The 144179-nt window shown below is 41.0% G+C and overlaps 5 protein-coding genes across 11 annotated transcripts; 3 read left to right on the top strand and 2 right to left on the bottom strand.

The window, feature by feature from the left end:
• Positions 1 to 37039: 37039 nt before the first annotated feature.
• cmc2 (C-x(9)-C motif containing 2) lies at positions 37040 to 48498 on the bottom strand. 2 transcript variants are annotated; one of them, XM_073070387.1, is made up of 4 exons: positions 48387 to 48498; positions 42205 to 42368; positions 39961 to 40032; positions 37040 to 37334 (listed from the first exon to the last, which is right to left on the bottom strand). In XM_073070387.1, exons 2-4 carry the CDS (start codon positions 42283 to 42285, stop codon positions 37260 to 37262), a joined length of 228 nt encoding a protein of 75 aa, XP_072926488.1. In that variant the 5' UTR covers positions 42286 to 42368; positions 48387 to 48498; the 3' UTR covers positions 37040 to 37259. The 2 variants fall into 2 exon arrangements, with proteins under 2 accessions (XP_072926488.1, XP_072926489.1); XM_073070388.1 differs by having other exon boundaries at positions 42205 to 42318; positions 48387 to 48485.
• Positions 48499 to 54246: 5748 nt separating this feature from the next.
• On the top strand, positions 54247 to 72139 carry cenpn (centromere protein N). Of its 3 annotated transcripts, none has more exons than XM_073070382.1 (11): positions 54247 to 54336; positions 55957 to 56133; positions 58599 to 58644; positions 59473 to 59532; positions 59635 to 59714; positions 61873 to 62043; positions 65884 to 65985; positions 66863 to 66920; positions 67547 to 67665; positions 68518 to 68644; positions 69161 to 72139. In XM_073070382.1, exons 2-11 carry the CDS (start codon positions 55966 to 55968, stop codon positions 69271 to 69273), a joined length of 1044 nt encoding a protein of 347 aa, XP_072926483.1. In that variant the 5' UTR covers positions 54247 to 54336; positions 55957 to 55965; the 3' UTR covers positions 69274 to 72139. The 3 variants fall into 3 exon arrangements, with proteins under 3 accessions (XP_072926483.1, XP_072926485.1, XP_072926484.1); XM_073070384.1 differs by having other exon boundaries at positions 67550 to 67665; positions 69161 to 72138; XM_073070383.1 differs by having other exon boundaries at positions 54269 to 54359; positions 69161 to 72138.
• A 4440-nt stretch (positions 72140 to 76579) lies between these two features.
• atmin (ATM interactor) lies at positions 76580 to 115844 on the top strand. Of its 3 annotated transcripts, none has more exons than XM_073070377.1 (4): positions 76580 to 76759; positions 86846 to 86974; positions 93239 to 93438; positions 109109 to 115844. In XM_073070377.1, the coding sequence occupies exons 1-4, from the start codon at positions 76583 to 76585 to the stop codon at positions 110937 to 110939; spliced, it is 2337 nt and encodes a 778-aa protein (XP_072926478.1). In that variant the 5' UTR covers positions 76580 to 76582; the 3' UTR covers positions 110940 to 115844. The 3 variants fall into 3 exon arrangements, with proteins under 3 accessions (XP_072926478.1, XP_072926476.1, XP_072926479.1); XM_073070375.1 differs by having other exon boundaries at positions 76580 to 76858; XM_073070378.1 differs by lacking the exon at positions 86846 to 86974 and having other exon boundaries at positions 76580 to 76858.
• c17h16orf46 (chromosome 17 C16orf46 homolog) lies at positions 115809 to 137884 on the bottom strand. 2 transcript variants are annotated; one of them, XM_073070379.1, is made up of 4 exons: positions 137757 to 137884; positions 136227 to 136332; positions 135134 to 135394; positions 115809 to 125186 (listed from the first exon to the last, which is right to left on the bottom strand). In XM_073070379.1, the coding sequence occupies exons 3-4, from the start codon at positions 135350 to 135352 to the stop codon at positions 124206 to 124208; spliced, it is 1200 nt and encodes a 399-aa protein (XP_072926480.1). In that variant the 5' UTR covers positions 135353 to 135394; positions 136227 to 136332; positions 137757 to 137884; the 3' UTR covers positions 115809 to 124205. The 2 variants fall into 2 exon arrangements, with proteins under 2 accessions (XP_072926480.1, XP_072926481.1); XM_073070380.1 differs by lacking the exon at positions 137757 to 137884 and having other exon boundaries at positions 136227 to 137593.
• Positions 137870 to 140354, top strand: mplkip (M-phase specific PLK1 interacting protein). Its single transcript, XM_073070381.1, has one exon. It carries the CDS (start codon positions 138050 to 138052, stop codon positions 138668 to 138670), a length of 621 nt encoding a protein of 206 aa, XP_072926482.1. The 5' UTR covers positions 137870 to 138049; the 3' UTR covers positions 138671 to 140354.
• The last annotated feature ends 3825 nt before the right edge of the window (positions 140355 to 144179 follow it).

Genomic DNA, 144179 nt, shown 5'->3' with positions numbered 1-144179 from the left:
TGAACTGAAGGAAATTTATATTAGGCAAGAAACGGTGTTGGATAGACAGTTGAGTCTGAAGGCTGTTAAGTCCCCGGGACCTGATGGTCTGCATCCCAGGGTACTTAAAGAGGTGGCTCTAGAAATCGTGGATGCATTGGTAATCATTTTCCAATGTTCTATAGATTCAGGAACAGTTCCTGCTGATTGGAGGGTGGCTAATGTTGTCCCACTTTTCAAGAAAGGAGGGAGAGAGAAAACAGGGAATTATAGACCGGTTAACCTGACGTCAGTGGTGGGAAAGATGCTGGAGTAAATTATAAAAGAGGAAATTACGACACATTTGGATAGCAGTAGACGGATCAGTCCGAGTCAGCATGGATTTATGAAGGGAAAATCATGCTTGACTAATCTTCTGGAGTTTTTTGAGGATGTAACTATGAAAATGGACAAGGGAGAGTCAGTGGATGTAGTGTACCTGGACTTCCAAAAAGCTTTTGATAAAGTCCCACATAGGAGATTAGTGGGCAAAATTAGGGCAGAGTACTGACATGGATTGAAAATTGGCTGGCTGACAGGAAACAAAGAGTAGCGATTAACGGGTCCCTTTCGGAATGGCAGGCTGTGACCAGTGGGGTACCGCAAGGTTTGGTGCTGGGACCGCAGCTGTTTACAATATACATTAATGATTTAGATGAAGGGATTAAAAGTAACATTAGCAAATTTGCTGATGACACAAAGCTGGGTGGCAGTGTGAAATGTCAGGAGGATGTTATAAGAATGCAGGGTGATTTGGACAGGTTGGGTGAGTGGGCAAATGTATGGCAGATGCAGTTTAATGTGGATAAATGTGAGGTTATTCACTTTGGTGGCAAGAACAGGAAAGCAGATTACTATCTAAATGGAGTCAAGTTAGGAAAAGGGGAAGTACAATGAGATCTAGGTGTTCTTGTACATCAGTCAATGAAAGCAAGCATTCAGGTACAGCAGGCAGTGAAGAAAGCTAATGGCATGCTGGCTTTTATAACAAGAGGAATTGAGTATAGGAGTAAAGAGGTCCTTCTGCAGCTGTACAGGGACCTGGTGAGACCCCACCTGGAGTATTGTATGCAGTTTTGGTCTCCAAATTTGAGGAAGGACATTCTTGCTATTGAGGGAGTGCAGCGTAGGTTCACAAGGTTAATTCCCGGAATGGTGGGAATGTCATATGTTGAAAGATTGGAGCGACTGGGCTTGTATACACTAGAATTTAGAAGGATGAGAGGGGATCTGATTGAAATGTATAAAATTATTAAGGGATTGGACACACTGGAGGCAGGAAGCATGTTCCCGCTGATGGGTGAGTCCAGAACTAGAGGCCACAGTTTAAGAATAAGGGGTAGGCCATTTAGAACAGAGATGCGGAAAAACTTTTTCACCCAGAGAGTGGTGGATATGTGGAATGCTCTGCCCCAGAAGGCAGTGGAGGCCAAGTCTCTGGATGCATTCAAGAGAGAGTTAGATAGAGCTCTTATAGATAGTGGGGTCAAGGGATATGGGGAGAGGGCAGGAACAGGGTACTGATTGTGTATGATCAGCCATGATCACAGTGAATGGCAGTGCTGGTTAGAAGGGCCAAATGGCCTACTCCGGCACCTATTGTATTGTCTATTGTCCTCTCAGTTTTCACTCCTGTCAGTCATGCAATCCCAGGATTACTGTTGCACACGGATATAGGATTCTTCATTGCTGATTCGATAACAATTTTTTTGACCAGTCAAGGGTGTTAGCCCTGAGCGGAACCCCCAAACCTAAAGGACTGGTGGACCCCTCTTAGTCTGGCCTCTACCCTTTGACCTGTTTGACATGGGTGACCTTACCAAGAAGCAAAGAACAAGTCCCTGACTCCAGCCAACATAGCTCTCCAGGTCATTGAGGCATACAAGCTTCCAAACCCTGTGACAAGGTTATGGTCCTCTTGGAAGTCAACCACAATATAAGAAGCAAAATAAAATGGTGGACACTAGAAACCTGAAATATAAAATGCTGGAAAAATTCTACGGGTCAGCCAGCATCTGTGGAAAGAGAAATAGACAACATTTCAGGTCAGTGACTGTGCCATTATTTGACTGGCATGTGGCAACTTGCTGATGTGCTTATTGTTAATAAAGCCAAGACTACCTTAAGACTACCTTAATTGACTCCTGTTGCTATGTTAACTTCTTCAATCTCCCGAGATGCTACCATGGGTTATGTAAGGAGACAGAGAAACTGCGTGTTGCTCACACCCACGTTGAGCCTCCTCCAAGACATCTGCTAAGGAAATTGATACTTAGAAACATAGAAATACAGGCCCTTAGGCCCACAAAGCTGTGCTGAACATGTACTTACTTTTCCTAGGCTTACCCATAGCCCTCTATTTTTCTAAGCTCCATGTACCTATCAGGGGTCTCTTAAAAGACACTATCGTATCCGCCTCCACCACTGTCGTCAGCAGCCCATTCCACTCACTCACCACTCTCTGCATAAAAAACTTACCCCTGACATTTCCTCTGTACCTACTTCCAAGCACCTTAAAACTGTGTCCTCTTGTGTTCGCAATTTCAGCCCTGGGGAAAAGCCTCTGACTATCCACACGATCAATGCCTCTCATCATCTTATACACCTCTGTCAGGACACCTCTCATCTTCTGCTGCTCCAAGGAGTAAAGACCAAGTTCACTCAACCTATTCTCATAAGGCATGTTTCCTAGTCCAGGCAACATCCTTGTAAATCTCCTCTGCACCCTTCCAATAGATTTCACATCCTTCCTGTAGTGAGGTGACCAGAACTGAGCACAGTACTCTAAGTGGGGTCTGACCAGGACCCTATATACCTGTAACATTACTTCTTGGCTCTTAAACTCAATCCCACGGTTGATGAAGGCCAATGCACTGTATGCCTTCTTAACCACAGGGTCAACCTACACAGCAGCTTTGAGTGTCCTATGGACTCGGACTCCAAGATCCCTCTGATCCTCCACACTGCCAGGATTCTTACCATTAATTAAGGAGAAAAGAAGAGCTTACGAAAGGTTCAAAAAACTAGGTAATGATATGAATCTAGAAGATTATAAGGCTAGTAGGAAGGAGCTTAAGAAAAAAATTAGGAGAGCCAGAAGGGGCCATGAGAAGGCCTTAGTGGGCAGGATTAAGGAAAACCCCAAGGCATTCTACGAGTATGTGAAGAGCAAGAGGATAAGACGTGAGAGAATAGGAGCAATCAAGTGTGACAGTGGAAAAGTGAGTATGGAACTAGAGGAGATAACAGAGGTACTTAATGAATACTTTGCTTCACTATTCACTATGGAAAAGGATCTTGGCAATTGTAGGGATGATTTACAGTGGATTGAAAAGCTTAAGCATATAGATGTTAAAAAAGAGCATGTGTGGTGCTTTTGGAAAGCATCAAGCTGGATAAATCTCCAGGACCGGATGAGATGTACCCCAGACTACTGTGGGAGGCAAGGAAGGAGACTGCTGAGCCTCTGGCGGTGATCTTTGCATCATCAATGAGGACGGGAGAGGTTCCGGAGGATTGGAGGGTTGCGGATGTTGTTCCTTTATTCAAGAAAGGGAGTAGAGATAGCCCAATATTCTGCATGGAGGTTGGTGACCAGTGGTGCACACCAAGGATCTGTTCTGGGACCCCTTCTCCTTGTGATTTTTATAAATGACCTGGATGAGGAAGAGGAGGGATGGGTTAGTAAATTTGCTGATGTCATAAAGGTTGGGGGTGTTGTGGACAGTGTGGAGGGCTGTCAGAGGTTTCACTCTTTTCCATTATCACATTTGATTGCTCCTATTCTCTCAGATCTTATCCTCTTGCTCTTCACATACTTGTAGAATGCCTTGGGGTTTTCCTTAATCCTGTCCACCAAGGTCTTCTCATGGCCCCTTCTGGCTGTTCTAATTTCATTCTGAAGCTCCTTCCTGCTAGCCTTATAATCTTCTAGATTCATATCATTACCTAGTTTTTTGAAACTTTGGTAAGGTATTTTTTTCTTCTTGACTAGATTTTCAACAGCCTTTGTACACCACGGTTCCTGTACCTTACCATCATTTTGCTGTCTCATTGGAATGTACCTACACCATGCAAATACCCCCTGAACATATGCCACATTTCTACTGTACATTTCCCTGAGAACATCTGTTCCCAATTTATGCTTCCAAGTTCCTGCCTGATAGCTTCATATTTCCCTTTACTCCAATTAAACCCTTTCCTAACTTGTCTGTTCCTATCCTCTCCAATGCTATGGTAAATTAGATAGCATTGTGATCACTATCTCCAAAATGCTCTCCCACTGAGAGACCTGACTCCTGACCAGGTTCATTTCCCAATACCAGATCAAGTACAGCCTCTCCTCTTGTAGGCTTATCTACATATTGTGTCAGGAAACCTTCCTGAACACACCTAACAAACTTTACCCCATTTAAACCCCTTGCTCTAGGGGGATGCCAATCAATATTTGGGGAAGTAAAATCTCCCATCACGGCAATACTAGCTTATTCCCAGGGCTGAAATGGCTAGCACGAGAGGGCACAGTTTTAAGGTGCTTGGAAGAAGGTACAGAGGAGATGTCAGGGGTAAGTTTTTTACACAGAGAGTGGTGGGTGCATGGAATGGGCTGCCAGCGGCGGTGGTGGAGGTGGATATGATAGGGTCCTTTAAGAGACTCCTGGACAGGTACATGGAGCTTAGAAAAATAGAAGGCTATGGGTAACCCTAGGTAATTTCTAAGGTAAGGACATGTTTGGCACAACTTTGTGGGCTGAAGGGCCTGTATTGTACTGTAGTTTTTCTTTTTTTTCTATGTTTCTAACCCTGTTATTATTAGACCTTTCCAGAATCTGTCTCCCTATCTGCTCCTCGATGTCCCTGTTACTATTGGGTGGTCTATAAAAACACCCAGTAGAGTTATTGACCCCTAACTGTTTCTAATTTCCACCCACAGAGACTCAGTAGACAATCCCTCCATGACTTCCTCCTTTTCGGCAGCCGTCACACTATCTCTGATCAACACCTCTTTTGCCTCCCTCCCTGTCCTTTCTGAAACATCTAAAGCCTGGCACTTGAAGTAACCGTTCCTCCCCCTGAGCCATCCAAATCTCTGTAATGGCCACAACATCATAGTTCCAAGTACTGATCCATGTTCTAAGCTCATCTGCTTTGTTCATGATGCTTCTGGCGTTAAAATAAACACATCTCAAACCATCAGTCTGAGCATATCCCTTCTCTATCACCTGCCTATCCTCCCTCTTGCACTGTCTCCAAGCTTTCCCTATTTTTGAACCATTTGCCTCTTCCTCTTTCTCTTCAGTCTCTTCACACCCCAGCAATTCTAGTTTAAACTCTCCCCAGTAGCCTTAACAAACCTCCCTGCTAGGATATTGGACCCCTTGGATTCAAGCACAGCCCATCCTTTTTTGTACAGGTCATGCCTGCTCCAAAAGAGGTCCCAGTTATCCAGAAATCTGAATCCCTGCCCCCTGCTCCAATCCCTCAGCCATGCATTTATCCTCTACTTCTCTCTATTCCTATACTCATTATCGCGTGGAACAGGCAGTAATCCCGAGATTATTACCTTTGAGGTCCTGCTTCTCAACTCCCTTCCTAACTCCCTGTTGTCTGTGTTCAGGACCTCCTCCCTTTTCCTGCCTATGTCATTGGTACCAATATGTACCACAACCTCTGGCTGTTCACCTTCCCACTTCAGGATATCGTGGATGTGATCAGAAACATACCAGACCCTGGCACCTGGGAGGGAAACTACCATTCATGTTTCTTTCCTGTGTCCACAGAATCACCTGTCTGACCCCCTAACTATAGAGTCTCCTATTACTGATGCCTTCTTCCTTTCCCTACCCTTCTGAGCCACCGGTCCAGACTCTGTGCCAGAGGCGCGGCCACTGCTGCTTCCCAGCCACCGCCCCCCCTCCAACAGGAGTACTTATTCTTAAGGGGGACATCCACTGGGGTACTCTCTAGTATCTGACTCTTTCCCTTCCGTCTCCCAACTGTTATCCACTTATCTGTCTCCCGAGGCCCCGGTGCGACTACTTGCCTATAGCTCCTCTCTATCACCTACTTTCCCTGACCAGATGAAGGTCATCGAACAGCATCTCCAGTTCCCTAACGCGGTCCCTTAGGAGCTGCATTTCAACGCACCTGGCGCAGATATGGCTTTCTCCACCTCTTTACCAGCACTGCCAATACCTTTATCCAAAGCCTTATCACCTCAACATCATCTCCACCTCCAGAGATTGCAACACTTTCTAAATGTCACTACCTGCACCCTCTCTCATCTACACAGTCTGTATTGGCTCCTGTTCCTGAGTAATTCCATCAGTCCATCAATTTAATAATCTGTTTCCCAGTTCCCTACACATCTTCCAATACTGTGAGAATCTATGGATATCTCTACCTCAGGCTCTTTTACCTCTGGTTTAGTGCTTGCATTAATTAGAGGTGTTGCTAACAATATTTTTTGAAATGACTCTATTTATATTACAATATATTCTGCATTTTCTTATTGCTTTTCTTTTAGTACTACCACAATATACCTAGGACCAGAAGACCAGAAGACACAGTCGCAGGATTAGGCAATTTAGCCTATCCAATCTACTCCACCACTTGATCATAGTAGATTCAGGTCCCTTTCAACCGTCTTCTCCTGCCGTCTTCCCATCATCTTTCATGCCCTGACTGATCAAGAACCTATAAACCTCCGCTCAACGACCTGGCCTCCACAGCTGCCGGCGGCAAAGAAATCTGCAGATTCTCTGACCAAAGGAATTCCTCTTCATTTCCGTTCGAAATGTACGTACCTCTATTCTGAGGCTGCGCCCTCTGATCCCAGACTTCCCCACTCTTGGAAACATCCTCGCCACATCACACTCTATTGGGGCCTTTCAACATTCAGTAGGTTTCAATGAGATTCCCCGTCATTCTTCTAAATTCCAGCGAGCAACGGCCCATAGCCATCAAATGCTCATCATACAGTAAGCATTTCATTCCCCGAATAATTCCTGTGAACGTCCTCTGAACACTCTCCAATGCCTTAAATAAGGGGCCTAAAGCTGTTCACAATACTCCAAGTGAGGCCTACCAGTGCCTTATAAAGCCTCAGCATAACATCTTTGCTTTTATATCCTAGTCCTCTTGAAATGATTGCATATGCCTTCCTCACCGTTGACTCAACTTGCAAATTAAACTTCAGGAAATCTTTCACAAGGACTCTAAAGTCCCTTTACACCTTGGATTTTCAAAATTTCTTCCCGATACTTTATTCCATTTGCCACTTCTTTGCCCATTCTCCTAATTTGTCCAAGTCCTTCTGCAGCCTCTCTACTTCCTCAGCAATACTGCACCACCACCTATCCTCACATTGTCTACAATTACCTCCAGTACCAGAGGGCATGATTTGAGAATAAGGGGTAGGTCATTTAGGACAGACTTAAGGAAAAACTTCTTCTCCCAGAGAGTTGTGGGGGTCTGGAATGCACTGCCTCGGAAGGCAGTGGAGGCCAATTCTCTGGATGCTTTCAAGAAGGAGCTAGATTGGTATCTTATGGATAGGGGAATCAAGGGATATGGGGACAAGGCAGGAACCGGGTATTGATAGTAGTTGATCAGCCATGATCTCAAAATGGTGGTGCAGGCTCAAAGGGCTGAATGGTCTACTTCTGCACCTATTGTCTATTGTCTTTCTGCCTGCACATGATCCATATTTCTCCATTTTCAACACATTCACGTGCCTTTCGAAGCCCCTCTTATACTCTGTGGTACCTGCCTCCACCACCAACCCTGCCAGCACAATGATCTGTGCAGGTGGTGTGCAAAACAAAGCTTTTCATTGTAATTCAAAGCATGTGACAATAATAAACCAGTTACTGGTGGAGTGAATACTCCCCTTGGTAGTTCTGGCTGAGAAAGGCAAGGCTTAGAGACAGCCTTGCCTACGTTAATAGACAATAGGTGCAGAAGTAGACCATTTGGCCCTTCGAGCCTGCACTGCCATTCTGAGATCATGGCTGATCATCTACTATCAATACCCGGTTCCTGCCTTGTCCCCATATCCCTTGATTCCCCGATACATAAGATACCTATCTAGCTCCTTCTTGAAAGCATCCAGAGAATTGGCCTCCACTGCCTTCCGAGGCAGTGCATTCCAAACCCCCACAACTCTCTGGGAGAAGAAGTTTTTCCTTAACTCTGTCCTAAATGACCTACCCCTTATTCTCAAACCATGCCCTCTGGTACTGGACTCTCCCAGCATCTGGAACATATTTCCTGCCTCTATCTTGTCCAATCCCTTAATAATCTTATATGTTGCAATCAGATCCCCTCTCAATCTCCTTAATTCCAGCGTGTACAAGCCCAGTCTCTCTAACCTCTCTGCGTAAGACAGTCCGGACATCCCAGGAACTAACCTCGTGAATCTACGCTGCACTTCCTCTACAGCCAGGATGTCCTTCCTTAACCCTGGAGACCAAAACTGTACACAATACTCCAGGTGTGGTCTCACCAGGGCCCTGTGGAATTATATTTGAAAAGTGGAAGATGGTGTTTCATGAACTGTCAGCAGGATGTCACCATTGGTTGCATTGTTCACTGCAATAGTAGGTGACCTGAACAGCACACATTACTCCAAATCAGGCCTTGCCCACATCTTACCCAACTTCAATGCAACTTCCCAACAATTTTTATGTATGTTTCTGAAAGCTAACAAGTGCAACTCCACCATAGATGGTCCCAAGCCCGGCTGTGAAAGGAGGAAGGTTGGGTATGGGGCGAGCAACACCATCCCATAAAAACCCCAAGCTGCAGAAATGCCAACTGAAGCTAATGTTATCAGTGGTCTGTGCCCTAGCAAGAGTGATGAGCTTAAGAAGAAGAGCAAGGACATCAGGTGCAGCAGGCTGATAGAAGCCATATGGGATGCTGACCTATTCGTTAGAGGATTTGAGTAAAAGGCCAGAATCTTGTACAATTACATAGAGCCATTGTTGGGATCACATCTGAGTTATTGACTGCAGTTTTGGTCATGTTATACAAAAAAAAAGGATTTACTTTATTTTGAAAGAGTACAACTGTTCTTTTCCTGAGATGGCAGGTCAGTTGTACGAGTGATTGAATAGGTCTCTAAGAATGAGAAGTTAACTTATTAAAACTAAAATTCTTTGACAACTCAAAAAGGTAGATAGGCAGATGTAGGTGTTGGGGGAGTGTGAGGGTAGGGGGAGATCTTTCCCCTTATTCAAGAAATTTAGTTCTAGGTACTATCGGTAAATTAATTTATTATTGTCACCTGTACTGAGATACAGCGAAAAACTTTTGTTTTACATATCATCCTTACAGAACATTTCAGGCTGGAAGAACTACACCTTATATCCCATCTAGGTAGCCTCCAACCTGATGGTATAAGCATTGATTTCTCAAACTTCTAGTTATGCCCCCTCTCCTGCACCATTCCCCATTCTCATTTCCCTCTCTCACCTCATCTCTTTACCTGCCTATCACCTCCCTCTGGTGATCCTCCCCCTTTGCTTTCTTCCATGGCCTTCTGTCCTCTCCTATTAGACTCCCCCTTTCTCAGCCCTGTATCTCTTTCACCAATCAGCTTCCCAGCTCTTTACTTCATCACTCCTCCTTCTGGTTTCACCCAATCACCTCGTGTTTCTTCCTCCCCTTCCCCTCACCTTCTAACTCTGACTCCTCATCTTCTTTTTCTCCAGTCCTGCTGAAGGGTCTCAGTCCGAAATATCAACTGTACTCTTTTCCATAGATGCTGCCTGGCCTGCTGAGTTCCTCCAGGATTTTGTGTGTTGCTTGGATTTCCAGCATCTGCCATTTTTCTCTTGTTTGTGAATGAATATTTTGGTTACTGCTGAATCATGTGGTTGTCTGTTCCAACTGCAAGACTCTTACCTTTAATGATACTATTAGACACCCGAGTTTTTCAAGAGTATCTCAGTTGGAGCCTAAAAATTTTCACTTTTGTTTTGTTCCCACCATTGGTAATTGGTATTTACCACAGGTACTGAGGTACAGTGAAATTCTTAGTTTTACATAACATCTGTGCATATCATTTCATCACATCAGTACAAGGGAAAAGTGAAAAAAGAATGCAGAAGGTAGTGATACAGTTACACAGAAAGTGCAGAGCAGGTAGACAATGCAAGGTCATGGTGAGGTAGCTTGTGAGGTCAGGAATCCATCTTATCCTCTAGAGAACCATTCAATAGTCTTATAATGGGGAGACAGATACTACCCTTGAGCCTGATGATAGATGCTCTTAGGCCTTTGAATCCTGCGCCCAATGGGACAGGGAGAAGACAGAATGTCAGGGATGGGAGGGGTCTTTGAATTTCTGGCTGCTTTTTCAAGGCAGCGAGATGTGTAGACAGAGTCCATGGAGGGGAGGCTGGTTTCCGCAATGTGCTGAGCTGCATCTATGACTCCCTGGTTTCTTGCGATCTTGAGTAGAGCAGTTGCCTCATCAAACTCATGTTCTCAGTATCATTTATTTTCTTTTTTTTAAATTATCATTGGCACATTTTATCCTCTTTTGCATATTAGATGTGTGCCAGTCTTCGTTATGTATAGTTTTCCATAAATTCTGATTTTTAAAGATTTTTCCTGTAAATGCCTTCAAGAAAATAAATCTTAAGGTAGTATCTGGTGACATGCACGTACTTTGATAATAATTTTACTTAGAACATTTTTTGAATTTTGTGATACATTTAAATAGGATCTTTTCCACGTACATTGTTAGAAAAATGTTCAGGGTCAACAGGGAACATGCCAAATCTGGTGAATCTCACAATTTCATAATTAATGACTATGGAAAGTAGGGAAGTGATGGGAAGTTCAACAAATCCATGCTTTCTTCTCATTGCTGCAGTCAGGAAGAAGGTACAGGAGCCTCAGGACTCACACCATCAGATTCAGGAACAGTTATCAACCATCAGGCTCTCGAACCAAAGGGGATAACTTCACTCAACTTCACTTGCCCTATCACTGAAATGTTCCCAAAACCTATTAACTCACTTTCAAGGACTCTTCATTTCATGGTCTTGATGTTTATCTATCTATCTATCTGTTTGTTTGTTTATTTATTTATTTATCTCAGCTCGCGCTAATAAAACCTGAGATGCGGGCATAGACAAGCACACTCATTTCTCAAATTGCTAGGAACTTTGGAACTATTCTTGTGATATTTAGAATTGTGGTTTTCTGGAGATTTGCAGTACATAAGTATTGCTGTGTAGACCGAATTGTTTAATGGCATTGTGTAGTGACTTTGGGATGGTATCAGTTGTAGCTATTACTATTGGGACAATGTATACCCTGTTCATGTTCCATAGTCTTCCAATTTCCTCTTTTAATTCAGCATATTACTTATAAATTTCTGTATGTTATGTATGTTTGGAATGGCTGTCTGTTAAGTAAGTTGTTCTTGCTTCTTCATCCTGCAATATTATTTCTGAATGCTTATTATGAATTGTTCTTTCTGTAATAATGGAGTAGTTATAATATAATCTGTGGGACTCTGACTCTAAAAGTGTATCAAGCTTGTATTTATAGTAAGGTATGGTTTCTTTTATGAATTTGTATTTTAAATCAAGATTTTGGTGAATGATTTTTGCCACTTGATTGTGCCTGCATAAGTAATCAGATTGAGTTAAACTGCTGCAGGATCTTGAAATGTGTTGGATTGTTTTTGGTTTCTCTTTGCATTTTCTGCACTTATCGAATTGAATTTGTTGGTCTTTTAGTATGATTATCTTTTTTGTGTTAACGGTCATCTCTCTAATATGGTGGTGTCAAGAAAACAACCTTCCCTCAATGTCACAAAAATAAAGGAGCTGGTTGTGGATTACAGGAGGAATGGAGACAGACTAACCCCTATTGACATTGTTGGATCTAGGGCTGAGAGGGTAAATATCTTCAAGTTCCACGGCATCCACATCACTGAGGACCTCATGTGGTCTGTACACACCAGCTGTGTGGTGAAAAAGGCACAACAGCACCTCTTTTACCTCAGATGGTTGAGGAAGTTTAGTATGGGCTCCCAAATCCTAAGAACTTTCTATAGCAGCACAACTGAGAGCATCCTGACTGGCTGCATCACTGCCTGATACGGGAACTGTACCTCCCTTAATCACAGGACTCTGCAGAGAGTGGTGCAGACAGCCCAGCACATTTGTAGTTGTGAAGTTTCCATAATTCAGGATATTTACAAGAACAGCTGTGTAAAAAGGGCCAGTAGGATCATTGGGGACCCAAACCATTCCAGCCACAATCCATTCCAGCTGCTACCATCTGGGAAGCAGTACCGCAGCATAAAAGCCAGGACTAACAGGCTCCGGGACAACTTCTTCCACCAGGCCATCAGACTGATTTGAGTGTACTCTATATTATGTTGACTGTTCTATTTATTATAAATTATTATAAATTACTATGATTGCACATTGCACATTTAGATGGAGACATATTGTAAAGATTTTTACTCTTCATGTATGTGAAGGATGTAAGAAATGAAGTCAATTCAATTCAATTCAAAGAACCCTTCTGTTTCTGGGAAAAGGTCTACAACTCTGAGCCAGGTGTTCGACACTTCTTTGCCGACATCCAGACTGCCCAGATCATGGGTATGTCTTCTATAGAGGGTCTTGTACTTCCATTGGTTAACTTTTTCTTCAATAGTGATAATGGATTATGCTTTCATTTAAGTTTAGTGGTGTTAACTTCTTATCAGAAAGTTTAAAGGGAACATTAGGGGGGTTTCTTCACATAGAGAGTGGTGGGAGTGTGGAATGAGCTGCCAGATGAAGCGGTAAATGCAGGCTCACTTTAACATTTAAGAAAAACTTGGAAGGTACACGGATGAGAGGTGTATAGAGAGATATGGTCCAAGTGCAGGTCAGTGGGACTAGGCAGAGAAATGGTTCAGCACAGCCAAGATGGGCCAAAAGGCCTGTTTTTGTGCTGTAATGTTCTATGGTTCTATGGTTCTAAGTGCATATGCTCACATAGAGTGCTGAATCCAGTTTTCATTGATAAAAATATATCCTTAGAAGTTTTAATATCTGCTATTCCTCTTCCTCCTTTTGTCCTAGGTAGTGTTAATCTAAGTGTGTTCCAGTGTACAGAATGTTTTCTAAAAAGTATCATTTCAGTTCTTATTTTTTTGTAAATTTTCCAAATTGGTTTCAGACCAATACATTATGCCAAATTAATACATTAATATGGGCATAGTGTAAGTGTTTATTGCCTTTGTTATATTTTTACTAGTGAGCTCTGTTTGGCAGATTTTCTTAAGCCTTGAAGGAAATACTGTCAAGAGTTTTTCCTTTATCGCACACTGATCTATTTTCTTTGCCTGTTGATATCCCAGGTACTTATATGTTTCATATTCATCCATCAGTTGTATTGTATCCTGCTGCTACTAGCTCTATTGCACCTTTCTTTATGTTTAATGATCTGCACTTATCTAGTCCATGTTTATATCTTTAGAAAACAGTTCTGCGATTTGAATTAATTGTTTTTGCTTTACTGATGGAGTGTATAATTTCAAATTGTCCAATTGTCCAAGGCGTGTCGAGGTATAATTTGTATGGTTGTTTCTGATTTGATGCCCAATTATTGTCTGATTCAGTAAATTAGAGAGCAGGTTTAAAGCTAGAGAAAACAACAGTGAGCTTAGAGAGTCACCTTGGAAAATGGTGATAATGGTGGTTGTTCTTTCTTTGGTTGTTAATCAATAAGGTGATTATAGCATAGCAATGTGTCATCAGATGTTGCAGGAATTTCACAAGTATTGGGTGCAATTTGTATATATTAAGAGCTACTATTAACCATGAGTGTGGGACAGAGCCAACCCCCTTTTGGTAGTCAATATAGCAACATGAAAAATTGCTGCTTTTGATGAGGCTTGATTTAGAATTACAGAATCTATTATCAGTTGTTCTTTACATCCTTTCATACCCCTACGGCATTCTTTCTGCTCTTCTGTAAGTATATTGTGGTTAGCTAAAAGAGTGTTGATTAGTTGCAAGATACGTGATGTTGCAATTTTATATATAGTTTGTAAACAGGTAATAGAATGATATTTTGATGGCTCATTTATGATATCTCCTTTAGGTAAGAGATATATTTTACTTCCTGTCAAAAATTCAGGATTAATTTTTCGTGATTAATAAGTAAATTGTTGATATGTATTAATAGGCACAGATGAAGGCAAGTAATTTTTTTATACTAATGATTATGAATATTATCACTGTCAGAACTTTCCCAGTTGTGGGTATGTTTTATAACCACTTTCATTGTAACTTCAGGTATCTGTATTTCTTCAATAGTTTGAATGCTTTGTTTTCCCTCCCTAATCCTGCTTGCTTCTTGATTGTGTGTCACCTGTTTGACCAGAAATTAGACCAAAAGTTCATGATCTCCGTGTTTGTTGGAAAGTCTTTGCTAGGGTTAGTGACATTTTGGCATGCTGAATTTAGTTTCAATGTCCTGTGTAAACCTTCTTCATTGTTTACAAATTGAGAATTCTAATTTCTTCATCTAGCACATTTCATATATCTACAGTATTTAGTTTGGCTTTGTATGCACCAAGCTTTTGTTTTAGAGAATCTATAAATTCTACGATGCTTTTGTTAGGTTGGTAGTATCGTGTACAGACCTTATACAGTATTTCCTCGGGTCTTCTCTTAACCTCCTTCTCGGGTTATCCATTTTAATTCCATTAGGTTTAATTCCATTAATTCTATTATTTGGCCCCTGTGGTTAGTAGGGAAATCACAGATGAATGGATGTGAATGTGATGGAGAAGAGGTTATAGAAACTAACTGGGAGGATGGAATTAATGGGATTGCCCTAAGAGATTCAATGGACTTGATGTAGTGAAAAATGTAACAAATAAAGATTGGCTTGGTCGCTAGATTTTCAGGGAAATATCTTGTCTAAAGAAAACTTTGCTGTTAATTTTGAGCTAGCTCTGCAAGGTAGAAGAGATAAAATTATGTCACTGTGATTCAAGGGCAGGGAATTGTAATATCCATAAAGCTGTCAAAATTATCTGAAAAATGCTTTAGATCAGGTTAATGGTAGGGGTCCATGGCATAAAAAAACTTGGGAACGCCTGCTTTAGATGCTCGAACAGCCACATTATAAGACACCTCAAATGGGCGTGTTGAATGCTTCCTCGCAATCTGGAGCAGGAAGAATCCTTTACTTGCTTTATGATCACTGACAGGTAATTGCATTTTCACAGATTTTGAAGGATATGTTCAACATTGATCAGATTGGGGAATCCAGGGGCACAGGCTGAGAGATTGGCTGCCAAGTTAGACAGAATGAATACTAGAAAGGTGCATACAGATATGTACAGAGAGTCACAGAGGCATAGGAAAGTACAGCACAGAAACAGGCCCTTCAGCCCATCTAGTCCTTGTGAACCATTTAAGCTGCCTACTCCCATCGACCTGCACTGGGACCTGAGCAGTGCCCCTATCATCCATGTACTCTACCAAACTTCTCCTAAACATTGAAATTGAGCTTGCAATTGATAGCTAAAGCCAGCCTGGAAACTTTGAATGGCCAGCAAGGCAAAAGACAGATCAGGCTTAGATATTGTGAATATTATGGACAGCAACATGAAAAGCTGATAATGAATTTAGCTTTGCATGGGATGGACAGTGGACAACATGGATTAGAAAACTAATTCAATAAAGAGTGAAGAAAACAGCAAAAGTGCATGAAATGCACAAGATCAGATTTAGAATATCAGGTGAACAAAATACCTTGGTACCAAAGGAAATCAGCCCTGTGAAAGGAACACCTACTATGTGTATCTGTACCAAGATATTGGAATGAACAAATCAGCACCATTTTATCTTGACTTGGGAACAGCATCCAAAAGCAAACCAAGAATTTCAATTTGGGGCATTTAAAACCAAGTCACGTGCTATCAATGTACAAGACTATGCTGTGCTGGCAGGGTATTCTCCCCAAAGCATAGTACCAGGGGAACAATCAATAGATTTCACTGGAGTGGATGGAAAAGATATCACACCCAGAATTGGCAAAGATCAACAGATAGCCTGGAAAAAAGCTACAGATGGTGAAAATGGTCAATTGAAGATGGGCACAGAGTGTCAAACCCCCTACCATTACTGAGACTTGGACACATAGTGAGGATGAAGCCTACATTGGACCAACACCAAACATGGCAGAAGGCGGTGGTGACTCAATACTCTCTATAGCTTCAGATCATACAAGTAGATAATGGAGGAGCATGTTCTGGAAGCAGAAGGAGTGCTTAGTGACATGATGTCATGACTAGAACTACGGTATTCTTCAATGTCAACAATAGACATTTATCCAAACATCTTATCAATAGTTCAATTGGATTGAGCTTTTATTTGTACTTGCATGTGGTGGTTTTACAGAAAACAAAGATAAACCGATACACTGTATGACTAAACTGCAGTTGGCAAATATCAGTTTGATGATAATAATTTCAGCTAATGCTCCCTTCTTGTAACGTTGGTCACAGCCTGCTCCCAGAAGAGCGACTCACTTTACTTGAGGCATTTCTATCAGTGACGTATATCCAATAGTATGCACTGAGTCAATATTTAATCTGAACCTTTTGCGAGACGCTGTGTTATTTATAGGTGTATTTTAGTGCTATGGAAATAGGCACCAACCTCTGTATAAGTACTGAGCATTTTCAAATGGTAACAGATCAGGAGCTGTTGATGTTCAAAAGGATCTTGGCATGTCACCAAACTTCTGACAAATTTTTTTATAGACGTACAGTGGAGAGTATCTTAACTTGCTGCATCACAGCCTAGTATTAAAATACTAATTCCCAGCTATGGAGAAAGTGGTGAGTAGAAGCCAATCCACTACAGACAAAGCTCTGTCCACCATCCAGCACGTTTACATGAAGCACTGTCACAAGAAAGCAGCATCCATTGATAAGGATCCCCATCATCCAGGTAATGCTCTCTTCTCATTGCTACAATTAGACAGGAGTACAGGAGTATTGGATCTCACACCATTAGTTTCAGGAACACTTATTACCCTACAAACATCAGGCTCCTGAATCATTCACTCGCCTCAACTCTGAGATGATTCTACAACCGTCAGACTCACTTTCAGGCACAGTCCAGCTCATGTTAGTAGTGTTATGTGCACAATTTGTCCTTTTTTTGCACATTGGTTGTTTGTCAGTCTTTGTTCATGCATAGTTTTTCATATTGTAGTTTATTTTTCCTGTTAATGCCTGTAGGAAAACGAATCTCCGTGGTAACATATATGTATGTATTCTGATAATAAATTCACTTTGCTCTTTATTTAAAAAAACAATAAAATATTGTCGAAAGAAACTAAATTCACTTTGAGCTTTATACATACAAACATGTACCAAGGTATCATGGATAGCATTGTTTAGCATGCCATCCACACAGATTATTTTGGACCAAAATGAGAAGCAATTTCTTTGCTGTGAGAGTGATGAACCCTCTGTGTTCATGAGGCTGTGGAGCATCAATCACTGAGTGAATTCAAAATTGAGATTATTCGATTTTTGAAAATTAGAGAAATCAAGGGATCCGGGAAAAGGAGAGAAAATGGTGTTAAACAGATTAGCTGTGATCTATAAGACATAGGAGCAGAATTAGGTCATTCAGCCTATTGAATCTGTTCCACCATTCAATCACAGCTGACTTGTGTATCTTCCCTCCCAACTCCATTTTGTTGAATGGTGGAGTAGGTTTGAGAGGCCAAATGGCCTTTTTCTTCTTTCTCTTTTTGTCCTAATTCATACAGTGAAGATCTGAGTCAAAAGTCTGTCGGATTGAGCTCAATGGCCACTTACCATAAAAAACGCTGAGTACTTGGACAGCTTTGAGAAGACTGATCAATTCATTTGGATGCAAGAGGAATCATTTGAAGTGTAAGCCATCATTTGAAGCAAGAAACGGGAGCTAAGTTATGTGCAGCAAGCTGTCACAAACATGAGTGGAATGATTGTCTGTTTTAGGGATGTTGATTAAGGGATGGTGTCAGTCAGGGCACCAAGTATGCCTAAACAGCGTAACTGGGTCCTGGGCGTAACATGGACAGGCAGATGATAGGGAAAAATTGCAGTCAGTGAGATGAGGCGAAGTGCAATGTGGGGGCAAAATCAAAAAGGGTGATGAATACAGGACTGAAGGTGTTATGTCTGAATGCGCACAGTGTATGGAATAAGGTAGATGATCTTGTAGGCACTTAGAGAAAAGCAGTTACGATATTGTGGACATCACTGAGACACGACTGAATGAAGATTATAGTTGAGAGCTTAACATCCAAGGATACACCTTGTATCGAAAGGACAGGCAGGTTTGTAGAGAGGGTAGAATGGCTCTGTTCGTAAAAATTGAAATCAACTCCTTAGAAAGAGTGGCAAAGGGTCAGGAGATGTAGAATCCTTGTGGGTAGGGTTAAGAAACTGCATTGGTAAAAAGACCCTGATGGGAGTTACATACAGGCCTCCAAACAGTCGCCAGGATGTTGGGTATAAATTTCAATGTGAAATAGAAAAGGCATGTAAAAAGGGCAATGTTACAATAATCACGGGGATTTCAAAATGCAGGTAGTTCAGGAAAATTAGGTTGGTGCTAGATCCCAAGGAGGTGAATTTGTAGAAGACCTATGAGATGGATTTTTAGAGCAGCTTATGGTTGAGCCTACTAGGGGAAAGGCAATTCTGGTTTGGGTGTTGTGCTATGAACCATATTTGACTAGAGAGCTTAAGAACATAAGAACGTAACGAATAGGAGCAGGAGTAGGCAATCTGGCTCATCGAGCCTAATCCGCCATTCAATAAGATCTGGCCATGGACTCATCTCCACCTAAATGCCTTTTCTACATAACCCTTAATTCCCCTAGTATGCAAAAATCTATCTAACCTTATCTTAAATTTACTGAGGTAGCCTCCACTGCTTCATTGGGCAGAGAATTCCTCAGATTCACCACACTCTGGGAAAAACAGTTCCTCCTCACCTCCGTCCTAAAACTACTCCCCCGAATCTTGAGGCTATGTCCCCTGGTTCTAGTCTCGCCTACCAGTGGAAACAACTTTCCTGCCTCTGTCTTATCTAAACCTTTCATAATTTTATATCTTTCTATAAGATCTCCTCTCATTCTTCTGAATTCCAGCAAGTACAGTCCCAGGTGACATGATCTCTCCTCATAGTCTAACCCCTTCATCTCTGAAATCAGCCTGGTGAACCTCCTCTGCACCGCCTCAAGTAAGGAGACCAGAACTGCACACAGTAATCCAGGTGCAGCCTTACCAGTTCCCTGTACATAACCTCCCTACTCTTAAATTCAATCCCTCTAGCAATGGCCAACATATCATTTGCCTTCTCGATAGCCTGCTGCACCTGCAAACCAACCTTTTGTGATTCATGCACAAGTGCTTCCAAGTCCCTCTGCACAGCAGCATGCTGAAATTTTTACCATTTAAATAATAATCTGCTCTTTCATTTTCCCTTCCAAAGTGGATGACCTTGCATTTACCAACACTGTATTCCATACGCCAGACCCTTGCCCTCTCATTTAACCTATCTCTATCTATCTGAATATTTTCCGTATCTTCTGCACTATTTGCTTTCCCACTCAATTTAGTATCATCAGCAAACTTGGATACATTGTACTCGGTCCCCTCTTCCAGATCGTTGCTATATATCGTGAACATTTGTGGGCCCTGCGGCACACCTCCCACCACTGATTGCCAACCAGCGTAACATTCATGCATCCCATCTCTCTGCTTTCTTTTAGTTAACCAGCCTCTATCCATGCTAATGCATCACCGCCAACACTGTGTATCCTTATCTTATGGATAAGTCTTTTATGCAGCACCTTATTGAAAGTCTTCTGGAAATCCAAGTAAATAATGTCTATCTGTTCCCCTCTATCCACTGCGCTCAAGGTAAAGGTAAAGGAACCCTTGGGAGGCAGTGAATATAATATGATAAAATTCACCCTGCAGTTTAAGGAGGAGAATATCAAGTCAGATGTATCAGTAATACAGTGGAGTAAAGGACATTATAGAGGCTTGAGAAAGGAGCTGGGGTAAGTTAATTGGAAAGAGACGCTAGGAGGGATTATGGCAGAGCAGCAATGGCTGGAGTTTCTGGGGCAATTCAGAAGGTGCAGGATAGGTACATCCCAAAGATGAAGTATTCTAAAGGAAGAATAAGACAACAGTGAGTGAGAAGGGAAGTCAAAGACAACATAAAAACAAAAGAGAGGGCATATAATGGAGGAAAAATTAGAGGGAAGTTAGAGGATTTGGAAAACTTTAAAAAGGAAAAGAAGGCAACTAAAAAAAATCCTAAGGGAGAGAAAAGATGATGTGTGAAGATAAGCTAGCCAAAAATATCAAAGACAATACCAAACGTTTTTCAGATATATAAAGAGTAAAAGAAAGGCGAGAGTAGTTATCGGACTGCTGGAAAATGACAAATGAACTTAATAAGTATTTTGCATCAATCTTCACTACAGAAGACACTAGCAGTATGCTAGGAGTTTGAGAGTGTCGGGGAGCAGAAGTAAGTGTACTAAGGAGAAGGTGTTTGGGAAGCTGAAAGGTCTGAAGGTAGGTAAGTCATGGGTACCAGATCAACTACACCCCAGAGTTCTGAAAGAGATAGATGAAGAGATTGTTCTTATGTTTTATGACTTCAAAACATTAAACTAATCCAAAGAAGACACGGGGGTCCGGGAATGCAAGTTTAATTTAGTCTTTTACTTTAAGTATCAAAAAGTAGTGTGATGATGTATGCAATTAACATTTTTACATATAACCCATAATTAATTATTTAAATGAACAAGAATGCTTTATAGATATATGACCACTCAAATATTATTGCAATATTAAATACAAAACACACCTCCCTGCTTAGCTATAAACTCCAACTGAATAGAGAATGCATCTCCACTATATTCACAGTACATTATATAATACAACTACTATATACAATACAACCACTATATGCATACATCCAGAGCATAGTAAATTTCTAAATTGTCTCTTTCTGGCTTAAAGATTTAATCCCTGTGGAGAACGTCTTTCCTGACAAGGAGGATCACTCTGCTTGGCAGGTGAAACGTGAGGCTGTGAAAACAACTTCAGGGTCTGCAGCCTCCCCAGTGGTGGTTGTAGGAGTTGATTCTGAGACAGTTCTGACGGTCAGTGGTTCTGACAGAAGCAGCCACCCTTCTTTGTCTTCTTTTTACTTCTTCTAGATTGTGCATCTTGATCTTGGGAAGGTGCATTTAGTTCACTGGGGTATTCTCTTATTAATCCTTCTATTGCTCCCTACTTTCTGTGAAGACTGAGAAAAGTCCATCTCCCACCCCCCATCCTCATCACATTCTACAGGGGTTGTATGAGAGCATCCTGAGCAGCTGCATCACTGCCTGGTTAGGAAATTGCACCGTCTCGGATCGCAAGACCCTGCAGCGGATAATGAGGTCAGCTGAGAAGATCATCGGGGTCTCTCTTCCCACTGTTACAGACACGCTGCATCCGCAAAGCTAACAGCATTGTGAAGGACCCCACGCACCCCTCATACAAACTCTTCTCCCTCCTGCCATCTGGCAAAAGGTACCGAAGCATTCAGGCTCTCATGACCAGACTGTGTAACAGTTTCTTACCCCAAGCCATCAGACTCCTCAATTCCCAGACTCTAGACTGACATCTACATCATTTATTATTATATTGTAATTTGTCCTCAACTGTGCCTATTGTCTTGGTTATTAATTATTGTACCGCCCTGCACTGTTTTGTGCACTTTATGTAGTCCTGTGCAGGTCTGTAGTCTAGTGCAGATTTTATGTTGTTTTGCATAGTCTAGTGTAGCCTTGTGCTGTCTCACATAGTCTAGTGTAGTTTTGTGTTGTTTCATGTAGCGCCAGGGTCCTGGAGGAGCGTTGTTTCGTTTTTACTGTGTACTGTACCAGCAGTCTATGGTCGAAATGACAATAAACTTGACTTGTCTTGACTTTACAATCTGGTCCCTCCTTTCGGTTTCAGCATCCACAACATCATCTGACGAATCCTTTTTTCTTGTACCTCCGTTGACTGCTTTCTTTTAGGCATTCCACCCATCCAGCTGGGCTTTGGTCTTTGCATCTACTTTTACAAGCAGCTTTTTATCTCCCACTTGAAGCTCATGCAATAACCTTAACGCATGTAGAGTAGATTCTGCTTCTTTAGACTCGCAAAAGCCGAATGCTTGCAACTTTCCTGAAGCTTGTTGAACTCTCTTCCAGCATAAAACCAAGCCACACGTTGTAAGCAACCACCTGATTAACATATCAGAAGCTTCTTCCATTGTAGACCACTGTTTTTGTCATTTTCAGACCTCTGAGCAACGTGGTCCTTCCTTGCAATCAGTGGCACAGAGTCTGGCACCAATGCCCATTTGTCCTCTGTTGGGCAATGGTTCATGGTGTTCAGCCTGGAGGAAGATGTGGCATCATCCAATACCTCTCTTAATATGATTTCAGTTGACTTTCTTGCAGGGGAGGTGGATGTCTCCAATCAAGTTGTAGTTGTCTCAGCCAATCATGTCCCCACAATGCTGGTCCTTCTGTCCTTACCACATACGTTCAATGTGGCTTATTTGTTGTTGTTTTTCACTGTCACACATGTCATTCCCAAAGGAGTTAACTTTTCTCCAGTATGGGCTCTTAGCTGGCTATCGGCATGTTTTAGTTTAGTTTCTTTAAAATGACGTTCAAACTTATTTTGTGGAATGATTGAAACAGCTGAACCAGAGTCTAATTACATTTTAATTAATTTCCAGTTCGCTTCAGGCATAAGCCATATTGCTTGTCCATTGCTAATTTTCACATTGTAATTCTCAATCCTGTGTCACCCTCATCAATATCAGATTTTGCATTAATAGCATGCAGATTGCTGCTTGTTTTGAAACTGCAACTTGACTTTTTATCTTTTTCCCTTTTCCACGTTACTCCTCTCTGTGCCTGTGTGGCACAGCAGGCAGCAACCTTGCCGATTCTTCAGCATTTTGCCTAGTTTATTACAAGGCCAATTTGCTAGCTTGGCACTTAACCCAGCATGGATGGAAAATGTGCAAGGAGCCAGCCGGATTCAAACCCAAGACCATGCGCCTTGAAGTCTGGAGCTATTGCCACTACACTACCGGCCACCTATACTCTTCTCCGTGCAGTCCATTTATTTATGTCCTTTCAACATGCTCCTTGTATGTGTCCTGCTTTGTTGCATTTTCTGCAAGGTTTTCCTTTAAATCTGCATTAATTTGGTGTACACGAGCTCCTGCCACAATGGTAACACAATTTGTTTGGCCAGGCCGGTTTCTGATTAGATGTTGCAGTTTCGTTCACACTCACCCTCTTTCCTGAGTTCAACTCAACTGCATCCGTTTGTGGTTTCCATTGAAACAGCAATTTCAATTGCTCTTTTGAATTGTCCTTCAGTTAGGAACCATTTTTGAATGTTTTCTTTAAAGGTTCCTCAAACTCATCCATCTCTTAGTGCATCATTAAACTCATCACCAGACTGACAATGCCTGGACAATCTTTTCAATTCAGCCACATATGCTTAAATGGCTTCCCCCCTCCCCCCCCCCCTTTGTTTTCCATTGAGGAGGATCTCATTGAAACTTATCAAATATTAAAAGACCGAGAAAGAGTGGTTATGGATAAGATGTTTTCTATAGTAGGAGAATCTAGGACCTGAAAGCATAGCCTCATGATAGAGGGATGTTCCATTTAGAACAGCGTTGAGAAGGAATTTATTTAGCTAGGTGGTGGTGTATCTGTGGAATTCATTCCCATGGACACCTATGGAGGCTGAGTCATTGGGTATATTTAACACAGGTTGATAGGTTATTGGCTAGCCATGGTGTCAAAGGTTACGGTGAGAAGGCAGGAGAATTGGGTTAAGAGGGATAATAAGTCAGCCATGACGGAATGGAGGAATAGACTTGATGGGCCTAGCGGCCTAATTCTGCTCCTATGTTTTATGGTCTTATGGGTTTTCATACATCTCATGCTAAAGCAGGCACTTCCAAAAGTGTAACGTTCTCCGAGTTACTTGGAGAATCAGAAACTAATTGATAACTTGATTGTACTTTGAGGGAATGAGCTTTCCAAGATATAAAGGGTAGCATTGAGTGTGGTGAGCAGCCAGCAAGGATAGACTGTATGGTGTAATCAAGGAATAGGGTAAAGAAGAAGGATAATGCCATTGGGCTATGAGAGAATGTGGTGGAACTTGGCTGCAGAGGCTAACAACTGGGCAGGTTAGGTACAGTACCAAAAGGGTTAACTAAATTCGTTTTCAAAGGATTTAAGAATTGCTTAATGTATTTTTCAAAGAAGAAATTCCAGAACAAATATGATTTTAAAAATAAGATTAACTTAATTTGTCATATGCACGTCGCAACATCAAAACATACAATGAGATACAAACGTACATGTGTCAAATCAAATCAGTGAGTTTTGCGCTGAGCGTCCCACAAGTGTTGCCACACTTCTGGCACCATCATGATATGTTTCACTTACTAACACTAATCTTTATGTCTTTGGAACGTGGGAGAAACCGGAGCACCCGGAGGAAACACGTGCGGTCACAGGGAGAATGTACAAACTCTTTACAGACAGTGGCAGGAACTGAACCCCAATCAGCGATTGCCGGCACGGTAAGGCGTTGCACTACCCACGGCACTACTGTGATTCCCCTGTTTACTATCTAAATCACAACTGTTTGAACAAATTAGTGTAATGAATCACAAGGTCTGGTGTAGAAACAGATGCGTTCAGCAGCTTCTGGCAACATGGGAGAGATTCAGGCCTGTGATCATCCACGAAAACTGGACGAGATAAACCAAGAGCGAGCACAAAGAATGCCGGAGGGACTCAGCAAGTCAGACAGTATCTACAGATGGGAGTAAATTGTTGATGCCACAGGCCAAGAGATTAACCAAGATTTAAAATTAGGTTGGGGGCAGAACCAGAAGAGACATTGAAGTGAAAAGACCGTGATGGTGGGAAAATATATTAGATGATGGTGCAAGGCAAAGAGGGATGATAATGGAACAAGGTGGGAGCAAAAGGCAAGATCATATCTCTATCTGCCCCATTAACTTCACTATCTAGGGCAGGTGTAACTAACCTGGGGCCACAGGCCCCTTTGCTTAATGCTATTGGTCCATGGCATAAAAAAGGTTGGGAACCCCTGGTAGGGTGATATGTGCCAAGTGCCCCATCTGGTATGGAGGTACCACTGCACAGGATTGGAAACAGCTACAGAAAGTTGTAAACTCTGCCAGCTCCATCATGGGCACTAGCCTCCCCAGCAACAAGGACACCTTCAAAAAGTGATGCCTCAAAAAGGCAATGTCCATCATTAAGGACCCCATCATTGCCCAGGACCTGCCCTCTTCTCATTGCCACCATCAGGAAGGAGGTACAGAAGCCTGAAGACACCCATTCACTGCTTTAGGAACAGCTTTTTCCCCTTTGCCATCAGGTTTCTGAATGGACAGTGAACCCACAAAAACTACCTCAGTACTTTTTCTCTCTTTTTGCATTTAATTTAATTTTTATATATACTTCCTATTATTTTATTATTATGTATTGCAATGTACTGCTGCCCCAAAGCAACAAATTTCATGACATATGTCAGTGATAAGAAACCTGATTCTTATTCTGTATCATTGTAATCCACAGAAGGATTTACAGAGAGCCATGGGGAGTTACAGAGAGCCATGGGGAGATAAAGCACAGAAACAGACCCTTCAGCCCACCAAATCTGTGCTATCAAACACAAAATTAACTATCCTATAATAATCCCATATGCTCATTAACTTTCTCCAGATTCTACCACTCAGCTGTGACTGGACAATTCTCCGACCAGCCCTCGCGCCTTCGGGATGTGAGAGGAATCCAGAAGACCCAGTGAAACCCACGCAGCGGAACGAAGAAGGGTCAGCCTTGAGCATGGGCTCAAGGATTGGGGATGTGAACTGAGGTCAGATCTGTCTGATGAGACCAGTAACAATGAGCCTTCCGGCCTCCACCCATGAAGTAAGCCTCCAAACATTTGAAAGAATATCCTCTCGTGGAGGTAGTGTGTGGTCACTCGAGTCTGCTCCTAAGGGATTGTCCATTGTTAAGCCTCAGGCACCTGTAGAGGCCGATCCGGGATCCACATACTCTGGTGCAGCGTAGGCGAGAGTAAGTCAAGGCTGTGGTTAGTGTCTGGCTCTTTTGGATTTCTAGTCTCTGCTTTCGTAGCTGCCGCTTGTTCTCTGTGGCACGGGAGAGATTAATCTCATGTAGCACAAGTCCTTGTTGAACAGATTTCTTCCAGCTGTATCTCAGTGCAATGTCTTCCCGGTTTTAGATGTATGAATATCCCCTACACTCTGTTTCACTACGACCATGATCTTAATTCAGAGTCATAGAGCTGTTTGTCTTTTTGCCTATTTACATTAATCCTCTTGTACTATATTGTCTTTCCAAACCTTGCCTGTTTAACTGGCTGTAACATGTCTCTAATGACATCTCATTCCACCACCTCCTCTTGAGCGATTCCAGATATCAGTGTCTTTCTGTGTAAAAGAGTTATTCCTCAAGTGCTCTTAAAAACTTACTCCTCCAGTAGCAGTTAGCATAACACTTTACACTGTCAATGATGCAGGTTCAATTCTACCAACACACAAAGTGCTGGTGGAACACAGCAGGCCAGGCAGCATCTATAGGAAGAAGTACAGTGGACTTTTTGGGATGAGACCCTTCGTCAGGACTAACTGAAAGAAGAGATAGTAAGAGATTTGAAAGACACCTACACTCTGTCCGCCAGAGAAAGCAGGATCTCCCAGTGGCCACAAATTTTAATTCCACGTCTCATTCCCATTCTGATATGTCTATCCATGGCCTCCTCTACTGTCAAGATGAATCCACACTCAGGTTGGAGGAACAACACCTTATATTCTGTCTGGATAGCCTCCAACCTGATGGCATGAACATCGATTTCTCTAACTTCTGTTAATGCCCCCCCTCCCCTTCTTACCCAATCCCTTATTTAGTTTTTTTTTCCTTTTTTTCTTTTTCTTTCTCTGCCCCTCTCACAATCACTCCTTGCCTGTTCTCCATCTCCCTCTGGTGCTCCCCTCCCCCTTTCTTTCTCCCTAGGCCCCCCGTCCCATGATCCTCTCCCTTCTCCGGCTCTGTATCCCTTTTGCCAATCAACTTTCCAGCTCTTAGCTTCATCCCTCCCCCTCCTGTCTTCTCCCATCATTTCGGATCTCCCACTCCCCCTCCCACTTTCAAATCTGTTACTATCTCTTCTTTCAGTTAGTCCTGACGAAGGGTCTCGGCCCGAAACGTCGACTGTACTTCTTCCTATAGAGGCTGCCTGGCCTGCTGCATTCCACCAGCACCGTGTGTGTTGCTTGAATTTCCAGCATCTGCAGATTTCCTCGTGTTTTCAATTCTACCAATTTTATTTCCACTTTGGCCTCTTACCTCTTCTCTCCTGCCTATCACCTCCCACTGGGTCCCCTTCTCCTTCCCTTTCTCCTATGGTCCGCTCTCCTCCCCTATCGGATTCATTCCTCTCCAGCCTTCAACTTTCCCACCCACCTAGCTTCACCTATCACCTTCTAGTGATCCTCCTTCCCCTCCACCCCCCACCGTTTTATTCTGGCGTCTTCCCCCTTAAACTGGCTGAGGAACTAACCTTCCCCCCCAAAAAAAAACAGCTCTGAAACACTTCCCTCCACAACAAAGCAGAAGAGGTTGGATTTCCCTTAGAAGGTCCCCAGTAGAAAATCTGTTGCTACCTCCAACCTGTTCACAAAGGGTTAAAGGCAGACAGAGCGAAGCCAGGTCCAAATTCATGACTGCAGTCAAAATAAAATGTTCTGAAATGAGAAAGGAATCTCAAGATCATGGCAATACATTTTTGTCTTTGTTTGCACAGCAGAAAAACAGGTTTAGTGAACACACTGCTGAGTTTACTTGTGGACATCTGGAGTATACAGCAATGGGGATATTGTTCTGAATCACTTTATATGCAGAAGCATGGCCAAGTATTGGGAAAAATGGGTGGAATTCAGAATGCGGCCATTAAAAAATGGATTAGAACGTGGCCCCATCTTTACTCGTATTGCGTTTGAATCCCAGATCATTTTTGTGAGATTATCACATTGGTCAAATTTGATTGATTTCACTCTGTCGGATTTCCATGGACTTTGCTCGTAACTAAACTGAGCTTTTCCCCCGGGCGGCAAAGTTTGTTCAAACTGTGTTTAAACTGTTGGAAGGAAAATGCAGAAGTTTACTAAGTTGGGTTTCTAAAAGCTGTGGCTAACTTTGCGTTGCCCCCTGTGGTCCAACGCACTAAATTCTTGTTTCTGTGTCAGACGGTGTGACTTTGAGTCTGGACCCAGAGACTGAGGTCTGGCACCCTCCTGTCCAGTTGGTGTATTAAATTGAGATTATACCAGTTCTCTTTGGCCCTGCACATTTGGTGGATAACACTCGGGTGCCTGGGCCTTGTTATCATCTGTATCTGTACAAGACAGTGTGCATCTGCAGAAGAAACTGCAGCTCAGTTCAGGGGCATTTCTCAACTGAGGAGTTGAAAACACTTCATACCTACCTCTTAACATCTACCCCATTGTGCCTCATTTCATTCCAACGGGACACCAGAACTGGAGGTTCAGTGTGTGGTTTGCACCTTGGCCCCAGAGGTACACTGTTTTGTTCAGCTGTATTCATGTACAGTTGAAAAAAAGAACTGAGATGTCCGGAAGTCAAAGCCAAACTGTGGGAGCCATGGGTCTGCGAATGTCGGTGAATCAGTTGTGGAACTCACAGACCCAAAGAGTGCGATTCCACGAGTGTGCAGGCCGAAGAAGATGGGGTTAGAGGACTGTCTGGGTGGGTGGGAGGAACGGGACTTGTTTTCGCTGTTGTTGCTTTGTCACTTGATGTGTTCTGTGTCGCTCGGCCGAGCACCGTGGGCGTGCTATGTTGGTGCTGGCGCGCTGGTACACTTGCAGGCTGCTCCGAGCACACCCCCAGCCACTGTCGCAAATGATGTATTTCAGTGTAAGTGTGACAAATGAATCCCAACCTTGGCTAAAGTGGTAAATGTATCCCTGGGTTAACGTTCATAAGTTAAATGCATGGTAAAATAAACGCACTATTAAATTTTAACTCTTCAAAGAAGGGCTTAACACCCATCGCGTTTCATTAATCATTTTGGAAGTTGCCAGTGATACGGTTTTCACAATTCCTTCATTCTCTGAATTCCAGATCATGACTGATCACTGCCTGAAACAATTTATCCTTATTTATTGATTTATTTATTTAGACCAGGGGTTCCAAGCTTTTTATTGCCACGGATCCCTACCAGTAACCAAGGGGTGCGTGGACTCCAGGTTGGGAACCCCTGATTTCAATTTATAGTTCTGGCCCTTTGAGTCATGTCTCCTCAGCAACCTTGATTTAACCCTAACCTAATCATGGGACAACTTACAATCACCAATTAACCCACCCGGTCCATCTTCAGACTGTGGAAAGAAACTGAAGCACCCAGTGAAAACCCTCGGGGAGGACGTACAGAAACTCCTTACAGAGGACGCCGGAATTGAACTCCAAACTCTGATGCCCTGAGCTGTAATAGCATCGTGGTGCCCATGTACCCCCTCATGTCACCTCTGTTGTTGTTGTTGTTGTGGCATCCGTCGGTCTCGAGAGACCATGGATCTGCGCCTGGAGTTTCCAGGGTGCAGGCCTGGGCAGGGTCGTATGGGAGACCGGCAGTTGCCCAAGCTGCAGGCCTTCCCCTCTCCAGGCCACCGATGTTGTCCAAGGGAAGGGCACTAGGACCCATGCAGCTTGGCACCGGTGACGTCGCAGAGCAATGTGTTGTTAAGTGCCTTGCTCCAGGACACAAACGCGCTGCCTCAGCTGAGGCTCGAACCAGTGACCTTCAGGTTACTAGTCTGATGCCTTGTCCACTAGGCCACACACCAACACATCACCTCTGTACCTCTTTGAAATTACCTGCTGTTATTAGAGCACTTCCTACAACTTGTGTTCTCAGTAATATTCATATTTATTTATTATATTTGCACAGCTTGTCTTCTTTTGCCCATTCGTTATTTGCCAAACTCTGTGATCATATTGTACTTCTTTGTTCTACTGTGAATGAGCGCGGTGTAGTATATTGTGACATATATGTACTTAGATAATAAATTTACTTTGAACTGTGAACTTTAGGTACAGAGCACTGTCTAAAAGCAGAGTTGCAGTTGTAATGTTAAGTGTCTTAACTTTTGTAGCCTCCAACAACTGGATAAAACTGGCTGATAGGGACAGTGGATGCCAGTACGATAACTGCTAAAGGATAGCTTTGTCACATGTACAAGAGGATAGGGAGGGAGGCAAAAGAGGTGGGGGTGTGGCATTTCTAATCGGTGATAGTGTCACGGCTGCAGAAAAGGAGGAAGTCATAGAGGGATTATCTACTGAGTCATTGTGGGTGGAAGTCAGAAACAGGAAGGGGGCAATAACTCAACCGGGTGTTTTTTGTCGACGCCCCCCCCCCCCCCAGTAGTAACTGGGTCATCGAGGAGCAGATAGGGAGACAGATTCTGGAATGGTGCAATAATAATACGGTTGTTGTGACGGGAGATTTTAACTTTTCTAATATTGATGTGCATTTCCTTAGAGCAAGGGGTTTAGATTGGGTGGAGTTTGTTAGGCGTGTCCAGGAAGGACGCAATATGTAGATAAACCAACGAGAGGAGAGGCTGTACTTGATCTGGTATTGGGAAATGAACCGGGTCAGGTGTCAGATCTCTCAGTGGGAGTGCATTTTGGAGATAGTGATCACAATTCTATCTCCTTTACCATAGCACTGGAGAGGGATAGGAACAGACAATTTGAGAAGACATTTAATTGGAGTAGGGGGAAATATAATACTATTAGGCAGGAACTTGGAAACATAAATTGGGAGCAGATGTTCTCAAGGAAATGGACAACTAAAATGCGGTAGATGTTCAGGGAACATTTGCATGGCACTCCGCATAGGTATACTCCAATCAGGCAGGTAAAGGATGGTAAGGTGAGAGAACCATAGTGTACAAAGGATGTGGAGCATCTAGCTAAGAAGAGAAGAAAAGCTTATGAAAGGTTCAAGAAACTAGGTACTAGAGTTCTAGAAAATGACAAGGTTGTCAGGAAGGTGTCTAAGAATGAAATTAGCAGAGCCAGAAGGGTACATGAGAGGCCATGAGCAAGATTAAGGCATTCTACAGGTACATGAAGAGCCAGAGGATGAGCTGTGTGAGAAAAGGACCAATCAGGAGTGACAATGGAAATGCATGCATGGAATCGGAGGAGGCAGCAGAGGCATTTAATGAATGCTTTGCTTCGGTCTTCAACAGGGTAAAAGACCCTTGGCAATTGGGATGACATACAGCAGACTGAAATGCTTGTGCATATAGACATTAAGAAAGAGGATGTGCTGGTGCTTTTGAAAAGCATTAAGTTAGATAAGTCACTGGGACCAGACAAGTTGTACCCCAGGCTACAGTGGGAAGTGAGGGAGGAGATTGCTGAGGCTCTGATGATGATCTGTGCATCATCAATAGGGATGGGAGAAGCACGTGAGGATTGGAGGTTTGCAAATGTTGTTCCTGTCAGGATACTGAAGCAGGGATCCAATCGCAGACCCAGGACTGTGCACACTGTGATATTTCCTGATTAGCAAATCCAGAGAGGCAACTAAGTCGGGATCAAAGTTCAGGCAGAGATCAAAAGTTCCAGAGAAATCCAAAAGCCAGAATCAGGAGACAGACAGGGTACAGATACAAATGCTGGAAAGGCTCAGGAAAACTCACTGGCACAATCTGACAGCAAACAGGTGAAAACACAAGACTGAAATACACTGAGCAATAAACAGAGAGGCAGGTGATAGGTGGAGCACAATGAGACACGGGTGGCAGCAATACAGGTAATAATGAGAAACAGGTGAGAGGTGGAGCACTCAGTAATTTGGAGAGACATAATGTGATTAGGGATAGTCAGCATAGCTTTGTCAGAGGCAGGTCATGCCTTACGAACATGGTTGAATTCTTTGAGGATGCAACAAAACACATTGATGAAGGTAGAGAAGTGGATTTAGGGTATATGGATTTCAGTAAGGTATTTGATAAGGTTCCCCATGCAAGTCTAATTCAGAAAGTAAGGGGACCTTGCTTTGTGGATCCAGAATTGGCTTGCCCAAAAGGTAGTTGTAGATAGATCGTATTCTACATGGAGGATGGTGACCAGTGGTGTTCCACAGGGATCTGTTCTGGGACCCGTCCTCTTTGTGATCTTTATAAATGACCTGGATGAAGAAGTAGAAGGATGAGTTAGTAACTTTGCTGATGATACAAAGGTTGGGGGTGTTGTGGAGAGTCTGGAGGGTTGTCAGAGGTTACAGCGGGACATTGATAGGATGCAAAACTGGGCTGAGAAGTGGCAGATGGAGTTCAACCCAGATAAGTGTGAAGTGGTTATTTTTGGTAGGTCAAATATGAAGACAAAATATAATATTAATAGTAAGACTCTCGGCAGTGTGGAGGATCAGAGAGATCTTGGGATCTGTGTCCATAGGACACTCAAAGCTGTTGCGCAGGTGTTGTTAAGAAGGCAAATGGTGTGTTGGCATTCATCAACAATGCAACTGAGTTCAGGAGCTGTGAGGTAATGTTACAGCTATATTAGATCTTGGTCAGACCCCACTTGGAGTACTGTGCTCAGTTCTGGTCACCTCACTACAGCAAGGATGTGGATACCTTAGAAAGGTTGCAGAGGAGATTTACAAGGATGTTGCCTAATTGGAGAGCATGCCTTTTGAGAATTGGCTGAGTAAACTTGGCCTTTTCTCCTTGGACTGATGGAGGATGAGAGGTGACTTGATAGAGGTCTATAAAATGATGTTAGGCATTGATTGTGTAGATAGCCAGAGGCTTTTTCCCAGGGCTGAAATGGCTATCGCGAGAGGGCATAGTTTTAAGGTGCTTGGAAGTAGGTACAGAAGGTAGGTTTTTCACAGAGTGGTGGGTGCGTGGAATGCACTGCCAGTGACGGTGGTGGAGGTGTATACAATAGGGTCTTTTAAGAGCCTCTTAGATAGGTACATGGAGCTTAGAAAAATAGAGGGCTGTGTGGTGGGGTAATTCTAGGCAGTTTCTGGAGTAGGTTACATAGTTGGCACAACTTTGTGGGCCAAAGGGCCTGTAGTGTGTTGTAGATTTCTATGTTCTACGTACATCGAAGGTTGGAGTAAGATGCCCGGCTTGCGTAAATGACCAACACAGTCCGAGGATGAGCTGGGGTAAGCCCGCAAGCATTGTCGTGCTCCTGGCACCAACGGCGTGTGCCCAGAACATTACTAGCACCGTGGTGCTTGCATCTTTCAAACGTGGGAGGAGACTGGAGCGCTCGGAGGGAATTCTCACCAGGGCCGAATGGCAACGATCAGGGCTGCAGGCAAGACCTCCAGTAGAAATTAACTGGGGCTGGAGCACATCTCAGATTTCTTAATCATTTTTAAAAAAAACATCACCTTTCTGAAGAAAGAGATGAAAGTGAAAGGACATAACGGTACAGTATACAGTAGGCCTTTTGGTCCACAATATTGTGCTGACCTTTTTACCTTCTGTAAGGCTAATCTGAACCTTCCCTCCTACATAGCCTTCCATTTTTCTATCATTCACGTGCTTACCTCAGAGTCATTTAAGTGTCCCATGCATATCTTCTTCTACCACCTCCCCTGGCAGTGTGTTCCACGCTCCCACTTTCTGTATAAAACCTTGCTTCTGACATCCCACACCCCCTCCCCATACTTTCCTCCAATCAACTTACAGTGATGTCCCCTGGTACACTTGACAGGTGTTGGATAACATTCTGCAGCTGGTTCGGTGCAATATGCTTGTGCAGTTTGTTGGGAAGTTCCAAGTGGAGTTGGCAAGTTTGCATTTAGGTAAATAAAGAATTCAATGTTGTTTCTATCTTGTACAAATAAGATAAATTTATGCTGATATAACACCTGCAATGGCCCGAGGACAAAGCCATTGGCAAACGTCCTTGTACCACTAGTTCCACAGCTGTTAGAATATGGCATCCAATTCCGTGAAGGCGAGAGGATCGTAGAAATGGTTACAAGATGAACAGAAATGGTTCCAGAGATGAGAGGCGTCACTCATGTGGATGGACAGGAGGGGCTATTATGCGCTGACGTTGGAGATGATGCTCAAAATCCTGAAGGATCCAGACAGTCAACTGCTCATCGGCAGAAGAGTCAAGACCCAAAGGACATTGATTTAAAGTGATTGCAAAAAAGAGCAGGAGTGACGTGAGGCCTAAATGTACTTCGGGCAGGGAGCATAGAATAAAGAACGGTACAGAACACTGCAGGCCCTTCATCCCATGACTTTGTGAACTCTTTTAATTTAACCCTTCCCTCACAGCCCTCCGTTTTTCATTTATCCATGTGCCCAGCTGTATCACCGTCTGGCATCGGTGGGTGGGCACTGCCCAGGAGTGAAATAAGCTGCAGAAAGTTGTGAACTCAGTCAGCTCCATCATGGGCACTAGCCTCCCCAGCTGGTCACCTTCAAGGAGCGATGTCTCAAAAAGGCGATCTCCATCTTTAGGGATCCCCATTACCCAGGACATGCCCTCTTCTCATTGCCACCATCAGGAAGGAGGTACAGAAGCCTGGAGGCACACACTCAATGCCTCAGGAACAGCTTCTTTCCCTCTGCCATATGATTTTAGAATGGACATTAAACCCAAGAACACTCCTTTTTCCATTTCTCTTTCTGCACTCTTTATTTAACGTATTATATATACACACACATTTACTGTACTTTAGTTTTTTATGTATTGCAGTATACTGCTGCCACAAAACAATAAATTTCTCAACATATGCCAGTGATATTAAACCTGATTCTGATTCTGTCTAAGAGTCTCTTAAATGTCCCTAATGTAAATGTCCCGGCAACAGTGGTGGAGCTGGATACAATACGGTCTTTTAAGAGACTTTTGGATAGGTACATGGAGCTTAGAAAAATAGAGGGCTATAGGTAAGCCTAGTAATTTCTAGGGTAGGGACATGTTCGGCACAACCTTGTGGGCCGAAGGGCCTGTATTGTGCTATAGGTTTTCTATGTTTCTATGTAACTGCTTCTACCACCACCGCTGGCAGCATGTCCCACACTCGCCACTCTCTGTGTCAAGAATTCACCTCTGACATCCCCACTATACTTCCCTCCAATCACCATAAGATTTTGCCCTCTCATATTACCCACTTCTGTCCTGGGGTAAAAGTAGCTGGCTGTCCACTCCAAGTAGGCCTCTTATCATTTTGTAGCTTCAATTGTTGCTTTCAAAAGGGAAGTGTAGTTAGTGAAACACAAGGGGAAGGGGGTAGAATATCCTTGCTGAGTTTGAGGGAGGGAGCTGAGGAATGGGACTGACTGGAATCCTGTTACAGAGGGCCAGAGGGTCAAATGGGAATGAGCTCCTTACGGGTCCCAGAGTCACTTCACAACCAATGGCATGGTGCCACAGGAGACATTGTAGCTCTCCAAAACAGACACTCTTCAACTCACGTTCTCAATATTATGTATTTACTATTCATTGTTATTATTATTTGATTTTTTTTTCCGTATTTGCCCAGTTGGTTCTTTTTTGCTCATTGTTTGTCTGTCCGCCTTTGTGTGCAGTTTTTCTTTGATTCGTTGATCTCCTGTGAATGCCTGCAAGGAAATGAACCTCAGGATGGTATAAGGTGACATTTCCTTTGACCTTTGTGTGTACGGCCACAACAGTCCCCTCACCTTCAGCAGTTCATGGTGATCCAGAGTGACCTACACTTTGTAGCTTCTCAAATGGCTATTGAGGCCAATGTAGGGACAACAGACTCTTCCACCAGTGGGAGAAATGGAAAGAAAACACACATCATGTTACAAGGTGGATCTTAATCGTCGTAAGGAGAATTCTTATCCAGCCGAGGTGCCCAACCTTTTTGATGCCAATGAGCCTTACTATTAATCAAGGAGTTTGTAAATCCCAGGTTGGGAACCCCTACCATTTAGGGAGAAAGGACGATTTACCTTATTGAGACGTTTAAATAAAGTATTTGATAGTGTAACCAGTTTATCTTTGAGGGTAGGACCTTCAGAGGGAACTGCAGTGGGATTATGAGAGCAATGCAGAGTCTGGCAAGTTTAGATGCAATCACAGAAGGTAGAGAGAGAAACTATATTTCTCCGGTGTGACGGGTCAGAGTAAGATCCTTAAAATTAGAACGAGGCTTAAGGGGCGTCATAAATGAAGCCCTGCTTCACAAGAAAACTTTTCCCTATAAAAGACAATGAATTAATGAAAATATCACTCCCAAGATTTATAGATTTTGTTATAGAATAGTAATATAAGTAACCAGCTGGTGGTGTGGTGGCATCAGCAAGAGACTTCAAGGTGAGTGGTCCCAAGTTCAAATCCAGTCAGCTCCTTGCACACTTTCCATCCACATTGGGTTGAGCGTCAAGCTGGTAATTCAGCCTTGTAAAAAGAACAGTCAAATACTACGAAAATCGGCAAAATGCTGCCGATTTGCCACAAGGTATGAAAAGGAAGAACAACAATAATGTAAATGAATTGCTTTTTTTTTGGGCAAGGTAGATATTCATAGTAAAATGCACATTCATAGAGCCCTTCAAAATTATCAGATTTGTCAAATTGAATAACGTTGAGTAGTTTCCTGTCCAACGCTAGAATTAAAACATAAGGAATCTTTCTCCTGTAACACACACACTCTCCAGCAGGTGGCAGAATTGGACCACAGAGCGGATCAATGCCTTACCAAAAATACTCACAAGTGATCTGACATTTCACTGACACAGTATAAAATTTATAGAGTTTAATCATCTTTAGCACTCAAGTCTTGTAACAATCCAGTGACAATAAGCCAATGAGGTTGGGCATAAGTAATGAAAATTGGAGTAATTCCATGAGTTGGCAAACTGGAACAGAACATGACGACAGTTTCTGTGAATCTCCAGTCCTCAGGGGTGTTTTGAAGTCAGTTCTCTGTCCAGGTTTGGATGCACAGCCCAAGGGGAAAGTCACTCAGAAGCCTCACTAATTCGCTTCTGCATCCTTGCAGCGTGCTCTCTGCTTTTGGCTCTCTTGGCTTGCAGCTGAAAGTTGAGAGAAAACAACATACTTTAGGCACAGTAACCAAGCAAGGACAGCTAACCTGAAGGAAGCTGGTTTATCTGGCAGGGAAACACGCACAAAATGCTGGAGGAACTCAGCAGGCCAGACCACGTCTATGGAAAAGAGTAAACAGTCGACGTTTTGGACCAAGACCCTTTCTCAGGACTGGAAAGGAAGAGGTGTCAGAGTAAGAAGCCGGGGGAGGAAGGAAGAAGTAAAAAGTGGTAGGGAGAGGGCGATGGGGGTGAAGTAAAGAACTGAGAAGCTGATTGGTGAAAGAGATAAAGTGATGGAGAAGATGGAATCGGATAGGAGAGGAAAGAAGACCATGGACCATCTCCACCAGAGGGAAGAGATGGGAAGGTGAGAGTGGAAAATGGGAATGGGGAATGTTGAAGGGGGGAGGCAGACATCCCAACTCTCCCGGAAGTTCCTGGAGTCTCCTGCATATTGATAGCGGCTCCCTGACGCCCGCAAATTATGTACAATATTCCAGAAATCGATTTTTTTTTAGAGCGAGCAAGCGAGAGAGAGACAGAGAGAGACAGCGCCATGGCAGAGTGTTCCAAAAAAAGAAAATATAAAACGTACTTCACCCCAGACTACACTAAAGTGTACTCCTGTCTAACAGGGGTCAAAAATAATGACAGTGTTGCTCGCTGCACTGTTTGCAACAGTGACTTTTCTATTGCCCATGGTGGGTTAAAATGTAAAAGACATGTTGAGGTAAGTTTAACAGGTGTCATTCATTCATTAGCATAGCTAACATTATTTAAACTAGCTGGCTCGCTGCTAAGGAGCTACTCTATTGCAGACATCCCACCTCTCCGGGAAGTCTCCTGCAAATTGATGGTGCTACCTCCCTGAAATGAGTTTTTGCAGGGTGGGATATCTGGGGGGGGGGCGGGGTAATTACTGGAAGCTTGAGAAATCGATGTCCATAGCACCAAGTTGGAGGCTACCTTGATGGAATATAAGGTGTTGCTCCTCCAATCTGAGTGTGGCCTCAATGCCACAGTACTTCACCCCCATCCCCCTCTCCCGTTGTCCCCTATCACCTGCCACCTTGTACTTCTTCCTCCCCTCCCCTCCCACCACCCTACTCTGACTTCTCCCCTCAATTTCCAGTCCTGATGAAGGGTCTTGGTCCAAAATGTTGACCGTTTACTCTTTTCCAGAGATGCTGCCGGCCTGCCGAGTGCCTCCAGCATTTTGTGCGTGTTGCTTTGGATTTCCAGCGTCTGCAGATCTTCCCCTATCCGGCAGGGAGCTGGAATACACAGAATGGAAAGGATCCTTGTCCCAGTTCGACAACCAGTCTTACATGGAAAAGGAATTGGTCAAGAATTGGTCAATAACAGGATGGCTAAGAGGCTGCTGATCTTCCTTAGTCAGACAATTGAGTTCAAGAGCTGTGAGGTAATGTCGCAGCTCTGTAACACCTTGGTTAGACCAGCGCACACACAATGCTGGAGGAAGTTAGCAGGTCAGGCAGTACCTATGGAGAGGAATAAACAGTTAATGTTGCAGACCAAGACCCTTCATCAGGACTGGAGAGAAAAGGGGGAAGAAGCCAGAATAAAGAGGAGGTCAGACCACACTTGGAGTATTGTGTTCACCTCATTGTTGGAAGGATGATGAAGCCTCAGCTAAGGTGCAGAGGAGATTAACCAGGATGCTGCCTAGATTAGAGAGTACGTCTTATGAGAAAAAGTTGAGCAAGCTAGGGCTTTTTTCTTTGGAGCGAAGGAGGATGTGAGGTGGCTTGTTAGTTGTGTATAAGATTATAAGAAGCATTGAACGGACAGCCAGTGCACTTTCCCGGAGGCCAGCCTTTAAAGGTGAGTGGAGGACAATTTAGGGGGATGGCAGAGGTAGGTGTCTGTCATCCACTGCCAGGAGTGGTGGTAGAGGCGGATATATTAGGGACGCCTATATAGGCACATAGATGAAAGAAAAACGGAGGGCTACGTGGGAGGGAAGGGTTAGGCCTTGGGGTAGGTTAGAAGGTCAACACAACATTGCGGGCTGAAGGGTCTGTACTGGGAATGGAATTGGCTCCTTCTGAATACGTGCAGAGCTCAGCTGAGGCTTTCAATGTCAAAAAGCCCAGACTGATTTCTAGCAACAAACAATCTACTGGACAAACTCAGCAGGTCAAGCAGCATCCGGTTGGGGGAGTGGGGTGTTGGAAATGGAAAGATATTGTTGATATTTCAGGTTATAACTCTGCATTACTGAGAGCTGGTGCAGAGTTTCAACCCAAAATATCACCAGTTCCTTGCTCACAGGTTTCCAGCTTCACCGATCCAACCCTGGTGTCAGAGCAATAAGATCTTTCCATCATTCAGCAAAGTGTTGCAACATAAAAGACCAACGTGGCCATCATTAAACATGAAATGGGCAAATCCAGCTGACAGGTGTTTGGAAAAGTCTTCAAACAGGTCATGAGACATCGATGGGGACAAAACAGGAAAGCACAGGAATGTGGAAGAATAAAACAAACAGGAATAAAATGTTGAAAAAGAACATTTTTTTTGATGAAGTGTTGTTTTCTCTCAATAAGGAACAACATCAAAAAGTCTAGAACCAACAAGATCATCTTACCTCTGCACTTAAGCAATGTCTCATCTCTCGGTCTATATCATTACATTTCCCCAGAAACTTCATGAAACTGTGCTGTGGGAGAGAAGGAATCTTAGCAAACTTGAACAATCTTCGCACACTGTTCATAACTTTTTATCAAAATTTTTTACAATGGTTTACACAAAGTACACTGCAGATGCTGTGGTCAAATCAACACGTACAAAAGCTGGATGAACTCAGCAGGTCGGGTAGCATCCGTTGAAATGAGCAGTCAACGTTTCGGGCCGAGACCCTTCGTCAGGACTGAAGGAGGAGGGGGCGGGGGCCCTATAAAGAAGGTGGGGGGAGGGTGGAAGGTGCCAGGTGAAAAACCAATCAAAGGAAAGATCAAGGGGTGGGGGAGGGGAGGCAGGGAGGGGATAGGCAGGAGAGGTGAAGAAGGAATGCTCATTTCAACGGATGCTGCCCGACCTGCTGAGTTCATCCAGCTTGTTTGTACGTGGTGATTTTACAATGGTTTGATGTTTGGTAACAAACGCAATGCTGGAGGGAGAGCTAAGCTTCTCTCCCCTTTCTTTCCAGTCCTGATGAAGGATCTTGGCCCAAAATGTCAACTCTATTCCTCTCCCTAAATGCTGCCTGACTACTGAGTTCCTCCAGCATTCCCTTCCCACTTACGTCCTAACACACCCAGTCCATTCCCTTCCCACTTACGTCCTAACACACCCAGTCCATTCCCTTCCCACTTACGTCCTAACACACCCCAGTCCATTCCCTTCCCACTTACGTCCTAACACACCCAGTCCATTCCCACTGATATCCTCTAGGTGTAGCTGTGGTAACTCTCATCAGCTCCAGGTGTAGCTACGGGAACTGTCTAAGCTTGTTATGGGAACTCTTGTCAACTCCAGCTACACCTGTATCTTTGTAGAACACATGGACCGGTCTTCGTTCTGAGCGTACACAGGACCGTTCTGCCAACTTTTCCTCTGATAAACTGATGAATGCATTGGTGCCTGCTACCCCCAAAAAAACAAAAGTTTCACCACATTACCAGCCAGGTTCCACCCCACTCTCATTTACGTGGTCAATCTGAGATTTCTTTTCATTCTCTCGATCTGTCTCCTTTGCAGGAGATAGAATGATCACCAGCATCTTCTGCAAGTCCATAGCTTCTTGGCAATGTCAACTTGTGCCGCACAAGTTGGTCGGGTGGTTGAAAAAGTGTTATGTTGTGTTACTCTTCATTAATCAGGGGATTGAGTTCAAGAGCTGTGAAGGAATGTTGCAGCTCTATATAAAAACCACGTAAAGCATTGTGTTCATTCTGGTTGCCCTGATGTAGAAGCTTTAGAGAGGGCAGAGATTTACCAGGATTCTGCCTGGATTAGAGAGCATGTCTTACGAGGGTAGGTTAAGTGAGCTTGGGCTTTTCACTTTGGAGAGGAGGAGATTGAGATGACGTGATAGAGATGTACAAGATGATAAGAGGCATAGATTGAGGAGATAGCCAGAGACTTTTCCCCAGGGTGGAAATGGCAATACGAGACCGCATAATTTTAAGGCAATCGAAGGAAAGTATGGGTGGGAGATGTCAGAGGTAATTTTTTTTCCCCCCACAGAGTGGTGTTTGCACGGAATGACCTGCCAGGGCTAGTGGTAGAGGCAGAATAATTAGGGTTATTTATGAAACTCTTAGGTAGGAATGTGGATAATAGAAAAGTGTACGGGAAGGATTAGATTGATCTTGGAGTAGGTAAAAAGGTTGGCACGACACTGTGGGCCGCAGGACCTGCACTGTGTTTTAGTTTTCTATGTTCTGTTCGTTTTCTCCCACAGTTTGTTCTTCTCCATCACATTTGGTCCAGTGATGAGTTTCTCCACTCTGACGTCCATAATATGAGCTCCCTTCTCCTGAAATGAGGTTTGCCACCTGACTGGGGCTCTCAACTGCATTTCCTCTTCTTCCTGCACATCTGCTTTCACCCCCTGTCCCAGGATCAGAACAAAAATAGAGCTTCCTGGTCCCTAGCTTCCACCCCACCAGCCTCATCCTCTCAGAGTTTCCGCCGGCCCCAACGAGATCCCACCACCATTCACATCTTCTGGACAGGAAGGGACAGTGGGTTGACATGCAAGTGCGTGAGATTAGCAGGTAGGCAAGGTGGGCATTAGTAGTAACAAGAATATACTGTAACCTGCCCAAAACAGGAGCAGTAAAGGCCTTTAAACTTTTAAAAATGAAAGCGCACCAGTTATACTCACTTCTTTATGGCACTGCTGGAGGCGTTGAATGAGAATGTTACACTCCTCTGAATGCAGGTGTGGTGAGAGGTCGGGGTGCATATCTGTTTACAGTCGCAAGCCGGGAAGTTGATCCTTTATAATGATACCAGGAGTTAAAAAGCTTGCTGCTGGAAAAGTCGGAGCTGCACATGATCAATAGACATCACCATCAACAAAATTATTCTTCCATTACAATCGACAAGTTGCATTTGCAGGTGAGAGTGAGCCGGCTAACAATAGAATGGCAAGGATATTCGTCTTGTTGGGAATGCAGAGAATGACATTTATGTTACTCAACTTTATCAAAAGGTCAAGACTAAACTCCTGGATAAATAAGTTAAACACCCCCAACAGACTGCGCTTAAGAGTATTGCAAGCAGTTTTGGGCCCCTTATCTAAGAACGGAGAGGGTTCCGAGGTGGCTCATGGAACGAAAGAGTTAGCACATGAGGAGCGTTTGATAGATCTGGGCCTATCATCACTGGAGTTTAGAAGAATGAAGTGGAGGGTGGTGGTGACCTAATTGAAACCTATTGAATATTGAAAGGCCTTTGGAAGAATGGAGGTAGAAAGGATGCTTCCTCTCGTGGGGGAGTCTAGGACCAGAGGGCACAGCCTCAGAATACGTGGAATCCCTTCAGAACAGAGATGATGAGGGATTTCTGTAGCCAGAGGCTGGTGCATCTGTGGAATTCGTTACCACAGGCGGCCGTGGAGGCAAATCATTGGGTACATTTAAAGCAGAGGTTGATATGTTCTTAATTAGTAACGCATCCAACATAACAGGGAGAAGGGAAGAGAATGGGTTTGAGAAGGATAATTGATCAGCCACAATGGAACAGCGGATCAGATTCAATGGGCCAAATGACTTAATTCTGCCCCTGTGTCTTATGGTCTAACAAACTCCCCACCTCCACATCAAGCGGGGGAGTGCAAACTCATGTAGTTAAATATCAGGAATGGATAAACTAGGATCAGTAAATCTGATCATGAAAAACAACCTGGCTTATGAGCAAATGCTGGAGGAACTCAGCACAACAGGCCGCATCTATGGAGGGGAATAAACAACTGATATTTCAGCTGAGAACCCTGGCTGGTTACTCTGTTGTATCTCTAAATAAAACAAAATAAAAACTCTCACCAGAAGAGTCTCAGCCAGAAACGTCGATGGTTTATTCCCCTCCATTGATGCTGCCTGGACTGCAGACTTGCTCCAGCATTTTGCGTGTGTTGCTCAAGATTTGCTGTATCTACAGAATCTCTTGTGTCTGTGAAGTCTGGATCATTAAGTCTTTTAGGGTAGAAAATCTGATATTCCCTTGCATTTAGCCTCCTTGTGACTGCAGAGCTACAATAACCTCATGAAATGGCTGAGAAAGTGCAAGAAACACCAGCCTTACCTACGCCAACGGTGCTTGAAGGAAATGGGGGTCGGTGGTGGGAAGAAAAGCCATAACAAGGACTTCAACCAGAATCAGGTTTAATATCACTGGCATATGTCATGAAATTTGTTAAATTACTAGCAGCAGTAAAATGCCATACATAATCTAATTCATTTTTTCTGTATTATTAAGTATATATGTATATTAAATAGTTATATTAAAATAATAATGCAAAAAAACAGAAAAATAATAAAAAAGTGAGGTAGTGTTCATGGGTTCAATGTCCATTTAGAAAGCAGGCAAAAGAGGGGAGGGAACTGTTCCTGAATTGCTGAGCGTGCGTACCTCCTTCCTGATCATAACAATGAGAAGAGGGCATGTCCTGGGTGGTGACGGTTCTTAATAATGGGCGTCGCCTTTTTGAGGCGCTGCTCCTTGAAGATGTCTTGGATTCAAGTGAAGCTAGTACCCATGATGGAGCTGAATAATTTTACAACTTTCTGTAGTTTATTTCGGTCCTGTGCAGTGGCCCTTCCTCCCCGTACCAGACAGCGATGCCACCTGTCAGAATGCCCTCCACTGTACATCTGAAGAAGTTTTCGAGTGTTTTAGGTGACAAACCACATTTCCTCAAACTCCTCCTGAAATATAGCTGTTGTCTTGCCTTCTTTATAGGTGGATCGATATGTTGGAACCAGGTTAGATCCTCAAAGATCTTGACACCCAGGAACTCAAAACTGCTCACTCTCTCCACTTCTGATTCCTCTATGAGGATTGGTTTGAAATCCCCTGTCTTACCCCTTTTTGAAGTCCACAATCAACTTTTTTGTTTTACTGACATTGAGTGCCAGGTTGTTGCTACGACACCACTCAACTAGCTGGTATATCTCACTCCTGTACACCCTCTTACCTCCATCTGAGATTCTGCCAACAATGGTTGTATCATCAGCAAATTTATAGATGGCATTTGAACTGTGCCTAGCCACACAGTCATGGGTATAGAGTGAGTGGAGTGGTAGGCTAAGCACACATCCCTGAGGTGCACCAGTGTTGATTGTCAGCAAGGTGGAGGTGCTATTTCCAATTCACATAGATTGCGATCTAACAGTTGGGAAGTTGAGGATCCAGTTGCAGAGGGAGGTACAGAGGCCCAGGTTCTGTAGCTTTTCGATGTCAGAATGCTGTTCATTGACTATAGCTCAGGACTTAAGGAATGATGGTGTTAAACACTGAGCTCTAGTCAATAAACACCATCCTGACAATCAATATACAAATGAAGACAAATACAAAACAAACAAATAAATAAATAGATAAAACTAATTATCTGTTATTATAGAATCCTGGAAAGTGAGTTTGTAGATTTTGGTATCAGTTTAGTGTGGAGTGAACTCTATCTTTTTATCTAAACTCCACATTGAACTGATTTCGCAACAAACTCAAAACTGCACCAACATCCTGCTCTTCAGTAGATTTATTTAATGTAAAGAACATATAGTCCTATAACACCAATAAATCTGCTCATGGAAATTTTGAGTTTTGTGATTACACAAATATGACATTTCGATGGAAACTTGGCTATGTAAAAGACACAAAATAACTCTGTTTCTCTCTCCAAGACGCTGCCTGAGCTACTGAGGATTTCCAACATTTTTTGTTACTTATTCATGTTTTAATCACATTTCATTTGTTTTCATTTCTCTCAAGTAAACTTGAACTCAATTGTCACCTACATTTTTTCCCAAGTTTTTAACTTCATCACGTCCAGGATTCCTGACCCAAGATAGAAACTTGCTTTTTTTTTTAAATGCCCTTCATGAACTTAGGACACTGAGTTATGCTGAATAGTTTCTGTGAAATGGGGAACTTTTGCACATCTGTTCCCAAGGCCAGCAATGTGGGAATCACTGCACAAATTGTTGTATAACATAATACTGAGTAAGGAATAAATATTGGCCTGCTTTTCCACAAAATTTAGATGTTTTAGATCAACTCTGCCATGAATGGCCCCAGGAGGAGGGTTAGGCACAGGGCTAGCACACTCATCCCGTTAAAAACCCACAGATACAGAAACTCTGAAGACATTATTCCTGGGAGAGGAAGAATATTCGTATAAGATGGGCTACTTGTGGGATTGGCCCAAGAAAGAGGACTCTGATGAGATGTTGTTGGTGACCTGTGCCCCAGTAGGGGTATTGGGCTGAACAACAGTAACACAATCTTTTAGACCCATTTAACAGAGCAGTGAAATGGTTTATCCAAATGATGGCAGCACATATTGTCAAGATACCATTCAGTAATGCTCTACCTAGGTCCTGGGACAACGTGCTCAAGTTTCTAGAATGGGAACACTCAGTTAGTCTATTGAAAAGGAACCTGTGGAAAGCAAATCCAGTTAATGCTTCAGGACAAAGGCCCTTTATTAGAACCAGAATGGAACTTGGATCCAAAGTCTTCTGAATCAAGAGACAGAACTTTGCTAACTGAATCAGGACTAAGAATTATTAACTTTTAGCACATTGATTTTATTTCTAAGTAAGTTAGAAAATTAGATGTTGTTTACATGGACTTTAGCAAGGCTGTTTGTGAAGTCCTGCAGGGGAGGTTGGTCAAGAAGGTCTAGTCACTTGGCATTCAGGATGAGATATAGATTGGATCCAACATTGGTTTGTTGGAGGAAGCTAGAGGGTGGTAGTAGATGGTTGCTTCAATGACTGGAGGCCTGTGACTGGTGGTGTGCTGCAGGGTTCAGTGCTGGGTCCGTTTTTGTTTGTTTACATATCAACGATCCGGATGATAATGTGGTAAACTGGATCAGCAAGTTCGCTGGCGGCTCCAGGATTGGGAACGTAGTGGATAGCAAGGAAGGCTATCAAACCTTGCCGGATAATCTGGACCAGCTAGGAAAATGGACTAAAAAAAAATGGCAGATAGAATTGAATGCAGACAAGTGTGAGGTGTTGCACTTCGGGATGAAAAAACAGGGAAGGACTTACACAGTGAATGATAAGACACCTAGAGATGTACTAGAACAGAGTGATCTAGTACAGATCCATAATTCCTTGCAAGAACCTTATTAGTCACTTGCTATGCATTTCCTCCTCCTTCTTAAACAAAGCCTCAGTATCTCTTGAAACCTTGCTTTTTATTCTAACAGGAATATATAAACACTATACTCATATGTGACTCTTGAAGGCCTCCCACCTACCAGAAAGCAATCTGTCCCGATCCACACTTGCCAAATCCTGTCCGATACCATCAACTAAACCTGATGTCACAGGTAGATAGGATTATCAAGAGAGCTTTTGACACATTGGCCTTCATAAGTCAAAGTACTGAGCACAGGTATTGGAATGTAATGTTGAAGTTGTCTAAGACATTGGTGAGACCAAGTTTGAAGTATTATGTGCACTTCTGGTCACCTACCTTCAAGAAAGATTTCAATAAGATTGAAAGAGTTCAGGGAAATTTTACAAGGGTACTGCAGGGATTTTAAGAGTTATAGGTTAAGGTTAAATATATTAGAAATTTATTCTCTGGTGTATTTAAAGGCCTGAACAGATTAGTTATGGCAAAGTTACTTCCCACGGTAGGGGAGTCTAGGACAAGAGGGCACGACTTCAGAATTGAAGGACAACCATTTACAACTGAGATGCAGAGAAATTACTTTAGTCAGAGGGTGGTAAGTCTGTGGAATTTGTTGCCACAAGCGGCTGTGGAGACTAAGTCATTGGGTGCATTTAAGACAGAGAGACAGATTCTTGATTAGCCAGGGAATCAAAGTGTGGGGTGAAGGCAGGGGAGTGGGGATGACCAGAAGAATTGGATCAACCCAGGATTGAATGGTGGAGCAGACTCGATGGGCCGAACAGCCTACTTCTGCTCCTGTATCTTATAGTCTTATGGTTATGAAGTGTGCCTAAGAAGGTTCTCAGTCATTCAGGTCATTGTATTAAAGCAGTGTTAAATCAAGGCAACTGGACTTGCTGTGTTGTGTAGAAGACCTTTTGCCATTTATCTGAGAGGCTTCTTCAGTACTGATCCACGGTGGGTAGTTTACCAGCTCATAAACTCCGTGAGTTGTTTAAAGGTATAGCAATCACATGAGGGGCATTAAGAGTCATGGAGGTAATGAGAGGGTCACTGATTTACTACTGCTGGGTATGTTATTCTCTGGAGGGGAAATTTGATAGAGGTATACGACATCATGAGGGTTCTAGATGGGATAAAAATGCAAGCAGCACGCTTTTTCCCCATAGAGTTTAGGTGAGACTAGAACTAGGTGACAGGATTAGGGTGAAAGACGAAATATTTCAGGTTAACCTGAATGGGAACTTCTTCACTCAGAGTGATGCGAGTGGAAACGAGTTACCAGAGGAAGTGATGGATGTGGGTGTGATTCCAAAGTTTAAGGGAAGTTTGGATAAGTACATGAAGGGTATGGAGGGCTTTGGTCCACGCGCGGGTCAATGGGACTAGGCAGAATAACAGTTCAGCACAGACTAGATGGGCCGAAGGATCCGTTTCTGTGCTGAAGTGCTTAATAACTCTATGAAGCGTTCAGCTTTAGTGCATCAGCAAGAACTAGTAGATCGTCGGTTATTATTGAGTTAGGTAATCTAGAACTCAGGGTCACAGAGGACAAGAGAAAGCATTAATTTCTACATCTATACACAATTCCAGGCGTTTTATTCCTGCCGAGGTTGATTATTATGTATAATTCCTACAAATTAAAGGGGGAATAAATCCCAATGTTCGATACGTGAACCCGCCACTACTCACCTTCTATCAGAAACTGCTCAGAGACCCAGCAAGACAGGAAGCAACGTTTTGCTTTTGATTGACAAGGGATCTAACCAAACAGAGGCATGTATTTTTTTTGTAACCTGGTCCCCTAATAGACAAACGGATAAGAGGCGGGTTTTCCTTCATAGAACCAATCAAAGAATGGAGAGGTGGAGACTTTCAGTCTCGGCGTCTGAAATGACGTCCTGAGAGTAATCAACGCGCAAGAACTTTAAAGGGGCAGTGAATCTGTTAGAAACCTGGGTCTTTTTTTTCTTATTTTCTGCTTACTTTTGCAACCTTTGCGCTTGATTAGGTTGTTCCTTTAATTAATGGATTAGAGTTTGTAAAGTAACAATCGTATTTGATTATTTTCCTGCCCTTTATTCCCCCGTAGGTTGAGTCCAGGATGACGGGTAGGTCAATGCGGAATCTACAAGATCTGCTGCTGTGGGAGAGTTGGAACTTGTGCCGCAAAGCAGCCAAATTTCCCGTCATTTAAGACAATAGTGATAAATCTGATTCTTGTGAGAAGCGAGTTGGAGCTTTGACTCATCCTTGCTTAATCCCAGTCAGCACTGGGACTGAGTTGGTGCCGAATCTGTTGATTGTCATCATAGAGGAAATGAAAGAAGCTGATTAATTTTTTTCGGATGCAGCCAAATTTGAGATTGTTACATAATCCCTCTGCGTTGATAAGGGTTTTTTTGAGATTAAGTAAAGTCATGTACAGTAATTACTGCAGCTCTCTGCAATTTTTCTGGAATTTCCTGTACCTTTAACCACAGGGAAATCTATCAAATAAAATCTGGCATTTAACTATAGAGGTATTAAAATATCTCCTCTTATGGCATGATGCCAATATTTAACAATCTGTGACTCTTTAAACCAATTAAAGTGCATCGTATAAACATTCTCATCAGCCTGAGGTGCACTAGTTATTGAAAGTTCTCTCATCACCTTCAAATTCCATTAGTGTGCATTCTCTATTCTCCAAGTTTTGTGTAACATGTGTTTGGCCATTTTTCCTGGTCTCTGTGTCATCTTAAATTGTGCTAACAATATTATTGGTGGTTTCTGAATTCCTGAATTTGATGTCTGGTCCATTATAGGGAATGACAATTAGACAGGTTTATCCAAGTCTAACTAAATAACAATGTCATCAATCTGTACCTCATTCTGAGGAGAATGGGATGACAATGGTCAACTTCCCATTTATTTTGACATAAGACCATAAAACTTATCTATTGCCCATTACGCCACTGGCATTTAGGGCAGCAATGAAGGTCCTTCATCTCCATTGTTCAGGGCTTCTGTCATCATATCAATAGGCTCCTCTCTGTCAGTCATGAAAGTCCTGGGTGGAGACTCAGGAATACTATCATACTCAGATGTAAAAGGATTCTTCATTGTTGTTTTTGTAACAATTTTGTTTGATCAGTCAGAGTTGTTAGCCCTGAGTTGAATCCTCGAACCTGGAGGACTGGTGGACTCGTCTTAGTCTGGCCTCTATCCTATGACCTGTTTGGCACTGACTCCAGCCAACATAGCTCCCTGGGCCATTGAGGACACAAGCCTCCAAATCCAACGACAATAGGAGCAGAACAGAACACTTTGGGACACTTTTAAAGCATATATACGTGGACAGATTATCTCCTATTCTGTTGGTTTGAGACAACGTATTAAGAAGGAAACTCTTTTATTGGTTGATAAGATTAAAGAAATTGACAAGAAATATTCGATTGCTCCTAGTAAGGAGCTTTACAAACAAAGGGTTGAGTTTCAAATGGAACACAGTTTATTACTTACATCTTTGATTGAAAATCAATTAATGAAAACCAGAAGTGATTTTTATATACATAATGATAAATCGGGTAAACTGTTAGCTAACCAATTGAAGAATACTTTGGTTAAACATCAAATTATTAAGATTCATCAACAGAATGGTGAACTGACAGTTAATCATGATGAGATAAACAAATCTTTTCAAGATTTTTATACCTCCCTGTATCATTCTGAATTTCCTCATGATCATAATACCATGCATGATTTTTTAGGGAAATTGAATTTTCCAAAATTATCATCAGAAGAACTTCTAATATTAGAAACTCCTATTACGGATGCAGAAATTAAAGGCATTATTTCCTCTATGAATTCCGGGAAAGCACCAGGTCCAGATGGGTATACAGTGGAATTTTTAAAGTTTTTTTCCTCTACTCTTTCTCCTTGGTTATGCAGGGTTTTTGAAGAAGCAAATAGACTAGGTAAACTACCACAATCTTTTTATAGAGCTTCCATTTCTTTAATATTGAAAAAAGATAAAGACCCTACTGACTGTGCATCTTATAGACCAATATATCTATTGACTGTAGATTCCAAGATCTTTTCCAAGTTTTTGGCGACAAGGCTGGAAAAGGTATTACCTCAAATTATCTCAGAGGATCAAACTAGTTTTATTAAAAATTGCTATTCTTTTTTCAATATTAGGAGATTATTGAATATTGTTTATACTCCTTCACGCAGCACGACAGAATGTGTCATTTCATTAGATGCGAAGAAAGCATTTGATAGAGTTGAATGGCCATATTTATTTACTGTGCTTGAGAAGTTTAATTTTAGTCCGACATTCATATCCTGGATTAAATTGATATATCATACTCCAGTAGCCTCGGTTTTTACTAACAATCAAAGATCTCCCTTTTTTCGTTTATTTCGGGGTACCAGGCAAGGCTGTCCTCAGTCCATTATTATTTGATATTGCTCTGGAACCTTTGACAATTGCTATTAGAGAATCACCTAACATTTTTGGCATTACTCGTGGGATGGATATACATAAGTTATCATTATATGCAGATAATTTGTTATTATACATTTCTGATCCTGAGAAATCCATTCCTACAGTTATTTCATTATTGGCTCAGTTTAGTAATTTTTCTGGGTATAAATTGAATCTTAATAAGAGTGAATTGTTCCCCTTAAATAGACAGGTTCCAATTTATGGAAATTTACCTTTTAAATTAGTTAATGACTTTTTATATACTTAGGGATTAAAATTACAAAAAATCATAAGGAGTTATTCAAGGTTAATTTTTTACCCTTAATTGATCAGATTAAATGTTTGTTTACTAAATGGTCACCATTGTCTTTATCTCTGATAGGTCGGATTAATGCTATTAAGATGATTATTTTACCCAAGTTCTTATATATATTTCAAGCGGTACCAATTTTTATTCCGAAATCCTTTTTTGACAATGTTGATTCAAAAATTTCCTCATATATATGGCAGAATAAAAATCCTAGATTAGGTAAAAGATATTTACAGAAGTCAAAGAAGGAAGGTGGATTGGCATTGCCTAATTTTAGATTTTATTATTGGGCAATTAATATTCGATATTTGAATTGTTGGTTAAGGGATTTGGATTTATCTCCTAGCCCTCATTGGGTAAATCTGGAAACTAAATCTGTACAAGGATTTTCATTGGGTTCTATTTTAGGGACTTCTCTTCCCTTTGCTCTTTCTAAATTGCATAAACGAATTGACAATCTGATAGTTAAACACACTTTACATATATGGTTTCAATTTTGGAAATTTTTTGGGTTGAATCAGTTTGTTTTAGCAATTCCTATTGTATCCAATTTCTTTTTTCATCCCTCTATTATGGACCAAGCTTATTCAGCTTGGAAGACTAAAGGTATACTATGATTTTCTGATTTATTTTTGGATAATTGTTTTATGTCTTTTGAACAATTATCTAATAAATATAATTTGCTAGATCTCTTTTTTTTAGATATTTACAGATGAGGAATTTCTTATACACTGTACTTCCTACCTTTCCAAATCTTGTTTCTTCGGGTATTTTGGAGAAATTGTTAGAACTAAATCCTCTTCAGAAAGGTGTAATATCAGATGTTGACAATATAATTATGAAAATACATTCAGAGGCCTTTTATAAGATTAAAAATGATTGGGAAAGAGAACTTAACTTTACTATCCCTATTGAGAATTGGGATAAAATTCTTCAATTATTTAATTTATCCTCTGTATGTGCTAAACATTCATTGATACAGTTTAAAGTTGTACACAGGGCTCATATGTCCAAGGATAAACTGGTTCATTTTTATTCCCATATAAATCCTATATGTGACAGATGTCATCCTGAGATAGCTTCTTTAACTCATATGTCCGCTTTTGAAAAAATATTGGAAAGACATTTTCAAAATTATTTCTACAGTATTGAACATTGATTTACAACCTCATCCTATTACTGCAATCTTTGGTTTACCAATGATAGAGTCAATTCATTTATCTTCTCCTGCTTGTCGGATGATTGCAAATTAAACCCCTTACCATATTTCATTGGTTTTCTCAAACTATGTTATGTCTAAATTTGGAAAAAATTAGAAGTGTCATATATGGCCCTTCTATTAAATTTGAAAAGACTTGGAGGCCATTTATTCAATATTTTCACATGATGTAATTTGACCCTGTTCCAATCCACAACAACACACAGAAAATGCTGGTGGAACGCAGCAGGCCAGGCAGCATCTATAGGGAGAAGCGCTGTCAACGTTTCGGGCCGAGACCCTTCGTCAGGACTAACCGAAAGGAAAGATAGTAAGAGATTTGAAAGTAGTGGGGGGAGGGGGAAATGCGAAATGATAGGAGAAGACCGGAGGGGGTGGGATGAAGCTAAGAGCTTTTCCAATCCTATTTGTTTTTCCGGTTTTGATTATATATATGTTGAGAGGATCGGAGTTGGGGACACTGATGATTCTTTGTTTTTTTATAGATACTATAAACAGCCCTTTTTTTCCCCTTTTTTCCTTTTTCTTTATTAGTTAGTGGTTAGTTTGTTAGATTAGTTTTTCTTAGGGTAATAATATTTTTTTCTCTTTTTCTCTTTTCTGTTTTTTTTCAACATGATATACCTAGTTTTTTTTTGTTTCGTTTATATGATAGTTGTATCATTCATGATTTGGGAAGACTATATTGTACTTATTGCTTGTGAATCCTTTTATGTTCATTTTAATTTTGTAATCCAATAACTATGTATTAATCTTATCATGTTGATATTAATAAAAAGATTGAAAAAGAAAGACAATAGGAGCAGAAATAGGCCATTCAGCCCATCGAATCTGCTCTGCCATTCCATCATTGTTGATTTTTTTAATCCCGATCAGCCCCATCTCCTGCCTTCACCCTTACTGATCAAAGAGACCATTCACCATCCATTATGCTCTTCATGATTTTTATACCTCTATAAAGTTACCCCCCTGCCTCCTACACTAAAACATGTGCACTCTAGGCACTGTAACAAACACCACAGCTGCTGCCACCAGTCAATAACATTTGTGGTCATCTGAATTCTGAATGATATCCTTGCACCAACAACCTAAGACTGAAGAAAGTTTATAAAGGCAACAACCTTTCACAATGTGGCAGAATGGTAAATTGGTTAACCATTGTCCCATGTACCGAGCTACAGTGAAAAATTTTATTCTGTTTGCCATCTATACAGATCATTTCATGACATCAGCATTGAGGTAGTACAAGGGAGGTACTAGAATATCTCTTCTTATGGTATGATGCCAATATTTGACAATCTGTGACTCTTTAAACCAATTAAAGTGCATCTGCTGGAGGAACATGGGAGTCGAATAGTATTTGTAGAGGGAAAGAATCTATTTAGTTTAAAGTTTAGATGCAGATTCGAAACCCTGCACCATTTAGACGTTTCACAATTACTGTATTTCTAAGGCTGCCTCAGGAGAGGAAGTCTGGGACGGGTGCAGTAGTTATGTGCTCGCCAAGACTGGGGGCGCTGTCGAGGGAGGTGTCGTAGCAGAGCGGCCCGGCGGGGCGACCATCTTGCCTAACGGCCTCCCCAGCCATTGGCTGCGCTCATTTGAAAAGCCGCGGGTTTGGTTGACTGCGGGCCGGCTTCTGGTGAGTGGGGTTGCGGCGAGCAGGTGAGCCTGGTCCGGGGTTGAGCAATCGGGGAGACTCGGGCAGGCATTGGAGGTGGAGGGAGATCTGTCTGTAATATATGTACTGGCAGATAGCCGAGTGCAGGACCTGTCCTGAGTAAACTAGTCGGGACTTTCCTTACAAAACCCAGCGGAGGTTGCAGCTAAACAGTCTGCGCTAATTTATTGGTAATTCCGGCAGTTTTGTTTTGAAAATCTGACTCCTAAAGCTGCGCCTAATAAAACGACTCGGTTTCCACAAGAGATTTTGCAGACGCTGAACGTACCCAAAATGTTGGGGTAACTCACCAGGTCAGGCAGCATCTACCGAGAGGAATAAGCAGTCGACCTTTCGAGCCGAAGACTGTCATCAGGACAGGTCTCCACTCAAAGTGTGTTGCTTTCTTTTAAAGTTAGTTTAACTGGGGGCAATAGGTCCCAGATTTGCTGTCTTTGTTACCAATAAGTTTTTTAATCCCCTTGTCCTCATGAAATGTTATGTTTGCTTTTCTGGAAATGGGGGGGGGGGGGGGGGGGGAAGAGAAGCTGAGATTTGGAGCGAAAAAACGCGGTGCCGGAGGGACCCAGCAGGTCAAACATAATCTGTGGAGGTAGAACCCTGTCATCAGCATCTATTTCATATTATCGACCTTGATCTTCATGTGCTTCCTAGGTAACTTCCTAATGTTCTAATGATCATAGCAATCGGTCTACTTCGGCAATGCACCCAGGCAGAATGTCCCGAGTAGGAAAATCTCGGTGATGGTGAACATGTTCCTCTCAAGCAAAATGCATTGTGTCTGAAAGTACTCATGCAAATTATTTCCAAATGTTTCTAAAAGTAGTCTGCTTAATGCAAGTTCCCTGTCACTACTCCAGGAAGCTGACTTGTGCGCTTGTTTACGTCAATGTTGTGTAATTAAATGTGTAGTTTCATGCTCACTAGTAATGCTCCTCAGTTCTGAGATTTGAGGATAACTAGTTGTGTCGGTCCTGAGGATGGAGCTAATGTGGGAACTGCAACTTCCCCCTACAGATGGGACATGAGACACATGGGGAGTTGGGTGAAAAGCTCTGGTGAGTCTCTACGGCCTAGGAAAGGTTTCTGTGTGCTCTTGCAATATGAACTGATGATTCTTAAAATCATCCCAAATACTCTTCCTCCACTTAGAATAACGATGGGCCAAGGATTTCCAAGAGTCTGGTGGTTATATATATTTTTTCCAAGGAGATTTTCAGCACATCTTTGAATCTTTCTCTGCCTTTCTGATGATATCATCCCATGAAAGCTTGGAATAGTGTGTCAGGCCCATGGGGATGTGGGGTGCATGGTGTGAACTAATGAGTGTAATTAGAGTCTCACTTAGGATGTTGACCTGGAGAGGACACTAACACTAGATTGCTTTTTTATGTCTAAATTTAGAGTCTCTTGCAGAGACTGCATGAGTGATGTCTTTCAAATGCCTACAATGTAGTACTTGGTACACATCATCTCGTTTGCTAAACCACTATGAGCGTTTCTTTGAAGCCTGTTTGTCATCTTACAGAGCCCATCGCCAGGGCATTTTTATTGATCTTTTGCATGTGTTTTCACATGTAGGTTCTGGAGATGGATGGGGCAGAATACATAACTAAGGTGCTTTCAAGGATTCGAATGGTTGATCTCCCCGAGTTGTTGAAGACCTGGGATTTTCTGTCCGAAGAACAACTTCAAAGTGTAGATTTCAACAGCAGCACAAAAAAAGATGTGATTTTGCAGTTAGCTGCACTTTGTGAGGTATTGTTCAAAGTATATAAAGTGACTTTAGGGTGGGTGATGAATTGACATTCAGTTCAGTGACAGATCGGTGGCATTTCTGTTGGCTGAGTTTTTAAACCCCGTGTTGTCACACTTTAAAGAAACTTGATTCCAGCAGGTCTTCTATGTCATTGGGAGAATTGAACTAAGAGACAGCACAGTGTAGTAGTTAGCACATCACTTTACAGTGCCAATGACCAGGGGTTCAGTTCCCACAGCTGTCTGTAAGGAGGTTGTATGTTCTCCCTGTGACGGTGTGGATCTCCTCCTGATTTCCTTCCACATTCCAAAGACATACGGGTTAGTAGATTAATTCAAGCGACACATAGAAAATGCTGGAGGAACACAGAAGGCCAGGCAGCATCTATGGAAAAGAGTACAGCTGACGTTTCAGGCCGAGACCCTTTGGCAGGACTGGAGGAAAAAAGTGAGGAGTAGATTTAAAAGGTGGGAGGAGGGAAGAGAGAAACACGAGGTGATACGTGAAACCTGAAAGGGGGGAGTTATGAAGCAAAGAGCTGGGCAGTTGATTGGTGAAAGAGATGCAGTGCTGGAGAAAGGGGGAGCCCTGTCAGAAGAGGACAGAAGGCCATGGAAGAAAGAAAAAGGGGAAGGAGCACCGGGGGAGGGGATGGAGAATGGTGAAGGGGGGGCGGCATTACAGGAAGTTCGAGAAATCAATGTTTGTGCCATCAGGTTGGAGGCTACCCAGATCGAATATAAAGTGTTGTTCCTCCAATCTTACTGTGGCCTTGTCACAACAGTGGAGGAGGCCATGGATAGACATATCAGAATGGGAAGTGGAATTAAAATTGGTGGCCACTGGGAGATCTGGCAGATGGAGGGTGGGTGCTCAGCGAAGCAATCTCCCAATCTACGTCTGGTCTCACTGATATATAAAAGGCCACACCGGGAACACCAGACACAGTATATGGCCCCAACAGACTCACAGTTGAAGTGTCGCCTCACCTGGAAGGACCTTGGGGCCGTGAATAGTAGTGAGGGAGGAAGTGTAGGGGCAGGTGTAGCACTTGTTCTGCTTACAAGGATAAGTGCCAGGAGAGAGATCAGTTAGGAGGAACAAGTGGACAAGGGAGTTGTGTAGGGAGCGCACTCCCTGTGGAAGGCAGAAAGTGGGGGGAAGCGAAAGATGTGCTTGGTGGTGGGATCCCGTTGGAGGTGGCGGAAGCTGGGGAGAATTATGTGCTGGATGCGGAGGCTGGTGAGTGGTAAGTGAGGACAAGAGGAACTCTATCCCTGGTAGGATGGGGTGAGAGCAGACGTGCGTGAAATGGAAGAGATGTGGTTGAGGGCAGTGTTGACAGTAGAGGAAGGGAAGCCCCTTTCTTTGAAGGAGGAGGACAGCTCCTTCATTCTGGAATGAAAAGCCTTATCCTGAGAACAAATACAGCGGAGACAGAGGAATTGAGAGAAGGAGATGGCATTTTTACAAGTAACAGGGTGGGAGGAGATATAGTCCAGGTAGCTGTGAGAGTCAGTGGTTTTGTAATAGATATCTGGAGATGAGCTGTTTCCAGAGATTGGGAAAGGGGAGGGAGGTGTCGGAAATGGACCAGGTAAATTTGAAGGCATGATGGAAGTTGGAGACAAAGCGAATGAAGAGAAGTTCAGCTTGGGTGCGGGAAGCAGCACCAATGCAGTCATTGATGTAGCGTAGGAAAAGTGCAGAATGGTCACCAGTGTAGGCTTGGAACATAGACTGTTCCATGTAGCTGAGAAACAGGCAGACATAGCTGGGACCCATGTGAGTGTCCATGACTACACCTTTTGCCAATGACACTCTGCTTCATTATGAGACAGCACCTTTGAAAGAGCAAGAAATAATTCTTAAAATATTCCTAGATATGGTTTAACCTTAGTTAAAGTTGTACGGCATTTTTAATTTATTACTTAATGACTGGCAAATCGTCTATCATATAGGCCAATATGAAGAATGAAATGCTATTTCCTCTTAAAATTCATTCTGCACTTGGGGTTTCTCATCATTCAGCAAAATGTATAAAGAAGCTAGAAAGTAACTAGCAATTAATTGTGCAAGAGAAAAGACTGTTCAGCTGTTCTAATTTTGCCTTTCTGAATAAACATCTCCCATTTCCTTACTGTGGAGTCCTGCTGGAACAGATTCAAAAATGAGTTAATGAGCTTGTTACCCTTGTCAGTTTATGGCACGTTTGGTATTGATTGTTTTCTTCAGTGAGTGAAACCTCTCAATGGTCTGTGACTGCACTTTTCGTAAAGAATATATTTGAAATAATAGAGAACTGACTTCCTGAAATTATCCATTTGTACATTTTGATTGCAGTTTTTGTGGACAAGTAAATGTTTTATGGTAATTTATATTGCATGCTCATTTGTTTCTGGAGCTGTAAAAGGTTTTCCAAAACTTGTTTTTTTAAAAATTCGTGTCTTAAAATTTATTCTAGGAAAATGGTGTAACCCTCAAACAAGTGGCAGATTTAGATATTATTTGTAAGTACTATTTTCTTCATCATTGCACAGTAGGATTTGCAATTAAGATAGTTTTACACAAAGCATGTTTTCCAGTTTGCACTGGTCAGATTCAGTCATTCTGCTTGAAATATTATCAAATGTTAAAATTGAATGTTTACAAGATAGAAAGATTTGTACTATGGAAAGATAAGCTATGGATAAGTGCAAATCTTTCCTCCTTTGTCTTTTCACAATCTGGTTTGCAATGCCTGCACTCAACCTTAATTTTAGGAGCATGGAAGACAGTTCAGTCACTGATTTTTGTTGCCTTTTTTTCTATAGGGAAACAGTCTTCCTAGTTCTGGTGCCTGTTCCTGTACGATTATCTTCCTGTTTAAATATCAAGGTTGCTTTTTGGAAGATATTTAATAAAGTTCTAAGTTTTGAAGTTTGTTTGAACTGTAAGGGTAGGAGCAGTGTAAGTTATTTTGTGTTTGCATAATGGTGAAGGGGATTTTGTGTGAATAGTTGCACTAATAATTAATATATTATTGTGAAGTCATCAATGCCCAGCATTTTGTAGCTCACAGCTTCCACCAGTTACACTTCAGGTGCTCTTTAGTGTGCAGCTACAATGTGTATATATTTTTTAAAAATGTTACCCACCATTAGTCACCGTTTTAGCAGATTGTTAACCATAATACTCAAGCAGTATGTCCATTCAAGAAATAAGACAAAAATATTGGAATTCATTCTGAGGTTTAGTATGTAAAGAAAAAGGGTGCTGGACAACTTTGTTTAACCAAGTCACTGAAATAAGACTGCAATTTTCATAAAATATGATTTTCTGAATGGCTTTTCTTGTAGGTAATTGTGCATTCCCTAAGAAGAGAAGATGGTGTACCTACCAAATGTTTAGTTCAAAAGGTTATGTAACAATCTTAATTTTGCTATGGCTTTGTCTTTTCACTATATTTAGGTGCTGACTATATGATGCAGTATCCTGAGACAGACTTGTTCTCTTTTCAGATGCAGAAGAAGCCAAGTTATTTGACTTGCAAGTCTTCAGAGAGACCTTTGGAAGAAATCTTGAAATGCTCATGAGAAATGTAAGCGGAAAAGCTTACTGACCTACCGGGAATCGTGTTTTGTGGCAGGTTGTGAGCTGCTAGCTTGGATACCAGTTGGGGACATGCCGAGATTCTCATGATCTTTACAGCATTGTGTTATGGTTTTAAACTGGCATGGTGGGCATGCTCCCAAAATAGCCGCTGTCAGGTTTTCTTTGCGGCTCTGTCATATCCCCAGCTTTCTCCCAGCACTCAAAACTGTCAAGGACTCTGAATGTTTCTAATAGAATGCTTTATGACATTGAGAAACAAAATAAGTTCCGCGCGTAAACTAAATATTTTAAAATGAAAATCCAACAATCTGCAGATAATGGAAGTAATTTTTAAAAAAAAAGCTTGGTTTTAAAATTAATTTAAACAATTAAAAACATGAAAGCTAACTTCATTAAATTGAAATTACTTTTATCATTGACTGTTACTCTATTCGAATGTAGGAGGATGCTGTACTTGGACTAATCAGCCTCAATTTTATTAGGCTGATTTTTATCCAGCATAATTCCTGAAGTAATGCTGAATTTTTGTTATACTTTGAATATTACTAGCAATTTCCTGCATTGCAGTGCTCAACTGACAATTTGAAATGCCCTTTAGGACATAGGATCTTCAGAATCATTGTCATGGAGATGATGTTGGGAGGTGGCAGGGACTACTGGCAGTTTAATTCTGAAACCTATCAGTACATGCTGGCAATTTGAGCTAGCGTATTATTAACTGCTCTGCACTCAACCAGAATGCAAAATTTATGATCTTAACAGCTCCAATTTTATTTAGAGATAAAGCATGGAACAAACAGATCCGGCCCTACAAGCTGCACCACCCTGCAACTCACCTACTTAACCCTTGCCTAATCACAGGACAATATATAATGACCAATTAACCTACTAACCAGTATGTCTTTAGGTTGCACTAGGAAACACATGCTCACAGGAAGGACATACAAACTTCTTGCAGATAGCATTGGAAGTAAACTCTAAATTCTGATACCACAAGCTGTAATAGTGTCATGCAAACCCACTATGCTACTGTGACACTCATTTAAATAGTTATTTATTCTTAGTTCAATTTGTATAGTTTCTTAAAATTATGTTCTTGCATATTAAAAGCAAATCAGTTTTGTTTGTAGGTTAGTATTAGCATTAATGTTGGAAAGTTTGAGTTCTGTGCACCAGCACTTAAATGCAGTCCAGGCTGGTACTAGGGGAGTATTTTGCTGTTGGAGATGCTATCTGTTCCTTTAGGTCAACAGGAAAGGTCCCATAGTGCTATTTCAAATAAGAGCAGTTCCTGATTTCCAAGCCAATATTTTTCCTTCAATGTATTTTTGAGTGGCAATCTCTATCTACAGTCAAATTTGGCGTCAATGGTATACAAGTGACAGAAGGTGAATGACTAATCAATGTGCACGAGTTGCTGTTTTTATAATGGAGTTCCAATTCAAATTTAATGTAGCAAAATATTGTAGACACTTGAAATTTGAGTTAGTTGACAAAAGGAAAATCATTGACCTAGAAGTATGAGGCACAGCCTCAGAATGCAATGTAGATCAGAGATGAGGAGTTTCTTAAGCCAGAGGGTGGTGAATCTGTGGAATTTGTTGCCACAAACGGCTATGGAGGCCAATTCATTAGGTATCTTTAAAACGGACGTCATTAGGTTCCTGATTACTAAGGGTGTCAAAGGTGACAGGGGGAAGGCAGGAAAATGGGGTTGAGATAAATCACTCATGATGGAATGGTGGAGCAGACTCAATGGGCCGAATGGCTTAGTTTTGCTCTTGTGTCTTATGGTCTTGTATTTCTCTCTTCAGAGAAGTCGCCTGACCTGATTGCTTCTGATTGACGAATGTTGTTCTCCCTTCGGTAAATAATCCCGAACTTTAGGGAGATAACTATATAAAAGATTTGTCTTTTGTGTTAATTCTTGAATAGGATTTCAATTACTTTTCCTGACTTCTGAGAGTTCTAACCAAGTTGCCTTAATTATATATTTGCATCTTAATTGCAGGTGTGATAGTTGAAAGAAAGTAAATGAGGGAAGTCTTGTATTTTCATTTTAAGTGTATTGGCTAATTGATTTAACATTTTTGTGGTATTTTATTTAAATGTCCTTGATTTTATTTTGTTTTTGCCTGCCTCAGGTCATGATTAACATCTTAGAACATGAGGAAGCAGTCTGGATCAGAATTGCTTGGGGTAAACATCATTCCCCACCTAACCAGCAAAGACCTTCGTACGTAGTCTACTACCCACAGACTCCATATGTTTTCATGTCTAACGTTGCTGCACAGTACAGAGTGTATGTTTCTCAGGTAAAATGGATTTACCTATTATCCAGTTTGCTTTTTGTGCATGGGAGTGAGGAAAAGGCTTGTTCCGCTATTGTCACTTTGTTGCTTTTTGTGTTCTGTATTATTTTGCCAAGTATTTTGGGCATGCTATTTTGGCACCAGGAGATGTGGCAACACTTATGGGCTGCCCCCCCCCCCCGCCCCCAGCACACAATCAGGTGTGTGTTAGTTAATGCAAATGACACATTTCACTGTTTTAAAAGAAATCTTAAAAGGGTGATTTTAAAAGAAATCTTTAACTTCTATTAACATTATTTCCATTTTCAGTACTATTTCTATGCATGCCTCTCAATACATTAACAAAGAGGGGAAGGCGGGGGAGTTTGGGGAGTAGGGATAGTAAATCCAAGTTCAATCTTTGCATTGTTTTCTACAAGAAGTCCATGCCTTTCTTTGTGCTGCATCAAAGTATTAAGTGCAAATTGTACAGCTTTTTCTTAAGATCATTTTCCAAGATCTGGGTTTTGCTGGCAAGCTTGGCAATTTTTTTCTATTTCCCAATTGCCTTGAACTGAGTGGTTTGCTGGGCCATTTTCGAAGCCATTTCACGTCACATTGACCAGACTGGGCAAGGATGCCAGCTTTTTCCTAAAGCAGGCTATTGAGTGAAAGTCATATTCAAAAAAAGTTTTCAAAAAAGAAAAATGGAAAATGCTGAAAATGCTCGGCAGATCAGGCAGCATCTGCAGAAAGAGAAAGAATTGCCATTGCAGATTTGTATCTCTCCCACTAACAGTCCCAGCAATTCTTTCAAGAGACCAAGTTTGAACTTAAACTTTCCCCAGTGTTCATACCTTAGAAAATCAGTGAATAAGCAAGCAGTTGGCCTTAAGTATAGACATACTGCCTTAAATCTGAAATGGACAATTGTGGAAATACTCTGCGGAGTCTGGTGATATTTGTGGTGAGAGAAACAAGTTAGCACTTCAGTTCATCAGTACTGAAACAAAAATATTAACTGAAATGTTAATATTCAGTACCTTAAAGTGTTCAGCCCCACGTATTACTGTCTCATTTTCTAAATTTAAAAAAACCTAAAGTAGGATTTTTTGAACTAATGTATAAACCATTGTGCATCATGTCAAAACAAAAGAAAAATTCTGAAACCAGTCAACAATTTAATAAATTGAAAATCAAAATTGATGCTTAAAGTGTTCATCCCCTTTGTAATTATTATGCTAACTTATATACAGTATTACCTCACTGATTCACCCAATTTGTTGATATCAAAAATTGGAGGATCACCTGTTTCAATGAATTCATCAGAATAAATGCCGCTCTCTCTGTTAACAGTATGGTAGATTTTCAACAGACCAAACCAAAATGAAGAGTAAAGAGCATTCAAGACAAGTCAGGGAAATGATGGAGAGGTGCAAATCAGGGAAAGTTGTACAGGACCTTTTCAGAGGCACTGAACACACCTTGGAGCTCATTGTAGTCATCATGAAAAAGTGGGGGGCGGGATATGAAACCACAGCCGCACCATCTAGGTTGGGCTGCCCCCCTAAACTTAGTCACCAGAGCACTTGTTGGAGAAGCTGCTATGATACCACCAGTCACTGAGGGAGCTGCAGAAGTCAGTGGGTGGAACTGGAGATGAAGTTCATGGCTCCACATTCTCTAAGGCCTTGCACAAAAGGGTATTTATGGAAAAATGGCAAGGAATAAGACCTGTTTTTTTTTTAAAAAGGCATTGTCTTGGCTATAAAGACTTTGCAAATGTCACTTAGAAGACGCTGTAAAGATGTGGAAGGAGGTCTTGTGGTCGGGTAGGACTAAAGTGGAACGTTTTGTGTATGTGTGGCATAGATCTATTGCTCCATGTCAGCCAGGTAGCGCCATCTGTACTGTAAAGTATGGTAGAGGTAGCAAGATGCTCTGCGGATGCTTTTCAGCAGCAGGGATTGGAAATCTGGTCAGGATTGATGCTCCTAAATAGAGATCTTGGATAAAAGCCTGCTAGCCTCTGCCAGAAAGCTAAAACTGAGGAGGAAGTTCATCTTTCAGTAAGACAGTGACCCAAGCGCACTTCCAGAGCAACTATGGAGTGGCTTCAAATGAAGAAAATTGGTGTTCTTGAGTGGCCCAGTCAGAGTCCTGACCATAACCTTTTTCAAACATCTCTGGCAATACCTCAAGATTGTTGTCCGCCACCACCTCTCAACTAACCTGGCACAGCTTGCGCAATTGTGCAAGGAGGAATGGACAAATCTTTCTCCATCACGTTGTGCAAAGCTAATGGGGACTTGTCCAAAAAGACTACTGGCTGTAATAGCTGTGAGAGATGGTGCAACCAAATACTGAACAAAAAGGGATGAATACTTTTGAACTGCTGACATTTCAGGTTTTGAACTTTTGATTTATCATGCTTTACAATTTTCCCTCTCCTCTAGGCTTAACTGTGGCGGGGGGGGGGGGGGTGAGAATCATGTAATTCACAAATAAAAGTTCTCAGTCAAATTGATCAAAATTCCTGGTTGTAATACTCATTTATATGAACAAAGGGTTGTGGACTGAATAATTTTACAAGGCCCTGTACTACTTCCTCCATGGATGGGCCTGATCTGCTATGCATTTCCAGTTTTGTTTCTATTTCAGACTTCCAGCATGTACGTGTTATGGTCTACTGATTTTACTGTTGACTGCTTGCTTTCTGGTCATAGGTGATGAGTTAAATTTAAATTCTAAAGATGACTGACTGGAATTTGAACTTGATTGAGGATTACAAATGCAATAAGTTAACTGCTGCATCACTGCCATACCCCAAGATGCAAAGTGTATCATATTAATTGATGTGTGCTGTTGAATCATCTGTTTTCAGACAATGGCATTGTATGCTTATCTACTAAATGTCTGAACCTTAAAGAAGTGTAGAGTTCAGAGCTAGTCTTGATCTCTTGCTAGGTGTTCACAGCCTTCAATTCCTAGCATGGAAAATTAACATTTTAAATGTTCTCAAGTGTGTCTACTTGAGAATCACTGAAAACGCAAGCCAAGTTGCTGTCATTCATGAGATACCATCATTGGCAGTCTAAAATACTCGAAGAAAGGGGTTTGCTAATGAAAAGTTCTGTTTGATAAAGTTAGAAATGCAGCATGACAGTTTATTTTGGAATTACGTGGTTTGATAGCTAAATATTTGTTTACTGAGTATTTTTAATCCTAAGGATTTAATAAAGTCTAATAAACTGGCCTCTAATTGTATCTTGCAGGGAATATAACTTAAGAGATAAATCGCCCTTTATTTTTTTAAAATTTTGAGTTGGTTAACTGCTTATCCTTATAGTTAGTTTCTACAACTAATATATTTCCAAATTTTAAAACCTGTCCTCTTTGTAATGGGCTAGCAAAAAGCAACGTCAGGGAAGTAATGCTATAAGTGCAAGAACTGAATTTGCAGAAAGCATTTGAAATGTCACAAATAATTTAACATAATAAAATACATCCTTTTGGCACCTCCCTTTGGAAAAAATTATATTTTTTATTGCAAATATGGCTAAGTTTTATTCCTTTCAATTCTTTATTCCTATCAAAATGGTTTTTGGGATTAATGTGCAATCCTCTATAAATATAATTTTAATTATTTTCTAATTAATATGTTGAAGTGATTTCAGTTTATTTAAAGGCTGGTATTTTTCATACTATTGAATCACCATTTTCTACTTGCCTTTCTATTTTTGGTATGGACTTCGGACTGTAAGTTATCTTTGTAACTGCTTAGACTTTTGATAATGCTAAATGTTTGGGACCCAAGCTTAAGGGAAAATGCTTATTCTTAAAGTGTCTCAATTTTATTTACAGGCTTTGGTTCTTGCAACTGAACATAACATGCTCAAGGAGCTGGATCTTCGAGGCTATTGCTTGAATTCCCTCCGAGACATCGCTCTTAAAAGATATAATCCGGTATTGCAAAGTATTTTCACCTGGTCTTCTGCTTTTCCTAAATCTACCCTATGTTTCTTCCTTTTCCTCCTTGCCCCATCAGGTTTAATATCACTGGCATATGTCGTGAGATTTGTTATTTTGTAGCAGCAGTACATTATAAAAAAACTGTAATTTGCAATTAAGTGTGGGTATGTGTATGTATATATGTACATATAATTTTTTTAAGTTTAAATTAAATAAGTAGTCCAAAAAGAGGGGGAGAAAAGTGGTGAGGTAGTGTTCAATATAAATTCAGAAATCTGATGGCAGAGGGGAAGAAGCTATTCTTGAGTCATTGAATGTGTGCCTTCAGGCTTCAGTACCACCTCTCTGTTAGTAGCAATGAGGAGAAGGCATGTCCTGGGTGGTCTGGTCCTTGGTAATGGATGTCACCTTTTTGAGGCATTGCTTCTTGAAGATGTCCTGGATACTGTGGAGGCTAGTGCCCATGATGGAGCTGACTGAGTTTACAACTTTCTTTTGATCCTGTCCAGTGACACACACCCCCCCCTCCCCCACAACCCCACCAATACCAAACAGTGATTGCGTGTGTTGTAGGGTTGCATTGACTTTTGATCTATAGCAGTAACAATAGTGTACATGCTCAAGACCCCATTTAATACTACTTTAAAAGCTACTTTTGCCTGCATAAGAAAGTTTCTGTTCAACATGTAAAGCTGTAATCACACTTCTTCAATATCCCAAGTTTGTCATTTTGTTAGCTGTCCCACAAGCCCTTTTTAAAAAAAAAACTCTTCCAAGCAATGCCCTCCAGAGCATTTTAAGTAATTCTGTATTAAAGTTCTGTGTATTTCTACAGTATTGGTATTTTATCTATGTTCTATTTTAATTTCAGAAACTTTCTGCACATTACAGAAAACCTTTACAACAGCTGAACTCCAACCAGAATTCTGGTATTGTTTTATTTCTTGTTTTAGTGCACATAATTTCATTTTAACAATTATGTTTTGCTTAAGATTAATGTAGAACAGTCCCATAGTGAGAAAACTTGTGCAAGAAATACTAGGTACAATTTTGCCATTTCTCAGTGTTGGATTTTGACATGCTGTGGGAGGGAAGTTGATGTGTAGAATATCCATATTGCAGTAAGAACTGTAATTTTATTTTTATTTGTGGAAGAAGATCTTAGAAGTGAGGATGGGCAAGTGCATTTAGTTCTGCAATAGTCAAGACATGCAGCACAGATTTATACATAATATTGTGGTTTGTTTGCAATGGTTGGGGGAACTTTAATCTTTCTGTAAGATTGCTGAATATTCACCATGATGATCATGGCATTTGGGTCAAGCTGGGGGAAAGAAAGCGGTGAAATGTTCCTGCATCTTTCCACACCAGTAGTTTGCTGAGAGGATAATGTGATTTTTTTAATGTGTCAGCTGGCCAATATTATGATCCTTAATTGACGCTAAAAGATCCCTTGAAAATTTGATTTGAATTTTTCATGCTCACCTCTTTCCTTGGAAAAAATCAAGCTGTTGGAAGTCATTCACTTACTCACTTTTTTCCCTTCTCTCCCAAGTAGCTCAAGATCAGAGGATCACTGTAGAAAATTTGAGAGAGAAAGAAGAGGCCAAGAAATTAACAGCAGTAGTATTTGGAGAAGGATCATTACCAAAACTGCAGGAGGTTCAATACAGGGTATGCACTGAGTGGCATTTGATGTACTCTGATGTGGTGTACACTTGGTTGTGGGTCTCCAGGAAAGGCATGTAACTTTCTGCTTTGTAGAATATGGTGTATAGCATTTGCTGAGCTTGCACCTTAATTCAGGTGATTTTTTTTTTCAAACCTGTATGCAGCATAGAATTACCATTCATCTTCTGGGAAAATTAACAGATAATTGAGACTGATGTCACAATACAGGGTGATCTTAAAAGTGTTCTACTTGGACTACAGATTTTATTTCAAATGAAGTACTTTTGAAACTAAATCACCATATTGCAACTCAGAAGATTTATGAATCATTCAGTGTCTTGTATCTCACCTAATGTTGCCATTTTATTACTTTGCCAGTTTTTAAATGAGATTTTAAACTAACCGCTGAAGATATGCGATGAAATTTTCATTTTTCTCCATGTATCATAATCCAGAATAGTATCTGATAGCAAGATGGAGGACAAGTTGGTAAATAATTTCTGAAGCTATTGGTTGGAAAGATTGAGTGGTATTATAATTGGATGGTTCTAGACGTAATGGGCCAAGAGGTCAGCTTCTGTGTGATATCTTTCTGACTCATTCCCTGTACCCCAGTGACAATATTTTGCCTTTTGCTGAATGTTTCAGTGCCAGTCTTGGTTACAAGTCCTTGTCCACTGGAACAAATGTTGCCTAATTATTTTATCAGCAGGAGGGTGCTGTTGACTAGGAGCAGGAACCTGACTGCTTCCAGTGCCAAATACAGAACAGTTTTCATGAAAGTAAAAGATGCTGCAGTGCTTGATTTTTCCTGTTGTTACATCACTACTAATAAGTCATGTCATCTTTTGTCAGTTACAAACAGTCTTTAAGGATGAACACAACATGGGACTTTTATCAGACAGAAATAAACCATTCCGATGTGTGGCAAAATTTTCCAGTCCGAATATTCTTGAATCATTGAGAGCACTACCAGAATTGGGTAGGTTTATCTTGCCCTTGCATTCATTACATTGTGTCTTATCTGTTTTGTTTTGATTTTGTCAGCTTCACAATAAGCATTAAAACAACTAGTTTTGTATTGAAATTCCAGTGCCACAAATTCATTGATTGCAACTATAGTTAATACAAAACTCTTCTGCTGTAACACAAAACACTGGAGGAACTCAGCAAGTGAGGCAGCATCACTGGAAAGGAATAGTCGACATATTGGGCTGAGACCGTTCATCGGGACTGGAAAGGAACGGGGAAGAAGCAGAATGAGATGGGGGGAGGGGAAGGAGTAAAAGCTGGGAAGTGATGGGTGGGAAAACTAGAGGTGCTGTACATACTGTTAATATTCATTGAAGTTGATGATATTAAATATTTCAAGCTTCACTTTGTGATTTGTTCAGATTGAAATAGGGTGGGAAATGTTTACAGAATAATTGAGAATTTGGTTGGATGGAAAACAGGATAATTCTATCAATAAACATGGCAATTTTCTATGTTTTTCAAGGGATTGCTGATGTCCCCATTTCAACTATGTTCAGCAGTATTGCAGAAAAGGGGAAGAATTATTTCAAGATCACAGACAAAAGGACTGTCGGGCATAATACATCAGCCCTTTAACTCTGTAGTACAAATCAAAGGGTATTATGTAAATATTTGTATGTTTCCTATGGAAAAATCTTTCTGCTCCTGTGTTTATAATGTACCTTTTGGATACCCCTGATATGCTAACCAAAACTTTGCATAGACTGAATGGTGTGGCATTGTGAGCATCTTGAAATGAATTCCATTAACCAGACAAAACCTTTAACAGATTTATTGACATGATGCTTCTTGGTATGCTCGTTTATTATTTACAAGCAGTGCTATTTTACCCCCCTCCCCCAACTTTTGGAAGGCGGTGGTGGGGTTCTCTGTGTGAGCATGGTGGGAGAGATAACTGAGATTAGCAGTTGATAGCTCATTGAAATAACTCTTTGGACTTGTAGGTGTGTAACAGCACTTGTTCCAGTATCTAGGGGCTATCATCATGTGAGACATAACATTGTCAAAGGAGTTTTAAAAATAAAATACTGACAAAACTTCAGTTAGATGATTGCCTTGTGGTTTATAACACTTTAAATCACTCCAGGACTTTAGGAAAAATCTGAGCTGACATGTCAGTGCATTTTCAGAGATTTTTTTCTTTTAAATAAGACTATAAGCATGAGATCTATCCTTGTGCTCGCTCAGTGAGCAAAAAAGATCTTGTAGCAGTTTTTTGTGAAATGGTGAGAAATAGTTCATAGTGTACTAGTTAGCCTCTCCTTTGTCAGCATTTTATAATCTGAACATCTTGATTTTGATGTTTGAGAGCTTTGCTAGAAACATATTTAACTTTTGGTCCTGTTTGCAAAAGTTTCTGTATTTGAACATTTTTCTTATTAGCAGCAATGCACTTCCAGACACATTAAAGCCATTCAATAGTTTCACATAACTTTGATATAAATGAAGTTTTTTTTTCTTTCTAATAATGTCTCAGTATTTGCAAATGCTCTACTCACCAGTCTAGCCCTCCAAAATTATGATACTTGATCCTGCTTGGGATTTGTTCTTTTTAAATTAGTCTTCGATTAATATTCACCTTTGAAATAATGAAACATTTTCTCTCCTCTAATCTCAGCAAACAAAAGATTGAAGTATGTTGCAATTGCAGTACCTAAGCTGACATCTACTTCCATAGTGATATTTTGCAAGTCCTTTTTGTTTAAAATTCATATTTTGCTGGTCTCTGGGCAAGTCCTGTTTTCAATTTCACTTATTTTAAATTAATATCATTTATTCTGGAAATTTAACAGTCTTAACAGAAAATACATTTGTCTCCTATACTTGGTTTTAAAATGTTTTTTTTTTCTTCCTCTTGCAATGATGTAATTTTATTTTTCCTATTATTAATTTTATAGTGGCACCAAAGACTAATTATCCCACGAATTTTCCTTTAATAACCAATTTTTTCTCTTCTCCACCTTTTCTGACATTTTTTTCATCTTTCTGAAATGTAAAGTTCTGACACTGATCTAACTATTTAGACCATTTAAAAAAATTTGAACAGTAATGGGTGAATGTCGCATTGAAGCAAAGTATTACAATGGAATATTCCTCTCTTAGAAACTCAGATCACTAGGTTGGAGAAAATGATTATGTACCATTCCCTTTCTGCCTTCTGTCAAACTCCTCTATTTGTGAATTATCAAATTTTTGACAGGAAGAAAGACAGTTGAAGAAAATAAGTGTGTTTCAGGAAATGTTCTTTTCCTACAATAAAGAGTTATCTTTGTGGTTTTGGATTATTCCTGTTGTATTACACCTGCAGATATTTTTGCTTTTGAAATGGAGGGAATTATTCTTGCTTTCCAAAAAATCAATCATAATTATGCATCATATTTAAGTTAAAATCCAGTTATTATTTGTCCTTGGACATTATTTTGCTAGCACTTGACAGGTTTTTTTTCTCCCCCTCAAAGCTGGTGGCTACTTCAGGCAGAGAAAAAATTGAACAGACTCCCTCTACCAAGCAAAACAGTAATCTGTTGATGTATTAATGCACATCTACAATCAGCTGCAAGCAAACCAGAACATCCTGTTTATGCAGAAAATAAAAATAAAGGGTTAGATTTTGTGGAAAAAAGACTGGTTAGTCCCATGCTTTTAATAAATGAATTTTAAGCCCAGAATTTATTAAAACAAAATTTGCCCTTTGTGGCCCAAATCAATAACTACTACAGTATTAATTGTCATTGTATTTTACTTAATTTGAGTTTAATGTGCAAAAAGCAGATTTACAAAGTCATCAGTATTTTAATCTGCTGTTGCCAAACGTTGAAGATTCTCTCTGCCTTGGAATTAAGTTTAGTTTGCATCAGAGAAGTTGCGCAAATATTAAGTTTGTTTTGTTCTGTGCCCATTTCTGTATTCTAATCTTGACAGTAAATACTTGTGCTATTATTTTCCACAAGAGTAAAGCTGGGTCCTGCATTATCATAGCAACCTGAAATGGAACTCAAATTCTGTTTTTTGACTTGAATCAATTTACAAAGATTATTATCTCTGCAGGCTGAAGAAATTAACCTGGTTCTTGTTCACTGTATGCATTACTTTGTGTGTAAACCAGTTATAATATTGGATAAGCATTCTCTGATGAAGATCTAACTGATGAATAATAGAATATCATAGTAATAATTTTATATATATATATTTGGAAACAAATTTATTGGATCAGTATAGATTTTTAATCTTCTGCTTTTGAAGTTATATTGAAATCCAGTTCATCTTATCTGTTCTGATTATACAATAAAATGCTGTAAAAAAAAAAAATTATTGAAATGTATTTGCATGTTGTAAAAAATTTTTGTATTAAGAATTTTATTTGTGGTTATTTGAATCCTTGTGTGATTGTAGTGTTGAAAGTTGAATATCGTGTGCTTGAGTAATGCTGGTGGTGGGGTGGGTGCTAATGGCCAGCTTTGTGAGAAATTGCTCACACTTTGATTAATGGCAAACCTAGTGGAGGAAATTAGTTGACCAATAATTGTATATGTGTGTGGGGGGGGGGGGGGGGGGGGGTACCATAGTACCTGGAGGAAACCTACGTAGTCACAGGGAGAGTGTACAAATTCCTTACAGATAGCAGAATTGAATCCAGGTTGCTGCCACTATATTAGTGTTATGCTAACTGCTATGTTACTGTGCCTCCTGTAAAATAACAAATTATCTTACAAGTAGAAAAGGAAATATGGATGTTATTTCATCAGAAGATCAAAGTAATCAGATTCATTTGGTGAAATTTGACTTAATGAATGGAACATTTTTGGATCCAGGTTGCTGCCACTATATTAGTGTTATGCTAACTGCTATGTTACTGTGCCTCCTGTAAAATAACAAATTATCTTACAAGTAGAAAAGGAAATATGGATGTTATTTCATCAGAAGATCAAAGTAATCAGATTCATTTGGTGAAATTTGACGTTGCTAAGCTTCAGACACAACACCCTGAGGCACTGGTGTTAATTACAGGGGACTTCAACCATGTGACTTTGGACAAGACACTACCTGCTTTCTCCCAGTACGTGGATTGTTACACCAGGGGTAACAGGACTATTGACCTGCTGTATGCAAACGTACAGGATGCATATAGTGCATCCCCGCTGCCTGCACTGGGGAAAGCTGATCACAACCTGGTTTTGTTACAGTCAAGATATAAATCAATTGTGATGAGGCATCCCACTACCACACGCTCTTTTAGAAAGTGGACTCCTGAAGCTGAACAGGCCCTGAGAGATTGCTTCGGTACTACTAACTGGGATGTACTGCAAGGGGGGCTCTGTGGGGGCGTTGAGGAGGTCACTGAATGCACAACGGACTATATTAATTTTTGTGTGGATGTGGTTGTTCCTGTTAGAACTGTTCGCTGCTATCCCAATAATAAGCCCTGGATCACTAGTCACATCAAAGGCCTCCTAAACCAGAAGAAGAGGGCCTTTAAAGATGGTGATCGGTTGGAGCTTAAAAGAGTTCAGAAGGAACTCAGAGTACAGATAAGGGGGGCAAAGGAGCAGTATAGGAGAAAGTTAGAACAAAAGCTGCAGGAAAAAAGCATGAAGGAGGTGTGGGATGGGATGAAGATCATCACCGGATGTGGTGCAAAGCGGGGGGCAAACATAAGTGGAGATGTGGAGAAAGCGAACCAGCTGAACAACTTCTTCAATAGGTTCGACAGCACAATCTCACCCTCACTGCAGAACTCCACACCAGGCTTACTTCCCTCACAGGAAAATATCCACTCACAGGAGACCTGGCCCACGCCCAGGTTTACGGCTGCACAGGTGGAAGGTCAACTGAGGAAGATCTGTACCAGCAAGGCGGCTGGACCGGATGGAGTTTCCCCACGATTACTGAGGGCCTGTGCAACTGAACTGGGAGAACCACTACAGCGCATCTTCAACATGAGTCTAGATCAGAGAAGAGTACCCAGACAGTGGAAAACATCTTGTATTGTCCCGGTACCGAAGAAACCACAACCAAAGGAGTTGAATGACTTCAGACCTGTTGCCTTGACGTCGCACGTGATGAAGACCATGGAGCGGCTGATAATACAGAATCTGAGGCCACAAACCAGGCACGCCCGGGATCCGCTTCAGTTTGCGTATAAGGAGAAGGTGGGAGTGGAGGATGCTATCACGTATTTGCTGCACAAATCACTCTCTCACCTAGATGGGGTCAGTTGTGCTGTGAGGATTACATTCCTTGACTTCTCTAGTGCCTTTAACACCATCCAGCCCAAGATCTTAAAGCACAAACTAACGGAGATGGGAGTAGACTCTCACATGGTGGATTGGATAGTGGACTACTTGACAGATAGACCTCAGTATGTGCGGTTGGGAGACTGTAGGTCTGACACAGTGGTCAGCAGCACAGGAGCGCCACAGGGAACCGTACTCTCTCCGGTCCTGTTCACCCTGTACACATCTGACTTCCAATATAACTCGGAGTCCTGCCATGAGCAGAAGTTCGCTGATGACACGGCCATAGTGGGGTGTGTCAGGAATGGACAGGAGGAGGAGTATAGGAAACTGATACAGGACTTTGTGATATGGTGCAACTCAAACTACCTGCGTCTCAATGTCACCAAGACCAAGGAGATGGTGGTGGACTTTAGGAGATCTAGGCCTCATATGGAGCCAGTGATCATTAATGGAGAATGTGTGGAGCAGGTTAAGACCTACAAGTATCTGGGAGTACAGTTGGACGAGAAGCTAGACTGGACTGCCAACACAGATGCCTTGTGCAGGAAGGCACAGAGTCGACTGTACTTCCTTAGAAGGTTGGCGTCATTCAATGTCTGCAGTGAGATGCTGATGATGTTCTATAGGTCAGTTGTTGAGAGCGCCCTCTTCTTTGTGGTGGCGTGTTGGGGAGGAAGCATTAAGAAGAAGGACGCCTCACGTCTTAATAAGCTGATAAGGAAGGCGGGCTCTGTCGTGGGCAAAGTACTGGAGAGTTTAACATCGGTAGCTGAGCGAAGGGCGCTGAGTAGGCTACGGTCAATTATGGAAAACCCTGAACATCCTCTACATAGCACCATCCAGAGACAGAGAAGCAGTTTCAGCGACAGGTTACTGTCGATGCAATGCTCCTCAGACAGGATGAAGAGGTCAATACTCCCCAATGCCATTAGGCTTTACAATTCAACTGCCAGGACTTAAGAATTGTTTTTTTTTAAAGCTATTATTAATGCTTTTTGAGTTAGTGATTTAGATGCATATCATATTATTACTGAGTTAAGTATTGTATGTAATGAGTTTTTGCTACAACAAGTGTATGGGACATTGGAAAAAATGTTGAATTTCCCCATGGGGATGAATAAAGTATCTATCTATCTATCTATCTATCTATCTATCTAATGAATGGAACATTTTTGTATACAATGAACTTGTATCTTTCAATAGTTTCAATTTAAAATTAATGTGAATAATGGAATCCAAAATAAAACCAATAGCATGTGCAGAGCAGCATTGTGGAGCCAGAGTGTAATGTTCAATAACCCTTCATCAGGTCTGGAGAAATAATTTGAAGATGCAAGATACTGCAGATTTTGCTATCCTGCTTGGTAGGGTTATTTAATGATGGATGCTGCCACCTTGAGTTGCAAGTACTTGCAATAGAGTTATGAAAGGAAACCAAACCATATGATTGGGCTATATAGAACAATGCCTTTCCAGTGATTGTGTATTCTGAGTGAAAAGAACATTAAGATGAAAGATAAAACATTATTAATAAGCAGTAAAGGAATTTCTGGACCATTCTTTTTATTCTACAGGTTCGTACTGGACTTGATAGTGTGGGATTTAAAAAAAAGTTCCAGGTTGTGGAAGGTTAGATTAAATTTAGTTCAATTGTAATTAAATAAGATTTGATGGACCACTTAGATGGGTAAAAAAAAAAAGTCAAGTCTGAGGGAAGGTATTTGGGAGATATAATTAGATGTATTAGAATGAGAGAAAGTGGAATCGATCCAGTTCCTCACAAAGAAGACAAGGGACCATTAGATGTAAATTGATTGATGAGGCTTAGAGGAAAGTCAAGACAAAATGTAGAGGTGAAAGTTGTGGAGGCAGATACATTTGCCTGATTTGGAAAGTACTGTACTAGGGTGATTGGTGCAAGAGCCATGGCCTACAGGTTGTGCAACATGAGCTAATGAAGCAACACAAAATACTAGAGGAACTCAGGCCAGGCAGCATCTATGGGGGGAAAAAAGTACAGTTCAGGCAAGTGGAGAAGAGAAAAATTGGTTATTAATGGATAGCTGAAACATTGACTGTATTTTTCCTCCACAGATGCTGCCTGGACTGCTGAGTTCCTCCAGCATTTTGTGTGTGTGTGTTGCTTGGATTTCTAGCATCTGCAGGTTTTCTTGTTTATGAGCTAATTAAGGTCCATTTTTGTCTGATGTGGGAACATAATGGACTGAGTTACTTTTTCCAGCGTGTGAATTGTGATCCCATGCTAGTTCCGTTTATTGCTTCTGTCCTTACCTGCGGTGACAGTGCTTTCTTTGTGTTCCAAACTATAGGTTGCTAGGGACCGCTTGCATATTAAAGTAAAAAGTGAAAGGAAACATTGGTTTAAGTTCAATGTATATAGTTAAATGACCATTACTGAATAAAATGAGCCATTAATCAATGCGAGCTTAATTCAAGTGTAATATTATTAGAATCTAACGTATTTCGAGGTCAAGTGAACATGACAGGGTCGGTTACGGCATTCTGTTTTTTAATGTGCCATTCAGCCAATCAGGAGTCCGTCCGAGGCCTGGGGGTGCGGCGGATGACGGAAAGTAGCCAATGAGAATTAGAGCAGTTCTCATTGACGACCGGTTGGAGGGAGGGGGATGCGCGGCAAGATGGCGGCGACGTGTGCATGGGGAGGCCGGGAGGGCGACAGTTCGACACAGCCGCAGGCGGGGGGTGAAAGGGCTGGGGACCCAGCGGCGGCAGCAGCAGCAGCAACGACAAGAATCCCAGTCTGTCAGCTCATTCGGCCGTCGGTCACCGAGCTGAGCCGGGAGGTGAGGACCAACATCCTTTGTACGGTTACAGGCTGCGGTAAAATCCTTCCCAACCCTCCGGCCCTGGGAATGCACCTGGTCAAATCTCACAGGGTGCAGGTAGGTGCAGGCACGTTTTGTCACAACTCTCCCTCCTCCAGGTCTCGTTTTCCTTCTCTGTGTTCTCTTTTCCCGTTCCCCTCTAATAATGCAATGTTAAGGGAAACAAAATCAGAGGTTAATGACAGAAAGGCCAATTCTGCAAAGCTGAATACATCCGCTATTTTATGTTCTCAGATTTTAAAATGTGGTACGAGCAATTTTTTGGAAGCATTCCTTATTGCCCATTTCATTTGCACTTGAGAATGCAATGACGAGTTGTCTTGATCCACTGCAGTTTTTCTGGTGAAGGCATTGCCACAACATTTTTTTTAAATGTCCCATGATTTAAATTTAGGAATAATAAAGGACTGCTGATGTATTTTAAAGTAATGATATTGCTTGATTTGGAGGGAAGCCTGTGGGTAGTTGTGTTATTTGGCTTATGCCATAATTTGATTTTGTCCCTCTTGAATAGAATTTGACCATTTGGCCTGATAATTTGATCTTTGATTTGATGTGGATTGATTATTTGGCAAGTGAAAAAAAAATCTGGCCCATCCTGTCTCTAGCAATTTCATCTCATACTTAGGCTCTTTCTTCTTAGCACTAATGGTGGTTTTAATCCATTTTCAGATACTCTCCTGTTTATTGTGTGTATAGGTATATGAATATAAGGGCGGGGGGGGGGGGCATTCAGAGCTTCAAGATAATTTCATCTTTCAATGAAATCATGTGACCTTGTACATCACATTTACCCCATGTACCTTTAGGAAAATTCTATTGGTCTTCAATTTTGTCTCCAGTTGACCCAGTACCTCTCATTCTTCCCTGCCTATCTGATTATGTTGTTCATTCTTGGAGTTTTAAAATAAGTGATCATTTAGTGAATTATTGGGTCATTAGCAATAGTAAACTTGGCCTTTCAAATTTATAAAGTGGGGAAGTAAATGCAGGGGGATTGTTTTCTATTGTCTTAATGTTTATCACTATGTGTGGTTTGTATTATATTAAAGTTAGGTGCAATGTCCTTAAATTTTGTCTTATTGTTTGGGACCATCTGGATCTCCACAGGACATGGGGGGGCAGAATTAGGCCACTTGGCCCATCGAGTCTGTGCTGCCATTCCTTTATGGCTGGTTTATTATCCCTCTCAACCCCATTCAATTTTCTTCTCTCCATAATCTTTGACCGCCTAATTAAGAACTTATCAACCTTAGTTTAAAATGTACCCAATTGACCTGGACTCAAAAGCCGTCTGTGACAATGAATTCCATGGATTTACCACTCTCTGGCTAAAGAAATACATTTTCATCTCTGTTCTAAATGGATGCCCCTCTATTCAGAAGTTGTGCCCTCTGGTCTTTAGACTCCTCCACCATAGGTTCACATCCATCCTATCTAGGTCTTTCAATATTTGATAGGCTTCAATGAGATCTCCCCTCATTCTTTGAAACTCCAGTGAGTACAGGCCAGAGCCATCATATGCGCCTCATATGTTAATCCTTTCATTCCCAGAATCATTCTCATGAACCTCCTCTGGACCCAACACACTATTTCTTAGCTAAGGGGCCCAAAACTGTTCACAATACTTCGAGTGTGGTCTTATCAATGCCTTGCTCCTTCTATCATGTAGTAACCATATACTTCTCTAAACGATGTTCCATCTGCCACCTCTTTGCTCATTCTCCTCATCTGTCTAAGTACTTCTGCAGACTCCCTGCTTCCTCAGCACTACCTGTCCCTTCACCTATCTTCGTGTTGTCTGCAAACTTGGCCACAAAGCCATCAACTCTGTCATCCAAATCATTGACATATAACATGAAAAGAAGTGGTCCCAACACAGACCCCTGTGGAACAGCACTAGTCACCGGCAGCCAACCAGAAAAGGCTCCCATTATTCCTACTCTTTGCATCTTATCAATCAGCCAATCTTCTACCTATACTAGTATCTTTCCTGTAATAGCATGGGTTCTTATCTTGTTAAGTAGTCTCATGTTCAGCACCTTGTCGCAGACCTTAAAAATCCAAGTAACATGTCAGTGATAAGATTGCATAGTTACACAAAGGCATCATCCAATTTTGAATATTTTTGCTGACAGCTAGCAGTAATTAGGGATTTCAGTTGTGTGTTGCAGCAAATTTGTTGGATGTCTAGAAACGTTTGATTGAACCTTACATTCTGCTCATTACACCTGCTGGCATTTAGGGCAACAATACTGTGGCAACTCCAATGCTGTTGCTGTAACAATTTTGTTTTACCAGTCAGGGTTGTTAGCCCTGAGCTGAACCCCTAAACGTGGAGGACCAGTGGACCACTCTTCATCTGGACTCTATCCTTTGACCTGTTTGGCATGGGTAAGCCCTGACTCCAGCCAACATAGCTCTCCAGGTCACTAAGGCACGCAAGCCTCCAAACTATGATAAGGTTGTGGTCCTCTTTGAGGTTGGTGAGAACCGGTAAGGTAAAAAAAAATAAACTTTCCACTAGGAGGAGGATCAGTAACTAAAACACTGATATTAAAGTAACTGGTAAAGAAACTAGAGGAGACATGAACATTTTGTTTATAAACAGAGTCGTAGTGATCTGGAACGCATTATCTAACTGGGTAGGTGGAAGTAGATCCTGCTTTGATATTTAGATCTGAATCATATAATAGAAGGCATTTTCTGTATGGAAGGTGTGTAAATTAAGCCCATTGCTATCCCAGGCAGAGCCATCATGCTGGTGATCAGGGTAGGGGTGGGTTGGAAAAGAATATAGCCAATGTTGATTTTAAACTTCAGTTCAGACATTTTTGGGCTCCATTGGAACTTTCAAGTTCCTTGTGTCATTAAAGCAACGCTAGATGTAGTGTACTGTAAATTACTTTGAAATTTATATCAGCTAATCAATATAGAGATTATTTCTTTATGCAGTTGAGAATCAGTTCTGAAGGGAGTGTTCATTCAAGTTCGAGTTTGTTTATTGTCTTTCAACTATACACATCTCTACAGTTGAATGCAACATCATTCTTCTGGGATGAGGTGCAAAACGCAATACAGTGGATTCCGGTTAATTGGGACAAGTTGGGACCAGTATATTTTGGCCCAATTAAATGGCTGCCCCAATTAGTCAAAGTTTCATGGAAATAGTTAAAAACGTACAAAACAGACAATCTGAGTAATGAATTATGCATTTATAGAACAAAATAGAACATTTCAATAATAACACACACAAAATGCTGGAGGAACTCAGCAGGCCAGGCAGCATCTATGGAAAAGAGTAGTTGATGTTTCGGGCCAAGACCTTGCAAATAGTATGACAGTGCTATAAAATAGTGTATTCATTCCTAACAGTAATCAAAAGTGGAATTCATGTGGTATATGCAACAAACAAAATCAGTGAACACGTAGTGTAGATAATGGACTACCTTTACACAATGCAGTGGACAATTACATTCTCTAAATCTTCATTCAAGATGACTGTCGATACCTTCAAGTCCTTCGTAGGTCCTAACTTGTTGAAACAATGAAATTGTTTCATTTTCACTCATGGCTTTTTCTGACATCTCCAAGCCTGAAAGCTTGAAACTGCAGTGAGCAAGACATTTCTGAGTTGGGGGTCATCACGTGATGACGTAGGATCGAGACGTGGAAATCCAGCTCTCCTGTTTTTAAAAAAAAAACTAATAAATTAATGTTTAAGTGAAGAAAAGTTAGTAAATATTTTCTAAAAACTACATCTAAACTACTCAGGATTTTCCTTAGATATGCCTCCTAAACAGACAAAGAAGAAAACTTCTACTTTGCAGACAGTACAAGCTGGGCCGGCCACCATGAAGAAGCCTCGGACTCAAGTGCATCTTACCTGCGGCGATATAGAACAGGAATCGACTGCAACATCAACAGTTTCTAAGAAGGAACAACAGGAACTGCGTGTGCGCGCAAACATGAGCAATTTGAACTACAAATCCCAGCTACGATTGGAAGCGGAAGTGAAAATGAACCAGAGGAGGATTTGGATTCTCTGGAACATACAGATGAAGATGAGGAGGTAAAAGAAGAACAACAGGAATAGGTTGGAGGTGGAAGATATTCTGGAGACATAAGAGAAGCTTTGGTGCAAATAATGCATGAATTAAAAGAATTAAAAACATTAAAAATAATAAAAGAAGATATTAAAAATATGAAGACAATGTTTGATAAAATGGTGAAAAAACAGGAGAAAATGGACAAGAAAGTTAAAGCTGGAAGAAATAATGGGAGACACTATTGATAGAGTGAATAAAATGGAAGATAATATTCTTGCCTGGACATCAGAAAGAAAACAACTGTTGGAAAAAATAGACGTGCTTGAAAATTTTAGTAGACACAATAATATTAAAATTGTTGGTCTTGAAGGGATAGAGGGAGAGGATCCAATAAAAAAAATTTCAAAAATGGATCCCAGAAAATTTGGAAATGGAAGAGGGAACCCAGTTGATTGAAATCGAAAGGGTCCACAGAGCCTTAAGACCAAAACCTCAACCTGATAAAAACCCACGACCAATCTTGATAAAATGCTTAAGATATCAAGATAAAGAAAAGATCCTGAAGACGGCTGCCCAATGTGCCAGAAAGAGAAATGACCCATTGATGATAGAAGGGAAAGCAGTCCTTTTCTATCCTGATATAAGTTATGACCTTTTGAAGAGAAAGAAGGAATTTAACCCAGCGAAAAAAGTTTTATGGGAAAAGGGTTATAAATTTATATTGCGCCACCCGGCAACACTGATAATTTTTTTGGATGACGGAAAAAGAAGATTTTTTACTGATCATCGGGATGCAGAGGAGTTTGCACAAGAACTCCCAAATATTCGCTAGACACAGTAAAGATTTAAAAGTGAAACAGATTAAAGATGAAGATGGGGACACTGAAGTGAGTTGATGGACATTAAGGACAGAAGAATATTTAAATATACTTTTAATTATATGATACAGGGGGAGAAAGGTAAAAATTTGAGAAATATTAATTGAGAGTAGTGATATTTTTTCTTCTCATATATACTTTTTTCAGGTTACGGGGGAGCTGGGGGAACTTCGGATCGATCGCCTCGGGATTCATGTGTGTAATCATGGCGTTTGCCATGACCCGCACAATGGGGGGGAAATGTGTTTTTTATCATTCGCAACATTAGCGGGGGGGGGGTTGTTATTTTTTCTTTATAATCTATTTTTCTTTTATCTTTCTTTCTTTGCCTAGATGATCGGAGGGGAGACACATAGCAACATGGAGAATTTTAAAATAATTCCCCAAGATACTATGAGAGTTGAAATATTATATATTATTATAGACTGGAGTAACCAAGTTAAAAATAATAACTAATTTACTGATTTTTTTAAGTTTTAATGTTAATGAGCTTAATGGACCGGTGAAAAGAAAAAGAATTTTAACATATATTAAGAAAATAAAAATAGATATAGCTTTTATACAATAATCACATTTAACAGAGATAGAACATCAGAAATTAAAGAGAGATTTGGTCGGAAATGTTATAGCAGCTTCATTTAATTCAAAAGCGAGGGGAAAATAGGAGAAAATATACCAGAAGATTTTATATATAAATGGGAATCTAAATGGATACGGGAAAAGAAAGAATCTCCTATACTAAAACATTTGATTGATTTATGGAATAAGATAAATTTTGATGATGAGATAAAGAGATCTTTATTAGCAAAGAGACCTTTAATTCAAAATAAACATCCCTTTTACAATGGATAATCATCTTTTATATAACTAGTTTCACAAAGGGATTAGGTATATAGGAGACTGTTTTGAAGAAGGTATATTAATGTCATTTGACCAATTAAAGAATAAATATAAAATATCAAATAACACTCTTTTCTGTTATTTCCAATTAAGGGCTTATTTAAGAGATAAACTGGGTCAAACAATGTTATTGCCGAAACCTAATGAAATAGAAACTTTAATTCATAAAGAAAAAATTTTTAAAAATTATTTCTGGTATGTATAATTTGATTCAAAAACAGGCAATTAAACAAGGAATTCATAAGTCAAGAGAAAAATGGGAAACTGATTTGAATATTAAAATTGATGAAACAAGTTGGTCAAGATTATGTCTTGACAGTATGACAAATACAATAAATGTTTGACTAAGATTAGTACAATATAACTTTTTACATCAAATATATATTACACCACAAAAAATAAATAGATTAAACTCAAATTTATCTGATCAATGTTTTTGATGTAATCAAGAAATTGGTACTTTTTTTACACTCTACTTGGTCTTGTTTTAAAATTCAACCTTTTTGGACAAATTTAAAAGTTTTACTGGAACAAATTATTGGAATACAACTTCCACATAATCCAACATTATTTTTACTAGGCGATATTGAAGGGATAAAATTGAAATCCAAATTGAATAAATATCAGAAAGAATTCATAAAAATTGCATTGGCAGTAACCAAAAAGGCTATTGCAGTTACTTGGAAATCGGATTCATACTTAAGTATAGATCGTTGGAAGAATGAAATTTTTAGCTGCATTCCACTTGAAAAAGGTACTTATAATTTAAGAAATATGAAATATTTCTGAAAATTTGGCGCCCTTATTTACAAAAAATAGGATTAAATATATAGGTGCTCTGAAGATAAAATTATTGGTTACCTGGGGAAAGAAATAAATATACATATTAAAGCTATTATGAATTCCGTGGAGCATGTGGGGATCTTCCGATATCCAGGCTTTCTTTCTTTCTTTCTTTTTTTTGCTTCTCTTTTTTCTATAGGGATCTGTTAGGGGGAAGGAGTTAAGGGGAGGGGGAAGGGTTGATAATTTTTTTTCTTTCTGTAACCTATTTGAAAATTCAATTTAAAAAAAAGATTTTAAAAAGACAGTTCTGAGTTGTCTTGATGCTTATTTCTTGCCAATTATCAGTGACAAATATCATTGCTTTTCGATCATAAATGCACAGAAGTGACGTTATTTAAAATTTGTTTGCCCTTAAGCACAGTGTAGTGTCCCAAATAAACAAAGGGAGTTCTGGCAATTTTTTCAATTAGTTTTTGTTCTTTAAGAGTTGTCCCACAAAGGCAGTTGCTCCGATTAACCAATTTCTCAATTAACCAGATTTCACTGTATATGTAGGCACGTGCAGCATGTATTGTTACGATCCCAGCACATACAGTCACAGAACAGTATTAGCACATCCCTGAGTGACATGGCCTGAAGATTGTCAGGTTGACATCAAGTCCAAGGTGTATGTTTATATTAGACAGTATAATGTTACTGGCACTATTATAATAAAACAAGCAGTAGCATGAATGTGTGAAGTAGTAGAAATAGGAGATGAAAAGTGACCAGTCAGGATGAGACTGTCTGAGTTAGGAAATGTGGGAGAGGGCAAGGTATTCAGACAGGGCATAGATGTGTCCAAGGTGGCAGCTGGGTGTGAAAGAAGTGGAATAGCCTAGGGGGAAAAAGCTGTTACCCAGCCTGATAGTTCTGAGTCTTATGCTGTGGTCCTTCTGCCTGATGGCAGGAGGTCAAAAGTATTGTGGACGCCAAGTACACTGCAGATGCTGTGGTCAAATCAACACGTACAAAAGCTGGATGAACTCAGCAGGTCGGGCAGCATCCGTTGAAAGGAACAGTCAACGTTTCGGGCCGAGACCCTTCGTCAGGACTGAAGAAGGAGGGGGCAGAGGCCCTATAAAGAAGGTGGAAGGTGCCAGGTGAAAAACCAATCAGAGGAAAGATCAAGGGGTGGAGGAGGGGAAGCAGGGAGGGGATAGGCAGAAGAGGTGAAGAGGGAATGTAAGGGGAAAGCACTATGGGTAGTAGAAGGCGGCAGAATCATGAGCGAGGTGATGTTCATACCAAGGGGCTAGAGACTACCCAGACGGTATATGAGGTGTTGCTCCACCAACCTGAGTTTAACCTCATCATGGCAGTAGAGGAGGCTATGTATGGACATATCCGAATGGAAATGTGAAGCAGAGTTGAAGTGGGTGGCAACCGGGAGATCCTGTCTGTTGTGGCGGACGTGTCAACCTGTAACTGTTACCTGCTCAGTTGAGGAAAAACACCAGAGACACAAAATTACCTCTGAAACGGTTTTTATTCAGAGAGGAGTTCGCAGCCCCACGCACTTCGGGCGTAAGGTAGCCAACTCCCAATTTGTCGGTTTACAAAGGTCATACTTATACCCAAAAGCAGGGTACTACATTCGCAAATATGGTTACCGATTAGAATTCATCAATTGATTGGCTATTGCATAGCTAAGCACGCGAAATACTCAGAATTAGCAACGGTTAAAGCGTAATACTTAGAATTAATACTGACGCACTTCAAAACTCTTGAAATAGGTATCCTCAAAATACTTTGCCAAGCACATTGTTTTGTGGTTGCAGGTTCCCTTTTCCTTGTGATCTCCACGTCTGGCCTGGCACCTTATTTTAGCTACCTCTCCTTACTTCCCCAATGACGTACCTCTCTCTTGTCCTGTCTACATATTTTGCTACACTTACCCCTCGCCCACCCCCTCTACATGTACCCCTTACCCTTTTCACATTCTCAGACGGAGTGGAGGTGCTCGACGAAGCAGTCCCCCAGTCTGCGTTGCGTCTCGCCGATGTAGAGGAGGAAGCACCGGATGCTGAGGAGGCTGCACTGGGAACACTCAGCAGGTCAGGCAGCATCTGTGGAAAGAGAAACAGTTAATGGTTTTGAGTTGAAGACTATTTTGTCCAAGGGGATTCTATCTGAAACATGAACTCCACTTCTCTTTCCACAGTTGCTGTCTGATCTGCTAAGTGTTCCTAGACTTTCCTGTTTTTATTTTAGATTTCAAGCCTCTGCAATTTTTATCTTCCCAGCTTAGGTGTTTATGGAACACTTTCTAATGCTTGAGATTGACAGTGCCTCAAGAAAACTTGAGACCTTCATTGTTGATTTTCTTGTGTCAGGAATTTGGATTAATGACTTAACAGAATTGGAAATAAAACAAGTTTTAAAATGCCAAAAAAGAAAATGCCTACAACAGTTTGGAGGGATTAAATAATAAGATGCAAGAAAAAAGATGGTAATAGGGAAGGTAAAAAAACAAATAATGGGTGTGATATGTATGGGAATAGTGAAATTATCTGAAATTTTGAGTCAGAATTGCTACAATAACAGAGGAGATGAGATTTAAGTCATGTTCACTGTGAATAGGTATTCTGCAAATCAGTCATTAATTTTTTTTCCATTGTGGAGAAAATTGCAATATGTGCAGTAAATTCATTCTAATAAACAGAAAGAAATGCAAGGAAGCTTCAGTGGGATGATACTGATCATAACCCGAAATACCAACTGTCCATTTGACTCTACACAGGTTCTGTCTGACCTGCAGAGTTCCTCTGCTTCTTTTTTTTTTGCACATTGAATCTGCTATTTATTTAGAAAGTGAGAACTTGAATGGTAGGAAGGTGGAGATAAAAAGGGAGAGAGCAGCACAGTAGCATGGTGACCCAGGTTCAATTCCTGCCATTGCCTGTAAGGAGTTTGTACTTCTCCCTGTGACTGTGTGGGTTTCCTCCGGGTGCTCCAGTTTCCTCCCACAGTCCAAAGATGTAACAGTTGGTAGATTAGTTGGTCATTGTAAATTGTCCCGTGATTGGGGGTGGTGGGGGGGGGGGGGTGCGGTCGCTGGCTGGTGTGGCTCAAAGGGCTGGAAAGGCCTTTTCTGTGCTGCATCTCAATAAATAAATGAAGATGTTGGATTTCCTGGTTAATTTAATTGTCCTGGCCCTCTACTGCATCACATAATATCCTTGTTTCTCCTTCATACCTTTCCTCCTCCTTTAGTTACATCTTCAGACTCCTTCGCTTTCTCCAGTTTATTCCGATGTAATGAAAGGTCATTTCCCAGTCTACAAGTGCTACCTGGTCAGTGTATGCTGTTTTAGATTTCTATCACTCATGCTATTCTGCTTTTGTGGTTCTGAAATCTGTTGATTTTATTTTTTATTATAATCTTTCAGGACTGCAGCATTAATCCAACTGTTAGGAAGGATTTGAAATCTTCTGTTCAGAAGTTGTACTGCTGTCCCATTGAAGGTTGCCCAAGAGGACCAAACAGACCATTCTCTCAGTTTGCCCTTGTTAAGCAGGTAAGCAATGCTATCCTGCAATTCTACTTTTAGAATTTTACTTGTCTGCGTTGCTAATTGAATTATGCAGCAATTACACTCAGACTTTTAATAATGATCTAAACTTTCTAAATTGGAGGTATAGATGAGCAATTTTGTCTCACTGGCTTAACCAGTGCTACAGCACAGAAACAAGCCCTTTGGCCGTCTTGGTCCTGCTGAACTATTAATCTGCCTAGACCCATAAACCTGCATCTGGATCATAGCTCTCCACACCTCTTCCATCCAAGTACCTATCCAAATTTCTCTTAAATGTTGGAAATAGAACCTGCATCCATCACTTCCACTGGTAGCTTGTTCCACACTCTCATCACCCTCTTGAGTGAAAAAGTTTCCACTTGTGTTCCCCTTAAACGTTTCACCTTTCACCCTTAACCAATGACCTCTAGTTTTAGTCTCAGCCAACCTCTGTGGAAAAAGCCTGTTTGTATCTGTACCCCTCATAATATTATATACAGTTGGCCCTCCTTATCCGCGGGGGATTGGTTCCGAGACCCCCCCGCAGATACCAAAAATCGCAGATGCTCAAGTCCCTTATTTAATCTGAATCAGTGCGGTGGTCTTTAGGACCAAGCAGAACCCCGGACTTTATTTAACATGTTCAGAGCGGTGGGCATTTGGACCCAGCGTAGCTCTGAATCCGCAGTGTTTCTGTTCACAAAAATAATCACGATCACGATTGAAAATAAGGTGGAAATAATAAAGCGATCGGAAAGAGGTGAAACGCCATCGGTCATTGGAAAACCGTTAGGCTACAGTCGGTCAACGATCGGAACAATTTTAATGGAGCATGTGAAAGGCTCTGCCCCGATGAAAGCTACAATTATTACTAAGCAACGCAGTGGTTTAATTATTGGGTTTTGGTGTTTTGGGTTTTTGATCCTCTACATCAACCCAGTGGAGAGTGCACTCGATAGCGATCTGTCACTAGGTCGAACTCGGGACCTTCCCAAGCCCAGTGCTGAAACATACGTTCTTAAGCATTTTATATGCATAGGAAGGTAAAATATATACTATATACGAATGCAAACGTTTGACTAACTGACACTAAATAATACCGGATGTACCTGTTCTGACTTACTTAGTAAGAGAACTTCTGATTTTTTTTTTATCCCGATCCACGATAACTCACGCACATCCTCCCGTATACTTTAAATCAGGGGTGTCAAACTCATTTTAGGTCACGGGCCGGATTAAGCAAAATGCAGCTTCATGCGGGCCGGATCAGTCGGACGCGTGCGAACGCAGCTTTCGTTGCCTCCGTTTTTTCAGCCTGCTCTCATGTGTCTCAGTCTCTGCTATAACTACAAAGTGTTTCACTTTACAAATTCCGTTTCTTATGAAGAAGACTGCCGAATAAACACTAAAAACCCTGAAAACCTGGTACCTGAATAAACTCAGCATTAGCTATATCATACGCCATAGGCGGTTCGATTACTGGGGCCAGCTTTAATAGTAATTAGTTATTATCTCGCGGGCCAAAGATAATTCCACCGCGGGCCGGATTTGGCCCACGGGCCTTGAGTTTGACATATATGCTTTAAATCGTCTCTAGATTACTTATAACAGCCAATACAATGTAAATACTATGTAAAATAGTTGTTATACTGCATTGTTTAGGGAATAATGACACAAAAAAGGTCTGTACATGCTCGAACAACAAGTGCTGGAAGAGCACTTCCGAGTTTTCGTGATTCGCGGTTGGTTGAATTTGCGGATAAGGAGGGCCGACTGTACTGTATCTCTATCAGTTATCATGTTGATGCTTATGAGGGAATGCTGCTTACAATTTTCCTACCATATTTCCCACATTGTAGCTGTGGCTTTATTTCCAATAAGTGCTTCATTCATTATTCAATTTGCTACTGTTTAGTTTCTGAGAACAAGGAGGTACAATTGATTTTAAGGGACCTTTTTTCACTAGAGTAAATTCTTTAAAATAGATAACCCTTCAGTGTGAAAAATGTTTGTGGCAGTTAGAAGATTTTTTTTTTTACAGCATTAGGTTTATGGCAAACACTTAATGAAGGATAACTCACACAGAATCCTGGAGGATTCAGCAAGTCAGATAGGATCCACAGAGGAAAATAAACAAGTTGACTTTTCGGGTCGAAACACTTCATCTGGACTATAAAGGAAGCCGATATAAGAAGGTGGAGGGAGTTCAAGTTGGCAGATGATAGGTGAGACCAGATGAGGGGGAAATTGGGTGGGTGGAGGAGAGGGATGAAATAAGAAGCTGGGAGATGATAGGTGGAAGACATAAAGGGCTGAAGAAGAAAGAATCTGATAGGAGAGGACAGTGGACCCTGGGAGAAAGTGAAGGAGGAAGGGTACCAGGGAGAGGTAATGGACAAGTGAAAAGAAAAATGGTGTGAAGGTAACCAGAATGGGAATTATCAAAAGAGGAGGAGGACGGGGGGGGTGGGTTGTGGGGGAGAGAAAATAAAAAATGGCTGTCATCAGAATCTTTTCAACCTCCATGTTTACTCTTTCTGTATAGTGCTTGGGTATAAACAGACGCTGCTGTTTGCAGTTTTGGTGGAATATTTTCCATGCCACTGAGGCAGCGGCAGAAAACTGTTCTGTTGATACTTTGCTATTTCAGTAAGTCCTTGCAGCACCAACTCAGTATAATTTCCATCAGAGTTTGGACACCACTCAGTGTTTTTAATGACCTTGCAAATTAATGATTATTTTAAGATATCAGTTTGTAATGGGTAAATCAAGACAGTGTATTGAGCAACACACACAAAATACTGAAAGAACTCAGCAGGCCAGGCAGCATCAATGGAAAAAAGTACAGTCAACATTTCAGGCTGAAACTCTTTGGACAGGGAAATGGAACTATTGACCATGTATTTTAAGATCCATGTCGGCAGTAAACCTGTACCCCCCCCCCCCCCCAAAAAAAAGATTCAAGCCACCTTTTTATTCAAAAGAACATTTAAGCTTATTAATAAACTAGACATTTTAACCTTTTTAATGAATTATTTTTGTCTACCGAAAGGTTTTGGCCCAAAATGTCAACTGCACTCTTTTCCTAGATGCTGCCTGGCCTGCTGAGCTCCTTCAGCATTTCGTGTGTGTTGCTCGGATTTTCAGCATCTGCAGGTTTTCTCTTGTTTATTTTTGTTTGCATTGGTTTTCATACAGTTGTGTTGGTGAGAGTGAAGATAAGGGGGAAGGAGGAAATTTTATGTTTGTATATGAAATGGGAAAATTTTTCCTGGAAGGTAAGCTTCAGGTGTATCTTGGCTACCTGTAGATTTTGAACAAGCAACAAAATCCTTGTTTCTGAAGGGACTTGTGATATTTCTACCAAAACCTAAAACCTTTAACACGTGTACAGTGCCTCCTTTGTTTATGAATGCCTCTTGCTGCTGAATCAGAAAAGAACAAGGAATGAATTTTAAAATATTTTTGTTACACATTTTAGCACGTAGCAAGAATGGGTGGACTATTGGCTGGTCGGCAGAAAACAGAGTGAGAATAAAGGAATCTTATTCTGGCTGGCTGCCGGTTATCAGTTGAGTTCCACAGGGGTCAGTGTTGGGACTGCTACTTTTTACAATGTATGTCAATGATTTGGATTACAGTATTAAAGGATTTGTGCCTAAATTTGCTGGTGATACAAAGATAGGTGGAGGAGCAGGTAGTGCTGAGGAAACAGAGAGCCTGCAGAGAGACTTGGATAGTTTCGGAGAATGGGCAAAGAAGTGGCAAATGAAATACAATGTTGGAAAATGTATGGTCATGCACATTGGTGGAAGAAATAAATGGGCAGACTATTATTTAGATGGGGAGAGAATTTCAAAATGCAGAGATGCAAAGGGACTTGGGAGTCCTTGTGCAGGATACCCTAAAGGTTAACCTCCAAGTTGAGTTGGTTGTGAAGAAGGTGAATGCAATGTTGGCATTCATTTCTATAGATATAGAATATAAGCTGAGATGAGATGTTGAGTCTCTATAAGGCGCTCGTGACACCACACTTGAGTATTGTGTGCAGTTTTGGGCTCCTTATTTTAGAAAGGATATACTGACATTGGAGAGGGTTCAGAGAAGATTCATAAGAATGATTCCAGGAATGAAAGATCTACCGTATGAGGAATGTCTGGCAGCTCTTGGGCTGTATCCCCTGGAGTTCAAGAGAATGAGGGAGATCTCATAGAAACATTCCAAATGTTAAAAGGCCTGAACAGATTAGATATGGCAAAGTTATTTCCCATGGTAGGGGATTCTAGGACAAGAGGGCAGAATTTCAGGACTGGGGACATCCTTTCAGAACTGAGATGCAGAGAAAGTACTTTAGTCAGGGGGTGGCAACTCAGTGGAATTTGTCGCCATGAGCGGCTGTGGAGGCCAAGTCATTGGGTGTATTTAAGGCAGAGATAGATAGGTTCTTGATTAGCCAGGGTATCAAGGGATATGGGGTGAAGGCAGGGGAGTGGGGATGACTGAAAGAAATGGATCAGCCCATGATTGAATGGTGGAGCAGAGTCTGTGGGCTGAATGGTCTACTCCTATACCTTATGCTCTTAAGGAGGAATCAAATTTAACTCTTTGCTTACAAGTAGTATGGTGTTTTATGTAGTTTGTATTTATATTCAATGCAACTTTAACATCTTAAGGAATCAGATGGAATTTGATACTGAGAGTCACACAAAGTAAAAGTTGATGACTAGAAGTATGGTTGGTGGTTTTATAGATGCTATGAAGGAGGAGAAAAATATATGGAGATGGGGTGTTTGCTTCTCAGGTAGCTTGAAGCTTAATCATTGTGATGGAACAATTTAAATAAAATGGGATGGCATGGTAGCGTAGGGGTTAGCACATCGTTTTATAGTACGGTACCAGCAACCAGGGTTCAATTCCTGTCGTTGCCTGTAAAGAGTTTGTATGTTCTACCCCGTGACCAGGTGGGTTTCATCTGGTTACTCTGGTTTCAAATTCAAGTTTAATTATCTTTTAAACCATACATGAATACAACCGAATGAAACAGCGTTCCTCTGGGGCCAAGGTGCAAAACACACACAGCACATTTAAAATAGTGAGCAAAAAGAACACAGTCATGCAAAAAAAACAAAGATAGTCAAAGTCCCTGATTGGATTGCTGGGCATCTATACAATCTGTCATTCCACCAATCAAGCACCGGGGGGCAGCACTGCAACAGAGGCCAGTGCCAACCAAGCATGGATGCCACGCTACACCAGCTCTCCTGGACTGTAGCAGCAAGCGTGCCCGCGGTTTGAGGCCTAGTCCTCGCTACAACAGAAGCAATGCAGCTCCCACGCCGTCTGCCCCGCCACCAAACAAGAGAAACAGGCCTGCTGCATCTTACACTATCAATGTCTAACAGGTTTTTGCGATTGTGAGAGAAACATACCATGGTTTCACTGCATGCTGCCTTCGTGCACCAACTCCAGCGCCTTCAAGTAGCAGGCAGCAACGCAGTCAGTGTGCACCAGGCCTGTTCCTCCAATCCCAGGCCAGCTCCACTGACATCCTGAACACACCAGCCGGCTCCTCCATTCAACGAGCAGCTCACTGATGGGGTGGACCCACTGCACTCGAAGCTCTTGGAGCCCAGCACCATCTTCTGATTGTAAAAAAAAACACATTTAACAAAGAAAAAAGTACTTTTGGTTGGCCCCCCAAAAAGCTGCTGCGTCTGAAATCTCCGCCATCTTATCCTCCCACAATCCAAAGACATATCAGTTGGTAGGTTAATTGCTCGTTGTAAATTGTCCTGTGATTAGGCTAGGGTGAAATTGGGAGATTGCTGTACCACGTGACTTGAAGGGCCAATTGAATGCTGTATCTCAGTTATTATTGGTGCAAAGTGGTTGATCCTATTTTCTTTGAAATCTACACTTCCTCCAAGGATTATAGAACCATAGGGTTTACTAAGGTGTTTACAGAGATAGCTGGGGTGAGGCCATGAAATGCTACAAACAAAGGGAGGACAATTTTAGATTGAGGCATTGCTGGTTCGGAAGATAATGTTATGGAGCACAAGGTTGATGGTTCTTCAGTGCCGGAAGGTCAGGTTCCAACCAGCAGTGCTGGAAATGACTGAATGGTGAAAGATGGGAATGAACAAGGAGACTGAGAAACATTAAATCCAGGGACATGGATGAAGGTATTACTCAGTAAAGCTTGCTTATCTATTTTTAGTTGCTGTCATTGAAGATCCTGTTCATCACTTTCTGCTTTTTCTCCAGCACTTTATGAAAATTCATGCTGAGAAGAAGCACAAGTGTGACAAATGTAGTAACTCATATGGTACAGAATGGGACCTGAAGCGACATGCAGAGGACTGTGGGCGGATTTTCAAGTGCACTTGTGGTTGTCCTTATGCCAGCAGACCAGCACTGTTGTCTCATATTTACAGAACTGGACATGAAATCCCTGCAGAACATCGGTAAGTGCATATTCTCCAGGCAGATCAAAATGTTCACACAGAGCTTACTGTGTGCCAACTCATCTATTCTACTGTATCGTGCATTAAAATTGCCTGTTTAAACAAGCCTTTTCTCTTGGACGCTGTTAAATTATCGTTAAAACTGTACAGATCTAATGATGAGCTATTTCATTGCTGATAAACAACAAGTTTTTGTAGCTTGTTTAGTTTGGCTGAGACTAAGCGAATTTTATTGATGGCCATATAGTCTGTTATTCTAACAGTGACAGCAACATCTGGTCCAGCAAAGTACAGAAACCCAAAGTTGTTGATATTGTGGTTTCTAACAAATTTTATAGATATAACCAACAATCATAATTTCAGCTTTTCATATATTTTGCAGTACAATGAAAATATTGTCTTGTTAAGCCCAACACCCCTGAACAATGTCCCTGTGTTAAGCTCGCCCGCTGTCTTGTCCTAGGCCAGTCTTTCAAAATGCCACCAGGTATAGGCTGTCTTCAAAGATCCTTCCTCTCCGAGGGATGAGGTCTTTAGAGCTTCTGTTGGCATTTCTGTAGCACTGGGTTTTTATGGAATGGAGTTGCTAGCCCCATGCCTAACCCTCCTCCTTCACAGCTGAGCATGAGAACATCCATGGTGGAGTTGAACAATGTCTCTGGTCTAGGAAAAAACAACTGCCGAGGTGTGAAGAGTCATTTTCTCTTTTTGCTAGTCTTTTTTCGTAATCTTTCTTTGCTTTCTGTATGTTTCTTGAAGTTAAAATCAGAACATTTCTTGATCAGTTGCCATGAATGTTCAGCTGCATAATTCACTAGATGACATTTCTCTCATTGGGTGTTACAGACTCCCTCTCAGAGATGCTAGATTAGAAATCACACTGGAAAATGAGAAATATATGCCACAGAGCCAATTTAATCTGTGCGGTGTGTTTTATTATTTCATTACTGACTGCAAAGCCCATGCAATTGCTGCACCGTCTTTTGGAGGCAGTGTAAAGCTTGTAATGAGATGACTTTCTGAAAAACAGCTGGAGATAAAACAATGGGTTTATTGCTGCTGATATGCTGGCTCTCAGTCTACGTGCAAGTCAATAATATGTTTTCTCAATGTACCATATGCAAAAAAATTAGCTGAAGAAACAGTGTTGAGATAATGCTTCAGCTCTATAACACTTTGGTTAGATCACACTTGGAGTATTATGTTCATTTCTGGTCACCACATTACGGAAAGGATGTGGAAGCTTTCGACAGGGTGCAGAGGAGATTTACCTCTGGGTTAGAGAGCATGTCTTATGAGGATAGGCTGAGCAAGTTCAAGCTATTCTCTTTGGAGCAAAGGAGGATGAGAGGTGACTTCATAGAAGTGTACAAGATGGTAAGAGGCATAAATAGAGTGGACAGCCGGAGACTTTTTCCGTGGGCATAATTTTAAAAGGATTGGAGGAAAGTATGGAGGGACGTCAGGGATTTTTAAAAATATACTGAGTGGTGGGTGCGTGGAAGACACTGCCAGGGGTGGTGGTAAAGTCAGATAAATTAGGGACATATAAGAGACTCTTAGATAGGCACATGGATGATAGAAAAATAGAGGGCCACAGTGCCAATAAAAGTATTCACCACCCCCCCCCCCCATGGAAGTTTTTATGTTTTATTCTTTTACAACCTTGAATCACAGTGGATTTAATTTGGCTTTTTGACACTGATCAACAGAGAAGATTCCCTCTTGTCAAAGTGAAAAAAATTCTACAAATTGGTTTAAATTTATTGCAACTATTAAACAAAATAATTGATTGCATAATTACTCATTCTCTTCAAGTCAGTGTTTAGTGCATGCACCTTTGGCAGCAATTACAGCTTTGGTCTGTGTTGATAGGTCTCTTATCAGCTTTGCACATCTGGACACTGCAATTTTTCCCCATATTCTTTACAAAATTGCTCAAGCTCTGTCAGATTGCATGGGAATCGTGAATGAAAAGCCCTTTTCAAGTCCAGCCATAAATTTTCAATTGGATTGAAATTTGGATTCTGACTTGACCATTCCAGGAGATAACTTTGTTGTTTTTAGCTATTCCTGTGTAGCTTTGGCTTTATGGTTGGGGTCATTGTCTTGCTAGAAGACAAATCTTCTTACAATTCACAGTTCTCTTACAGACTGCATCAGGCTTTCCTCCAGGATTTCCCTGTATTTTGCTGCATTCATTTTACCCTCTGACCTTCACAAGCCTTCCAGGACCTGCTGCAGTGAAGTATCCCCATAGCATGATGCAACCACCACAATGTTTCACAGTAGGGATGGTGTGTTTTTGATAATGTGCAGTGTTTGGCTTCCACCAAGCATTGCGTTTAGTCTAATGACCAAAAATCACAGTTTTGGTTTCATCAGACCATAGAACCTTCCAGCTGACTTCAGAGGATGAATAAAGTATCTATCTATCTATCTATTTTCCCTGTGTCTTTCTCTTTGACACTCTCCCATAAAGCTGCGACTGGTAAAGCACCCGGGCAACAGTTGTTGTATATGTAGTCGCTCCCATCTCAGCCACTGAAGCTTGTAACTCCTCCAGAGTTGTCAGAGGTCTTTTGGTGGCCTCATTCTCTAGTTCCCTTCTTGCACAGTCACTCAGTTTTTGAGGTCAGCCTGCTCCTGTTGTGGTTTCTCGTGCCCCACAAACGACCAGGAGACGCAGAAGATTCTTCAAGTATTAAACTTTAATTTGCAAATCAAAGCTGAGGCAGTCATTGAGCTAGTCGCTGATTGCCCACCGATCCTTGTGCATAGCATTTTTTATAGCAATCTCCTGGTTTAGTTGCATTAGCATATCCAATCGGTCTACTGTTGCGTATTACAAGTACATCCGCCACTATTGTTTCTACCCATTGACTTAATCCTGTTCTAATCTACATCTCTTAGCTACCTCTCATTAACACACCATTGTCTACTACATTCTTAAGATTTCATTCTCCTACTAAATTGGATACATGCATAGCAAATAGCAAGTTCAAAGCTGACTACGTAGTTTTGGTTACACAGCAAACAATGCAACTTTTATACTCCAGTATATCCCCCCTCACAGAGGAAGAAGACTAAGAGTCCGCGCACAAAAGCCCCAATAAACTCAAGCACTTATTCCCAAATTTTGGGTTAAACTATAATTTTCTGCGCCAAGACCTCAAAGTATTTTCTCCCTGTTACCCTGGGCCGCTGAGCCAAAAACCTGTCCCTTTGTACCTGAGACAGAGAAAAAAAACTCAGAAGCCCTTACAATCTACTCCCACACTGTCGTTTTGCTCTTGTTCATCCTGCAGGTGTTGTAGGCTGTAACGATACATTTTCGGGGTTTCTTTCTCCACCAAGCTTGCTTCAGTAATTGCCACGAGCATCGGAAATTGTTTGGTTGCAGCACGCACTACAAGAGACTTGAGACAAGGAAGAAAAGCGCACAGTTCAACAATACAATACAATACTGACAGTTATTGCCATTTTAGTCAGCCATGCTCCCCATCCTCCAAGTCTACTTTCTAACCAGTCAAATAACTGATGTCCGAACCCTGCATTCTGTGCGCATACCTCGTACTGTGACAAGACAAAGTCCACTGAAGCCTGTAAATAAGGTGACCAAAAACCATCCTTCTTTATTTTCTTTATCACTTCCCCCCTTGCACAATGGTCAATCCCATGCGCTTCTGAAATCAGAATCGTCAGTAGAGGGGTGGGCGCTACCAACAAACCGTCTTCCATGCTCCACAAGCCTTCCGGGTTCTGCTTGGCCCCACTTTTTCTCCACATTGTCTGTTCTGCCAAAGTTGCCTTACCTTGTATTTCAATTAGGTCCTCTACCACAGGTTCTGGAGCTAGGCTTACCTGGGGGGCAATGACAGACGCTTTTCTGGCTACCTCGTCTACAGCTTGATTTCCCTTTGTTATTACATCATTTCCCTTTTTATGTGCCTGGCATTTTACTATAGCCAATGCTTTAGGTTTCATCATGGCTTTTATTAAGTCTAGAATTCGCTGACAATGTTGTATGGGATCTCCACTGCTTTTTTTAAAACCTCTCTGTTTCCACTCTGCCCCGAACAAATGGCATACTCCATGAGCATGTGCCGAATCAGTATAGATGTCTACTTTCTCACCTTCCATCATTTCACACGCAGCTGTCAGGGCTTTGATTTCCGCTAGTTGGGCGGAACACGGTCGGGGACGGGACTCCATCCTAATAATCTTATAGCTCGACTGATCCTGCTGCACTACTGAGAACCCTGCATGATTTCCATCATAATCCCTGTAACAAGAGCCATCTACGAACAGAACCTTTTTATCTGCATCCTCTAGTGGTTCTGACCGTAAATCTGCTCTCAATTTGGCAAATGCCATCGTCTTCCCTACACAATCATGGGGTTCTCCTTCATAGCCCAAAGGGACAAAATCGGCTATATTACTGGTAGTGCATCTCTGTATAGTTATGTCTGGAAATGTCAATAGCATCTGATACGCTGCACATCTGATGTGCTGGCGTCAGCACAGATTTCCCTCTTTCCAGCAATTCTGCTACTTTGTGGTGTGTGTACAGAGTCACAGGATAGCCTAGGGTTACAGATGATGCCTTTTCATATGCATAGTACAGCGCCGCCAATCCCTGATAACAGGGTGGATACCCCTGAGCCACCTCATCTAGTCTCGTACTGTAGTATGCTATCGGCTGCTTTGCTTTTCCTGTGCCTGTCTCTTGTGTTAGAACCGCTGTGACATAACCCTCCTGTCGGTCGGATACATACAAATGAAAAACCTTCTCGTAGTCAGGCAAAGCTAATGCTGGTGCTGACTGTAATTCCTGCTTAATAGTATTGAAAGCTATCTCCGCCTCTCCATTCCACTGTAAGCCGTTCTTCAAATTTGTATGTCCTGCTTCTTTCATTATCTTTCTCAAAGGTGCCACAATCTCAGCATATTCTCCTATCCAATCTGAGCTGTACCCTGCCATTCCCAAAAACGTCATAATCTGCCCTACAGTCTGGGGTTTTGGGGCCTTAGTTATTGCCTCAATCTGATCTGGTGCTATCGCCTTCACTCCCTTGGATATTCCACTTGCTGCGTGCAAAATTGCAGTTTCTTTTTGGATACTTTATGTCCTCCGTGCGCCAGCTTCTCTAACAGAGTTATAGTGTCCTGCTCACACTGTTCCTTACTGTGGGAGCAAATCAACAGGTCATCCACATAAGGTAACAATGTACTTTCCAATGGTATGCCCTCTAGGTCTGCCTTCAACACCTGATTAAAAACATGTGGTGAATGTTTAAACCCTTGCGGCATTCTGGTATAGGCATACTGAGCACCTCTGTAAGTAAATGCAAACAGATACTGACACTGGTCGGCCAGAGGAATGCTGAAGAAAGCCGAACACAAATCAATCACTGAAAAGTAACTTGCTTCTGGTGGAACATTAGTCAAAAGCATGTGTGGGTTGGGGACTACCGCTGGCCAGTCCTCTACCACATCATTTACCGCTCGCAAATCATGCACCAATCTCCACTTAGATTTATCTGCTTTTAAGACCGACAGCAACGGGGTATTGCATGGACTGTTTGTTCTTTGAAGCACTCCTATTTCAAGCAACCCCTGCACTGTCGATGCTATTCCCTCTTCTGCTTCTGGTCTTAGTGGGTATTGTGGTCTCCTGGGTGGAATTGCTCCTTTTTTCAGCCTTATTTCCACCAGACTAGCTGTTTTTATTTTCCCTACGTCCGTGTCATGCTGTGACCACAGAATAGATGGCAGCTCATCTAACCTATCTTTCTGCTGGCCTCTTTCCTTTCCCAGCAATGGCATGTGTGGTTGGGGAGTTATTTCGACCTTCTCACTGTCCCTACCATATCTACACTTACCATTATTTTAATGCAATTGTTGTCTTCTGATATCCACACCTCTGGCGTGATTTTCCTCCACACTGTTACTCCACGGTTTCAGCACTCTTAACTAAGGGTCCTAAGTCTTTAGACTGATATCTCTTGTTTACCAACGACGTTACGTGGGGCGCAGCCTCCGGTATCCTGTACCATTTTTCTAAAAAGGTGTTCCACTTAACTTGTAAAGCTGCCCCTTGCTTTCCAATTATCACAGCCTCCCCTTCCAGGTGCTGTTGGGTACATGCCTCCAGGTGCCATCTCTCCTCTAACTCTCTGTTCTGAGTCTCGTCAAAAATCACTGTACAATGTAGCTCAGATTTGGGCATTACAGCCCTGGGTAATATAGCCTGCACGCCCTTTTTCCATTTTTCCCAGGTTTCCTGAATCTGATCTGCGATGTCTCCTATCCAAAAGACATTAGCCTTCTTGTCTTCTCGCACTATCAATTGAGCCCCGATTTCTGGTGCATTCTAATTTTAATTCCAGTTTCAATAAGGCATCTCTGCCTAACAAATTAATCGGAGTTCCTTTAAATACTAGCACCGGCAAAACAATTCCTTTATTTCTCATTCTCAACCGCACTGGAGCTGTGCACTGTGTCAAATGTGTTTTCCTCGAGAACCCTACCGTCTTAATAAACTTTCCTGACATGGGAAGGTGAAGGGCATACTGTGGCTGTACACAAGTGTACGTGGCTCCAGTATCTATCATCATTGGTGTCAGTTGCCCTTCTAACATAACCTGAACAATGGGTTCCTCATCTGCCTCCCTTGTTATCATTGGGTAATGTCTCTTCCTACTCGAGTTCTCGGGGCACCCCTAATACCTCGCATAGGGGTTCACAGGTCCGCTTGGGCCTGTGGGGGCTGGTCCTTGGCTAAACTTTAGTTCCCTTCTTATCGGTTCCTGCTGGTGTGTGACAGGCCATGGTGTAAACGGACAATCTCTTTTCATGTGACCTGGCTGATTACATCCCCAGCACAATCTCTCTACCTCTCTTTCCCCCTGTTTCCTCACTGGTCCCCTCTGCCCATAGCTCCTCTGTCCCCCTCCTTGGGACTTCCAGTCCTGTCTGGGCTGTTTGAATTTAGTCTGTTCCTGATAGGGTATTTGTGGGAATGCTCCTCCAAAGACGTTGATTATTGGCATGGGGTTTTCCGGCCCTTGTCTTACAGTATGATCGGTTCCTCCATATAGCGGTGCTTCATCCAGTTTGATGGCTGTACTCGGACCGGTGGTTGCTGGCAGCATCTTTTTGCTTTTCTCTTTTTCCTTCATTTTGAGTTCTTCAAGCTGCATTTGTGCAGTATGTGCGGTTGGGAGACTGTAGGTCTGACACGGTGGTCAGCAGCACAGGAGCGCCGCAGGGAACCGTACTCTCTCCGGTCCTGTTCACCCTGTACACATCAGACTTCCAATATAACTCGGAGTCCTGCCATGTGCAGAAGTTTGCTGATGACACGGCCATAGTGGGGTGTGTCAGGAATGGACAGGAGGAGGAGTATAGGAAACTGATACAGGACTTTGTGATATGGTGCAACTCAAACTACCTGCGTCTCAATATCACCAAGACCAAGGAGATGGTGGTGGACTTTAGGAGATCTAGGCCTCATATGGAGCCAGTGATCATTAATGGAGAATGTGTGGAGCAGGTTAAGACCTACAAGTATCTGGGAGTACAGTTAGACGAGAAGCTAGACTGGACTGCCAACACAGATGCCTTGTGCAGGAAGGCACAGAGTCGACTGTACTTCCTAAGAAGGTTGGCGTCATTCAATGTCTGTAGTGAGATGCTGAAGATGTTCTATAGGTCAGTTGTGGAGAGCGCCCTCTTCTTTGTGGTGGCGTGTTGGGGAGGAAGCATTAAGAAGAGGGACGCCTCACGTCTTAATAAGCTGGTAAGGAAGGCGGGCTCTGTCGTGGGCAAAGTACTGGAGAGTTTAACATTGGTAGCTGAGCGAAGGGCGCTGAGTAGGCTACGGTCAATTATGGATAACTCTGAACATCCTCTACATAGCACCATCCAGAGACAGAGAAGCAGTTTCAGCGACAGGTTACTATCGATACAATGCTCCTCAGACAGGATGAAGAGGTCAATACTCCCCAATGCCATTAGGCTTTACAATTCTACCGCCAGGACTTAAGAACTTTTTAAAAGCTATTATTAATGCTTTTTGAGATAGTGATTTAGATGCATATCATATTTTTTTACTGAGTTAAGTATTGTATGTAATTAGTTTTGCTACAACAAGTGTATGGGACATTGGAAAAAAAGTTGAATTTCCCCATGGGGATGAATAAAGTATCTATCTATCTATCTATCTATCTATCATTTGTATTAACTTTCTTTGTACCTCTTCCTGCTGCTCAGCCAACCTTCGTTTGTCTTTCCGGTATTTCTCAACCGCATGGACTACGTGGTCTCTAAATTCTTGTGGGGTCATTGACGTCAGCCCAACCACTTCCTCCAGTTTGGATTTTACTTGTGGAGGCATTGCATCCAAAATGCTATGTCGGAACAGTGTGGTGATAAATAAGCTATTTTCCACCTCTTGCTCAGTCTCCAGTCTCCACCTTTTCAACTGGTTTTCTACGTAGGCTGCTGGGTTTTCAGTGTCTCCCAGTGGATCCCCCTTTAAGGCTTTGGGGTCCACTTTGGGTGGATAAAGCTTCCTGAGGGCCTGCCATACCCTCTGCCTCACTCTGTCAAACCCGTCTCCATCAGTTCTCGGGTCGTTCGAGTTTACTATGCCAGCCATTTCCATTAGTTCTTTAAATTTGGAGGTTCCCATCAACCGTATCAATAGTGCCTTCAAATCTCCCATAGCCAATAATCGTCCCACCGTTTCTTCTTCAAAGGCTCTAATCCATTTCCCTGCTCCTTCATGTAGATTGGGCAGAGTGTTTTTCAGCCCTTCTAGGTCCTGGGATCCCCAAGGGATGTACTGCACTTGTCCTGATCCTTTAACTAACAATGGCATCATTCTTCCTCCTTCTTCCCACCTGCCCTGGCTCTCCTCCTCGCCTGACTCCCCATCTGTCTCAGGGTATGTCTTTACTGCCTCCCACACAAATCTCTCCATGGTCCTCTTCTTCCCTCAGTCTCCCTGTGGAGTCCTTCCTTTCTGTCTTGATTCAATACTTGGTTGGCCCCTGGAGTATTTTTCGCATCTCCTCTGGCAATCCCCTCTCAGTAACTTATCTAGCTCTCTCTCTACTTCCGCAAGTCGCTCCCCTACCGCCACCTTCTGCTCTTCTAGGCTTCTGCCTCCTACCTCTTCCCCACAAATTCTCGCATCCTCTCTCTCTCCACTTAACTCTTGCTCCTCCAATGAGTCACCCTCTCTTTCTTCCTGTCCGTGTCTGTACACCTGTGGCAGGGACTCCTCATGATCCTTACTCATGCTTGATTCCCTTCTCTCTTGTGTTTCTCCAAGACTCTCATCTCCTATCTTTTTTCCACTTCCTCTTGAATGCCTCATCTCTTCCTGCCCTGATGAGCCACTTTCTTTTCTAGTCTGTTTATTTCTATGGTATAACCGATACTCCTCATACTCCTTTTCCTCTCTCAAGTATTTCATCCGTTCAATCTCTTCTTTCATTTCTCTCTTTGCCTGTTCCACCTTTATCCTTTCTGCCTGTATCTCCTTCCATATCGCCGCTTTTTCCTTCTCATATTGTCTTTTTTCCTCCTCATTATCCGAAACTTGTACTTCTCCCTGCATGTTTACTGTTCCCGTCAGCAGGGGGCACTGCTAAGGGGTTCCTTCCTCATTATAGGGAGGGGGCTTTACTGTTTCTTTCACATCCGGGTACGGAGCTGAAGCCAGCTTCTCACTGTACCTTCCTCTCTAACAGGCTGTTACTCCAGCACCTTAGTGTCTTCCTCGCTTGTAATCAATATTCTACCTGTCCTCCTCAGCCTTTCTCCCTCTGTTCTGAAGAGTTTTAGCACTTCCATTTCTCGTTCTCTTTTTTGCCCTCTTTTCTTAGATTTATCTTTTGGTTTGTAATTTTTAATTAGTGCCTCCATTTCTTCACACAAGCTTACATCAAACGTTCCTTCTCTTGGCCATTTTGTGACCAGGTTTTTGGTTCCTTTTCCCCATTTTTCTGAAGTTTTTGTGATCTCATATTTATTTACCGGGAATTTTTTGCTCAGAATCTGTACTGCCGTTCCTTTACCTGTCATGTTGTTCTCTCTTTTTAAGGTATTTCAGAGATTCACAGTTCTTTTTCTGGATAATATTATTTACTCTAAGTCTATCGTCTATCTACCAGCGCTTTAAACTATATATTGGACTGTCCTTGTTTCCTATTCTGTTCTGCCCGTACAGACCTCTATTCAGAGCAGTATCCACAGAACTTTCTCTTTGCACCTCGTCTATTCAGACCCTTATCTCTTAAGGCGGTATCCACGAGGATCTTCTCTATTTTCCTTTCCCTGCCCGTTCAGACCTTCGTTTCATACCGGTATCCACAGGGATTTTCTTTATTTTCCCTTTCCCTGCCCATTCAGACCTTCGTTTCATACGAAGCGGTATCCACGGGGATTTTCTCTATTTTTCCTTTCCCTGCCTGTTCAGACCTTCGTTTCATACGAAGCGGTATTATTGGAGTATAAAAGTATAAATTTTGCTGTGTAACCAAAACTATGAAGTCAGTTATTTGCTGAAGACAATGGTGTGTTAATGAGAGGTAGCTAAGAGATGTAGATTAGAACATGATTAAGTCAATGGGTAAAAACAATAGGGACAAGATGTACGTGAGGTACATGTAATACGCAACTATAGATCGATTACATATGCTAATGCAACTGGACCAGGAGATTGCTATAAAAAAATGCTGGGTCCGAGGATCGGTGGGCAATCAGCGGTTAGCTCAATGACTGTCTCAGCTTTGATTTGCAAATTAAAGTTTAACCCTTCTTGAAGAATCTTCTGTGTCTCTTGGTCATTTGTGGGGCACAAGAAACCACAACAGTATCCACAGGGATTTTCTTTTATTTTCCCTTTCCCTGCCCGTTCAGACCTTCGTTTCATACGAAGCGGTATCCACAGAGATTTTCTCTATTTTTCCTTTCCCTGCCCGTTCAGACCTTCGTTTCATACGAAACAGTATCCATGGGGATTTTCTCTATTTTTCCTTTCCCTGCTCGTTCAGACCTTCGTTTCATACGAAGCGGTATCCACAGGGATTTTCTCTATGCACCTCGTCTATTCAGACCCTTATCTCTTAAGGCGGTATCCATGAGGATTTTCTCTATTTTCCCTTTCCCTGCCCGTTCAGACCTTCGTTTTATACCAGTAACCGCAGGGACTTACCAACACCACGTGGAATTTTTGTTAACTTAACTTCTTATTAACTTATTTGTACTTACCCTCACTGCAGTGTTCTTGATCAATCCTCTGAGCCTCCTGTTAACCCCCAATTCTGCCAGATTCTTTGGACCGGAGAGACCCTTCGGCAGTGGTTCCACACTTCTGAGACTCCAAGACCTCCCCAAAACCAACAGAATTCTTAGTCCAAATTGTCGCAAAAAGCGCTTACCTTTTGTTTGGGTGCACCCTTAATTCTGTTAGCCTTGTGGGGGTCCCTAGAGGACTGGGAAGCGTCCCCAATCTGCCGTTTCCTTTCCGCGGGTCTCTTTCCGGTCCTGTTACGGTCGCCAATTTTGTCGTGGTTTCTCGTGCCCCACAAACGACCAGGAGATGCAGAAGATTCTTCAAGAAGTATTAAACTTTAATTTGCAAATCAAAGCTGAGACAGTCATTGAGCTAGTTGCTGATTGCCCACCGATCCTTGTACATAGCATTTTTTTATAGCAATCTCCTGGTTTAGTTGCATTAGCATATCCAATTGGTCTACAGTGTATCACAAGTACATCCGCCACTATTGTTTCTACCCATTGACTTAATCCTGTTCTAATCTACATCTCTTAGCTACCTCTCATTAACACACCATTGTCTTCTACATTCTTAAGATTTCATTCTCCTACTAAATTGGATACATGCATATCAAATAGCAAGTTCAAAGCTGACTACATAGTTTTGGTTTCACAGCAAACAATGCAACTTTATACTCCAATACTCCAGGCAGATTTACAGCTGTGCCATATTCTTTCCATTTCTTGATTGACTTAACTGTATTCCAAGGGATATTCAGTGACTTGGAAATGTTCTTGTATATATCTCCTGACTTGTGCTTTTCAATAACCTTTTTGCAGAGTTGCTTGGAGTGTTCTTTTGTCTTCATGGTGTCGTTATTTTGCCATAATACTGATTCACCAACAGTTGGTCCTTCCAGATACAAGTGTATTTTTACTACAGTCAGTTGAAACACCTTGAGTGCATACAGGTCTCCAAAAACATATCTCCATTTAACTAATTATGTGACTTCTAAAACCAATTGTCTACACAAGTAATGATTTGGTATGTCATATTAATGGGGGGGGGGTTGGGGAGGTGAATACTTATGCAATCAATGATTTTTTTGTTTTATATTTGCAATTAATTTAGATCACTTTGTAGAGATCTGTTTTCACTTTGACACAAAAGAGTATTTTTCTGTTGATCAGTGTCAAAAAAAGCAAAACTAAATTACTGTGATTCAATGTTGTAAAGCAATAAAACATTAAAACTTATGGGGGGGTGAATACTTTTCATAGGCACTGTATGTGGAAGGGAAGGGTTAAATTGATCTTAAAGTAGTTAAAAGGTCAGCACAACATCATGGGCTGAAGGGTCGATATTGTTCTAAGTTGGTAAAACATTGTTGGTGGTGTCTCCTCCAGTTTTGAGAAAGCTGGTACTAATGCCACTTTTCTAAGAAATGTGGTGAACAAAATAGACTGTAATGTTTCTTCTGTTCCATCTAAGGTACCAGGAGATCTGTTGTGCAAGGCGATTAAAGGAGTGATATCTTAACATTTAGTACTAACATTAGTTGCATATTATAGTGTGTGTTAAAGTTTTGTAAATCCGTGTATCTGTGCACACAAACCAAGAAACCCCACTGACAAGCTGGTTTGCCCATACATGAGGTGTAAGTACTGTGCGGAAGGAATATCAGAGTTCCCACTGGGTGTGGAGCTTGATTCCCATCCACAAAAAAAGAGACATGCAGACTTAAAGCCTGTGCACAAACTACATGCTACCATTCCTATTCACAGCAATGAAAATCAGTGTAAACCAGTACATATTGTATTTCCCTGATCTATTAAAAATTTAAAGTCTGCTTCCTACTCCCTGTGTTATCCCAGACCTCATTCACTCCTCATCCACTACCCTCTTCCTTATTAAAACTAGAGTCTTCATCACCGCTCATGCATTGATCTTTTCCAATCATTTGAGCATGGGGTATTGCAGCTGAGGCATAATTCAAATTGACTGTTTAGCCGTATATTGAAAGAAGTGAAGCCTGGTTGTGTGTTAAAGCTTCTGAATTGAGTGATCGATTTCCAATTACACTAATACTAGGTGCTGAACATTCTTGATCAGAGTACATTTTACTCTTGAGAAGTAGTTGTCCATCTGTTGAATGAGTCTTTTTTACTGATTCCATTGTGTTTCTTTTTACTGTGAATGCATGTAAGAAAATGAATCTCAGGGTTGTATATAGTGACATATATCCACTTTGATTATAAATTTACTTTGAAGTTTGAAAATAAGATTTGTCTGATGGTAAATTTGATGCTAGACTTTGCAAGGTTGTTAATTACATGATTCAACCATCTTGAGAGTGTGTTGCTGGAATATGTCCTTAGGTTGTGCTGATTGTTAATGCAAATGAAACTGAACCTGAATCTAGAACTAGATAATCTGCAGGTTGAATAAGATTGGTTATATAACAATGAAATGCAATTTCTTTACCCACTACAAAATCCTTAACTAGAACAACTTGTGAATGCTCAGTCGTTGACTCAATTCAAGGCTGTGATTGATTTGGATTTTTGGGCAGTAAAGGATTTGTAGAATTCTTGGTTTGTCCAGGATTGTGAACAGGATGAAACATTAACTGCCATCTTATACAATGGCAGAATAACCTTAAAAGCCTACATACATAGCTTGCTGCTATTCCTTATGTTCTGAAGATAGAGCTGCAAAGTAGTAGATTTCACATTGCCCAATGCAAAAGTTGACATATGTGGAAACCTGCTTAATCACTTTGGACATCTTGAAGAGCCATATTTCACAGATTTTGCAGATGTTGGAAATCTGGAATAACATACATAAAACTCTGGAGGACTCAGAAAGTCAGGCAGCATCTAGGGACATGAATAAATTGTCGATTTTTCAGGCCAAAAAACCCTTCTTCAGGACTGGAAAACACCTTTTCCACCCATCTGGCTTTACCTGTCACCTTCTATCTATTCCTTCCCCCCGCCCCCACATCTTTTTATCCTAGCATCTTCCCCCTTCCTTTCCAGTCCTGGAGTGGTCTTGGTTTGACAAATTGATTTTTATTAATTGCCATAGATGTCGTATTGGGGAGGGTGACTTGCCCATGATAAGTTTCTTGTGATTCCAGCTCTATCTGGTTAAAGTCAGGGACTTTGATTGTATCTGGTGCTCCCAGTGAGGCCTCCCCATGGCAGACTGCTTTGTTACCACAAAAGCCGGGATATCCTGCTGTCTATTTCAATTGGATTTCCCATTCCCATTCTGATTGAGGCCAAACTCCTTATATTCCAACTAGGTAGTCTCCCGATGAGAGAAACATCGATTTCTCAAATTTCCAGTAATTTCTCCCTCCTTCTCTCTTCTTCCATTCCCCATTCTGGTTCCCTTCTCACCTCTTCTCTTATCATCTCCCTCTGGTTTCCCCTCCACTACCTTTTTCTTTCTTCCACTGTCCCTTCTGATTAGATTTCTTCTTCTTCAGCCCTTTTTACTTCTTCCATCTATCCCTTCCTAGCTTCTTACTTCATCCTCTCTCACACACCCCGTCACTGGCTCTTGCCTATCACCTGCCAGCATGTACTCCTTCCTGTCCTAAGTTCTCATTCTAGTTTTTACCCCCTTTGTTTCCAATTCTGATAGAAACATAGAAACACAGAAAACCTACAGCACAGTACAGGCCCTTCAGCCCACAAAGCATGTCCTTACCTTAGAAATTACCTAGGGTTACCCATAGCCCTCTATTTTTCTGAGCTCCATATACCTGTCCAGGAGTCTCTTAAAAGACCCTATCATATCCACCTCCACCACCATCATCAGCAGCCCAATCCATGTACTCACCACTCTCTGCATAAAAAAAACTTACCCCTGATATCTCCTCTGTACCTACTTCCAAGCACTTTAAAACTGTGCCCTCGCGTGCTAGCCATTACAGCCCTGGGGAAAAGCCTCTGACTATCCACACAATCAATGCCTCTCGTCATCTTATACACCTCTATCAGGTCACCTCTCGTCCTCCATTGCTCCAAGGAGAAAAGACCAAGTTCACTCCACCTATTCTCAAAAGGCATGCTCCCCAATCCAGGCAACATCCTTGTAAATCTCCTCTGCACCCTTTCTATAGTTTCCACATCCTTCCTGTAGTGAGGTGACCAGAACTGAGTACAGTACTCCAAGTGGGGTCTGACCAGGGTCCTAAAAAGCTGCAACATTACCTCTCAGCTCCTAAACTCAATCCCATAATTGATGAAGGCCAATGCACCGTATGTTTTCTTAACCACAGAGTCAACCTGCGCAGCTTTGAGTGAAGGGTATCTTGTTTTAGTCATTAGGTTCTAACACGTTAACTTTCTATCTATTGTCTAGGGAGCCACCGCGCAAGAAGAGGAAGAGTGAGTGGTTAAGTCAGAATCATTTGAACAACATTGAAAAAAAGCAAGGAACCGAATCGGCCCAAGAGATGAAGGAGATGAACAAGGGAACCAACACTGAACACTTACGTGAAGATACCAGCAATAACCAGGCTCCAGCACCTGTGAAACAGATTCAGAAATTGCTGTTACCAAAGCCCAAAGCTGCACTTGTCAAATTTCCTGTTATGCACCTAACACCTTTACCAGTTCTTTTATCTTCAGGCATGCCCATGGATAATTCTGTCAAGTCCATTGTTGTTGCTGTTGACAATCAAGGATCTGTTGTGAACACAGTGCAGGTTTTGCCTACATCAGTGGGAACTCTGATACCAACTTTGGAAACAAAAACTTTGAATCTTAAAGGTGACCTTCCCACCTCTAAATTGCCCAACATAATGATGGTTGAACCTGTCAATACTGCAGTACAAGTCAACATGGATTCAGGTTTTGCCAGCAATCATGGATTACAATCACTTGGAGACCTAGGTCAAAAAAACAAATATATTTCTATGAATGTTCAAACAGACATATCTTATCTTGCACAGAGCACAGCACCGGAGTCTTTAGCCATGTATTGTACTACAGAGAACACTGTATCAGCTTGTGCACAAACTGATCTGAGCTTTGGTGCCCAAGTGTTGCTACCTGTAAGTGTCCAAACGCAAACATTTGAACCTGACACCAAAATCACTACGTCAATAAGTGCTCAGACAGATTCTTTCAGTCAGCCCTGTTTTCCATTGTGTAATGTTTCCAGGAAAACACAGACTTTGGCAAATTCTAGTCAAGGAAGAGACCCAACATTTCAAACACTTATTAATGGAAATAATCATGAAGAGATTTTTGATCATTCTTTAGACCCCTCTTGCAGTGTATGTAGGCAAACTCAAACTACTTTTGCCCTGGAAGCAATGGGCAAGGACCAAAGACCACCCCATTCACCCAACAATAATGCTCTTTTACAGAACACTAACAAATCTGCTGTTGACTTTCACATTCAGTCCACTTTACTTCAACAGAATTCAATGACGGACAATCAAACTCAGACAATTAACCTTTTTAATGACTTGGAAAATATTCTATCTGAAAGCATAGCAGAACACCATTCATTAGAACACCGGGGTCTTTTATCTGATGCCAGCAATGCTTCTGGTGAGAATATGACAGGCAGCCAGTCACAGAATGCAGGTATTGACTTCGACATTGAAGAATTTTTATCTGCAAGCAACATACAAACCCAGACAGAGGAAAATGAGTTTGGTACTTTACAGACAGAATCTGCATTGGAATCTCTGGATATTGAAACTCAAACAGACTTTTTGTTTTCAGACCATCCTACCCAGGTATACAATGGTAGGGGTCAGTCCAGCTATTTAGGACTAGAAATGTTTGACACACAGACTCAAACAGATTTCACTTTCCTTTTGGACAGCGGTCCACATCTACCTCTTGATAGCATTTTGAAACAGTCCAATTTCTCCATAAATGCAGAATCTTCTGGGACTGAAACTCAAACGGAGGACTTGCATGGTAGAACTAATTTCACTAGTACCACCGAAAGCCAGGTTCGGCTAAACTGCGCTGAAACACAGACAACCAGCAGTTCCTTTGAAAACCTTGGCAGTCTTTTTTTCACTAGCAATGAAACACAGACCGTAATAGATGACTTTCTCTTGGCTGATATGGCGTGGAACACTATGGAGTGTCATTTCAGTTCAGTTGAGACGCAGACATGTGATGAACTTGTTCCCTTATTTGAGAGCGCTGATAAACACACCAATTGAGATGTAAAGACAACAGGGAACATGGACTTCAGCTTTGGGATGTGGAAGTACCAAAGTTAATGCTATGTTACTGTGCACCTTGTTTTGAAGCAGCTTTTTGGGGATATAATTTTCATTAGAACTGGAAAACATAAATATCCCAGATATTTAAATTGACGTGGATATTGGGGTCTTCTTTTCCCTTAGGGACTTTCCATATTTTCTCATGAATGACAAAAAGCCAAGTTCTATACTATTTGGTCTTCTGATTAAACCAAACCTTGATTCAGCATTTGTTACTTCCATCTTTCCTGTTTGCCTGTTTGCTTTTGTCTCTCTTTTCACCAGGCACACAACTAGATTGAATATTCCATATGGCTATTGAACGATCAAATAAGAAGTATCCTAACTGATCCTATCCTAGTATATTTCAACGGTACAATATTATGTATGACACCATTTTTTTCTCTATTGTCTATGTACTGACTACTGGCTGACATTGAGTTTCATGAACATCTGGGATCTTTGTCTAAGGGTATTGTGACCCTTCCAAGCATGCAAGAACAGGCTTTTGAGAAAGAGGGTGCACAGTGTAACATTTGCAGCCAAGGTTATGGTTTGAGCATTCTGTCCAGCCTAGCAACACTAGGTCCATAAATGTAATATTAAGCCATTAAAATTGAGGTAATGTTTCTAATTCTTGCAGATTCCAGGGAAATCCTGGAGGACGGGAGCCCAATTTGTCTCCAGTTTGAATTGTTATTTTTTGGGTAGTTGTTAATGTAGTGTCAGTACCCCCCCACTGTCTCATTTAAAAGTTTAAATTTATCACTGCATTTTGACTTTGTCGGTATGATTCAGGCACTTGGTTTTAAAATGAATGTCTGGCAGCTGAATATTTGTAGTACATTGGAAGAAAACCTTGAAGAGAAGTGAAAAGAGAAAATGTTGGAAACATTCATCAAGTCTGGCAGCATCTGTGGAAGCAGAAACAGTAAACGTTCTGGATGTAAGACCATATTAGAACTGTGACAGATGAAAAAATAGGTGAAGAGAAGGTTGCAGAGAACTGGCTAGAACAAAGGGAGTAAGTTAAAAGCAGGTTATGTTTAGAAACATAATCTGTTCTGAACTGTCACATTAACTCGTGGTTTTACCCTCTCAGGGATACTCCCTTTGTTCTATTCATCTTTTCCCTGCCTTGGTAACGAGTTAAGTTCTGTTAAAGGTCTTAAGCTTGAAAAGTTAAATCTTTTTCTGTTTCTAGAGGCTGTCTACCAAACTGGTTGTTTCCCGTCTTTATTTAAGATTTCCAGGGTTTACAGTTTTCTTATTTTTATTTGAACAGAAGTGAATGTCCACAGTTGCAGCAGAATGAATGCACTTAATGCCATCAGGTTAATGTTCTGCTTAACTAAAACAGATCATCCCTTTATATAATTGCTGCCCTTTCAGGACACTTGACATTGGAACTTGATCCTCCTAGGTGTGGCTAGCTGCTTAATTTGCACACAGCAGCTTTGACTCTTTCATTAACAGGATTATTTCAAGCCTTGTAGCTAATGGTATGTCAAAACTCTGGGGGTTTCATAGCCTAGATGTTTAGAAGCCACTTCACCATTTCACATGACAATGTGAGGTTATTTTCTGCTTATTTATAATATTTGTTTCTATCTTTAATAGGATAAAGTGCACACGATTTTCTTGTCTAATGCAAGAGATGGACATGAAGCAGTAGGAATATTATTGAATTATGTGACCAGTCTTTCTTGACTTCTAAGAAATCATCAACTGAGAATCCACAGTTGCAGCAGAATTAATCCACGTAGTTCCATCAAGTTAATGTTATTCTGATCTATTAAAATTGGCTATAATTATAGTTCATTTCTTTCACTCTCAATCTCAGTGTAAAGCACAACTCTGAAATATGATTATATTTGGTATGTTTAATCATCCAAGATTAATTAGAGAATTACTTCTATCGAGTACAGGTCCAGGGCTACCTGCAGGTTAATTCTACCCCAGTACCTGGGTGTTTGTGGGGAGTATGGAGATCGGGTAGTGTTGGAAGCTTGTTGTGTATTTGGATCCTCCTTAAGTATCATGAGGTCCTTTAAGACCTCGACCAAATAATATATATAACCCTGTGTGTATACTGTGCCACTGAATATTTCTGATCCCTTTTTGGAATATAAAGTTAAATGAATTCTGCGGGAAATATTTTTGGTACTTAGCTCTCATGTTTTGTTTTACCAGAGTCCCAGAAAAAAGTGTTTAATCTTCCAGTTCAACTTGTGTGATTCTGCATTTTCGACTGGATGGTCTTTATCCATTTTAATCTTTCGGTCGTACCTGAAAGAATTACGGTACTTTTCAGTAAATGTGGAGCTTGAGTATAACCTGTGGAAACTTGTTCGTTGGTTATGTGCCATGTCTTATGGAAACTAACCTGTTTGAATTGGTAGTTAAAACATGATGTTGCTCTGACCTGGTCCAAATCAGAAATGGTGTATATAGATAAGAGTTGACAAAATTATTGAATGTTACAAAGTCAGGTATCCATTTGTAAGTGTAGAGCTATCGTTGTGTGTATTTGGTTGTCATGTTTATAAATAACCTGCAGCTCAGCTTTGAAGGCTGTTAAACCAGGAGGCATAGGAAACCTGTCATAGGGCCATTTTGAAGCTATATTTATGGCAGTATTGGGGTGTAGAGAGTACGCAAGTGCTGGGGCAGTGTGGCAGAGGCTAGGTATGCTGTGAAAAGCCCTTTCACAATACTGTGATAGAATTGGGCATTTACCTTACCTGGTAGAAGAATCAAAAGCAGTGGCTGGGTTAGTGTTTTAGATTACTGTCGAAATGTATAATTCAAATGTCAGCTTAATTTTGGAAGCTTCACTCACCTGTGATATGCTGGATTTCTATATTCATACTATATATCCTGTTATTTTTCTCTTTCTGAATATTACGTTTTACTAGCTTCCTTAAGCTGTACCTGGGTGATCTGTGTGCCATTTGTTACACTCGTAGAGCATTTATATTTAGACCAAAAACCCATGCACTTGTACTATATTGCGACATATTCAATGTTAAATGTAACTTTGTCTGATTGAGACTGCTGATTTTAAAATGATTCCATCACAAAGTCAGAGTCAGATTTATAAGTTAAATACCCAGGTCAAATTTCCAAGGCCACTGTTCTCATCTGCTCTTTAGTATAGGGTTGTGCTGCCATCATTGGACCTATTTAACACTGATTTTAAATGAATAATCTGTTCATGCACTTCTAATGTGTTAATGCACTGTTTCTATGACCCTAATGACTCATTGCCTTAACTTAGTCACTATTAGTGTCAGTGTTAAACCTATAACCACCAGTATTATTTTTGTATAATGTAGTTTAATATGTTCATATTTTGACCGTTGCATATGATTTATTGAAATCCTAGTGCAGCAAGAAGAGTGAAATTGTTTTTTTATTGATTGTTTGCTACAGAACCCTTGGCATAATGAACAGACATTTCAAAACAAAGTACTTGGATTAATTGCAACACTTCACTTTATTAGGGCCTTTGCATTATTTAATTTGATGATCAACTCATGGACTACAACGTGGCTTTATAGCCTTGACTAATGTCTTGGATAATGTTCGCCCATTTTTGAAATATAATTCATTTGTTAAGTTTAATGAATGGAGGAGGTGAGAGATTGTGGCTTGTTTGTTTTGGTTTCATATTTCTTGCAAAAGAGACTTTTCATGCTGGATGAGTGAATTCTAACATTGTCTTGAATGTGTAACAATTTAATAACACTTCATTCTACTTTGTGCATTCTGCACATATAAAGTGCCCTGCTATTTCTATAGATAGAATGTATCAGGATGCTTGCTTGAAGGCTCCTTTTCTTTTGTAAATGGACATCGCCAAAGTGAGCTATCCTATTGACGTTGACTGTCACTGTGATATTTATTTCAGGTTGATGAGTAGCATGCTGCTTGAAATTTACCTTTTAACTTATTAATGGCAACAGACAGTTGAAGATTATGTCAACTTGTAACAGCTTCTGTATCAGCATTTTTCATTGAGTCTTTCAACTTGAGATGGAACATGGAGACAGTTTACTGTTCTCCAGATGCCTTTGGTGAATAGCGATAATTCTGGTACACTGTAAAGTCAGGCCAATCATTTATTTGATACTCAGTTTGAAATGAAGTTGCATTATAATTCTAGCTTTCTTTGGATGCTGATGCAGCCCAGACACACTAATTAGACTGGCAGTGTTAAATAAAAATAGGATTGGGTTTGGGGAACCTTCAAATGCCAAGGCTTGCACATGGTCAAGGTTGTGAAAGCCTGCTGGCATCTGTGGAAAATGAACAGGTATTCTCTGGAAGAGAACAAGTAAAATCAGCACGAGAAAAGCATAACCAAGTCATTTTTAAAGGATATTTTTATGTCTTTAATTTGACGCACCATGGGCGGGGGTGTGGTGGGAGAGAATTCATGGTTCATGAATTCTGCTTGAGTTACCCATCAAAGAATACTACACAACGGTTTATGAGACTGACATATTTTATTGATAAACAACTGCTGCATGCAGCATTAACTTACACATTTCGGTTACATCAATTTCTTTGAAAACACCTAAAGAATCATTATCTGTGTATAACCAATGAAATTTGTGTAAATGCATGTAAAATAGTGAAGACGCGTGTTTCCCTTTTGGTCAATATGGGTAAGAATTTCTTTTAAGTTAATGCTAGATATGTTAACATGTTACAAGGTTTGTTGTACTCCAGTTAGCCAAAATTTTGCACATAAATTATTTGCTGGTGTATAATGTTAGTGGATATTTTGTGTCAAACATATGCTGGTTAGAACTCTGCAAAGTTGCACCAAATAAAGATCAGTTTATTCAATATGAATGGTGTGTCTTAATTTACTTCGTTACCTGCCAATTAATGTGTTTTGCCAGATTGTTGTGTTATATCCAATTATGCTGATTTGCTTTTTATATTGACTTGGTTGTACAGTCATAATTACCGTGCTTAAATGGCATTTAGACATGCATGTACGTAGGTAAGACATAGAAGGATATAGGTAAGTGGAGTTAGTATAGACAGGCAAAATGGTTAGCATGCATGTGATGGGCTGAAGGGCCTGTTTCTGTGCTAAATAACTGACTGACTACAAGCACCCAAATCCATTTTGTTCTGAGGCATTCAGCTATTTTTCTTTAAATTCTGATTCTTTTTATTTTCCTTTGGTCTTGAATACATTTTTGAGGTTTGATCTTGTGGATACATTGGGTATGTTAATGAAGTAAAACTATAAAAAATGCCACTCCACTAGAGATTCTAAACGCCTTTTTCTACCTTGGCCAAAGAAGCACTGTGTTGGGACTTCTTTTCACACTATACAGTTGCAAGAAAAGGTTTGTGAACCTGTTGCAATTACCTATTTTTCTGCATTAATTACTCATAAAATGTGGTCTGATTCATCTAAGTCACAGTAATAGACAACCATAATCTGCCTAAACTAATAACACACAAGGAATTGTACTTCTCGTCAATACTGAGTACACAATTTAATCAATCACAAAGTCTAAAAAAAGTCTGAACTTCTGGGGTAATAACTTCTACAAAAGCTATTTGTTATCAGGTTTTCCGATCAATGAGGTGAGATTGGAAGTGTGGGTTGTAGAGGTTCCTTGCCCTATATATTTTTTTAAAAAGGACACACAGTCAGGTTACTCACAGAGCTTGCTCTTCTCAAGAAAATCTGTTTATGCGCACCATGCCTCGATCAAAAGAACTTTCAGAGGACATTTGAAGAAGAATTGTAGGGATGCATGAAGCTGGAAATGGCTACAAAAGCATTTCCAAAGACCTAAGTATTCATCAGTCTACAATAAGAGAAGTTGTCCACAAATGAGGAAATTCAGTACTGTTACTATTCTCCCTAGGAGTAGATCACACCAAGAGCACAACATGCAATGCTGAAGGAGGTGAAAAGGAACCCAAGGGTAATAGCAAAAGACCTGCAGAAATTTCTAGAACTTGCTAAAGGCTCTGTTCTTTATAAGAAAAACACTGAACAAGAATGGTGTTCGTGGAAGGACATCACGGAGGAAACCACTGCTCTCCAAATAAAAATAATGCTGCATGTCTCAAGTTTGCAAACATAACACCTGGATGTTCCACAACCCTTCTGGGACAATGTTCTGTGGACAAATAAAACAAAAGTTGAATTTTTTGAGGGCAGAAATGTACAGCATTGTGTTTTGAGGAAAAAGGGCACTGCACACCAACACTAAAGGCTCACCCCAACTGTGAAGCATGTGGAAGGAGCATCATGGTTTAGAGCTGCTTTGCTGCCTCAGAGCCTGGACAGCTTTCCATCGTCCAGGGAACAATGAATTCAAAATCTATCTATCTATCTATCTATCTATCTATCTAAATTGTATCATGGCACTTTATGGGAGAATGTCAAGGTAATGGTTCATCACCTGAAGCTTAATAGAAGTTGGATGATGCAACAAGACAAAGATCTGAAACACGAGTAAATTAACAACAGAATTGTTTACAAAGAAGAAAACTTGTGTTTTGGAATGGCCAAGTTAGAGTCCAGACCTTAACCCAATTGAGACGTTGTGGCATAAGCTGAAGAGGACGGTCATGCAATGTATCCCAAAAATATCGATGAACTGAAATAGTTCATATGGTGGAACAGTCTAAAATTCCTCCTTGCTGTTGTGCAAGTCTGCCAAGCAGCTACAGGAAACATTTGATGGAAGTCATTGCTGCTAAAGGAGGTTCTACCAGTTATTAAATACAAGGGTTCACATACTTTTTCCTAGCTTAGCCCAGCCTGGACACATTAAACAATGTGCTCAATAAGGAGATGAAAAATACAATTGTGTGTGTATGTTATCAGTTTAGGCAGATTGTGTTTGTCTATTATTATGACTTAGATGAAAATCAGGCCACATTTTATGAGTGATTTAATGCCGAAAACCATGTAATTACAAAGGGTTTACAAACTTTACCTTGCAATTGGAGGTTAATGATATGGATGATGAAATTGATGGCTTTGTGGCAAAAGTTTGCATACAGTAAAAAGGTAGGTGGAGGTGCAAGTAATGTTGAGGTAATAGGGGTCTGCAGAAGACTTGGACAGATTAGGTGAATGGCAGATGCAGTATAGTCCAGGGAAGTGGATGGATGGTCATGCACTTTGGGAGTCCTTGTGCAGGATTCCATAAAGGCTAACTTTCAGGTTGAGTCAGTGATAAGGAAGGAAAATGCAATGTTCAAGTTCATTTCAAGAGGATTAGAATATAAAAACAAAGATATATTACTGAGGATTTGTAAGGCATTGGCCAAACAGAATTTGGAGTATTGTGAGCAATTTCGGGGCCTTTTATCTAAGAAAAGATGGGCTGGCATTGAAGATGGGCCAGCGGAGGTTCATGAGAATGATCCCAGGAGTGAAATGATTAACATATGAGAGTGATCTCATTGAAACCTATTGAATATTGAATGCCTCAAAAGAGTGGATGTGAAGAGGATGTTTCCTATAATGAGGGGAGTCTAGGACCAGAGAGCACAATCTCCGAACAGAAGGATGTTCCTTCAGAACAGAGATGAGGAGGAATTTCTTTAGCCAAGAGGTGATAAATCTGTGGAATTCATTGGCACAGATGGCTGTGGAGACCAAGCCATTGGGTATATTTAAAGTGGAGGTTGATAGATTCTTGAATAATCAGGGTGTCAAAGGTTACGGGGAGAAGGCAAGAGAATGGGAATGAGTGGGATAATAAATCAACCATGATGGAATTGTGGAGCAGACTCGATGGGTCAAATGGCTTAATTCTGCTCCTATGATTTATGGTCTATAGTTTATGAAAATTTTTATGCGAAGTCAGCTAATAGATTTATATGTGAAGTGTCCTCTCCCTCTTGCCAATATTCTTGAGGTGAAAATTGCCTTCAAAATATGGTAGCATTAGGCAGTATTTGCATTGGCAAGGCAAAATCATTCACAAGAAACCTGCCACTGAAATAAAAATAGGAACTGGAAATACTCAGTAGGTCAGGTATTATCCGTGGAGAGACAGAAAATGTAAATATTTCAGGCCTTAATCATCAACCTTGTTTTAAACCTCAAAAACTATACCAGGCTATTCCATTGCAGAAACCATTTTCAAATGAAGTCAATCCTAGACCCAGCATCTACGTCTCTACGCCTCCATATAAGAAGGACGTGGAAACCATAGAAAGGGTGCAGAAAAGATTTACAAGAATGTTGCCTGGATTGGGGAGCATGCCTTATGAGAATAGGTTGAGTGAACTCGGCCTTTTCTCCTTGAGCGACAGAGGATGAGAGGTGACTTGATAGCGGTGTACAAGTCATTGATTGTTGGATAGTCAGAGGCTTTTCTTCAGGGCTGAAATGGCTAGCATGAGAGGGCATAGTTTTAAGGTGCTTGGAAGTAGGTACAGAGGAGATGTCACAGGTACGTGTTTTACACAGAGAGTGGTAAATGCATGGAATGGGCTGTTGGTGGCAGTGATGGAGGCGGAAAGGGTAGGGTCTTTTAAGACTCCTGGATGGGTACATGGAGCTTAGAAAAATAGAGGGCTATGGGTAAAGCCTAGGTAGTTCTAAGGTAGGGACCTGTTCGGCACAGCTTTGTAGGTCAAAGGGCCTGTATTGTGCTGTAAGTTTTCTATGTTTCCAATGTGTAGTAAGTTTCTTTGTAGTAAGCATGTCTAATGTGATGTCACTGAATATGTTAGTGAGACACTGGGTGGGAGTCATTTATATCTATACAAAATCCTTAGAGGAGTAATTTTGTTTTTGAATAGTTAAAGGTCAGAATGCAAAAAAAATTGATATCTTCCAGGGTTATTGTGCTGGAGAGATCACAGAGATATCAAAGGGCCATAAACTGATTGAGTATAAGGAGGATTTTATAATCTGTAAATTCAACCAAAGAATGATGTTAGATCAGAAGAATGGCACAGTGATTGAACTGGATGGTGCAAGTTAATACATAGTGAATAGTGGATTGAACAAAAGAGACTCGCCCAATAGCAAGTCTGGAGACACTAGGCTCCATCCAGTGTTAAGGGAATATAGCTACTATACTCTCAGTTAAGTACATGGTAATCATAGGAAATGCCACGTACTGTAAATATAATGCACTAGGCCTAGATTTTAGGACTTGTTGTGGATTAGACTGAAATGGTTACCAGCGTTGGTAAATCTCCACATGTAGTTTAACATTTCAATCCTAAACTTAACACCTTTGAATCCTACTCCACAGATCATGCAAGCAAGGAAGAGTGTTGATTAATGCAAAATTAAGTTATTTACACATTTGTCCTGCTGCAAGAATAGATTGCAAATTTTATACTTAATATTTTTAAGGCCAAAGTCAGGTTTTAATAGTTAGAATATCCATATTTTATGGCAAAATGAAATAATTAATTTTGGGTGTTTGGATTGTAAATTCCATTCATTTCATAACAATAAATTTAAAATGATAATCTTGTAAATTTCAACTTTGTTTCAGGCAAATGGAGGATGCAATAGTTCTATCTAAAACCAGTGTTTTATGCCTAAACTAGGGAGACTACAACGGGATGAGGAAGGAGTTGAATAGGGTTGTCTGGCCACATAGGCTATATGGTGGGACAGTTGAGGAACAGTGGAAGACTTGCAAAGAGATTTTTCATGGTGCTCAACAACAGTATATTCTGGTTAAAATTAAGGACAGTAAGGGTGGGGAGAACCAGCCATGGATAACAAAGGAAATAAAGGAAGGCATCAAATTAAAAGCCTGTGCGTACCACGTCGCCAAGTGTAGTGGGAAACTAGAAGAATGTGAAAACTTTAAAAAGCAACAAAGAACCACTAAGCAAGCAATAAAGAAAGTGAAGATAGATTATGAAAATAAACTAACATAAAATATAAAAATGAATAGTAAAAGTTTTTTTATAATTATATAAAGCAGGAAAGGGTGGCCAAAGTGAACATAGCTCCCTTGGAGGACGAGTAGTGGGAATTGATATTGGGTCATGAGGAAATGGCCAAGGCTTTGAATGATTATTTTGTGTTGGTTTTTACTGTGGAGGACATGTCTAACATGCCGAAGAAAGATGCTATGGATACGATGAGAGGTGAGGACCTCGATACAATAGCTATCACTAAAGCGGTAGTGTTGAGCAAACTTATGGGCCTAAAGATAGACAAGTCCCCTGGTCCTGATGGAATATATCCTGGGGTACTGAAAGAAATGGCAGAAGTTATAGTAGAGGCTTTGGTAATAATTTACCAACATTCTCTGGACTCTGGGCAGGTGCCAGTGGATTGGAAGAAGGTGAATGTCACGCCACTGTTCAAAAAAGGATGTTGGCAAAAGTCAGGTAACTATAGGCCAGTTAGTTAACATCTGTAGTTGGGAAAATGCTTGAAGCTATTATTAAAGAAGAAATAGTGAGGCATCTAGAAAGAAATGGATGCAGCAGGCAGATGCAGCATGGATTCAGCAGAGGCAGGTTCTGTTTGACAAACTTACTGGAGTTCTTTGAGGATATAACAAGCACAGTGGATAGAGGGAAACAGATGGCTATTATTTACTTGGATTTCCAGAAGGCACATGATAAGGTGCCACATAAAAGACTTATCCATAAGGTAAGGATGCATTGATTTGAGGGTGATGTATTAGCATGGATAGAAAATTGGTTAACCAATAGAAAGCAAAGAGGTGGGATACATGGGTGTTTCTCTGGCTGGCAATCAGTGGTGAGTGGTGTACCGCAGAGGTTGTTGCTGGGCCTGCAACTGTTCACGATATGCATTAATGAGCTGGGAGAGGGGACTGAATGTAGTGTATCTAAGTTTGCTGATGACACTAAATTGATTGGAAAAGCAAATTGTGCAAATGATACAAAGTCTGGAGAGAGATACAGATAGGTTAATTGAGTGGGCAAGGGTCTGGCAGATAGAGTAGAATGTTGGTAAGTGCAAGGTCATCCACTTCGGAAGGGAAAATGAAAGATCAGATAATTATTTAAAAGATTTCAGCATGCTGCTGTGCAGTAGAACTCGGAAATGCTTGTGCATGAATCACAGAAAGTTGATTTGCAGGTGCAGTTGGCTATCAAAAAAACAAATAGAACGTTGGCCTTCATTGCTAGAGGGATTGAATTTATGAGCAGGGAGGTTATGCTGCAACTGTATGGGGTACTGGTGAGGCTGCACCTGGAGTACTGCGTGCAGTTCCTGGTCTCCTTACTTGAGGAAGGATATACTGGCTTTGGAGGCAGTGCAAAGGAAGTTCACCAGGTTGATTCCAGAGATGAGGGGGTTAGACTATGAGGAGAGGTTAAGTTGCCTGGGACTGTACTTAATGTGCTAGAATTCAGAAGAATGAGAGAATGAGAGATCTTACAGAAACATATAACATGATTAGGAATAGATAAGATAGAGGCAGGGAAGTTCTTTCCACTGGTAGGTGAGATGAGAACTAAGGGACATAGCCTCAAGATTTCGGGAGCAGATTTAGGATGGAGATGAGGAAGAACTACTTTTCCCAGAGAATGGTGAATCTGTGGAATTCTCTGCCCAATGAAGCAGTGAAGCTACCTCAGTAAATATACATAAGGCAAGGTTGGATAGATTTTTGAATAGTAGCGGAATTAAGGGTAATTGGGAAAAGGTAGGTAGGTGGAGATGAGTCCATTGAATGGAAGAGCAGGTTTGACAGGGCAGGTGGCCTATTCCTGCTCCTATCTTATGTTTATTTCAAAATCTGTTTTTAAAAAGAAAGATTGTATTATATTCTTCCTGGCTACCCCGCTGTGTGAATTCTGTGAAGAGATTTACTGCTGAGCCACTGCGGAAAGAGTGGCTTTTCAATACCAAATATCAATTTGAAAATTGGGTAAATGGAGGTTCATCACATAGATGATGCGATTGTTATTGGTTTTTTTCTTATTTTCCTGGTCAACAAGCAACTATGGAATAGAAACAGAAAATGCTTGAAACAGTCAGCAAGTCAGGCATATACTCTGCTTAACTTGCTACATATTTCTAGAATTTTCCATCTTTGTCTGTTTTCCAACATTTTGTTTTCATTTTTAATTTACTGTGCATCATGCACACCACAAAATCCAAGCCACTACTGATAGTACTGATTCCAATCAAGGCCCCGAGTCACAATTGCTTTATATTTTTTGGGTTCTCATTTACCATTATCCAGACATTCCTTCCCATCCTACTCTTCACATCCAGTCTCTCTGCTGCAGCTCAGATGGGAACATAAAAGCAGAAGCTGCAGTATAGCTTATTCCACTGTTAATTGGGTTATAGCTGACTCATATCTTAATTCTGCTGCCTTTTTGAAGTATTAAATTCCTTTAGTTCTTGCATGAATCTCGGCTCTGTATTTCTCAATTGTTGTAGCATGAGCAACTTTATTGGTGAGTTTAAGACTATTAAGAACTGTTTCTGAGTTAGTATTTGTGAAAAGACTACTATATTTCTCAGACAACACAATTTCTCTCTCAACCCCATCAATCCTTTTAATCACCCCAGTTAGCCTGGCCTTTAGTCATTGAAGTCCTCCTAATTTAACCCTTTTAGTCCAATATCATCTGGAGAATCTGCCTTGCATTTGTTACTTTGGGAACCTACACCTCATGCACTCTTCCAGCTCTCTCAAGACAATGGAGTGGTTTGCTTTGGAGAACAGAATATCTGTGGAAGAGGAAAGTGGATCTAAAGAAAGAGAAGAATTTGTATCAAGGTCACAAGGTCTAAAATTGTGAATGTTTAAAGATTTTCTCTGTTCTAATTAAGCTGAAATAAAATTGTGACAACCATTTGTATTATCAAGATCATGATTTAGGATTTTTTAAATTGATATGAATTAAGCATTACAATTATGGTAAAACATCATTTAGGACTGAAAATAACTGGATTTGTCTTTACAGAATGACTTACAGTAAAATTTATATTGCTGTGAGAGGAGAAAGATTGTACCTTGCTGCTCCCCAGTAAACACCACTCAAATCATATTCTGTCAATATTATTGGGTTGATAACTTCTCCTTGCCAGAGCCATAGGATTCATTGTGGCACCACAACTGACCATAAAGTCTACATCATGCATTGGGGTTGACTGATGTTCTATGCTCAGGGAAAATGTGGGGTACGACAATGGGTCATGACAACCATGGAGCTGAGGTAGAAGGCCACAGAGAAGTGAACTTAACACTATAGAAGTCTCTGTGGCAATATGGAGATCGCTATTCCAGGTCCTGAAGATGGAGATGGGTCTGGCTGTGAGAGCATAGGGAGAATATTGTGGCATGTGTCTTTTTGTCTTATTCTACTCGCAATTTTATGAGTTGAGTCACTGTGACTGAAAGCTGATTTCCCAGTGTTATCTTGCTTTATGTTCTTTGTGTGATGCTTCATAATTTTTGAAGGCTGTAACCTTATGCTGTGGCATTCCATTAGTTTGGAGGCTGGGATGTGACTGACGGCCAGCTTATCTTGCATTAAAGAATATCGCCAGCACCAATGATCCATTATTCTTGTTATTCCTACTGGAGGAGAAATTGCAGTCTTTTCTAACTCACTGACCTGTAACATGGCCATATTGTAACAATGGGTCCTAAGGCAGCAGTTGGCACTGTTGTGTCTCTTCTCCAATGTTTCACTCACAATTTTCTGACTTTCATTTCCATTTAGTGTACCCAAACTAAATGTTGCCACTGGTTTGATTCCCAGTGCAAACTTTTCACTGCCATTGGCCATTTTTACAGGAGGGAATAAAGGGGAATGTTTTCTTACTGGCCCCTGATGGTTGGTGCTGAGGATAACTTCACCTTCTTTTTCTTTGTGTGGATCAATTTCGGACTCTGTCACGTCTTGGATATAAACTTCTTTGCTTGCCTCATTTACTTGCGCCTGTGAAATTGTAGAGCTGTACACAGGTATCCTGGTTTGCGAAAAAGCTGGAGTCGTTCTCTTTGGAGATGATTTGGAATTCTCCCCTATGAAATTATATGCCGTTGTGCTACTGGATCTTTTGGAATGTTCAATATCTTGGCCCATCTTCCTTTCTAAGATGGGCACCATCTCTGCACAGACAACACAATGGTTGCCATTTCTCTCCTCTTTCCTTGGTCTCTTAGTTGTTTTCAATGTAGGAATGGAGGAACGGAGGTTATTTGTTCTCCAGCCATGCACCTGGAAAATGAAACCTTTAAATTACATTAGCTGTTTCTCACAACTGTTAGTTATTGCAGCCTAATGAACTACGATATAGAATCATTTCTTTGCTATGTTGCATGAGTAATCAAGAAGCTTAGATCCAATATTTAAGTTGAAACATCTCCATTTTCACTAGTGTCAGGATGAATTTAACTATTGCTCCAATGTGCTTTGTTCCAAAGTAAACTAAGTCTTACTTTTGCTCAGCCATGGAATCCTAATCTTTCCATTTTAACATCACAGACATAGATAGGGTTAATGCAAGCAGGTGTTTTCCACTGAGGTTGGGTGAGCTGGAACTAGAGGTCATTGGTTAAGGGTGAAAGGTGAAATACTTTAGGGGAACCTGAGGGGGAACTTCTTCACTCAGAGTGTGGAATGAGCTACCAACAGAAGTGGTAGATGCAGGTTCAGTTGCAACATTTAAGAGAAGTTCGGATAAGTACATGATGGATTGGAGGGATGCAGGCAATGGGACAGAGAGCATAATGTCTCAGCATGGACTAGATGGGCCGAAGGGTCTGTTTCTGTGCTGTAGTGTTCTATGACTCTATGACACTACAAGTGTTTGTCTTCTGTCTCAATTAGTTGTTCAACATCATTGCATTAACACAGAATGTTATAAAACACACCGTCCATGATAGACTTGGCCTGAATTTACCCTTTCAGGTGAGTTTCCCCAATGACTCTGAGTTTAGTTTGTTAATAGGTGAATTTTGCAAAGCAGGAAACTCCCATATTAATGAATTTGTTGTAGAATGGGCTAGAATTGTCCCAGGTGTGTTGAAGTTGGAGCTGGCATTGTTCTCCATTCTGTTTCCAATCTACAGGCTGTTGTCAGATATGTGCAAGGGTGGGGCTTAGTTGAGGTACCAGCCTCAAAAGCAGATGTGGTGAAACTATAACGTGTGCAAACATCATGCTGGCAAGTGACATTCAGTGCCAGACCTCAATTCTTTAAACCTCACCCATAATAAAAAGATACAGTGATCACCTTCACTGCCAAATGAAGCAATAAATTATTGTTTTCTTGAACCCAAGAATAGTGAAGTATTTTCACAAAAAAACATCTTACACTGGCTTAGTACCAGTTAGACAGTTGCAAGAACACATGATGTTGGATGATATGTTTTAAAATCCTTACAGACTTGGTGTATAGATGAATGTTTGGATAATAGGAGTAGAGTTACTGATAAAACTAGTGTTATATGCATGGCTCTCCAACCAACCAGGACAGTTAGAGAATATTTGTCATCATTACTGCAGCAACAAAAGGCTCACTGAAAGTAAAATGAGTTCATTTTCATTTCCTTGATCTTTTATGAATATGCACCAAAGATTATAATTCCATGTTCATGTTTCTTATGTTCTATATGAAAAACAACAGCAGCACAGCAGTATAATGGTTAGCATAATACTTTTTCAATGCCAGCGATCAGGGTTCAATCATCGCCGTTAACTGTAAGGAGTCTGTACATTCTCCTCATGAATGCATGGATTTTCTCCCACATTCTGAACACTTAGAGGTTAGGGTTATTGAGTTGTGGGCATGCAGTTGGCACTGGTGCCATGGTGACACTTGTGGGCTGCCCCCAGCACATATTCTAACTGTGTTGGTTATTGACACAAATTACGTGTTTCACTTTGTTTTTGATATTTTGATATACATTTGACAAATAAAGCAAATCTTTAAAATCGATTATTTAGAAATTGTGTTTTTTTTATTTTTCAATTGTCTTTAAAAAATAATACTGTAATGCCCTGGTTAAGATTGCCACTGCTATGCTGTGAGGTATTTTATTTTAGCAGTTTTCTGTAAAGGCAGTGTGTCCTGCTTTTGGCTTCACTTAAAGATAAGACCATAAGACCATAAAAATTGGGAACAGAATTAGGCCATTTGGCCTGTTGAGTCTGCTCCACCATTCAATCATGCCAATCCTTTTTCCCCTCCTCAACCTCACTCCCCAGCCTTCTCCCGTAACTTTTGATGCAGTGGCCAATCAAGAACTATCAATCCCCACCTTAAATACACCCAACGTCCTGGCTTCCACACGTGTGTGGTCACAAATTCACCACCCTCTGGCTAAAGAAATATCTCTGCATCTCTCTTTTAAATGGATGCCCCTCTATCCTGAGGCTGTACCTTCTTGTCCTAGACTCACCCACCATGAAAGATATTCTTTCCACACCTACTCTGTCTAGGCTTTTCAACATTCAAATGGTTTCAATGAGATACCCCTTCATCCTTCTAAATTCTAATGAGTACAGGCCCAGAGCTATCAAACTTTCCTCGTATGATAACCCTTTAATTCACTGAATCTTCCTTGTGAACATGTTCTGAACCGTCTCCAATGCCAGCACATCTTTCTTAGATAAGAAGCCCAAAACTGTTCCCAATATTCAAGGTGGGGCCTCACCAGTGCCTTATAAAGCCTCAGCATCACATCCCTGATCTTACATTTCAGTTCTCTTGTAATGAATGCTAACATTGCATTTGCTTTCCTCACCATCAACTCAACCTGCAAGTTAACCTTTAGAGAGTTCTGCACAAGGACTCCCAAGTCCCTTTGCATCTCAGATTTTTGGATTGTCTCCCCATTTAGAAAATGGTCTGCATATTTATTTCTTCTACCAAAGTGCTGACCATGCATTTTCCAACATTGTATTTCATTTACCACTTTCTTGCCCATTCTCCAAATCTGTCTAAGTCCTTCTGCAGCCTTCCTGCTTCTTCAACACTACCTGCCCCTCCAACTATCTTCATATCATCTTCAAACTTGGCAATGAAGCAATCTATTCCATCATCTAAATCATTGATATATAGCATAAAAAGAAGTGGTCCCACCACTGACCCCTGCAGAACACCACTAGTCACTGTTAGCCAACCAGAAAAGGATCCTTTTATTCCCACTAGCTGCCTCCTACCAATCAGCCAATGCTGTAACTTTCCTGTAATACCATGGGTTCTTAACTTGGTAAGCAGCCTCATGTGTGGCACCTTGTCAAAGGCCTTCTGAAAATCCAAATATACAACAAACATTGCATCCCCTTTATCTATCCTACTTGTAATCTCCTCAAAGAATTCCAACAGGTTTGTCAGGCAAAATTTTCCCTCCAGGAAACCATGCTGACTTTGTCCTATCTAGTTCTGTGTCACCAAGTACTCCATAACCTCAACAAATGACTCTAACATCTTCCCAACCTTTGAGGTCAGGCTTACTGGTCTTTCATTTCCTTTCTAAAGCCTCCCTCCTTTCTTGAAAAGTGGAGTGACATTTGCAATTGTCCAGTCCTCCGGAATCATGCCCGAGTCCAATGATTCTTGAAAGATCAGTACTAATGCCTCCACAATCTCTACACCCTTCAACACCTGGCACATTGCTAGTGTCTTCCACAGTGAAGACTAATGGAAAATACTCATTTAGTTCATCTACCAACTGCTTGTCCCCCATTATTATTCCCCCAGTCTTATTTTCTAGAGGTCCTATATTCATTCCATTCTCTCTATCCACCTTGATAATATTTGCTAGCTTATTGTCAACATTCATCTTTTCCCTCCTAATGATTTTTTTAGTTGCTTTCTGGAGGTTTTTTAAATGCATCCCAATCCTCATCTTCCCACTACTTTTTGCTTTGTTGCATGCCCTCTCCTTTCCTTTTGCATAAGCTTTCTGCTACAACTGTGGAGAAGATGGACATTTCAAGTGAGACTGTCAGGGACAGGAAAATCTTCAAAAAGTAAGCTCAGTGGTTAATCAAATAGAGAGAAGCAAATCTACAGAGGGACCCTGTAAAGGAATGGGTTGGTGTCTCAGAGAGCATACATTCTAATCAGTGTATAAAGGCAAATACTAAAGTGCAAAGCACTATTCCTGAAGGTTTAGTGGGACCAAGCTCTGATGTATCCATACGGGTTGAAGGTGTTTATGCTAGGGCCATACTTGACACAGGTTCTCGAGTTGCTTTGCTTTAGAGATCCTTTTAGAACCAGTTTTTTTGAATTTACCATTGATGCCACTCAGCGCCCTTGAGATTTGGAGGGCTTAGTACTGATGAGTACCCGTACAATGGTTACTTGTCATTGAAAATAGAGTTTTCAGAAGCAGATGTTGGAGTATCTGAGACTCTTGACACACCAGTGTTGGTCTGCCTGGATCCAGACAAAAAAGGTGAAGCTTCCATTCTTGTGGTAACAAATGCTCCCATTGTGAGAAGGCTTGCGGAAGCATGAAAGGAGAGAAATGGAGAGAATTTTTTGAAAACTTTGTCCATTCACCTGGTATTCAGAGTTGCTTTTGAGAAGCTACAAGTTCTTCCTAAGCAAAATGATGAGTACAAACAAGGAACTATGTGGTACACCCAGTCTAAACCCGTCATATTACATCCTGGAGGAGTAACTCAAGTGACAGAGGACACCCTTTTCCGAGAGAGGTCTTGCAGATTAACACCAGTGGAAGATGTTTGCCAACACCTGCTTAAATTGAAGGATGCTGAGGTTAATCATGGGGTAGTCCGGGACCAGAGCCACTGGAAGGTACAAGTAATAGAACAGAAGGAGGCATCCTCTAATAGACAGGAAAGGTCACAAGGAGTGGCTGAAGCTGGAGAAGGTAAAGATGAGATAAGGAGATCTCAGAGAGTCAGGTAACCCCTGGCTAGGCTGGCAGAGGATGCACCTGGGTAACAGTATTATGTCAATTCCCAAGGTGAGATATGATACTTCCATTTACAAATGGATTTGGGGTCCTGAGATCACAAGATCCATTGAATACTGTTATTAATAATGGTTTATTAAATTCCACAATCATGAGGACATGACTATTTTTGGTGGGGGGGAGAATGTAATGCCCTAGTTAAGATTTCTACTGCTATGCTGTGAGCTATTTTATTTTAGCAGTTTTCTGTAAAAGCAGTGTGTCCTGCTGGAAAGTGTGTTTTGACTTTGGCTAAAGATAAGGAGTCATGTTGTTCTCTGGAGAGCTGAGGAGAAAAGTTTTCTGAAGGACAGTTGTCTGGTTTGGGGTCTTTTGGCAGGAGCTGCAGAGGGGTGACCTTGTTGAAATCTATCAAGTGGTGAAAGGCCTTGATAGACTGGATGTGGAGAGGATGCTTCCTGTGGTGGGAGAGTCTAGGACGAGAGGACACAGCCTCAGAATAGAGAGGTGTCCTTTTAGATCAGAGATGAGGAGGAATTTCTTTAGCCAGAGTGGTGAATCTGTGGAATTTGTTGCCGCAGGCGGGTGTGGAGGCCAAGTCTTTACATATACATATTTAAAGCAAAGGTTAATAGATTCTTGCTTGAACAGAGCATGAAGGCATATAGAAAGAAGGCAGGAGTTTAGGGCTGAGAGGGAAATGGATAGCCATGGTGAAATGGCAGAGCAGACTCGATCAGTCAATTGGCCTAATTCTGTTCCTACATCTAATGGTCTTATGTTCTTTTCAGTTCTATGTTAATCTACAACTCACAGTCAAAAACAAACTACAGATTTCCAAAATGCAATAAATTCTTTCTATAAAGAAATTTGTTTAAAAGAAGAACCACTTGCAGTTGATGTATACAAATTATCTCACCTAAAGTATACATTCAATGGCCACTTAATTAGGTACACCTGCTCGTTAGTGCAAATACCTAATCAGCAAATCATGTGGCAGCAACTCACTGCATAAAAGCATACAGACATAGTCAAGAGGTTCAGTTATTGTTCAGACCAAACATTGAATGGGGAAGAAATGTGATTGAATGTTTGGCACCATATAGAGTGGTTTGAGTATCTCAGAAACCGTTGACCTCCTGCGACCTTCATATGTCAACAGTCTCTAGAATTTACAAAATGGTGCAAAAAAACAAAAAAAAATCCAGTGAGTGGCAGCTCTGTGAGTGAAAACACCTTGTTAATGAGAGGTGAGAGGAGAATGGCCAGAATGGTTCAAGCTAACAGGAAAGCGACAGAAAATCAAATAACCACGCATTACAATAGTGGTGTGCTGATGAGCATCTCTGAATGCACAACATATCAAACCTTGAAGTGGATGGGCTACAGCAGCAGATAACCCTGAACCTACACTCAGTGGTCACTTTAATAAGTACGGGAGGTACCAAATAAACTGGCCACTGGGTGTATGTTACAGAAAATACTGTGTGTCATTTACTTTTGATAGGACTTTTCTAGGCAAGCATATAAAAAAGGCTGTGAAGCCACAGTCAGCACATGAAATTGCGATAGAAATCAACCATAATTTCTTTGGATGGCAAAACTGCTTAAAATAGCTAAATTGCCTTCTCATTTCCTAAATTCCTCTAAGCCACCAATTAAATGAGTCAGCAACAAAGAATGTAGCTCGGGTTGGGGGGCTGGGAACAAATCATTGCAGTTTGACATTTCTGCTTCTCATCACAGTCTATCCATTTCACTGTCTAGTAAAAGGATAGGCAATTTATCAAGTGCGACAGTGTCTTTTTATAACATTACTGTTAACAACAGCAAAGAAGGAACATGCCTCAAGCAGTAGCTAACAGCAGTGAAGCAGTTAAGATTATGATTGGTCAACAAAATTAGCCTTAGTTTTACAGATGCTTGCTATGTTGCCTATTAGGGTATTCACAAGGATCAGATCCTCTCCTGAAAATATCTTTGTATCAGAAATAATAATATTGTACTGTCAAATATTACACTCTCTACAGAAGGAAAACCATTTCAAAATGCTTTGTTACAAGCCATAAATTGGTCAGCAGTGTAGTTGAATCACCAAACGTCACGGACAAAGCTACTCTGAATAATTTGAAACAAAAGAGATTCTGCAGACGCTGGAAATCCAGAATAACACACACAAAATGCTGGAGGAACTCAGCAGGTCAGGCATCATCTAAGGAGAGGAATTTACAGTTGATATTTTGGGCTGAGACCATTGATCAGTACCGCAAAGGAAGGGAAAAGAAGCCATAATAAGATGGTGGGGGCAGGGAGGGAGTGCAAGATGGAAGGTGATGGGTGAAGCCAGGTAAAGGGGAAGTTAGGCGGTTGGGTGTGAGGGGATGAAGTGAGAAGCTGGAAGGAGAGAGTTGGAAAAGGTCTAAAGCCAGGTGAAGGGGAAGGTAGGTGGTTGGGGATGAATTGAGAATCTGGAAGGTGATAGGTGTAAAAAGGACTAAAGAAGGAGGAATCTGATAGGAGAGGAGAATGGACCATGGGAGAAAAGAAAGGCACAAGAGGGAGATGATTGGCTTCACTTATCACCTGCCAGCTTGAATCAGCAACATATAGTTTGTTATTGAGGAAAAATGCTAGTGATATGTTTCATCTGATTCAATGTGAAAGGCACCACAGCAGATTTCTTTTCTGTAGAGACCTCACTTTGTCATGAGCAGAACAAACTTAACGGGTTATTTGTTCTCAAAGGGATTTTCTAACTGGATTAGTATATTTTCTACAACTAAGTGAACTCAGCCTCAATTGACTAAGCTAATACAGTTCATGTCTTTAAATACATTAGCATTTTACACAAATAATTGTCAATAATTCAGTCATTTTTTTAAACTACTTCTCATCCTAATTTTTTTAATTCATTCTTAATGTGGTTGCTCATGTTCATAGATCCCACTACAAACTCAAAAGCACATGTTCAAACTGATGAACGGGGTTTCAGTACATGTGAGGGAATTGGTCAAGGTATTAGTCAAATCTGTGGAAAGTTTTGGACAGAGACTTGGGGAAATTATTTGCTTGAAAGACAGCAATGTTCAGATTAACTAACTGATGCCAGCACCTGCATTGAGAACAGGTGCATAAACATGATTTATTTTTAATTTTTTTAAAAAGAATGTTGAAGACTAATTTAGTTCTGTTTTTAAAATAATAGGTTGCCATGGGATAGGCACAGAAAAAGGAGGTACAAAAAGAAGCATAATAGAATTAGTGGTTCCAACATTGAAAGGTATAATCAGAAAGATATTCCAATTCTGTCACCTAAAAATGACTGCTGGGTGAACTTAAACTTTCAGTACTGAGATTGATGATACTTGTTAAGCAGTCTACCAAAGGAAGTGGAGCACAAATGGGGGAAATCTCAGAATAGTTAAGGGGTGGGGGGGGGACGTGGCTGAATAGTCTACTGATTTTCCTAGATGGAATTAGAGTGGCTTTAGAGTTGGATGGATTCCAGTTGATGTCTAATGTAAAAGAAATATTTGGATGGAAAACTGGTTGCTATGGTTCACTGGCTAACAATGTTGCCTCTGCGTCAGAATGTCTCACTCCAGAAACTAGGATATATAGAAAAAAACAATTGAGGCTGTACAAGTACAACACTGCGATTGTACGGCACTGTTACTAGTGCGGTCATTCAGATAAAACATTAAAAGAAAGTATCGTCTGTTCTTCTGAATAAACGTAAGATATGTATGATATTATTTCAGAGAATAACAGAGGAATATACTGGTCTATATTTAACAATTAATCTACATTAATAAAAGCAGATGATCTGATCATAATTTGATGGGAACTTCTTGAGTGCAGATTTGCTTTCTTCCTATGTACATTACGATAGTGATGTAGTTGTAATGAAAGGTCTTGGCATGATCCAATGACTGTTTACTTCCCTTCATAGATGCTGCCTGACCTGCTGAGTTTCTCCAGCATTTTGTGTTTTGCTCTTACAATAGTGATTACTCTTCAAAAGTAGTTAATTTGGTGTAAAGCTCTCTGGGACATCCCAAGGTAGCGGAAGTGCAACCCGACTTCATTGTAATATCTCAGTAAGCCTCAATGAAATTGTTTTATTTGTCAGGTAGAATTTTTCTTGTTTGCTTTTACCACAAACAATCTTTTGCATGTACCCAGCAGGGATCTCCAGAAATGCTATTTTTCCATGAGTTCATCTCTCACTCTTTCAAACTCCAAAAAATGTAGGACTATTTCATTGTCTTCTATTTTTATTTAGTTTATTGTTTTCAAATTAGAAATGTACAAACATGAAGAAGTCTGCAGATGCTGGTAATCCAGAGCAACATACACAAGATGCTAGAGGAATTCAGCAGGACAAGCAGTAAACAGCCGACTTTTCAGGCTGAGACCCTTCTTCAAGACTGGAAAGGAAGGGTGAAGATGCCTGAATAAAAAGGTGTGGGAGGGAGGGGAAAGAGGCTAGCTGGAAGGTGACAGGTGAAGCCAGGTGGGTGGGAAAAGTGCAGAGCAGAAGAAGAAAGAATTCGATAGGACAGGAAAGTTTCACTTCTTCTCACTTCCCTGTTACTTCCTTCTGGGTCCCCTCCTCCTTCCCTTTCTCCTGCTGTTCACTTTTGTCTCTGGTCAGATTCTTTCTTCTCCTGCCCTTACCTAGCTGCACCTGTCACCTTCCAGCTGGTGTCTTTCCCCTCCCCCCATCTTTTTATTCAAGCATTTTCCCCCTTCCTTTCTAGTCCTGAAGAAGGGCCTCAGCCCAAAATGTCAACTGTTTACTTTTTTCCGTTGACACTGCCTGACTTGTGAATTCTTCCAGAATTTTGTGTGTTGCTTAGAAATACACTGAAAAAATTTATCTTGTTAATATCAGCTTAACCTGTGCTGTGGGTGGCAGAGTAGCTCACTGTCAGTACAACGCTTTACAGCCCAAACTATATGATCAGGGTTAGTTCCCACCACTGTCTGTATGGAGTTTGTACGATGGTGTGGGTTTCCTCTGGGTGTTCCGGTTTCCTCCCACATTCCAAAGACATACAATTAGGGTTTGTAAATTATGAGCATGCTATGTTGGCACCGGAACTGTGGTGACACTTGTGGCCTGACAAACAAAATCTTCGCTGATTTGATTGCAAACAACACATTGTATGTTTCAATGTACCTGTGACAATTAAAGCTAATCCATCTATTTTTGCATTACAAGTTTAACAGAAAATTCAATGGTGAGAGGGTTAAACTACTTACTGCATCATCCCATCCACCACAAAGGATAAACTGATCCATTGGCTTTTCATCTTCTTCACTGAGTGTGATTAGAACATCAATGAGTTTTCTTTCAGATTCCCATGAATGTAGAAAATGGGTGGGGCTCATCACCACATTACCGTCATTACTGTCACTGCCAGGAGATTCAAAAACTAAACTAGCTTTACTTCCAAGCACATCTTTCTCCTGAAATTCCATTTTCCATTTACACTTTTTAGCAGGCAAGCTCCAACTATTTATCTGGCAAAAGAATAGAAGTGTGAAGTTAATGCCTCACTAAATTCAAGTTAAAGAGGCATCATTAAATATTAAATAAGGCATCACAGTTAATATTTGATGACATTGCTTCACACACAGTTACTGTCAGATCAGTTGCTTCATCGCCTTCCAAAAAAAAAGTGGCAGGTTTTTGATGTAGTTATACAAAATAAGGATAGTTGAATCATACATATCACACCTTCACTCTTCCTGGTGTAAGTTTCAATGCCTTTGAAAGTCAACATATACAGATAACAACACACAAAATGCTGGAGGAATAAACAGCTGACATTTTGACCTGAGACCCTTCATCAGGAGCTATAGAATCGCTAATACATTTCAGAAATTTTTAGCAGGAAATAGTGTCTGTTATACCTCTTAATAGATGCCACCTGAACTCCTCCAGGATTTAAGGTGTGTAGCTCTGGATTTCCGGAATGTTTGGCTCCGAGCTTGTACTCCTTCCCCTCCCCCAACCTTATTATTCTGTCTTCCTTTCTAGTCCTGATGAAGGGTCTCCACGCGAAGCATCGACTCTTTATTCCTTTCCATTGATAATGTTTGACCTTCATTGCTCGTTCAGGATTTTGCATATGTTAATTTACAGATATTTTTGTGTTCATGATATACAGATAATCTTTTTGAGTTTTGCCTTCACTAAAAAAAGACATTATGTATTAGAATCAAAGTTTTAAGGCAATACAGCACTGAAACAAGCTCTTCAGCCCAAATCCACACTAGCCATTAACCACAGATTCTACAGTTAATCCATTTTCTCTGTATTCTGTCAATTTCCTCAGATTAGACCACTCACCTATAGGAGCAGTTAGCAACTGCCCACCCGCAAGCCTTTGGGATGCAAGGAGAAATAACAAGATCACAGGGAACCGCATAAAATGCTGGAGCCAGTGAGACAGCATCTATAGAGAGGAATAAAGTTTCAGCATTTCAAGTTGAGACCCTTCATCAGGCCACAGGGAAAACATCCAAACTTCATATGGATTGCGGCCTGCTACTGTTATTGGAGTATAAAAGTTGCATTGTTTGCTGTGTAACCAAAACTATGTAGTCAGCTTTGAACTTGCTATTTGCCAGAGAATGAAATCTTAAGAATGTAGAAGACAATGGTGTGTTAATAAGAGGTAGCTAAGAGATGTGGATTATGTAGTCTGAGTTTGCTATTTGCTATGCATATATCCAATTGAATGTAGAAGACAATGGTGTGTTAATGAGAGGTAGCTAAGAGATGTAGATTAGAACATGATTAAGTCAATAGGTAGAAACAATAGTGGCGGATGTAGTTGTGAATCGCACCTATAGACCGATTGGATGCTGGATATGCTAATGCAACTAAACCAGGAGATTGCTATAAAAAATGCTATGTACAAGGACCGGTGGGCAATCAGCGACTAGCTCAATGACTGTCTCAGCTTTGATTTGCAAATTAAAATTTAATATTTCTTGGAAGAATCTTCTGCATCTCCTGGTCGTTTGTGGGGCATGAGAAACCACGACACTGTGAGGCAGCTGTTCCACTGGCCCAACCAACACTATAGTCAATAGTGTTCTTTGTGTAAAAACAGTACATAGGCTGATTTATCATAAGCAATGTGACAGAACCTATATTAAAATATTTAAGATCAGTGGACATCTAGCTCACTCCGAGTAGCTGAGGATAAAATTGTGAATAGTTGTCCTATAGTGCTTCGAAGTGCAACAGAGTATTGGACAAGGAACCTGTGTTTGACTACATGGCAAGTTGGTTACATGCAGAGTCAACCTCTGAGAGCAGAATCAAACAGATAGGATTCAAACATGTACTGGCAACTCAGGACGAGATGCAAGAAATTTGGAGAGAAAACCAAGTTTGGAGGTTGGACAAAATCTCAGAGACTAAGGGCGAGTCATATGACTAGCAAACAACAACAATCTGTCTAGTCGTGTTATTGTCTTAAATGAGAGTTTACTTTCAATGTTAGACATTTATGATAGAAGTAATGCTTTGGATAATTGTAAATGGCCAAGAAAGAAAGCAAAGGGAAAAAAAGATTTTGAACTGGGACAAGGAAAAGTTTGTTTTATATTTGATGAATCAGTTGAGGAGTCGCACAACACTGACAACTGAACAGATAGTCTCGACAGAGTGACAAAGAAATCCACGGCCTGCTCACTTTCATTGTTGGAGGAATTTCATATGAAAATTGGTGACACAAAAATAAACTTGTCCCCATAATAAACGACCTTTACTTGCCTGTTCATTTGTCTCCACACAGAAAAGTAAATTTTTTACACTGAACGTTATCAACAGATTTTAATATAAACTCTTGGGTAAAGGTGAGCTCACGTTTGTTTCCTTCTCAGGAGAATTTGGGAACCAACCAACGGTTGCCGTGGCGACGCGTGGGTGCTGCCGCTGCGAGGCACCGCAGACGGAAATGACGAGCTGCACCGACCGGAAGAGCGAGGGATGGCTTAACGGGTGGCGCACAATTCGAGAAGCTTCGACGTGTACAGTGTGGGCCTAGGATTTTGACAGAAATCAAAAAAAATAGAAGCCGGCGGTTATCTGCCTGGAGGAGCTGAGGTGAACCAGGAGGAGACAGGGCAGTGGATCGGCGTGGTAACGTGAGGTAAGGGATGTTCCGCCCCATGAGGCAGGGCTTCCGGAGCCCGCCGCCTGTAGGCCCAAGCCCGGGCCCGGGCCCCTTTCCCGGAGCGGGACCGGGTGGAGGCGGGGCAGGTGGCACCTTCCCTTGGGGGCTCCCAGGCAACGTGGGCACCCCTCCTTACGGAGTGCGGCACCGGGCTTTCACCAAATCTCCTCAGCAGCAGCAGCAACAACAGCAGCCGAGCCCGGGCCTGTCGCCCTTTCACCAGCACCGATACAAGAGCCCGTCCCCCGGCCACCAGCAGTCGACGCCGCAGAGCTTCACGTCCCGGCACAGCCCACGGGCCCGCGGCCGCTACTCCTCGCCGTCTTACCACCCTCACTCCCCTGGCCAGACCGCGTCTCAACAACCCTCGCCCAGCTCGGCGCACCGCCGCTACCAGGGCTCGCCCAGGACATCCACACCTTTCGGAGGAGGCGGCTGCATCCTGGAGAGGAAGTCGCCGGCACCCTTGGAGCAATATTACAAACCGTCCATGCTGCAGGACCCGTGGGCTGACCTGGAACCAGTCTCCGCCTCTGACATCAACCTGCAGTACGGGACCCCGCAGTCCGTCAGCTCCACTAAAAGAGGCAGGTACTTTAGCTAACAGTTTCTCCAAGCAACACCGCGTCCGGGCAGAGAGCAGCTTCGACCTCTTCCACCTGCACTCTGGGTAAGATAGCTAAAACTGACCTCCACAGTGCTGTCTCACGCCCAGAGAACAAGAACTTACTCTGGTTCCCACTGTCACTTCTTTCCAGAGACAAAACATTTTTTAAAAAACAAAATTGATTACTTTTTTTTTGGCAGATCGACTTTTTTTAACGAGACCTATTTTTTTAACCACACCGAGTTTTCTTTTCTTTGCAACACATGGGAGCTCTTTGGATGTTATCTGGGAGAGTGCAACCGCTGCAGAATAGGAAAGTGCCTGCTCCTAACTATCTAAAATCACCAGCCAGTGGACAGTGACTAATTGTTTTGCAGGTTTTCTCCACTTCTATGCATTAATGAGCAGGTTAGGGAGTGTCATCTAATTTTTTACTGTAAGCCACTGAAATGGTCATTTTTAAAACTTTTGTCAACTTTTTTAGATTAAAGGTAAAAGCTTCAATGTTTAATTTTTGTAAATCCATATTTCTAATTGTGTGTATGTAAAACCGAAGAAAGAAAAATGATTTATGTATGATTTCATTGAGATGGTGTATCTGGGGCATGTGTGCAGTAAAGGTGTGTCTTGGTATCTTATTTCAGGATTTTGTTGTGTTTTTAGGTTTTTCCCCCCTAGAAACTGTAGATAAGAATTGAGCAAGACTTTCAATCACCCACCTGTAAAATAATTGTCCTGGCTTGCATTTGTAACAGTGAAACTGGGGAATTTTAATAGTGTAAGGAGAAATATTTCTTTTAACTCTAATTGTGGCTTGTAATTTATCATAAATTTTGCTTTTTTTTTAAGCATAGAGAACATAGAAATGGTGCTCTTTATTGCCTTGCACAGTCTAATTCTGCTTGCAGGCAGTTAATGGCTCGGAAGAAATAAAGGTGTTATCTATCTGTTGAAGTGCCACCCTTCCACTGGTACTGGAAGCCAATAAAACCCGTCTTACAAATGTATACTTAGTGAGGTTTGCTGGAATATTTGGCAAGTTCATCATGGTGGGGCACAATGATGTGTACATTTGTTATGTACTAAAGCACTTCTCTATGGAAGTCTTTGAATGGTGGCATTGACACAGTGACTTCCCACTTTCTTCTCTTTCCTCATACCAACTATTACCCCAACTTCCAGCTGAGATTGATTTGTACAAAGGCAACAGTTGAAACTAAGGAACTTGTGCTGCTCATTTAACTTCGAAAATAGCAGGCTGTTGCAAATCCATTAGAGGTTTTATTAGTTTTAGAAAAGACTATTGTGGTGAAGTGTTGTTTGAAGGAAGGAAATGTATTCAATATATTTATTGTTACTAAACATTGAATTGTTTTGTCATACTTTGCCTGATGGACACTGTCAAAAGTCTTCATGATTTTAGGGGGTGGGGTGTGAGGTGGGTGGGCAATGTATATTTGCTTCATATACATGCAGACCTTGTCAATGCCACAACATCTGTTGTATTTTAGTTGACAGAAACATTTAAGTCTGCTTTTTAATATTATTTTGGTTTTAGCTTTACAGGATCAAAATACTGTGCATTAGTGCTTTCTAATATGTTCTTATCGTTGTCAAACAGCACATCCCTTTTGTTTAACTGGAGGAATCTTTTGGTAATATTAAAAAAAACTATATCTACTGTATGTTTCCTGTCTTATCATACTCCAGTAGTGTTCAAACTGGCCTTTTGGAAGAATATGAGGGAACTCCTTTTGGGTTGCTGTAAGGACCCTATGGAAGAATATGTTTGAATTTCCTGTTAGGCTTCATCAGTTCCTTTTCATTGTTTTTCAAATGAAACAGCCATTTGGAATGTACAGATAGACTACTAGGAACAGAGGAATTGGATATGTGCAATCCATTAGTTAGTCTGACAAGTCACTATAAATGAACAAATCCAAAGTTCTGGCTTATAACCTGAAAAGGTCAATTCAGACTAAATCAAATATTTTAATGACAGCAGATTGACTGTACTTGCAGTTGCGGTGTTGAGGCATAAGACGTAGGAACAGAATTAGACCATTTGGCCCATCGATTCTGCTCCACCATTTCATCATGGCTAATCCATTTTTCCTCTCAGCCCCAATCTCCTTCCTGCCTTCTCCCCGTATCCTTTCATACCCAATCAAGAAGCTATCAACCTCTACCTTAAATATACACAATGTACACAAAGACTTGGCTTCCACAGCTGCCTGTGGCAGAATTCCACGTAGATACCACCCTCTGGCTAAAGAAATTCCTCTTCTCCATTCTAAAAGGACACTGTTCTCTTCTGAAGTTGTGTCCTCTGGTCTTAGACTGTCTCATCATAGGAAACATTCTCTCCACATCTGCTCTACCAAGGCTTTTCACCATTTGATTACTTTCAATGTGGTCACCCCTCATTCTTCTGAGTTCCAGTGAATACAAGCCCAGAGCCACCAAACGCTATTCGTATGACAAGCCGTTCAAACCTGGAATCATTTTTGTGAACTTTCTTTTAACCCTCTCCAGTTAAGCACGTCCTTTCTAAAATTAGGGGCCCAAAATGCTCACAATACTCCAAGTGAGGCCTCACCAGAGCTTTATAAAATCTCAACGGTACATCCTCCTTTTTATGTTCTAGTCCTCTTGAAATGAATGCTAACATTGCATTTGCCTTCCTCGCAATAGACTGCAAATTAACCTTTAGGTAGTCCTGCGCAAGGACTCCAAAGTCCCTTTGCACCTCAGTTTTTGTAGTTTCTCTCCATTTAGAAAATAGTTAACCCTTTCATTTCTTCTACCAAAGTGCATGACCATACACTTACTGATACTATTCCATTTGTTCTTTCTTTTGCCCATCTCCTAATCTTAAGTCCATCTGTAGCTTCTCTACTTCCTCAAAACTACCTACCCTTCCATCTATTTTCATATCATCTGCAAACTTCGCAACAAAGAACTAATTCCGTCATTCAAATCATTAACGTATAATGATAAAACAATCAGTCACAACACAGACCCCTGTGGAACACCACTAGTCACTTGACAACCAACCAGTAAAGGCTCCTTTATTCCCTCTTTGCCTCCTGCCAATCAACCACTTTTATCCATGCTAGAATATTCCCTGTAATACCATGGGTTCATAGTTTGTTAAGCAGCCTCGTGTGGCATCTTGTCAAAGATCTTCTGAAAATCCAGATACAGATCAACCAATTCTCCTTTGTCTATTTTGCTTGTTATTTCTTCAAAGAACTTCAACAAATTTGTCAGGCACCATTTTCCCTTGAGGAAACCACACTGACTGCGCGCAGCCTGTTTTATCATGTGCCTCTAAGTACCTCTGAAACCACATCCCTAACAATGTGTTAAATGTTTCTGTCTGAATGACCCATCAGAAGCAGCATTGTTCAGATAGTTTCTTGTTGATTTCTGAAGAGCTTTGTGATCTTTTAAATTGCTTCCTACATTTTTATCTTTTAAAATGCAGGTCAGTCTTTAGTAAATTTTAAAATGGCAATCTGTGAGAACATAATGACTCAGTAAGCAAGAGAACTCAGTGCGCTTGGAATAAATAGAGAATAAAAAGTTTGGAAAGTGAAATTGATCAGTAATTTTCAGTTTTTATAATAGAACCCTGATTGGTTTTGTCACCTAAAAGTATTCCTATGTCTTTCTATCAAAGGGTGTTTGTGTGGAAGTGGGGTGTGGAAGACTGCAGAAAATGATTAATGTGAGGGGGGGTGAGAGTTGTTTATATATTTCAAATGCTTTTGTTTTACTTGGAGAAATAAAGCAACAGGTGGGATTGTGTTTTAATCACTTTCAACAGATTGTGACAGTAATGAACTTTGCATCAGATATTGGTGCTCTTTGTAAACTGGAGACTGAGTAAACAATTGCCTCCTTCATTGTACATGAATGGTTAAGAGGAAGGTACATAAAGTAATTAAATTCATTCTTCTGCACTTATAATCCACCATCTGTGTAGATATAAATAGCCAAGTTTGCACCCACTTTACATCTTAGATTGGAAGCAATTACACTTTTTGCAGTTTCATGACTAAAGTACCTTAATGGACTCATGACCAGATACAACTCAGGCTGACAATGTGTTTGAGGTTACTTGCATGAAGCTGACTTTTATCCCCATTATTGTTTGGGACCTATTACCATATAACAGCAACATAATACATCTAAAAAGTGTCTTCCAGCTCAATTATGAAAATATTGAAAATATGCTTTTTTTGCATAGCTTACTCTTATTCTGAATGATGAGTAAGTGGTGGCAAGGCTTCATAATTTTTGAAAATATTTTTGGCAAGCTTACTTGAACATTGGTCATTTTTCTTTTAAATTGTTTTGTTTTCAAGTGAGCAGGGTGAAAATCCAAGAAAATTATACTTGTTAAATGACAAGGAAGATCCCGTAAGGATATTGAAGTAATGAATATAGAGGCTTAACTTTCTATTAACATGTACTTAATTCAGGCACAAGTTTATTGAATGTGTCTCGAGCACAGATCATTAAAGAGAACATAAACCACCAATATTTAAACTTTCCTCTAATTCCAGGTGATTTTCCACTTAAATGGAAATACTATTTATACTAAAGATTTTCTTGTGAAATTTTTTTACACCGAATGGCCATCTTCATATCTACAGAAATACCAGTATCTTATCAAAGAATTCAGTCACATGATATCAGGTATTTGAATGGTTTGAATTTGATACACAAACTGTAAAAAAAAATTCAAGTGTTGTATTGCTATGTACGCATAGATGTTGTTCAGTATTTCCCTATCAATAGAGAGCGGTCGGTCTCTTGTGATATGAAATCTTTCAATTCATTTGTCAAGAATTCTAACCACTCCCTTATCAAGTTGAGATGTTTTATTGAATTTCAGCATTTAAATGAACATAGTGTCATCTGGGGCATTCCAGCTCTTAGAGCCACATCATCCCAGCAAACCCAATTAACCCTAACCTAAACTCAGGACCATTTACAATGACCAATTAACTTACCTGGTACCTTTGAATCATGGGACGAAACCAGACAACCCAGAGAATACCCACACATTCCAGGGGCAGGACAGACTCCTTACAGAAAGGCACTGGAATTGAACATCCAACTCCAGAACGTCCCAAGCTATAACAGGGTTGAGCTAACCGCAATGCTACTGTAGCTAAGGCATGACAAGTTTGGCTCAAGAATTTTTCATAAAGAACTCTGTGGAGTTGATTGTCCTTTTTTTTCCTTTTGCCATAAGTTTTCCTGGATTAATGTGGTATTCAGAATATATATTTACCTCTGTTAATTCAGACCTAGAATTCCCCAATTATTTTTTTTCTGATGTTAGCATGTAGTTTGCAGTTTGTGTTCGGGCTTTGGAACTTTTTCAAAGCAACATTGGCTATAGTTAGCATGTACATACTTAAGGTATGTTATTTAACTTCTCATTCTTTGATTTGTTTTAAAAACTTTTGAACGCCATTTCTAAGAAATG

This window comes from Hemitrygon akajei, chromosome 17, assembly GCF_048418815.1.
Source record: "Hemitrygon akajei chromosome 17, sHemAka1.3, whole genome shotgun sequence".
NCBI classification, from domain to species: Eukaryota; Metazoa; Chordata; class Chondrichthyes; order Myliobatiformes; family Dasyatidae; genus Hemitrygon; species Hemitrygon akajei.
The sequence above is the reverse complement of the archived record's forward strand: the minus strand, read 5'-3'. Positions and strand labels throughout refer to the sequence as shown.

Excerpts from the sequence above, each read along its gene's own strand:
- cmc2 (XM_073070387.1), bottom strand. The coding sequence starts at position 42,285 with ATGCACCCCGACCTCTCACCACACCTGCATTCAGAGGAGTGTAACATT. Across the intron at positions 40,033-42,204 it reads TCCAGCAGTGCCATAAAGAA|CACAGTTTCATGAAGTTTCT; the intron begins GTGAGTATAACT and ends TCTCTCCCACAG. Across the intron at positions 37,335-39,960 it reads GACATTGCTTAAGTGCAGAG|CTGCAAGCCAAGAGAGCCAA; the intron begins GTAAGATGATCT and ends CTCAACTTTCAG.
- cenpn (XM_073070382.1), top strand. The coding sequence starts at position 55,966 with ATGGATGGGGCAGAATACATAACTAAGGTGCTTTCAAGGATTCGAATG. Across the intron at positions 56,134-58,598 it reads AGTTAGCTGCACTTTGTGAG|GAAAATGGTGTAACCCTCAA; the intron begins GTATTGTTCAAA and ends AATTTATTCTAG. Across the intron at positions 62,044-65,883 it reads ACAGAGTGTATGTTTCTCAG|GCTTTGGTTCTTGCAACTGA; the intron begins GTAAAATGGATT and ends TTTTATTTACAG.
- atmin (XM_073070375.1), top strand. The coding sequence starts at position 76,583 with ATGCGCGGCAAGATGGCGGCGACGTGTGCATGGGGAGGCCGGGAGGGC. Across the intron at positions 76,859-86,845 it reads TCAAATCTCACAGGGTGCAG|GACTGCAGCATTAATCCAAC; the intron begins GTAGGTGCAGGC and ends ATAATCTTTCAG. Across the intron at positions 86,975-93,238 it reads AGTTTGCCCTTGTTAAGCAG|CACTTTATGAAAATTCATGC; the intron begins GTAAGCAATGCT and ends CTTTTTCTCCAG.
- c17h16orf46 (XM_073070379.1), bottom strand. The coding sequence starts at position 135,352 with ATGGAATTTCAGGAGAAAGATGTGCTTGGAAGTAAAGCTAGTTTAGTT. Across the intron at positions 125,187-135,133 it reads GTGGTGGATGGGATGATGCA|GTGCATGGCTGGAGAACAAA; the intron begins GTAAGTAGTTTA and ends TTCATTTTCCAG.
- mplkip (XM_073070381.1), top strand. The coding sequence starts at position 138,050 with ATGTTCCGCCCCATGAGGCAGGGCTTCCGGAGCCCGCCGCCTGTAGGC.